The sequence below is a fragment of the Aphis gossypii genome, chromosome 1 (assembly GCF_020184175.1).
Source record: "Aphis gossypii isolate Hap1 chromosome 1, ASM2018417v2, whole genome shotgun sequence".
Taxonomy (NCBI): Eukaryota; Metazoa; Arthropoda; class Insecta; order Hemiptera; family Aphididae; genus Aphis; species Aphis gossypii.
In genome coordinates, this window is record NC_065530.1 from 32,024,408 (window position 1) to 32,168,586 (window position 144,179).

At 28.0% G+C, this 144,179-nt stretch overlaps 9 protein-coding genes and 3 non-coding genes across 13 annotated transcripts in view; 7 read left to right on the forward strand and 5 right to left on the reverse strand.

Annotated features, from left to right (window-relative positions):
- Window positions 1-3,920: 3,920 nt before the first annotated feature.
- LOC114119526 (cactin) lies at window positions 3,921-10,155 on the reverse strand. Its single transcript, XM_027981106.2, is given in 11 exon segments — window positions 3,921-4,192; window positions 4,274-4,418; window positions 4,490-4,644; window positions 5,076-5,265; window positions 5,327-5,573; window positions 5,682-5,858; window positions 7,263-7,511; window positions 7,598-8,148; window positions 9,136-9,173; window positions 9,176-9,269; window positions 10,139-10,155. Coding segments are annotated over 11 exon segments (2,037 nt in total). The 5' UTR covers window positions 10,141-10,155; the 3' UTR covers window positions 3,921-4,003.
- Window positions 10,156-12,617: 2,462 nt separating this feature from the next.
- LOC114119544 (5S ribosomal RNA) lies at window positions 12,618-12,736 on the reverse strand. Its single transcript, XR_003592049.2, has one exon. It is a non-coding gene; the product is annotated as a 5S ribosomal RNA (ribosomal RNA).
- Window positions 12,737-16,441: 3,705 nt separating this feature from the next.
- LOC114119522 (translation elongation factor 2) lies at window positions 16,442-26,676 on the forward strand. The gene is made up of 15 exons (XM_027981103.2): window positions 16,442-16,605; window positions 17,900-18,308; window positions 18,392-18,600; window positions 19,879-20,003; window positions 20,064-20,172; window positions 21,499-21,612; window positions 22,112-22,258; window positions 22,323-22,424; window positions 22,488-22,626; window positions 22,686-23,143; window positions 23,200-23,409; window positions 24,938-25,120; window positions 25,199-25,331; window positions 26,037-26,161; window positions 26,223-26,676. The coding sequence occupies exons 1-15, from the start codon at window positions 16,603-16,605 to the stop codon at window positions 26,289-26,291; spliced, it is 2,535 nt and encodes an 844-aa protein (XP_027836904.1). The 5' UTR covers window positions 16,442-16,602; the 3' UTR covers window positions 26,292-26,676.
- Window positions 17,650-17,719, forward strand: LOC114119546 (small nucleolar RNA SNORD57). Its single transcript, XR_003592051.1, has one exon. It is a non-coding gene; the product is annotated as a small nucleolar RNA SNORD57 (small nucleolar RNA).
- Window positions 17,764-17,832, forward strand: LOC114119545 (small nucleolar RNA SNORD57). The gene has a single exon (XR_003592050.1). It is a non-coding gene; the product is annotated as a small nucleolar RNA SNORD57 (small nucleolar RNA).
- A 671-nt stretch (window positions 26,677-27,347) lies between the features above and the next one.
- LOC114119524 (zinc finger protein 474-like) lies at window positions 27,348-39,858 on the reverse strand. Its single transcript, XM_027981104.2, has 6 exons — window positions 39,544-39,858; window positions 37,543-38,132; window positions 33,379-33,498; window positions 32,910-33,011; window positions 30,666-30,876; window positions 27,348-28,166 (listed from the first exon to the last, which is right to left on the reverse strand). Exons 1-6 carry the CDS (start codon window positions 39,641-39,643, stop codon window positions 28,015-28,017), a joined length of 1,275 nt encoding a protein of 424 aa, XP_027836905.1. The 5' UTR covers window positions 39,644-39,858; the 3' UTR covers window positions 27,348-28,014.
- A 13,308-nt stretch (window positions 39,859-53,166) lies between these two features.
- On the forward strand, window positions 53,167-77,471 carry LOC114131812 (cartilage oligomeric matrix protein). The gene is made up of 21 exons (XM_050198808.1): window positions 53,167-54,044; window positions 57,603-57,773; window positions 60,050-60,276; window positions 65,567-65,747; window positions 65,831-65,860; window positions 66,154-66,227; window positions 66,305-66,365; window positions 67,966-68,154; window positions 70,120-70,236; window positions 71,110-71,210; window positions 71,595-71,825; window positions 72,696-72,863; window positions 73,117-73,221; window positions 73,302-73,409; window positions 74,377-74,545; window positions 74,652-74,829; window positions 75,753-75,928; window positions 76,025-76,252; window positions 76,432-76,703; window positions 76,786-77,023; window positions 77,088-77,471. Exons 1-21 carry the CDS (start codon window positions 53,966-53,968, stop codon window positions 77,171-77,173), a joined length of 3,189 nt encoding a protein of 1,062 aa, XP_050054765.1. The 5' UTR covers window positions 53,167-53,965; the 3' UTR covers window positions 77,174-77,471.
- On the reverse strand, window positions 77,420-80,381 carry LOC114131814 (cyclin-dependent kinases regulatory subunit). The gene is made up of 3 exons (XM_027997119.2): window positions 79,867-80,381; window positions 78,699-78,826; window positions 77,420-77,741 (listed from the first exon to the last, which is right to left on the reverse strand). Exons 1-3 carry the CDS (start codon window positions 79,923-79,925, stop codon window positions 77,701-77,703), a joined length of 228 nt encoding a protein of 75 aa, XP_027852920.1. The 5' UTR covers window positions 79,926-80,381; the 3' UTR covers window positions 77,420-77,700.
- A 13,033-nt stretch (window positions 80,382-93,414) lies between these two features.
- On the forward strand, window positions 93,415-109,571 carry LOC114131811 (NF-kappa-B inhibitor cactus-like). Of its 2 annotated transcripts, none has more exons than XM_050197718.1 (7): window positions 93,415-94,449; window positions 103,011-103,341; window positions 104,406-104,511; window positions 106,109-106,310; window positions 108,036-108,124; window positions 108,946-109,113; window positions 109,177-109,571. In XM_050197718.1, exons 1-7 carry the CDS (start codon window positions 94,335-94,337, stop codon window positions 109,240-109,242), a joined length of 1,077 nt encoding a protein of 358 aa, XP_050053675.1. In that variant the 5' UTR covers window positions 93,415-94,334; the 3' UTR covers window positions 109,243-109,571. The 2 variants fall into 2 exon arrangements, with proteins under 2 accessions (XP_050053675.1, XP_050053676.1); XM_050197719.1 differs by having other exon boundaries at window positions 93,416-94,449; window positions 102,964-103,341.
- A 1,441-nt stretch (window positions 109,572-111,012) lies between these two features.
- LOC126549155 (uncharacterized) lies at window positions 111,013-127,555 on the forward strand. Its single transcript, XM_050197713.1, is given in 13 exon segments — window positions 111,013-111,599; window positions 113,373-113,519; window positions 113,685-113,993; window positions 114,152-114,395; window positions 115,075-115,211; window positions 115,292-115,432; window positions 115,518-115,560; window positions 115,563-115,662; window positions 115,734-115,928; window positions 123,684-123,806; window positions 123,878-123,977; window positions 124,391-124,532; window positions 127,434-127,555. Coding segments are annotated over 12 exon segments (1,821 nt in total). The 5' UTR covers window positions 111,013-111,401; the 3' UTR covers window positions 124,475-124,532; window positions 127,434-127,555.
- Window positions 127,556-136,078: 8,523 nt separating this feature from the next.
- Window positions 136,079-138,236, reverse strand: LOC126549435 (uncharacterized). Its single transcript, XM_050198572.1, has 6 exons — window positions 137,945-138,236; window positions 137,767-137,856; window positions 137,531-137,620; window positions 137,308-137,412; window positions 136,704-137,244; window positions 136,079-136,622 (listed from the first exon to the last, which is right to left on the reverse strand). Exons 1-6 carry the CDS (start codon window positions 138,160-138,162, stop codon window positions 136,395-136,397), a joined length of 1,272 nt encoding a protein of 423 aa, XP_050054529.1. The 5' UTR covers window positions 138,163-138,236; the 3' UTR covers window positions 136,079-136,394.
- Window positions 138,237-140,799: 2,563 nt separating this feature from the next.
- LOC126549438 (protein cappuccino-like) overlaps window positions 140,800-144,179 on the forward strand; it is a 5,629-nt gene continuing 2,249 nt past the window's right edge. Inside the window, exon 1 of the mRNA XM_050198577.1 lies at window positions 140,800-144,179. This exon is cut by the window's right edge and continues 262 nt beyond it. The gene's annotated coding sequence lies outside the window, so the exon portion shown is untranslated.

The following is a 144,179-nucleotide window of genomic DNA, read 5'->3' on the forward strand; positions in this document are numbered from 1 at the left end:
ACACCGTGTAAGTACCTGATCATTGAATGGTCGCTGTAATCGAAAATGTGCTAAGTTTGAAGTGTTTGAACTCACTGACAATGATTGTAGGATGAAAAATGGTATTGAGTAAAGATGGTGTGAAAATTTCTTTTTCCGAAGATATATTTATTAATTTATTGTTCTATTAATAATAAGTAGATTAAACTGATTTTTGAAAAGCCACCACATACATTATATTATTATTATTGATTATATTTTAATGGTACCTAATTGTTCGTAGATACCTATGTAAAATTATGTAAATAAGTTTATGGCATAAACTATAAATTATAAACAGCTTTTAATATTAGTAAAAATGTCATGACGCAAAAAAACAATATTATACACGTCAAGGCAAAAAGTTTCATATCTAGGATTAGTGTTGTTTAAATTACAATAAAATAACTTAAATGGTTATACCTTTTGTTTACATATAATGTAATTTCATAAAAATTTAATATATAATTTACTATAAAAATATTGTTGCTATGTATTTTTGATATTTTTAAGCTTCTGTAAAAATGATGACTCATAAGTAAACCGTATGTATTAGATTTTCAACCTGAATTATAAAAATTTTAAATTGCATACATTGACCCCAGATCTAGAAACGTCTGTGATGTTTAATATTTTATTGTGTCGTAATTGAATAACTCGGTTATAAGCTCTAACCTTTAACAATACTTATGACGTGTAGGTATGTTGGTATTGTTCAATATACCTAAGTATAAACCAAAATATTGTAAAATTATAAAAACTTAACCTTAAACAAACACTGGTGCATTTTATACAATGTATGCCCTCCTCTACCTTCCATTGACAAAATATGGGAAAAAAAATGACGCTGTGACACTTAAGAGTTAATGATAAAGCTATAAAGGAAGTATTTGAAACAACTGTATGAAAAATAATGTGAAATCTTTCAAAAGTAGGTAATTTTAGAAAGATGGAAAACTCAATACTCAAATGTGTTTTCTCCCTCCCCTGACCAAAAATTAAATAAAATTCAACGTAAAACACTTGGAATAGTCAGAAATTACCTATTAGAGAGTATTTGAGAGTACATATTTGGAGCAACCATTAAAAAAATCTTAAAAAGTTGATCATAGTATCGTCAAAAAAATAGTACGTACAAAAAGTCTGTTATTTTATACCTATTAATAAATAAATTTTGTTTGCAATAATATTTTATATCTCGAGTTTTTCAGCTAAATATAAGTTGAGATCATACCAGTCACACGATTGGTGTGTTTGGTAAAAGTTGGTAAGTAAATACTTTAAATTTTATTTACCTCTCCCAGTCTCCCTCTCCTTTGAGAAATATCCAAATAAAGTTCCTGAACTATCAATAATTAATCTCTAAAATTTAAAACATTAACGCAACACATTAGTTACCTATTGATGTAGATGAATAACTCGGTTACGAGTATTTAGGTACTTAGATAATATTATATTTCTATAATAGATAATTAGATATGACGAAGTCGGAAGTACACTGCTTAAACTTACAGAATGTCAAAGTTTGATGGTTGAAATTATAATGGAATGCTTAAATAGATAAGTACATAAAGTTGGTGGCTCAGGGGCAAACACTAAAACATTTTAACTAGGTATCTATGTCATATATTTAACTTAAGTACCTACTCATTTTCATGACGTCCAAGGTATACCTGCTCCAATTTTAAATCATTTCCGTTAAGCAATTACTAATTAGTATTTAGTTTAGATACTATACCTAAATTTACTATATAATATGTACTATTCTACAGTAGCGTATCCAGGGGGGGGGGGGTATAACCCGAGGAGGTGGCCCCGAAATGTCTTCGAAAAAAAATACTAATAGTCTGAAAAAAGAATTAAGTGCTAAATAAAAATTTTTTAATAATCCCCCCTTTTATTTTTTTTTATTTTTGTTGGTATATGTAACGGCTAACTGCAGACAATGTAGAAAGTTGGGCACTATAGGTTACCTAAATATTTAAAATATAAAAATTAAATAAAACATCTTACTGAGTAGGTACCTACTTTAATGAACAAAAAAAAAAAAAAACTTAAAATAGACTCAAATATTAGTTACCTACTTGTAATTTTTAAACCTATTATCCATTGAATCATTTGTAAGTATCTACTATGAGGAAATAATATTATTACCTAACTAAAGGTGGCTTGACATGAATGAAATTAATATTATTTACTATTAAATTATAGTAATTTTAATAAAATGTAATGTTTAGTATTAAAGTATGTACAGAATTATATTATTCTTTTATTTATTACCTATCACATACCTACACCACTATAATAGTAGGTATGGCACTTTAAGTTATAAAGTCAACCAGATTTTTTGCATTTACAACGATTTGTCTTACATATTGTAATGCTAGTACAACCTTTGACCACCCAAATTAAAAAATGTTCTTGTTGCTTCTATTAGAGAAATTTGTGCACCCTTAAACACCTCTTTGCATATCGCCAATACTGAATTGGTTTCAACTATCGCAATGCACGTATATACGTTCCTAAATTAATAGGTAGGTATCTCATAAGTTGCGTAGTATCAAACAAATACAATTTGTAGTATTATAAGTATCTGTATGTATTGTTACAATGTTATTTATGAATTCCATTCAATATAAATGTGCGCAATGAGAACTTTAATTCACTTTGCCTTCTTGAATCCGAGCAGTGTACACTTTACCCAGGCGCTATCGTACAATGCCAAGTTAATGAAGGAAAAATTGAAATATTAAAAAATTATTTTTTACATTGTCCAAAATGTTCAGATGTTGTGCACATTACCCTGGCATTGTAATACAATTCCTGGATTTCTTACTTTGCCCTTAACATACATATTATTAATACTTACAATTTATATATTTTCTATTGTCTAGACTGTCTAGTTTATTAAATTTACAAATTATAAGTGACAAGGTTACTTTTGGTCGATTTAAATAGTCTTTTTATACATGTTTACTTATTATAATTTGTATATGCCTAACATATTCAAACACAATTTATAAAATAATGAGCACATGACCATTTTATTTGAATATATACTGTTAATTTGTTTTTAATTGTAAATCCTTATTTTATACTTTATAATTGTATAAGTATTAAATACAACACATTAATTAGTTTTATTCTCTTGTATATTGGATTAGACACATAATTTTGTGACCATCACTAAGAGCTATCTGACCTTTAGAACCTACATAAATAGATTAAAATAATACTTTACATCTAATCAAAAAAAAAAATCATTTATTATGATTAGACTTTGACTCTTAGCATAAATGATTAGAAAAGTGATAATCAGGTCAAATGTTATGAAGACAAATACTAAATAAAGTTCCACAGGAATGTGTTTAAATCAGTAGAAAAAGTACTTGATATTAAATTTACAGTTAATTAGTTTGTTTTTAACAATGCCATTACTCATAAGTATTAAATTATAAAAAAAAAATTATTATTTTATAATTTAAAAAAAAATTAAAATTTTAAATAGTAAAATTATATCATATTAAGTATAAAAAAATGTAATCCATTAATATAAATAAATTTTAATAAGATTGTAAAAATATAATAATAATAATATATATGGAATTTAAGCTAAAACAATAGTAATAGTTTTGTAAGAGCTGACATATTCTAGTGTCACATTATATAAAATACTATATTCTGGTATTAATGAAAACATCATCAATTCAATCATAGTTCTGAAAACAAACTATTTTCTTCCATCAACATAACTGCATTAGCTAATATATAGTGGTACGTCTCAACTTGTTAAACACAATTATGTATATGTCTACATAGCAATAAAATAAACTAATAGAAAATTTAAAATTTTTAATTTTTTTAAAAGGCTTTATTTTCATTAATAGTTAATGAATAAACAATTAAATGTCATAAAAATTTTAGTTTAATTAATTTATGTACAAACATAATAATAATAATAAAAAAAAAAGGAAAACAGTTGAAATTAACGTCTATATCGATAACGTTTGAAATGAAACCAAAGCTGAAAAATATTGTTATGAAATTGACAACGAAATCCTCTTTTGTATGAATATTCCCATTCCCTGTTGACTATTTTAAATGCAATATCTTCATATGGAGGACCCGCATGAAATCTCAAGACTGCAAATTCTGGGTTATCTCCACAAGCAGTCTAAAAAAGTATAAATATTGAATAATAAGTAATATGGTATAAAACAGCTTGTTATAACTACAATAATTGTTTTGAATTTACCAAAAAATATTGTGGAGTTGAACTTTTATTAATTAAATCTGGATAAAAAATATTAAACTTATATCCTTGAACAATTTTTGGTGGAGGATTATCCATGTCATAATGAGTTTGATTGTACTTATTCCACTCAAATCCAGTATGCACCCTACATATTATACAAAGTTAATTTTAATAATTTAAACATTTAAAATAAATATAATTTAATCTATTGTTTACCTATTAAAGTATCTAGGTTTTCGTGGTCTGTACTTATCTGACCATAAGTAAACTTGATGGTCTAATTCGGATTCTACTGAGAATTCAGCTTCTTCATTTGTCATTCCTTTTCTAGCTTCTTTTTGTAAAGCCATTTCTTCTGCAGCCATGACATTCTGTAAAAAATATATATGTTTTTCATAGACATAGATAAATTTATTTAAAAGAATATTGACAAAAACTTTTATTAGGTAGATTATTTTCACACATGTTTTTTATTATATATATACTTTTTTGTGTTAAAGGAATGACATATTCCATAAATTATTTATGAATATAAATTAACTTTTCTACTCATTTCTCTTAGATAAATATTTAAACAAATAACCCTATTACTTTTCAATTGGCATCAAATTTCAGTATCTGTCAATAAACATAGAATTGTATAACTGTCTATATGTTATGTGTTAGTCAGTGCACAGTTATTTATGACAACTAATATCATGTCTCACGTATTTTTTAGTATTGAATTTATATTATTACCATGTTTTTAACAAACAACATATGAAATTGACACTTGAATATTTATTGTATGTGATAAGCTTACTTCAATACGTGTGCCCGTGCCTTGTACTTGTAGTCTAGCAAATGTCAGTCTTTTTTCATCATCAATTTCTGATACAACCAAAGTGCCCAGTTCTACACTATTGGGAGAAATATATACTGGGCTATAACCACAAGCTTCATAATCTGCAGCACATTCTTCAATAATATTCCTGGCTTCTTGTTCAGCATCACTAATTAAAAATAAATTATAAAGTTGGCTACTACATAAATATTGTAAATAATTAAATTCACCTTATATCTTCTTCAGAACTTTGGATTTTTTCTTTTCTAGAAGGAGATTTTCTGGTAGAGGTTGATGGTTGATCTTGACCAGATGACTCATTAACTTTAGTCAATTGTTGACGGCTATTGTGACTACTGCATCCTTCCTCAGGATCAAATTGAGATTCGTCCATCTTTTGTTGTGCTTTTAATACTTCAAGTTTTTTCTTTAGATTTTCTTGATGACGATCTCTAAGTCGAGCTCTTGCAACATGTGCTAAATATATCAATATTAAATATTATTAAAATACAAAGCAAGTTTTTAATACAAAAAAAAAAAAATTGTAATTGTATCAAAAGTAATATTATTATTGATCATAAATACCTTTTAGTTGTGACAATAAAGTTTCCCAGTACCCAATATCAACACCTTCAGCTTTACTATTAATTTTTTTTTCAATTTGAATTTTTAATTGGTCCAACTGTTCAGCAGTTTTACCTCGGAAAATATGAGCCACTTCATGAGCTACTGATTGATGAATTCCTTCTCTCCGACCAACACCTAAACATATTATATTTAGTTAATTTAACTAAATATTATTCAATACTTAATATTGACAATATTGTTAGTGGTACTTAAGTATTAGAATAATACTACAAAAGTTTAAAATTTACAAACTATACATGATACTACACTAAAAGTATTGAAACCCAATAATTTAATTTTCAAATTAAATTAAACAAAAAAAAAAAAAAACTTCTAATTACTTAAACAGTAGATTTATGATATAACTAAACAAATATGTTATCAATAATAATTCAGTAATAGAGATTCAATGATATTTATTTATTAATTGAAAATGCTTCAAAACCAGTTCAAAAAAGACAACATTTTAAATAAAAAGTAAATAAAATTATATGTCGTTTTCTACAAAATATTATACAAGTCATTTTATAGCTTACCAACTTATATGTACAGTCTTATACAGTCTTGTATGTACTTTTATTAAAGTTGATAATAATAAAAAGACATAATTGAGCGGAAAATAACACCAACAAACTAAATTATCCAATTATGTAAGAAAATTACAAGAAATCATTTTTTAGTTGTTAAACATGATTATAGGTACACAGTTTAAATAATTAATAAGGAATAATAACTGACATCTGTATTGTTATTAACTATCAGTAAAGTTTTTACCGAGATAGCATTAAAAATTGTAAATCACACATAGTTTTTACTGTAACTACTAGTTTTGTCATAACATATTTTAAATCCCTAGACTCCAGTGACTAGATACTTCAATGGTTTTGTGCAGAATTAGTTCTTTATCTTAGATTTTTTCTTATAATTTATTTAATTTTATAAATTTATCTTAATAACATGGAATTAGGTCTCTTACATAATACATATATTTCAGCACATCATATTCTATAACAGATTTATATATGTAAGTACCTACTTATAATATTGTAGAAATGAATTTTTAATGTAAATTTAATAAAAATCAAATTAGTTGCCTAAAATAATTTATATAAGTAATTTTCATATTAAATAATAACTGATAGATGATAGATGATAAGAACTACAAGCTGTATCAAAATCAGGTATTGTTACTCAAAAAATTGCACATACTTTAATTTCTGATTTTTTATAAGTCAACATTTTTTTTATAGGCAACAAGTTGGATGTATAAAATAAATTGTTATACCTATGCATCGTTCAATCTTTAACAGTAAGAATGTATACAACATCAATAGCCAGATAAATTGAACACTGGTATCAATGTCTGAGCTATAAATACATTTTCCACATTTCCCAATTTTAAATGGAATTTTTTATTGAGTTATAATACCTAAGATATTGAATATTTGATAAAAAAAATAAAAATAAAAATAACAAATGTATTGAGCATGAAATCTTAAACAATATGAAAATGTTTTTCCAATAAAATATGACATTTACCAGTGTAAGCTGATTGTTTTTGTATTCTTCTCATTTTATGTAATTCATCTTCCACAATGACTGTTATATCATTCCAGTAATCAAAGTTTTTTCCTTTTTCAAGTTCCATGTAAACTTTTATATCTTCTACGAGATCTTCTAAATCTTTAAGTTTTAAACCATTTAAGTAAATATAAGGTTCATGCATTTCAACAGCATCTACTTCTTCTTCAGTACTTATATACTTAGCAAGAAGATCAATTGGTTTAGCTGAAAAATAAACAATATTTTCCAATATATAATTTATATAGATTATTTTATTATATTTTTAACATTTTTTATTGAATTTATATTACCTCTGCCATCTTCAATACGAATAGTAGATCGCAAACGAGCTTGCTGTAAATGGAACTGGTCTTCACTTTTTTCCCATTCTTTAAACTGTGCCGCTTCTTTACTTCTTTGTAGTAATGCCATCTCATCTTCCCTTTGTTGTCTTTCCATTTCTCTTTCCATTCTTCGTTTTTTCACTTTTTCTAATTCTCGTTTATTTTCTTCCATTTTTTGTCTATTTCTTAACTCTAGTTCTTCATGACTAACACCTACCAAACCATCTTTGGCCATTTTTTTATCCCAAACAAAAGTAGAAAGCAAATTTGCATCTCCAAATGGATTGTCAGCATTTGTATAATGAAGGTAATCATTATCCCAACCCATTAGCTCTTTTCGTTTTCTTTCTTTTGCTGTTTTCTTCATTAAACGCCTAAAACGCTTTTCTTCTGGAGTCTCCATACCTTTAATTAATTCTTTTTGCTGTCTTCTTTCTTCAGCAACTCTAAGTCTTTCTTGCTGCAGACGTTGTAATAATTTTGCTTCGTCATTACTTGAAGAGTCACTTGATGAAGACCTATATGTATAAATCAAAATACACTATTAGCATGATATTTAGATGTTGCTTATAATCATAAATTTTATGATTATAAGTTTGAGATTTGATTTAAATCTTAACTATATATAATGAACCTATCCATAATAATATCCTAAATATTATCTTGATTCATATGGCTGTCGAAAAATTGCAATCATAAAATCATGTTACATGTATCGTAACTATATTCTGGCCCACGAGAGACCACTTCTGGACGGCGACCAAAATTCATCAGTTCTCGCGCATTCCCACCACTAAACTCTCCAAAACACTGGCTGCTGACACCGCCACCATTCTGCCTCCATCTGCCTATTGGTATGGGTGAAAAATTGGTGCTCTCTCATGGGCCAAAGTATATTAAACTTTATTGATTAGATAATAATAAACACAAATTATAATATTAGTGTATAATATAATTATAAAATATTACACTGGCATAACTAAGGGAGATTGCTACTTTTATAAATATAAATAAATAATAAGTGGTTAAACCCTTTTTATTTAAAAAAAAATGTCTTATTTTAATCATATGCAGGGGTGTATTGAAGCGTATATTCATAACAATATCTATAAAGAATTGCGTGTACATGAAAAAAATATTCATTTTATAAATATACGGTGGGTAAATGTTGAGTATATCGTATATGGCGTGTATAATTTGTGAAATAGTTAGAAAAATGTATATTCCTGCGAGTGTAGCAAATAGATATGTATAGCCATGTTTGTCAAAAGGGCCCATATGAAATGTCAGCTCCAGGGCCCCAATAGGTTCTTAATCTGGCTTTGAAAATATGGCGTATACTCAAGTACTTATTATTTACCAATACATCCCTGATCATATGTTCTAATGAACAATGAACATTATACTAATTATTTGTATGAGTTAATTTTTATTTTTTACTTTCAATACCTAATAACTGAAAAAAACTTGTGCATTATTTAGTAATTTTAATCAACAAATTTTACCTTCTTTTACTCTTATGTTTGGATTTAGATTTTTTTTTTTTTTTGATGAATGCCTATCGTGTTTGTGACTCTTTTGTTCATCAATATTTTTCTTTGAATCCTTTGATTTAGAAAAATGTCTGGACGTTGGTGACCTACAAAAAATAAATAGTTAATAATTAGTTTTTTTGTTTTAAAATATGATGTGATCAAAGACGATCTGGCCAACTGAGATACTGAGAGGTTCCAGTGGGTTAACATATTATTAGTTTTTGTCATTGGCTGATGACTGTATTACATTATTTTTTTTTAAATAATTAAAGAGTTTTTAATTTTTCTATACTAAAAAAAAATGTATTAATATATATTTTCTTGGCCTGAATTTTTTTCTCAGGCCATCCCTGTATGTGATCATAAGATATACTCGTATACAATTTATATTCAAACCATAACCAAATTACTGTACTATAATTATTAAGAACTAGCATAAATTTAGTAGTATAACAATAGATATATTAACTTGACATAATAGGCTAAGCCTATGAAATACTGTGAGATACATAATATAATATTATCTAAACAAGTTATAATCATATAAAATTATAAACTATAGAGCACTAACAATAATTAAGGTAAATGTAAAAAGATATTATTTTGTATCTAATTGCCTCAATCACCCATAAAAAGAATACCACATACAAACAACTTACAAAGTTATGTTAATAACTACTTTTTAAATAATTAGATATTAAATGATATCACCGAGTGACAGAATTCTATTCCTTTATTAATTTCTTAGCCCTTTATTTCAAATTATAAGTAATTTAAATATATGACTAAATATAATTTTATATTGATGTTTAACTAGTATTTTATTTATATACTTATTACAACCATTATAATAATAGTATTTAAACTCTAAAATATTTCATTTCCACATTTCCACGATTGTTGATTTATCAGGTATGTAATACCAAAATTTATTATACCGATAATTGAATGTATTAAAAAAATTATAACTTACATTTTTTATGATGAGCACTATTCAATAGAGTAAGTCAAATGAGTTATGATATTGTGTAAGTTTAACTAAAACCACTAAGTCAAAAATATTATGATTGTTCGGTTATCAATAGAAAGCGAACTAAAAAAACAAAAAAATAATAATAACATTGACAGATTGCATGGAAACAAAAAAATTCAAGAAGGAGGTTCCAAGTTAGTATCTTTTGTTCTAAAGTCAAACTGTACGAATTTGTCAGGAACATAATAATATTATTATTATTTTAAAATTTAAACAATGACATTTATTTATTCTAATAACCAATTGTTCCAAGGTCTATGCATGCAATTATTATAGAATATACTTATATTGAGTTATATACTATTCTTTAAATTACATTGATGCTACTAGCCCTAATTTTCCAATATTTATTTTTTCTTTTCTTACTTTCTAAGACTCATTGTTCCAAATTATATTGATGGTTGTTTCCAAACTACATTTGTAATTTTTATTAACGAATTTTTATTACGTAATATATTTAAGTTTGCCGTTTGGAACAAATGATTTATTATAATTTGAATACCTATTGGCTATTACCTACTGTTATTTGAAATACACATTATTGCAGGAATGTTGGAACAATGTTGATTACCTGTAAGGTTGTAAAAGCTAAAAGAATAAAAATAAAATTTAAAATAACATACGTCATGTAGTTATTAATTTATTATTTGAAGTCCAGGATTAAGAAGCCCCTGATCAAAGTAATTCCCTTTTATAGTTTTATCTTGAATTACAGAGACTGAAGTATTTCCAATTTCGTTGTTCAGTACATCAGAATAAAAATGACTAAAGTTCATTTTTATAAAATATTAATTGTCAAACAAACTTGATGATAAATATCTATATAATATATTAATATATATTAAATAAACATAGAGTATTATAATAAACTGATAGGTAGATAATACATTTTTTTATTATTATTATTAAATACCTACCAAAAATAAATAGTTATACCTGTTTTTTTTTATTTCATTAAAAACTTAAAAAAGATTTACAACTACTATATATTTTAGCTTTAACCTTAGCGACTAGCGGCTATCTCGAAAAATTGTACAGGTGATATGTGATAGTCACCATTGGTTTGAACCACGGTCTTAGAAGATCTTAAAAGAATCTTCTAAGACCGTGGTTTGAACAATCTACTTATCTACAATTAATAGATCAATATAAATCATTTTTTAGATATCGTATAAATCTGAACTGGTTTTGATCTAACCTCAAGGAGGAGGGGGGTGGTTGTCAAAATGTCAACCTCCCATCCCTCAATAAAAATAACTAAAATTACTATCTATGTATTAAGATACCACGGTTACATTATACATAATACAAAAAAAATCACCCAGGGGGGGCACCCCCCCTAAAAATCGCCACTGCTGAAGTATGTATATTATATACTGACAGTGACTACTGAAAACTTATTTTTGTATAGGTTACTCTTATTTATTTATTTTTTCTTATTACTATGTTTTCATTTATTAACTTCTATATAACTTTATTTCATTATACAACTAACTAAAAATTAATGTTAAATTATTAATTACAGTTTTTTAGATTCTGAACGAAGTGATGTATGTATTACAGATTCTACAATGTGTCATGTGTGGTTTTTATTTTTTGTGTCGGTGTAAAGGTAAATCATAAATTATAACTTGTCTAAATAATGCTTCAATTTAAAACTTTGGTTTCCAGTGGCAAATTGGTGCATTATAATGCAATGATTATATTTTTTTTATTAACATTTAAAGTTCAAATTTTTACGAAATATGTCAAAATTACGAAAATTTGCTAGTAATTTTGCAGTTGGAAATTCATAAAATTTTTAGTAAAATTCATATCTAAGGTTAAAAAAGTTAACACAAAGTTTTTATAAGTTCTCCTTCAAATAGCTATAGAGAAAACTGAAGCGTCATTAGAGGTAAAAATGTTTTGAGCGTTTACATTTTAAATTATTACTAAATCGCTTAACGGTAATGATTTATTCTCGAAGGATTTTAAATATTTGTTATTATTCGAAAAATATAAGTCTTAGATACTTTAAAATTTTACCAGTTATTAAAATCAGAATTTTCTTTACATAATTCAATTTTCAAAATATTTTGCTTATTTTAAGACTATTTATAAGCATTTGAAATATTTGTTTTTTTTTTATAAATGTTGATTAAAATGTTTTGGCTTAGTCAAAATACTTGATAAATTTAGTACAAAGTTCCTCATGAGTCATGAGTTAGTCTTATAGTGATTCAAAAATTATAAGAATACATAGACACAATTTTTGAAGTTTAAATATTGACAAAAATGTGTCAAAATAAAGAATACATGCAAGTTATTTTGTAGTTAAGAATTCATAAAAAGTTTTGTATAAGTAGCTAACTAAGAATTGAAAATATAACACAAAATTTTCTATAAGTTAAGCTTAAAATAAATAATTTTAAAAAAATGCCAACGACACGTAGTGTTCCCAAGCGGTCACCCATCCAAGTACTAACTACGCCCGACGTTGCTTAACTTCAGTGATCGGACGAGAACTGGTGTATTCAACGTGGTATGGTCGTTGGCGAAGGAAGTTCCAATAATAAATATACTTAAACTCATCATAAATAAAAATTAAATTCTACATTTTAATATATTATAATGCATATTCATATTTTTAGAAACAATTACATACATTTTCATCGATCATATTTAAATAAATAATGTTCCAAAATTTTATTTTGCATACATTGGATTTAGATATAAGAGCATATTTTTCACAAAAACGCATGTTTTTACATTTTACAATATACCTACCTACCTATTACAATATGTATTATATTATGCATAGGTATATACACATTTAAATGTTTTAATTTTATAGTTTATTTACACAAATGCACAATCATTATATATTTATAATTTATATACAAATTTGCTTCACAGCACAAAGAAAAAAGTAAGTTAGGAGACTAATATAAAAGGAAGTTTCAACTTTGTATAAGATTTTCAAATATTTCAACTTATCCAAAAAAAATTTATTGACATTTATAAAAAAAACTAATAGCTATTTAAAACTTTGAAAATTAAATTATGTAAGGAATATGCCAATCTAAATAACTGATGAAAAACGAATGTTTCAAGTAGGTATAGGTATTGCGACTAATGCGACTTATACTTATTGAATAATACCTAACTAATAGGTAGGTACTAGGTAGGTAGGTATTTAAAATCTCGTTTTTAGGATTAATCGTTTACTTTAAGACTGGGTAACTCGTGAGGAACTTTGTATTTAAGTTTCAAGAATTTTAACTTATCCAAAATAATTAATTTGTGTTTGTTAATGATGTTGCTGTTATTTATTATCTTAGGTATTAAAATGTTCATACATTTTTTTCTACTTCAGTTGCCAGTCTATTCCGATCACTGCAGTGAATGTCTAACCTAATCCCATTCCATGAATTTTGATACTTATTGAAAACAATCGTTGAACCAAAAAATAATAAAAAAATAAAAATAAAAAAATCCAATTTGTTTAATAAATATGAATGTTTAATTTTAAATTCTTAAAGCAGTATAATATTATCTGTACTATAATGTCAGTGGTCAGACCAATGGCCACAGCCGCAGCGCGTCTTTAATTATTAATAAAAAAAAATAATGATAATAATAATAATAAATCATTTACCTATCTCATAATTTAAAAAATAAATGTTTCACCTATCATGTATCGATTACATTTATACGAAAGTAATTATATGATGTAAGTAGGTAGGTACTTAATAATTAAAATGCATCATTTTTTTTTTTATGAAAACGATAGGTGATAGTAGGTACAATTAATGACAATTTTTTTTATTTCATATTGAGGTCTTCAAAAAACCATACCTGGGTTAAAATTGATAAATTATAAGGCACTATAAAACTTTTAGATTTCAAACACGAAAAAAAAAATTGTCCATAATCCTACATTTGTTTTCATAAAGCATTAAATATAACTTAAACAAGTATTCAATTTAACTTTTGTTTTATTCATATTAAATATTCAATATTTTAAGTGTTTTATTTTATATAGAATATTAAATAAATAATAAAAATAATTTAAATATTATAAAATATGTATGATGCAAAATTAGAGGCCTCTAAAATAATCTCAAGTCTTGTAGTTCTATAAGATCACGGCTCTTCTCACTTGACTTAAAAAAAAAATTAACTGTGCATTGAAATCTGAGTCTTAAACTTATTAGTTACTACTTTTACTTCTATCATACTTTCAAGTTTATTATACATAAATACAACATTAAATAAACATTAATAAAACATTACCTAATCAATTATCAACAGCTCAACTTAACAATAAAACTTTAATAACCAATTAGGGGCAAGGGCGGATTTAGCCAATATCACCAAAGTTTAACGACTAATATCTCATCTACTTTTATTCAAAACGTTTTGTACATTATTAGACTGTGTAAAAATCAAAGTTAAGTGTTAGTTCAAGATTGTAAACCTAGAAAAGATAGAGTTAACTACCTATTTCATGAAATCAATGGCAAATGATGCTGAATCCGGAGTATGGGTAATGGGTATAGGGTATGCTCATTTATCATAATGCATTATAATTTTTAGCTCTATTTAAATGATTATTGATAAACAATACAACAATTTGTATTTATTCATAAACTAATAAAAATTAATACAATTTTCACATACTCGTACACGTAAATTATATAAATCATTGGCGAAGCGCAACACATTGAGCATATCCTGGGTGGTCAGTACTACGGCTTAAGGTGTAGCGAGTCTTGGAATAAACAATATTTTACAGCTATCGCATGCTCGATGAATTTTTTTGTCATAAATTTAAAATTATGATATTTTTAAATATGTAGTATATTATTTTTTATGACAAAACAATTTTTGTATTTTGTACTAATTATGTTTGTATTCTTAAGTATGCCTGGAGAATTCGCCTCTGCATGGTTGCATGGAATACACGTTTTTTGAAACAAATATTTCGCGGAGCTATATAATATTTTTGGTAAAAATGTTAAATGGATTATATGCCATAACCCATAAGTTTTATGGAACATATTCAATATTTGTTCCCTAGCAGAGTAGGTATTACTTCTTAAATCAAAACATTTTTGTGTAAATATCTGTTTGTCCCGATTAGGTTATATTTAAAATTGTATATTCTGATATCCTTATGGCCTTGTTTCTATAAAAACATCTTCTACTACCTACTACATTTTACATTAGTAGATTTTTCTAAACTATTTTCTCCTAACTTTTATAGAACAATATTGATAATTTTTTGAAATAAAAGTCCATTGAATTATCAGAACCATTATGTTGTGGAACTAAAAGTAAGTATAATAACTCCATGGCCCACAATATAATGATGACGAAGGAAAACGTGCGTTTATTTTCGTTAGCGAATTTAGTTTTTCTTTAAATCGTATCGTGTATAATATCATGAATATTTATACAAGTAGTATATTATCTATAATAATTGTGGACAGTGGTAATATGATGGATATAAAATTGTATAATATATTATATAATTAACTATGGGTTTCAAAGCATATAAACAATTTTTACTTTTTTTCTTTAGTAAATTTTATTTACTTTCTATAAAGTACCTATACCTATTATAGGTGTATTATTGTATAGTAGTAAAAAATTATAATCCAAGTTGTATAAATGATATTATAGTATTATGTAGATAATCAAAGATCAACAATTTATTTTACTCTCTATATATGAGGTTAGGTTGTATATCGTGGTATAAAATTGGACAATTTATTGGAGCTTAGGTTAAATTAGCCTAGAATCTAGATTTTTTCTAATTAATATAATAATATGTACTATACTACTATGCAGGGTAGTAAAATTTAATAATATTGGACTAATCGGAATAAATTGATTAATTGAAGTAAAGTGGCAGCTGCTGCTAGTTGCTACTATAGAGTATAGACCTTAATTATCCCTTTGTACTTTTGTAGTTTGTAATGTTTGTGAATAGAACAATATTCGATTTCGGGTGGGAGAACGAGATAGGGATATTATTGTAATCACGGATCACGAGATATATTATTATCTCCGTGATTATAACTAAACAAAACAGGCCGGGTGCATTATTTTGCGGGATACGGAGGTTGGCAACCATGAGCATCACACGTCGCCAGTGTTCGAACGTTCCGATACGACAACTGGATGGGCTACAATGAAGAAGGGCGGGGTATTATTATTCCCATCAACGGGCAGCTCTGTGCAACGTGTCATGGCGACCGCTGGTTATTGATGGTGGGGGGGTAGCGGTGGTTCCGTAGTTCGACGGTCCGACTAACTGTTCCGCGCACCGTCCTTTCTGTTGCAACGTCGGCTCCCGACACTCGTGCAACACAATTTGATTTTTCCGAGCAGATTTTATCCAAAAACATCTCAAAATGGTAAGTTTTAATTGCATTTGTTATTACGCTACTATTTAATACTGTATGACAGCCGTCCGTTTCTCCATCGTCCGGCTTGTTCCGTTATTTAATTTTGATCGGATCGTGCATTCGGTGGTGGTGGCGTCATCCACCGAGATGACGTGGTAGCGGCGGGTCGTAGGTCGTGGCAGAACACCCGTGCTCGGTTAGGCTTATATCCCTTACTTAGAAGTTTCAAAAACCGTCATCTACCTATCCCTCGCACGGTTTTCCGTGTTCGCGATTTCTTTTTTGTTTTTTCAAAATTGCACGGATCACCACGATTGAAGTGTTATATTTTTTACGATTTTTAGCTAATTTCTTCTAAGTTATTCACGACCTTTACGCGTGTTTAAAATTCTTTCAATCATTTTAAAAAACAAGATGCGATTCGTGCTTTTTTCTTTAAAAGTACTACCGTACCGGAAATCGAATTACGGTCTCTGCTACGTCGCGTTTTACCGTGTATTATTATGTACCTATTATTTTGTACATCACATCACATAATGTCGTCTGCGATGTGCTCACTGCTCAGCTTCCAGATCGATCTGTGAATATCCTGTTATTATATTGAGTTTTAGACCACTAATGTTGTTTATCGAAGTTCGACTAGAACAACATAGTTTATCCAATGGTATGTTATTGTTTGCATAACATGTTGAAACAATATTAAAATCTGAATATTGAAATTCATCGATAATTAAATAATAATACTCAAATAAACTAGGTATTTTTCAAAACAAATATTGAAGAGAAATGACTGTTCTTATTTGTCTCATCAACATCGCATTAGAAGTATTTTCATCTATGAATCTACATTTAATATTTATCCTTGTAATGCTAGTATTTAGAATAGTAATTTTTTGTATATTTATCCTAAAAAAAATTTATTTTCTAATATACAATATTCTGCGTGTTGAATTAAAATATTACTATTATGGTATAATTCTACAGTAATGAATTATAAAATAAACTTTTAATTAAAGTACCTATACTTTTATTGATTATATATTGAAAATGATTTGTGAATGATGATCTTTTTTTCTTACCTGAATATTACTGGAGGGAAAATCTGATTTAATGAGTCTGACAAAATCATTTGATCTAGAAAGAGAAATTTAGTGTATTAGATATTTTTAAGAATGATGACAAATTTATTATCCTGACATTCTGTGGAGGGAAATACTGATTTAATGAGTCTGACTGGAAATAACATAAACTATTATTATCTTAATTATTGTACAAATTAAATAAATTGCCTTGTGCGTTTTAGGTGAACTTCACAGTAGACGAGATCCGTAAGATGATGGACAAGAAGAAGAACATTCGTAACATGTCCGTCATCGCTCATGTGGATCATGGAAAATCAACTTTAACTGATTCTTTGGTATCCAAAGCTGGTATTATAGCCAATGCTAAAGCTGGAGACATGCGTTTTACTGACACCCGTAAAGATGAACAAGATCGTTGTATTACCATCAAGTCTACTGCTATCTCTATGTACTTTGAACTGCAAGAAAAAGATTTAGTTTTCATTAAGAACGCAGATCAACGTGATCCTGATGAAAAAGGTTTCTTAATCAACTTGATCGATTCTCCTGGTCACGTTGATTTCTCCAGTGAAGTTACTGCTGCACTCCGTGTTACTGATGGAGCCCTGGTTGTTGTTGACTGTGTCTCAGGTATATACTAATTTGTCTTTTAATACCATTGTTTATTTATTTATTTTTATTAATTTTGTTTCTAATATTTATTTTATTTTAAGGTGTGTGTGTACAAACTGAAACTGTATTACGTCAAGCCATAGCTGAAAGAATTAAGCCAATTTTGTTCATGAACAAAATGGATCGTGCGTTATTAGAATTGCAATTGGAATCTGAAGATTTGTACCAAACTTTCCAACGTATTGTTGAGAATGTTAACATCATTATTGCTACATATTCCGATGATAGTGGTCCCATGGGCGAAGTCCAGGTAAATATAATATCTTATACCTTAATGTAATTTACATATCTCATTTTAAGTTCAATCTTTGTGATGACTATTTAAAGCTGTTGATAACTAATATGAAATTATATTACCCTTCTCCACGTCTGAAAGATTGATATTGTATTATTTAGAATACAAAATTATTAAAAAGTACATAGATCAGGATCTGAACTTAGTAAACCTTAGGTAGTTTTGAAATTAATTAAAATGTATGTCAACATACAAGATTTTACTCACTTTTCTAGTCAAAAACGTTAAAGCCTAAACACAGGTATTGTTCTTGCCTTAAATTTGATAGTTGGTTAATTCATTGCAATTAACCTAATAAACAACATTGACTGGTAGAATATTTTACTTATCAAAGTATGTCTTACATATGTTTGGTTGAGATACCAATTTATTTGTAAACGTTAAAATAATTCTGACTTATAAACAAAATTAAATTTAAATTTTAAATAAAATTCTAACATCTGATTTATTTTTGACCCTATCTACTTTGAAAGTGTAATAACTTATGGAATCTGTTCCTAACTATTTTTTTTCTTTAAAATCTAACATCACTATTCTATTATGTAATATTATATATTTTAGAAGTTTTTCACAATTTATATTATAACTACAGGTGGCCAAACTTCAATGGTACACAACCCATTGGCGAAAGTTTCTAAATTTTAATGATTCACGATAATATTAATAGAATATTTTGTTTAACAAGTGTTTACTATAAATATTATTTAAAATTTGTGCTACTTACTATGAATACAGTCGCAACCCATAGTTTGGGAATTTCTATTATACTTATTTACTTCTTAATAAACTCAGTTTGACCTTAGATTTATTAGAACTTGTTATACATACTCTATTTCTTCTTGACATGGTTAGTGTTTTAACTTCATAGGTGATTTTGCAGTCAATTGACCACTTGTCACAAGAAAGTTTGATGTGGTCTAAGTTGTATGTTATATTTGAAAAAATCCCTTGTTTTATAGATCCTTGTATATTAAAATATTTTCATGATAAATAGATGAATGTTACTTTACTTACCGATTATTATATTGATAAAATTATTAAATCTTCTAATACTATGATTTATTTTGATCTTAATGATGATAACTATTCAACACTTTTGATAAGTTATACTTATATGAAACTTTATTACCCTTCTCCACGTCTGAAAGATTAAAATAATAACATTTTATAGTTGGCTATTTATTTGATGTTTGTTTTAAGTGTTTGGCATTAATTAATTTTTTTTTTTTTTAGGTTGACCCCAGCAAAGGTAGTGTTGGTTTCGGATCAGGTCTTCACGGTTGGGCTTTTACTTTGAAACAGTTCGCTGAAATGTATGCCGAAAAATTCAAGATTGATGTTGTCAAACTTATGAACAGGTAACTGAATAATTAGAAAAAAATTAATCTGATCATATTAAAACTTAACTTTTTTAACAGATTGTGGGGAGAAAATTTCTTCAACACTAAAACAAAAAAATGGGCCAAGCTTAAGGATGATAACAACCAACGTTCTTTCTGCATGTACATTTTGGATCCTATTTACAAAGTATGTAATTATTTTTAATTTAGTAAGTTTCTAACATAGGTACTAGCCACTATTCCATGACAAATGGTTTAAAATATTCTAAATTTTGGCTTTATTTTATACTTATTTCATATAACTTATGATGATGTTCTTTGCACACCAATGCTCCTGATAATATCACGTGACGATATTTTAAGAACGGCCGACTGAAGTTATGATAAAAGAGTTAATGTTAATTATAAGTATTATTCATTATTGATCTATTAAAAATTCATTCTATGATGATGTTCTTTGCACACCAATGCCCCTGATGTACTGTGACGATACGTTAAGAACGGCCGTCTGAGACCTCGAATATAAGTTAAAATATTTCATTTGTTTTATATTTTCTTAAATTATGGTAAAAAAAATTTAGTAGTATCCAAAATTTTGTGTTTCAACACTAGGTATAGTCCAAAACAGTTGGGATGATAATTAATATTTTATTAGTATGCATTAACATCTAATTGGTAGGTAATATTAAACTATTGGATGGTTAGTTAAATTTATTTGTTATTGGAACTTTATCATAGATCAGTTGTTACCTGTGATGATGTTCTTTGCACACCAATGCTCCTGATATTATGGAGTGAAGATATCTTAAGAACGGCCGTCTGAGGCATTGATAATTTGGTCAAATTTTTTTTTTTGTATTTTTGATTATTTCTGATCACTTTTACTAAAAATAAGTAATTTAAATATATTATAATTTGAATTTTACTAAGTGTAGGTGCTGATAAATTATTTTTACCTATGATGATGTTCTTTGCACACCAATGCTCCCGATTTTGAACCATGACGAAATCTTAAGAACGGCCGTCTGAGTTATTAATAATTTGTTTGAGTAAACTTAATGTTCTCTGATAATTTAAATTTAAAATAAATGTTGTTAAGTAAATCTTATAACAAACTATGATGATTATATATCACAGACCTGTTCTGAGTTTTATTGAAGACAATCTTTATATAAATCTAACTGATGTTTGTTTATGTTCTAAATTAAGATTTAAAATTTCATTGTGTTAAACAAAATTACCACTGTGTAATTATATGGTAGTATTTAAAATCTTAATTTACTTCAGTAGTTTTTATCTATTAGCCTTTACTATTTAGATAAACTGTTAAAATTTTATCAACCAATGATGATTAATATTCACAGACCTGTTCTGAATAACTATTGAAGACAAATAATTTTAAACAAACTGATGGTTTTTATATTTATTAATTATGTGTATTTGTTTTGATGAAACAAATTTAATATTTTATACTCATAGCATGATTAATTAATTTAATTGTTTATAATTTAAGGTGTTCAACTCCATCATGAACTACAAAAAAGAAGAAGCCACTGATTTATTGAAGAAGCTTGGTATTGAATTAAAACACGAAGATCAAGATAAAGATGGAAAAGCCTTGTTAAAGGTAAATCTATCAATTTTATTAAGAAATCAATGTATTATTTTAGAATGATAAGAATTTATTCTACAAAGACTCTTTGTTTATCTTCATAATAACCCTTATCCATTTCAGTTAAATTTAAATTTTCTGGTTTATAATCTATTTGCATAGAGTTATCTATCATATATCTTTTGTTCATATATCTTAAATTATATTCAATAACAATGATGATAGAAATTTATTCTGACAAGAAGATATATGTTGATATTCACATTAACCCTTCTCCATCTGAGTTACTAAAGTTAAAATATAATGAATTTTGCATGTATTATAAAGTATGTAAAAAGTTAATGTTATTATTTCATTTTACTATGATGATTAAAGTTATTCTGATAAGAATATATAATATGATGATATTCATATTAACCCTTCTCCATCTGAGTAAAGTTTATTAAATTAATTGCTTATCTAAATTTTAGGAAAGTGATCTTAAATAACTGAAACTTATAATTTTGTTAACTAGGTTGTTATGCGTACTTGGTTACCTGCTGGAGAAGCTTTACTTCAGATGATTGCCATTCATTTGCCATCTCCTGTTGTTGCTCAGAAATATCGTATGGAAATGTTGTACGAAGGACCTCATGATGATGAAGCCGCTCTTGGTGTTAAGGTAAATTCTTAATTTGATTTAATGATGTTATATAAACTTTATTTAATATTTTATTTCTTAATAGAACTGTGACCCAGATGCACCACTCATGATGTACATTTCCAAGATGGTACCGACATCTGACAAAGGACGTTTCTATGCTTTCGGTCGTGTATTCTCTGGAAGAGTAGGTTACAAAATACTTAAAAATATTTATGGTGTGCAATTAAATTATAACTTGATATTTTAGGTAGCTACTGGCATGAAAGCTCGTATTATGGGACCTAACTATACTCCTGGCAAGAAAGAAGATTTGTATGAAAAAGCTATCCAAAGAACAATTTTGATGATGGGACGTTACACTGAAGCTATTGAAGATGTTCCCAGTGGTATGTGCTGGGTGTTTGGTTTATGTTAAACATATGTTGATATTTAAATGTTTCTTTAGGTAACATTTGTGGATTGGTTGGTGTTGATCAGTTTTTGGTGAAAACTGGAACAATTACAACCTTCAAAGATGCTCACAACATGAAAGTTATGAAGTTCAGTGTTTCCCCTGTAGTGCGTATTGCTGTAGAACCCAAGAACCCTGCTGATTTACCCAAGTTGGTTGAAGGTCTTAAACGTTTGGCCAAATCTGACCCTATGGTCCAGTGTATCATTGAAGAATCAGGTGAACACATTGTTGCTGGAGCCGGTGAATTGCATTTGGAAATTTGTTTGAAAGATTTGGAAGAAGATCATGCTTGTATTCCAATCAAGAAGTCTGATCCCGTGGTATCATACAGAGAAACTGTCAATGAAGAGTCTGAAATCATGTGCTTGTCGAAATCACCTAACAAACATAACAGATTGTTCATGAGATGTCAACCATTCCCAGATGGTTTAGCCGAAGATATTGAAGGAGTAAGTTTGAATTTGTTTAGATGTTGTATTGTATTAACATTTTTATTATTGTATAGGGTCAAGTTAACCCAAGAGATGAATTCAAAGCTCGTGCTCGTTACTTGGGTGAGAAATATGAATATGATGTTACTGAAGCTCGTAAAATCTGGGCTTTCGGTCCTGATGGAACAGGCCCCAATTTGTTGATTGATTGTACCAAGGGAGTGCAATATCTTAATGAAATTAAAGATTCAGTTGTTGCTGGGTTCCAATGGGCAACCAAAGAGGTAATATATTCAATTATTATTACGTGATTGACAGGAAGTTTGCTATGATGATACAAGTATTATTCTTTCGCGGTTTCCACCAGAATATTATGATGGTTGAAAGTGTCTGAGCATATTTTTTCAATTCCTGATATATATTAGTTTTTTCTATTTTGTTTTAGAGTATATGTTTAGTTAAAAAAGAGTGAATACTAAATCATAGCATTCGCCTAACTAATTATTAATTTTAAAAAGTCATTTGACAAGTATATTTGTTTAAAAAAAATGACTTATCTATGATATTGATAAGATCTGTTCTAATTTCCACTAAATATCAGGTCTTTCAGTCATTAAAAGTGTCTAGGTGGTAGATTTCAAAGTTGTATGCCTTTGTTTTACACCATTTCTATTTCAAAAATTTAATTTGTGATGATACACTCTTATATCTTTCGCGGTTTCCACCAGACAGCAATTTAGCTTTGTGATGGTTGAAAGTGTCTGATAATTAAATTATAACATTGGAGAATTCAACTATTTGCTGTTAAGTAATGTGTAATGTAAAATTTTTATACTTACTATGAATATGTTTGAATCATTTTCAATGATGATACTACAGTTATATCTTTCGCGGTTTCCACCAGAGAGATTTCTATCTTTTAATGATGGTTGAAAGTGTCTGAGTATTTATAATAGATTTATTATTGATAATATTATACAATACATTAATTGATTAAATTCTGCTATGATGATATCTATATAATATCTTTCGCGGTTTCCACCAGATGCTTCTTGCTTAATGATGGTTGAAAGTGTCTGAGTAATTAATTTCTATATTTCAAATAAGATTTTTACATTAGTTATTTCTGTACAATTGGGTTTAAATCTAATGGTGTGTTATCCAGTGATATAATTTTTTCCTTTAAAGATGAAAAAATAATATTAATTTTTCTATGATGATACTATTGTTATATCTTTCGCGGTTTCCACCAGAGAGATATTTATCTTTTAATGATGGTTGAAAGTGTCTGAGTAAATATAATAGATTTATTGTTGAATATGTTAAGTGAGTTATTTTTTTCTAGATTTTGTATTAAAATTCATAATAGTGTATTAGTAAATAATATTTTGCTATAACTATTTCTTTATAACTATGTATATATATCACATAGTTCAATATTGGTATACCATTATTATCTATCATTAAATATAAAAAGATAATACTAATTTTTCTATGATGATACCATTGTTATATCTTTCGCGGTTTCCACCAGAAAGATTTCTATCTTTAAATGATGGTTGAAAGTGTCTGAGTTATTATAACTGATATATTGTTGAATATGTTTCAACAATATGAGTTGATTAAATTTTGATATGATGATAACTATATTACATCTTTCGCGGTTTCCACCAGATGCTTCTTGCTTAATGATGGTTGAAAGTGTCTGAGTAAATCAATCCTATATATTATGTCAAAAGATTTTACTGTAATGTAATTTATTTTTAATAAAAAAAGTCCTTCTTGTGTTAAAAAATGTTTTTAACCTTTTAGGGAGTATTGGCTGAAGAAAACATGCGTGCAGTTAGATTCAATATTTATGATGTTACATTACACGCTGATGCTATCCACAGAGGAGGTGGTCAAATCATTCCAACTGCTCGTCGTTGTATGTATGCTTCGATTTTAGCTGCTCATCCAAGAATTATGGAACCCGTGTACTTGTGTGAAATTCAGGTTTGTTTCAACTATATAAAAATAAACTATTTAACTGTATTCTTTGAAAAGTAATGTTATGTATACATTTTTTTATAGTGCCCCGAAGTTGCAGTAGGAGGTATCTACAGTGTTTTGAACAGACGTAGAGGACACGTTTTTGAAGAAAGTCAAGTTGTCGGCACACCTATGTTTGTCGTTAAGGCATACTTGCCTGTCAACGAATCTTTCGGTAAGATTATTGTAAAATTTGTTTTTGCATCTATATTGAGAGTTGTAGTCTTTTTTTGTCATAAAAAGTATTATTACGTTTTCACCTGTTGTAATACCAAGATTGTTACTATTCACTTTATTAAGAAAAATAGTAGTCCACAATTTGCCTCTTTTACTTTGAATAAATAAAGTAATAGACTTTCCTTTAGTGGTAAATCAATATTAGGTTTATGTCGCTATATTCATCAGATTTCTATGTGATGCAATACACTCATATTACTACATGCCAAGAATGTAAGAATTAGTCCACGATTTGCCTCTTTTACTTTGAATAAATAAAGTAATAGACTTTCCTTTAGTGGTAAATCAATATGAGGTATATGTCGCTATATTCATCAGATTTCTATCTGATGCAATACACTCATATTACTACAGTTTAAATTTATTGGATTTATATTTAATATCTTCCAGCATAAATGTATCACTCTGTAGTTGGCGGGCGGGTTTTTATTCGTTCGTAAATTGGGACAGTGTTGAAAGTGCTTATGGAAGAAAATTAATTTTATCTCAATTCATCAGAACGCTGTCACAGAACCTCTATCCTTATGTTCGATGATGATTTAAGCTATGATGAACTGAAACAGTTTTTTCACAATATTATATATTTGTAACTTAAAAAGAAAGTAAATTCAGTACACTTTTATTTATTGCTATATTTTTATAGGATTCACTGCTGATTTGCGTAGTAACACTGGAGGACAAGCTTTCCCACAGTGTGTATTCGATCATTGGCAAATATTCCCAGGTGACCCATGTGAAGCCGGGTCAAAACCATACAATGTTGTTATGGTAAGTTTAAATGATTCTAAATGTTAACATTTAAGTAATGATTTTATTACTTTTATTCTAGGACACACGTAAACGTAAAGGTCTTAAGGATGGATTACCAGACATCAATTCATACCTTGATAAATTGTAAACATGATATTAACTATAAAATCACCGCATTTTTTTTTATTATTATTTTATTGTTAAACACAATAGTACGGAAGACTTGATGTTATTTCCACAAATAATATTTTGGTCTTAATTTTGAACAATACTTGTTTTATATTACAACAAAAAACTTAATTTTCCATAAGACTTACACTATTCTAAAAGAACTGATGAATATGGTCAAATTTTTCTTTTTCCAAATATATGGCAGTGCCTGGGTTTATATATCATTGTTTCCATTTTACAAACTAAAAATATATTGATCATTTACTGGTGATAATATTATGTTTTTCATCAAAAAAGCGTTGGGTACAACACGCTGTGCATGTCACTAAAATACCTAATAAAAAACATTAATATAAAAATGAGATTTTTGTTCAATTTTATTTTTTTAACCTTTCAAACTATGGTAATAAGTTTAATAGTGTCTTACAACTAATTTTGAGAAATCAGTTTATCAGTATACATCTATAGTATTACAGTATAAACTCAAAATGATACTAGTATGTATTTAAAATACATAAAAGAAATAATAATACTCTAAATGTATTTATATATATAATTTGGTATTTATTTTTTATTTTTTCCTTTAAAATGAAATTGTATTTTAAAATCACCACAACTGATAATATACAACGATAGTGTTTTTTGAGCCTTGAAGAATAATAAAATTAAAGGATAGTTTTAATACATAAATTTATTATTATCGCTCTAGTGTAATACTTAAAAAATTAAAGCTATTCGATACTCTATGATTCAATTTATGCAATAAAATTTGTCAGAAGTGAATTTACAAGGTTCTCTCATACTCCTTACTACTACCCTACACCCCCTTCACAGTCCCAGCACATCATATCACACTCAATGCTTGAAATTGCCCATTAAAGACTTGCAATACTTTTCTAACCTTGTGTTCTTGTAATTCAATGGTTTAAAATTGCTATATTTTTGTGAAAATATTGGTTAATGTCAATATAATTATAATATTGATTTAAATAAATAAGTGCCTTGTATTTGATTGATAGTCATATACATAAGATTGTTAATTTAAAACATGATTTTATTATTGCAAAAACTCATTTATAGGAAAACAGTTGTTTTATTAAACTGTTCAGTGTATTATACATAGTAATAAACAATTATTATCTAGTTAGGCTAATACTATTCACAGTAAAAATGTTATGTTGTATTTTGCTCATACAGAGTTCAATTATTTTTTCAGTGTTACAGATACGATAATTGTATTCGTAATTAATTATAAATTATTTAATGCCAGCAATTAAATTAATAATTTAACAATTTTTGAATTCTTTCATAATTTTATGTTAGGTACCCATAGGTGAAATTTACAACTATCATCGATAAATCATTGAGTGGGTAGTTATAGGAAATATATGTAATCTGAAGCGATTTATTCTGGTACGACAAATAAAAGAACGCTGAACGATCACTACAATGATGTCATTACATCAATCGGCAGGGTAAAGACGGAAAATCATGAGATGGTTTTCTCTGATTTTTAAAATGGTTGGGCTGGGTTGATTTTATTTTATTATTGCATAGAAGATCTATATAATAGTAAGTACCACCTTAGTTAATTAATAAAACAGGAGTTTGACGAGAATTATGACAATCGTGATTCGTGAATAATATTATAATTTACGCATGTATCAACTATCAATGCTTCAAGTTTTAATAATAACTTTTTATTTATTCGTCACTCCTTTACAACTTCTCTGATGCACCTCCAACCGGTCAGGGTCGAATGTCCGTTTGCACCGATCGCATGGCACAAGTTGTGACAAGTACGATTTCCAGTGCTCTTCTCTGGTAGCCCGCTGGTCCACCTTGCCCGTCGCTGAAAAACGTACCGCAACGATGTAATTATTATTTTCCAATATTCGTTAACAAATAACAATGTAATATGATTACATCAAATATATGATTAGTAATTATAATAAAGTCCGAATTTTTTGACTTTTTATGGCATCTATGCTATTGGATTAATAATAGTAATATAAATTATAATATGGATAAATGGTAAGTTCTTATATTCTGTGCACAAATTAATTATCAAACGTATTTTCATGCTAATTATGATAAATGGGCATTTACTAAATTAGATCCATTGAGTATTTGGTAGAGAGGTACTCACACATTGTCTTGATTATTGCATTTTTATGAGGATTTCTTACTTTCTTAGATCTAATATTAGAGATTTGAACCTAACACCTTCCTTGGTTAGTGCGCAAAAAAACATTGGTAGGATACTAACTAGGATTGCACTTTTACCTTTATTAATTTGGTATTATACATTATTTTTGAGTGTTTGAGCTTTGTTCTTAATGTACCGTGGTATTATTCGTTAACGTAGCAGATAAATAGTTTACCTACTACCAAGGTGGATATATATATATATATATATCCACCTTGCCTACTACCTAGGTTAATGTACCCTACACTGCACATTTATTGGCTTAAAATTTCTTTTGATTTAAAATCGTTCACGAAACTAAAACATAATTTAGATACTCGATTTAATCATTATTACATCATTTATAACCTGACTATAATTGTCTATAAGTTATAACTATACAACGTACAAATATCTAGTTTACCTAAATTATCTAAATTACATTTGAAGCCGTTAACTAAATGAGTGTTTTGTTTGAAATTTTGAATGGAGAATCGTCATGCCATCGGTACACGTAACACCGACATGCAAAAAAGTATTCAAATATAGGTAAGTAGGTACCATGATAAGTCCGTAAACAATTTATTTAGAGTCAAACTCGATAACTTGAGAACAAAATGAATACCTATCTATTTATAAATTGAGTTTTTCATAGTATTTTGTGAAGACTGATGTTTTATACTTTGGTACAATTTTTAACTGCTATTAGTTACAATGTCATGTTACATTCTTGTTTTTGATGTGTTAGTGGTTGGTAATAACCTAAGTTGGTGTAAATTGTTTAAAATATACTGAATAAGAGCTATTTGATTAAAACGAATATTATGATAGGTACCTAAACCTATACACACTAATACTTAAATAGTATTTTATTGTAGAAATGATATAAAAAATACAACTATGTACACAACATCATATTACCAATAGCTCTAAATTTGGTAAATTTTTAATAAATTGAATAAATTTTTTTTTAATTTTAACCAGAAAATGTTCTTATTTATTTTAAAATTTGAATTTAAAAAAAAAATGATTTTTTAAGTTTTCATTTTTTAAACATTACTTACCTAGACTTATAATGCGTATAGTTACTTATTAAATTTAAAAAATTGGATTAACATTTAGCGTGGGAATCTGATCAGCAAATATTAGATAAGTAACCTCGATACTTATGTTGCACTTGACCAAATGTAAATAATGTGATCATAATGATCATGTATTACATGACATTTTCAAATTTTCGTTTAATACTTTTATAATGTAAGTACTTGGAACATTTTTTAAGAGAGTGCTCTAGAATATGAAATAAAAATATGCTTACAATTTAAAAAAGGTGAGAAACTTTTAAAGAAAAATAGTTCAAAAAATTGGATGATTGTAAACTCCGCTAGAATACTGGTTAAGATAAAAAGGTACTAAAAGGTCTAATGTTAAACTCCGCCAATTTTTTTTCCACCAGTTTCAAAATTCGAATTTAAAAAAAAAATATTGTAGGTAATTGTATCACATCATTTTAGTTTACATATATGAGTATATGACATATACCTAACTATATATTTTTGGATTATTTGGTATAACAATTATTTATTATGATTTTTTTACTATAGTTAAAATATTTAATGCGGACGATTATTAATTAATATTATGAAAAATATGATTGTATGTTATTAGGTATAACGATTATTTAGGTATTATGATTTTTTTACTATGATTTAAATATTTAATGTGAACAATATGATATTATATTATTTTATAATTTTTTTTTAATAATATATCGTATTATTTTATAATAGGTACTACCTACTTGATTTTCTTTACTGGCGGAGTTTACATGAACTCAATTTTACCTGATTTTTTTCAGTGGCGGAGTTTACATGCGTTCCAAAAAATTAGATATTTTTTTGTAAAAACATTATATTTTAATTACCTAACTAAAATAATATTAACACTGTTTTTTAAAAATATCAAAAGTTAACTGATTAAATATCAAATTTTATAGATAGTGTGTAATGCCCTTTCATTCTGCATATGCCTACTTACTAAACACAGACTTAAGAAATTATATGGGTGCCGGATATAGTAGATACTGTTGCTATATACATTATTATAATATAGGTACCTAGCTTAGGTACATTATACGCCAAACACAATAGTGTATCACATTACCTTCGTCGATGATCACCTCCGGTTTAGTGGGTACAGGTCGTCGGAGATGCGGTGCTAAGCTATCATTTTCTCGGGTCCACTTGATCAGACACTGAGGTTCGTGAATCCCTATGGACGCGGTCCCGAACAGGCGACCGCACACGTAACACGGCGCCGGTTTCTTTTTTGGCCTGTCCATGATTACTGCCGTTTTAGTAGGTAATTTCGGCGGCTGTCAAAAACGGAATATTATATTGTTGGTATTACGTTTTACTGTATAAAAATTTAACTAGACTAGACAAAACGACGGTGTACCTTGCATAGTTATAAAAATATGTATTACCTATTATTACTATTTATTGAACATAGTAATATTTTTATCGTCATTATTTCAAAAACGTTTAGTTTTTGAAAATATTTTTTTACATAATTATAAGTAATAAAAAAAGAAAAATTTTCTATAATCAACTATAATTTTCAAGTTGATTACTTTTTTCATTTTTATAATAGGTATATAATTATAATTTATGTAGGTAACATACATTTTTAGAATTTTTTTTTTTTTTTGACAATTATGTAAAAGACATTTTTTTAAAAGTTTTAGAATAGAGTAAACTAGTAGGAGTTCTATACGGTCGTCTTATACCACACACCTCGCAACGTTGACGACTTCAGCGCACTTAATACATGATAATAAATATATGCATATACCTACTAATAATACATTATGTTCATACTTTTTCTTCTTCTATTATACCCTTGTTGTTTATGTAAGGGTAGATGATCGATAAACGATTTCGTTATATTATATACCTGGTATTATTATACATTATACTATTTATACTTATATAACTTGTTTATAAGTATGTGTCTATAAGTACCTAATACCTAGCTACGACGTCACGATGATGCCTTAAATGTATATAGGTACCTATAAGAAAATACGTGTAACGTTTTTATAATTAATGATAACTTAGATACGTTGTTTGGATATAATATATTAGTTTTACAATATTATTCTTTGTATACTTGAGTTTGACGTTTTTACTGAAAAGATATACATTTAATATTGGCATGCGAAATAATATCGTTGCGGATGATACAATTATATGAAAACTGCCGGTCGTTCTTCATAGTTTAAAATTAATATTCTAGTATGGCCATGTTTTACTGTACGCAGTTTGTATTTTGTGTATTTCTGTACCTTTATTAAGACTGTCTAGTTCAAAATGTTTCAAGGATGTAAATTTAAATAATCGACTTAACAGCTTTCATTTTTACGAGTGTAGTTCAATTGAAAATTATGATAACAATTTTTTATAATGATAGTAAATATTTTTACCTGTTATTTTTGTTCTTTAATAAATAACAATAGGGGCATTTTTTACTCAGACTTTTATTCCTATGGCTATATTTTACTGCTATTCAGGAACCTATTAATTAAGTTTAAATGATCACTAGTTGTGGATCAACATTTTGCAGAATATTCTTTATCCTTGACTCACAGGTCTGTTCAAATTATGTAAAAGATAATATTAACATGTAATAACGTTAATATTTTTAGAGAAAATGAGTATTTATCTTTAAAAAATTTCCTTGGGTATATTATATTGTATATTTAGTCATTTATTATATTATATAGTATATAAAATTTGTAAAAAATTAACTGCTGGATTATTATTAATAATTTAACATATTTTATTTATTACCTACTTGCAATAAGATGTAGGTATAATATTTATATTTATGTACCTATATACAATATACGCCATATTATATTATAGGTGCATTAAATCTGCATAAATTTTATGAAATGACGTAATTGACCTAGACAAAGATTAAGGAAAATAATATGCATTATATTTGGTCTCCTCAAATATTTTACCATGGTAATTTATTATATACCTAATTAACGTCAGACAAAAAAAAATTTTATGACAATCGAATAAGCGATTTATAATTTTAGTAGTTATAAATTGATATTTTTTAATGTCTCAACATTTTATTATTTATTTATTTCAAAACATAAAGTATGGTTACAAAATATTATACAACCTACGAATACCTATAGTAGAATACATTTGCATGGTTCTCAATAGAAAAAATACATTAAATGAATATCTAAAATAAATATTGCTTATATTTATCATAACACGTAAATTAAAAGAACTAATCACTCATCAATCGTCAGATTATCAATAGGTAGTTTAGAAGTTGGCAAATTTAAAGTACACCCAGCAATATTTTTAATGATTATCCACTTACCGGCACTGTTTTTTTCTTGGATTCAATACAAACTCTTGCGTGGGCTTCGAGTCTGTTTGCTAGGAACTTCCGTTGGCAAAAATCGCATGGTACCAAATTTGACTGCAATAATAATGCATTATAATATGTCTAAGGGTTTTGTTAATATGAAATGTCATCAATTTATCTATCTAAAAAAGCCGTATCATTTTACCATTTGAATTAAAAATTGTCATTGTTTGACTATATATATATATAATATACACCTTCGTATGTACACCAATGTTTGGGCGTACAAATAAAGCGTATAACCAGTTATAATAGTTGATTATACCATAAATGAATTAACTGCATCATATGAGTCATGACTTCTACCCACTCGCATTCGTTGCAGAGTTGGTTTTCAGTTCATCGAACTTCAACACTATGTATTGACTTTTAAGATAATATGATTTGGCTAGAAATTTAATTTTTCTTTAGTTTATTATACCTGAGTGGCTTCCCATGCTAACTGATTCCAATCATCAACAGAAATAGTTTGGTTTTCTGGTTTCTTTGGCATAGTTCTTTGTAAATGTTCTGGTAATCGAGAATTTTCTTGGGTCCATTTCTATTTAAAAAAATATATTTAGACATTAACGAATTTAAGAATATTTATTTTTTACAGTAATTATTCGTCCATTTACCAATAGTTTTTAGAGATATTATTGTGAAGTTCCTATTTTATAATGCTATATATATATATATACGTTTATAGTATATATTATGTTAAATGTTTTATAGTTTCAATGTCAATTCAAAATCAATAGTATTATATATGATACGTTTGAAGAATAGAAGCGTATATAGGTACATAAAATACATTAAAATAATAATATATGTAGTATGTAAAAGTAATACAACATAATATAGACATTTGAATTGTATAGGTACGCATTACAATTTTTTTTAATTATTTTTTTTTTTTACTTTCTCCCTATACATTTTTGAGTAAAAAAGTTCAAAATTAAAAAAGTAACGGTGAGCCATATTATTATTATTAATGATTGAATTTAGGAAAGTTGCAATATCAAGTCTGTAGAATTTAGATAACAATTTGAAAAAGTATTTTTTTTTTATTGTGTTCAATATTCCTCTAAACTATAACTTAGGCCTTAGGAAAACACTATCCAAAACTTTATAAAAATGTCATCAAACGTGGTTTCAACAAAATTCTACTTACAATCATTTTTATATGATACGATTAATCATTTTAGATCTCCAACATCTTGTCAATATAATATAATATAACTGACATTTAAAATTAAATTTATAATATATATAAGTCTTGAAATTTCATTAATTTTATAAATTATTATGAAACCATTTTTACTAATTAAATAACACTATATTGACGTTAAATAAGGCATAGTAATGGGGAGTATGTTTATGATTGAAGGTTAGGTTAGTGAGAGCTATGGCCAGGGGTGGATTTAGGTATGTGGTGGGCCCTGGGCGGAATATACTGTGGGGGCCCCTTATAAATAAACAAAGAAATATATTTTTTTTACTTATTGAATAATATTTATTATTATGTTTAGTAGTAGTAACACTAATAACAATTAACTACTACCTATTTAATAATAAATAATTATAAAAATAATCAAATCGAGTATAACTAGTATATTAAGTAATATTATCATTTATCATAATATTCAGTGTAAGTAATTAAATGAAAAATAATAAATAAAAATAATAAAAATTAAAAATAATAATGTCAAGTAATTAAAATTAAATGCCGGGAACTTTTCTTAATTTTATTTGTACAAACTTATCAATAACATTTTGAAAATCAAGTTTTCTTAAAATATCAGACTCGGAGCTCATTATCGCTAGTTGATTCACATTTACTAATATTATTAGTTATTACTTATTACTTATTACTTATTACAATCGACGGTGCACACCGATCGCGGCCGGCATAAACTATCTTATCTTGATTTTTAGAGACCATTCATTGTCAATACATCTATTATTAGTTAGTAAATAGTTAGTAAAATAAAAATGTTTAAATGTCCAAAAAAAGTTCAATATTATTTAATTAAATATGTGTAAATATAAATAAAATATTTTTTCTGTATTCTAATTTAAATATCATAAAATTGTGGGGGCCCCGAATTTGGGGGGCCCCTGGGCTGCAGCCCACTCAGCCCTCCCCTAAATCCGGCCCTGGCTATGGCATGCTCTTAACTTTCTGAAGTGTTATAATAATTGATTGAAAACAAGTATATATAGGTATTGTTGTGGTCAGTATGGATGATTGTTATTTGTTTTGACTGTTTTTAGTTTTCTAATTTTCAAGGCCTATATACTCAATAATGATTGATTTTCGTTTAAAAATCAATCTGATTCTAGTACATCGACACTCCTCCCCTCATAAAAAAATGTATATACATATACCTATATAATATTTTCCTATTATTCCTAAATATGTTTTCGACAGACTTTCCAGTAAACAATATTATACAGTAAAACGCATATGATTTGAGTTTATATCAGTTGAAATTTTGTTGATTCAATTATTTTATTAAAATGTTAAAAATGTAAGATTTTAGGTACTTTATTTTATAAATAATTATTTGATCGATTATAGAATAAATAAATGAAAATATAATTTAAGTAAGAAAGTACTTGATATTTGATTATACTTTAGTTTGGAAGCTAAATAAATAATAATTAATAAAGTTTAAGAAATTTAAATTTTCAATTTATCATGCCTTGTTGATTTACAATAAAAATGTAGCATAAAATCATATTTTTTTACCTAATCAGATTTAATTTTTGTGTATGTAATTATAAATAAGTATTATATTTCGAATAAGTTAAAAAGTCATATATTCTTGTAAGCTTATCATAGATTTCAGTGTTCAGTAGTTCAGTATAATGTTGGGATTTTAATGAAACTAAGTATTTTTTCTATACTGTTCATTGAAGAGAATTATGTAATCTATATAATTATTTATACAATATACCATTCTCAATCAATTAAATTATCATAATAAATTAACCATTGTTATTACAAAATATTATCACTTTAAAGTTTAAAATGTATAGAATCTATTTTAATAATAATGTATTTGTTAACTTTAATTTTATTACATTTTGTTCTCGTTAACTATAAAAATTATTTTATTTATCTAACAATCTATATATTATACCAATCTAACTTTTTAAATATATTGTTAGACACCGCTATAACATTTTATTGTTGAATTAAATTTAATAAAAAACGAGTGACTGTTTGATTGACTTTTTATATTTATTTTAAATTACGAAGTATAAGTGTTATTAAGCCCAATTAATTGAGTTTGGTATAAGTTTTATTGATACCGGCAGATTATTGCAAAAACTATACTCGTTATGTACTATAACATCCTCTTTTAAACAATGGGAGTAGCGTTTCAAAAACTGTAATATAGACATATTACGGACTTCCTGAGCAAGCAGCTACCTATATAGACCCACACCCATTATTATTTTTGCTCTCACATTGAATGCATTGTGTTTTGACTGTGTAAACTGTGTACAGTATAAACTATACTAAAAATAGAAGTACAGTTGAGGTTGAAAAAAAAATAAACTTATAATCAAGGAAGAATTCAACTTTCCTATATAGATAAACGAAGAAAAACAGTACAAATTAATGTTTTTTTTTTATTAAACACTGTAGGTTCACTTCCCACGTTTAACCTATATTCAACTGAACACACATACATTCGAGGTATCCGGTAGTTTTAGTTTCGACTAACTTTTTTTTTATTTAATGCGTCATCAGAAACATGCATTAATATTTAAATTAACCTAATTTCAAAGAAAGTTCGTGTTAAAATTTTATAATAATCAAATATAATTATATCATTTTTTTTACAAAAATCATAAACAGTAATACATAATATTCATTATTTGAAAAATTAGTTTAATACCTATTGTTTGTTATTATTATAATAGTATATACAATATGGATATTAGAATAGAACCTACCTATTTAGTATATTATAATATCATACCTAGTATCTAATAACGGCATATACCTATTATTATTTATCATATCGGGGATGTCGATGTATAGCTATGGTCACGAAGTATAATTTATCAATGTTTGTTAAAAAATATTTTGAAATGCAAAACTAAAATGAAAAAAAATACCTAATGAGACAAAATATAATAAAAAAAATACGATATTTCAAGTTCAAGGACAATAAATAATTATAGTGTACCTACCCAATAAAAATAGAAATTCGTGATAAATCGAATATATTCTTGTTTTGCTTTTTATTATTAATAAAATACTAATATTTTTCCAAGTCAACTTTTTAGTTTTTAAATTTTTTAGTAGTAAAAATAATGTTTTAACTATTTTTTTTTGCACTGTACCTATCAATATAATATTTAAATAGCCTATAAATGGACTTGCATATAAATTTAAGTGTATTTATTCAAATTAAAAAAAGAAATAGTTAAGCTTTTATAGACGACATTGTCGACATCTATTATAGAGCTATTTATAGTAGTGCTTTTATACGAATTATTTACATTTTTTAAATGCTAATAAATTGGTATACTTTTTACCTATAACCCCTAGGCACTGTCTTGGGGAATAATTATTATGGCGTACCTTGAGACATTGAGGTTCGTGAAATGGCAACGAAGCAGTACCGAATTCTTTACCACACAAATAGCACAAGACAAGCCTTTTCTTCCTTGCTGAACCAACAGCCGTTGGAACCCATTTTTCTGGTCTATATTCTTCAGATTTTTCTTCTTTTTTGTCGCTATTAATGTTCTCCTTAACATTTTCCTGTTCGTTTGACGGAGACATCTTTTGGATACGTTGCCGAATTGGTGGAGTGGGAGCAATCGGTTTCACTTTAATCGGTAAATAACTTTTACGATTCTTCGATGTTTGTTTAGATACTTCTGGCAAGCTTAGCACGCTTTTTCGGTCCTTGGTTTTCACCCGGTATGTTCTACTGTTAAATTGTTGACAAACCGGACGTTTTGTAGTTGATGGCCGTACTTCCGTTCCATTCTCTGTCTGCTTGTCCAACGGTGGTTTACCCAACGTGGCTGTGTCTGGCCGCCTTGAAATACCCACAACTTCCTGTTCAGTTACCATTGCCGTTTTTGACTTTTTTTTGGCTGATGTCTTCTTTTGGACTGACGATTTTACAGCCGAAGTTGCATCCTTTGAAATGGTTTTTAATCCTAAAAAATGCGCACCATAATACACATTTTTGATTTCATAAAACATCATTACCTATTTATTATACCTATTATAATAGGTATGTAATATAATTTATATTTTAATATTTAACCTATACATATATAGATTAAGAGTAAATTTCACAAAATTTCATTTAGAAAAGTGAATGTTATAAATCAGAAATTTCTTATTAGTATAGGTACATTTTTATTGTATGCTTCATTATAAAACCTATTATCAACATTTTACAGTACAGATTTCATATTTATTGGTTTAATTTTTATATTGCATTTTTTGTTTTCGATAGAAAATAAAAGTCATAAATTTAAGACGCAAAAATCTCATATTATTGCTAAAAAGAGAATTTTTATTATTAATTGTATACAATTTATAGGTTACTACCTACCTACATGTCACATGTGGTAAGTTTATTTTAATTTTAAAGAATAAATTTGTATCCATTTTTTATACAAATAACCCGTTACCATGGATAACATTCTAGTTTGTTGATGTTGTGTAGAAAAATCGATGTATTAGCTAACAATTTAAACTTTAATCATAATTAGTCAAGTACAAAAATGTTAAACTTAAAAAAGTATTTAAAATATAAACAGATACTATGTACATTATTACATGTATATATTTTAACTAGTTATGTTAATAATGCTGCAATCGTTTATACAATCTCTTATTTTTCTAATTATATATATTCAAAATTCAAAAATATTATGGGTTGTGCGATTTTGTTAGCATATAAGGTACCTTACTTTATATATTAGTTTGGGGTTTTTCATATGGATTATTCACCTGTAGTTTTAAAAACATAGTTGTCTTATTTTTATTTTTAATTATCTATTTATCTTATTACAAATACAATCACAGTTTTGAAATTATATTTTATTATTGTATCCATTGTGTGAGTATACTTCATAAAAATGATTTAAAACAAATGATTATTAATTTTAAAAATGTATAACTGACATTTATCTGTTTTATAGACTAATAAATCTAATTATTAATTATTATTTATCTCATATTTAGATTAGGGATCTCATAATGATAATTTAATTGTATCTATAGATAATATCATCATTTGTCAAAATTAAATTGTGTTTTCCCTAGGATAGGTTAAAGGACATAATTAATAAATATTTACACGAATACCTTATATTCTGTCAAAAAAACCTACATCATAATGTTTTAAATTTTAGCAAATGAATAACAATAACTTATAAAATTTCAATTTAATCTAAATAAACGCATTAAATATAAAGCATAAGTACGTACATTAAAAATTATTAATACATTTTTGAATAAATATAAGTAATGTATTTTTATTTTTTATACAATATACATATCAAACACAGTTAACATATTGTATTATAATAAACTGTTTAAAATTATTGAACTAACTTGAAAGCATTATTTTCTTGAACATGGTCGGAAATCTTTTTGACTTCAAAGTTGTAGCATTAGTAGTAGTAGTAGTAGTAGTATCCATAGAATTGTTCATATTTTTTTTAAAACATTTAATACGACAGTATTTTTTAAATTTAATTTAATAAATCTAAGTTTTTGTCTTTAAATAAAATTTTAATGATTTTTTTGACCATTGTTATTCATTTTAAATTAATTTTATAAAAACATCAAAAACATCAGGCTAAAATAGTCGTCATTACACATCATCATCAAACGTCAGTCAGTGACTACACGCAAAACGTAACTGAAAACACACACAACTGATACCAGGTTGTACCTATATAAACTACGCCTTTCGCATATGATACGTAGGTATCTATATTTTCTAGATATAATTTTTATGGTGTAATTTAAACAATTCCCGGTTAAATATAATTACCTGTGTTTTATTTTGGTATAGTTATGTTTAAATATCTTTATGAAATTTTTATTCAAATGTGAACAATATTGATTTTATAAAAACTATTTATGTTTCAATAAAATAAAACAACATGAATGATCGAATAATTTAATAGTATAGTGTGTACTATACTAAATAGTAAATGTTAAAATAATTTTATGATTTAAGTTTATAGTTTTATTGCATGAAATATTTAAGTATTCAATGTAAGAAATCTTCATAAAAAAACATGTTGTGGATAAAAAGACTAAAAAATTATAAATTAAAAATGCTATTACAATATTAAATTGGACTCATTTTCTTGTGTACTTATTTTGATTTTAAGTTGAATTATAAAATGGATTTTGAATTAAAAAAAAATTAAATGACCATAGTTTAAAAAAAAATTATATGAAAACTAATTGAAAATTATTTGGGATATTATCCAGTAAATATAATCATAATTATCACTATCATTATCATTATCACTGATGAGGGTTCAATATTATTAAATATTATTATTAGAATTGTTCATATCATAAGTTTATGGTTCAGTTAGGCTAATATTTTTAGTATAAACAAAAGTTGAGTATTTCTTAAACAGTTGAATTAACTCTTATGATTTTATTAGTGAAGATTAATAATATTTTTATAAAAATGCTGCTTATAATTTTCTAGACATACCTAGTTCATTGGTATAATTGGAATAGTACAAAGAGTTGTATTATCACAAGTCTATTTTTAAAGGCCTATACTCTATAGGACTGATCGTTGAGATCTTTGGAATTAACTGATCCAGTTGTGTCTCCACAAAATAAAAGTTAGGATATAATATAATATATATTATGTTTAGTTGAATGTGTTTTTTTCTAGTTACAATTGTTCTATCAAGTGACACAATTTCCAGAAATGTGTATTTTTTTATAAATCTTATTTAATATGTTGTATACGTTGTAGTAAAATTTATATTTAAATTTCAGTTATGAGAAAATTTTTAAGAAACACCCCCTCCCTCCAAAAAATCTTTGCTGCATCACTGGTCGTTATTCACTCTTCATTCACTAGTCACTACTTACTTCCCCAGTTTAAATTATTATCTTTGACCGTGCCAAAGTGAAAACCAAGGCAGGAACAAATATTTATTATTATTTATAGGTAGTTAAAATTATTTTTCGTCTACCAAAATTTGAAAGTACACCACTGAATTAGTTAACCTAAATAACTCAAGAAATGAAAAAACTAATTAGAGTTTTCCTATAATTCATCTCAAACAGCTTATTAACCTTTGAGGTTTTATAGATATACTCGAAAAAATCATTACGATAAATTACCATTCAATCCTTACTCAGAATCAGAATTTAAAGTACTAATATTTAATAAATGTTTTGAATAAACGTATTAAAAAATCATAGTATACTTAATATATACTTTAAAATTCAAACGTCATAAATCATAATAGGTATATAACTAATTAGGTACAACCTAATTTTAAATTTTACACAAACTTAGGTTAGGTTTTCCACAAATAATTTTATGTTACGTTAATATATTTATAATTTTTAATTTTTAATTATTTTTTTATAATAGCCATTGTCCTCCCTGTCCATGTCCCATAGCTATGATAAAAAAATATGCCAATATATAATACTTATATTTGGTATATATTGTTCGAAAAATTTATCTAGTATCTATTCTGTATTCTATAGTATATACATTTTTTACTTTGATATTATTTTAATAATTAAGTACACAATATGCGAATAACTGTTGATATCAAAGCCAAAACAATTTAAAACCACAACAATTAATGTATGGTAAATAATTTAACAAGGTGAAAAAATTAAAACAATAGTTCTTTGTGTAACGTATGATATCTACGTCACGTATATTATTATGTAGTTACCTACTAGTTTATTTAAGAGTTTGTGGTTAAAGTAACCTAATGTACGTATATACGTTTATGATTTGTCCTTACACCTCAATAACTATTTTTCATTATTAGTTAATATTAAATATTATCATTCCTTTTGTTAATGTTTTACTGATCACGAATAAAATAAACTCTCACATTTATATTTTTGATTTTTAATAATTAAGAACAGAACTAATTTCAATTAAGCCTCAGATTTTTAATTTTAATTCAAAATTAAATTAAATTATAAACCATTTCTTTAAGACTTTAATCGTTACATACTTTGATGTTCGATACTCATCATTAGTTATTTATTATTACTACTTTAAACAGATATTACTATTTATTTATAATTATAATTATAAAAATTTGGTTTCAAATTTTTTATACATATTTCTAGTGTAGTAGATTTTCTTTAATATGCAGATCCGAATTAAAAAAATCAAAAACAGATAATAACTTACATATTATGTCCCAGTAAACTTCTTATTAACACTTTAGTTGAATCCCAAAAATCTATACTAAAAAGTAAAAAGTAAAAAATACAATTATTTGAATAAGCTTTGTTAACATACTACGAATATGTGCGATGTACTCTTATTTTTGTTTTTAACTGTATTCAAGTACGCTACAGTTATATTATAACTAAACTGGCTGACTCGACAAACGTTATATTGCCCATGATAAATTTTTATATTTAATAGCTGACTCGACAAATTTAGTTTTGAGAGTGATTTAGAGTATTGTTTAATGTTGTCATCTGCACTACTATACATGTATACCAAATAGCAACAAATACACGTATATAATTGAAAGTTCATTAAAAAGCCTCATAAAAAACTCAACTTTTTCTGAAATTTTCAATTTTATAAACAATTTTTTCAATTTTTCTTTTGTAAAAATCATACTTAGATTATACTGCTATTTTACATTTTGAAAAAATTAGTATGATCGATCTATCCGTTTTTAAATTATGCGCTTACCAACAAACAGCGTTTTATATATTATATTATATTTAGATAAAGAAAAATTTCAATTAAAAATTGTATTAAAAAATATGTTGCATCATATGGACTATCTACCTAGTTATAACTTACAATTTAATTTTGTATCCATTAAAGTAGATACACATATATTTAACAAGTAATAGAATTAATAGTTTGTACCTAATTTATATATGACATTTATGGCGGTCAATTAGGACGAGTGTCGACTATGATGTCAGTCTTATCTAATAACTGAAATATTAACATTGTTCATACTGTCGTAAAGTAAAATACAATAAATACAATCAGGGGCGTACTCAGCTCTTTCCAATTGGGATGATGAGGGGAGAACTGTATTTTGTTTTGTTGATTGTCGTAGACATAAAATGTACCAATGCATAAGAAAAAAAGTTCATGGGGGGATATGACACCCTCATTACCCCCGTGAGCACGCCCCTGAATACAATTGATATTTGATTCAACACTAACGTAATAAAAAATATTATTGTTTAAGATTTCTGATTAAAGTATACCTAACTTAATTTTATACTTTACCAATAGCTAGGTTATCTAATCTGTTTCATTAATTTAAAAACGATCTAATTATTTCATAGAATACCGTTAATCCAAATTTAATGTAATATACATATATACATACTATGTAAGTATACGAGTATAATATATGACTCACAATTTAATTTAAATTAAAAAAATCACTAGTTTTAGATTCTGAACGGAGTTATGAATGTTTTGATTTTACAATGATGGGTGATTTTTTTTTTTGTGTCTGTGTACAGCATAACTAGTCGAAATAATGCTTCAATTTCAAACTTTGGGGGTGGTTTCCGATAGCAAAGTAAATATCCTTAGTGCATTATAGAGGTCAAAAGTAAACATTTTTCAACAGTTTTCAAAAAAATCGATTTTTTTATAATATGGTTGTAATTCAAAAACTAATCACTGTAAATACTTAACATTTTCACCAAATGTTTATGTTAGTGTTATTTATATACAGTTAAATTTTCAATAATGTTTGAATTTTTTTAAGTTATTTATAGATCACTAAAATTTTCGATTTTTTATTAGCGTTTATAGTTCAATTTTTTACGAAATCTGTCGAAAACGCGAATATTTGCAAGTAATTTTGAAGTTGAAAACTCATAAAATTTTTTGTGTTTCAAACTAAGGATTAAAAATACAACACTAAGTTTTCCATAAGTTTTCCTTCAAGTAGCTATAGAGAAAACTCAAAGCATCATTATAGAAAAAATTTTAAATACGTTTGAATTTTAAATTTTGACTAAATAGCGTAACAATAATGATTTATCCTCAAACGATTTTAAATATTTGTTATTATTCAAAAAGTATAAGTCGTAGATACTTGAAAATTTTATAAGTTATTTAGGTTGGTATTTTCTTTACATGATTTAATTTTCAAAATATTTTGACTTTTTTTGAGCTATTTATAGACGACTGAAAATTTTTTTGGCCCAATCAAAATATTTGAAAATTGAATACAAATTTTTGGAAATCATTGGATTCAAATTTAATACACTCCTATAATATATAATAATGATCCACACAGCACCTAATGTACAGCAGATCGGTACCCACTTACATGCTTTTTTTTTATTTCAAATATTTTTTTTGCATATTTATTAATTTTCATACCTACATATTTTACAATTTTCTTTGTGAATATTTTACCTTTTTTAGCTCCTATAATTTCCGTACCTTAGTAATAAACTAATAACTATATTTATATCAAATATCGATTTTAGTGACATGAATAATAATTATATAGCTGACTTACGCCCCTTTTCGAGATAGCAAGGTACCTGTCTATTTTACAGCTGCATCTAAATTGGTTCTCATGCTAAAATCCGTCTCGAAAATTTCTAATAATTTTTGCAAAATATACCGTTGGGATACAAGTAGGAAGTATGTAGAATGTAGATATATTTTTTTGGGGGGGACTTGCATTATCCAAATTAAAGTAGTTCGCACTACATGGTTACTGTTTACAATGCTATGTAAACAAAACTATGTAAACTTTACATAGGTTAGCCTACGGGATTGCAGTAGATGTGCCAGATGTGGGTACACGCAACTTCATTCAGTGGAAAGGTTATGCCTTGAGATCTGTCCCCCCACAATATCCGTCAAGGACTCTAATAAGGTATAAGCACTAAAATAGTTAAAAAAATAATTATATTGTTCAGTTTGTTCTATAGACTATAATGTTATGAGTAATAGGTATATTTTTAATGATTGAAATTTCAAGCTTGGACATTTTTAGAATAAAATTTCGTTTAAATTTATTGATTTGTATAGAGTATATTCATATATTATACACACTCAACAGCGATAATATCTACTATATAAAATATGTTTTTGTCTAATAATTAGCGTGTTATATGAATCATAAAAATTATAGTTATCATTCTTCCTACAATTCATTAGTATTAAGATTTCATTACAAATTATACAACTATAAAATTTTCATAGTAATATAATGGACATCACACTACCTTAGATTTTATACCGATTATCTATCTACAAGCATAAATAATTAATAATTATTATTATTGTATTAATAATGTTATACAAAAATAATTAGTTAAACAAAAATTGTACTAAACGCAACGGAATGACAAGGTTGTTTACTAGTTAAAATATAGACAAACAGACGAATCAGTATAAACTTGTAACTATTCTAAGAAAGGACATAATATAATATAGGTATACCTATAAATCATAGATTAATAGATTATAGAACTCAAAATAGGTTTGAGTGTGATAATTAATGTTATCTCTAACACGACTTCATAGATACTAACATTAAATAAAACCTCCGTTTTGTTATAGTTTCAGAAAATTCAAATACTTACCTACTCGCATATAAGAATCTAAGCAATCTATAACTACAGTATTATGCACAATAAACTGTTAGTGTTATTATATGTAAGTAATCTTGAATTGTGTTATTTTTATGTGTCCTTATTAAGTACTAACCATAGTTCTTGAATAAAAAATATTTCTATATATTATTTTTAACAACTAAAAAGGATATAGAAAAACATGTTGACAAATGATAATCAATTTTAATAATCCAGTAAAATTTATGTAAGTATACCAACAAGTTACTACAGTAGACTTATATTATGTTAATGACAATGTGTAAAACTAAAAACTTAAGTATACTTATGGTAGGTATTTAAAATTTAAATTACTATTATATAATAATATTACCTATGTGGATTGTAGATACAAAAACATCTCAATAAACATTTGCTTGTAGAATTAGATAGGTATATTTTATTTTATTTTAAAACCAATGTCATAAATCAAAATTATTAATTTAAAGTTATTGAGATAGCCCGGCAGGTATTTGAGTATATTTAAATTTATTTCCAATTTAATATTGATGTAAATATTAATTAAAGATAAGAAATGTACAAAGTTATATGATCTCATTATTTATGTTATACACCTAATTGTTCAAAGGTCGAAAACTAGTATAATACACAACACTTTAATATTATTTATATATTTTATACATAATATTATATGCTTATAAGTAGGTAAATATTATTGAGAATTGTATCTTGGAATTAGTTTGTATTATTCTATTGAACAGTAAAGTTGGTGCAATGATCAATTGTTTTCTAAATATTTTTGTGTGATAAATAAGCCAATACATAGTGATAATATGACTACAAACATATTTGTGTCTTTTCAATAATGTGTCTATACATATGATAACAAAAATCAACTAATAAAAACTGAAAAATAAACAATGGTAAGTCATTAATAAATATAATAATAGCGACATCATTATATATAGGTACTGCAAAGAAATACAATTTTTTGTTTACAAAAATTTACTTTTATAACTTTATTTAATGATTTTATTACCTATTTAAACCAATTATTTTTTCTTTAAAATGCACATGAGTTAATTTTTTTTTTAATAAAAATAAATTGTTTAATTTTACACTCAAATATTTCGTCTCCGTATTACAAACGTACAACATAGATAATTTGCATTTAGAAGAACAAACTTTGAGTTGCTAGCCTAATTATTATAGTAAACTTATCTATTATTAAACTTAAATATAAAAAAATAATCTATATTTGAAGGAACGCACTGGAGTTTTAAATTATTTCAAGTAATATCAAGCGAATTATATGTCTGAAAAATATTAGAATAAATTTATAAGAAAGGTTTTCAATTAAAAACTAAAATAATCGTTAAAAACCAACATAAAAATAAATACAGATATTAACAGATCTTTAAGATTAATAATAATTTAAATCAGTTTAATATTAAACCTAATAACTTAAAATTGGTTCTACTGAATCTGAATACAAATTTTCTATTGTATTGTAGGTACATTTCTACATATTCTGTAAGACGGAGTAACTTACAATAGTAACACATTTACATATGTAGTAATAACGTTCTCTAATCTCTCAAGTATTTAACGCTATAAATCGATAATATTATTACTTATTAGTTGTTATTATCTAAAAAAATATTGTATTCATTATTATAAATTTATATACACGTATTTTACAGTAATTAAAACTTTGAACATTATAAATAAAATAAGCAGTAAATAGTTTTTAAATCTTTTGAATATCTTAGTAGAAATTGTAAGATATTTTAATGTGATGAATAATGATAGCATTTAATGAAATCTTGTGTTTAATATTGACAAATAATTTATGAATCATAATTATTATGATTGTTAGTTAATTTTGTATTAAATATTGATGAGGCATTTGCAAGGAAAGGGAGTAGGAGTAACGACGTGAATTTTTTGCTGTATAGTGTTTCAAGTTAATGATCATAATAATACCAGTCAAACTGCATAGAATTATGCCAGTTATTGTATTGTCAACTAAATTAAAATTTTTCATTTAAAAATGAAATCATTAAGCATCTTAAGACTTTATTAATTCGTATTTTAATTTTAAGTGTTTGACATTTCGAAAAGAAGCCACTGAAGAGTATGATAGCTTTTCTTGCTGGTCAACGTATTTAAACGTATAATTAAATAATGAAAAATTTAATATTATATATAGGTTATGAATTAAAAATTATTTTAGTTGTTTTCTATTAGTTTATTATTATGAACATAATTTATCTAAAAACATCGTAATCTAAAAAGCGGAGTTGCCCGATTGCGGCCCGAATACAGGTAGTCGTATTTTATCCCAAATTTAAGTATTCCGATTACATCCAAAAACACATTGGTTCACAAAATACCTTATAATTAATAAAATAAAGGCAATATTTTAAATACTGTATAAGTGTGTACTGGACGTATTTGTATTTGAAATTCAAACTTTTATTATAATATGAAGTACGTCGATATACCTACCTAAATTATTATAAAATAAGTATAAATAAAAAAAAAATATTTAAATACATGGCAAGTATACTATAATATAATTCTTTCTTAATAGATATAATAAAATAAATTGTTTACAATAAAAAGAGATATGAAATACAATTAATTTCTCAATAAATATGTATCTAGTCGAATATTAAAATAATAAATTGTTCACAATAAAAAAATACATTAAATACAATTGATTTATTAATAAATAAGTATAATCTAGTCGAATATTAAAATAATAAATTGTTCACAATAAAAAAAGATATAAAATATAGTTAATATGTCAATGAATAGTAAAATAATCATAGCGTTAGAGGTAGATTTTTAAAACTTATTATTTTTACAAAATCAAAATTAGGTATTTCCAAACTTTTTAATTTTATGATTTGAGTTTGTATGAATTTTTTTTTATTAATTCGTTTAGTTGTTTCCCGGGGAGTACAAAATATAGATTGCATTTTTATTTTGGCATCTGTTTGGCATTGTTTCAAAATTTCCAAAAATTGAAATATATTTGGATGTGAAGTATAAAATAGTAAATTAAATTTGGAATGAAAACTTTCACACGCATTCGTTGTTAAATACATACTGGAACTACAAGTAGCTTATATTTCAGGGGGGAAATCAGAATCATCATCGATATAAGTTTCTACTGAATAATCACAAAATTTTTGTATTTGTGCCGTTGAAGGTTGTATTGAAACTAATTACTAAATCTATAGCAAAACATCCACCTACCATTTCAGATTCTAAAAATAGTAATCCAAATACGTATATTATAAATTTGCCATCGGGAGACGCCCCTAAAAAGTATACATGTGTATCTTGGATCACTCAACCCTAAATACGTAACTATTTAGAAGTCATGTTTTGTAGGTATTATAACTGTCTAATCTTTCAAAGACACAAAAAATAAAAATATTTATAATTTATTTAACGTGTTTTAAGAAAATTGGCATTGTTTTATTATTACAGTATTAGTTCGGTTAGGGTTATTAATTTATTATAGGTACTGTTAGTATACTATGTCCGTGTTTACTAATTATAATTATGTATAGTAGAATATAGATCATAGATATACATAAAGTATAGTGTGTAATGTTTATTAATGCATCTATATAAATTATTTTATTTTGCATATTATTTTAGGTCAATAATATTAAAGATGACAAATGTTCACTTTCTAAGGATGATGAAGATAAAATACTTACCAAAAAGGTATAATTTAAACTATCAAATCATTTTTAGAATTTAATTCTAGGAAAACAATTTAAAAAAATAATTCAAAATATATTATATTTTAATATTTTATTTAAATGTATCTAAAACTTATTACGCATTTTTTTTATAGATTGTTTATTTAAAATTAAAAAAAAAGATGTATCCTTAAGGATATTACGTGTTGAATGTTTAATGTTTATAATATATAACTTGATATTATACTTTATAAGTTGCATATTTTGAGTTACATATTAACTGTTGGTTTAAAATTTTTTTTAAAACTATTAATCTATACTAATTTATTAATGAATAATTATAGTACATCATTTATAAAGCATGTTGCAGACTACTGTTTCATGATAAGACAAATTTAATAAAACAAAACTTGGTGAAGTTAAGTTCTTCTTAATCTTATACAGATTACAATTCAAGCTATAATAGAATGAACTTAAAATTAGTTAGATTATTACAACTAAGCAAACATTACGAAATATATTTATCACATCTTCTTATTTTTTCAGGAAGAACAGAAAATTAAATTATTGAAAAACAGAAACAGAGTAAAAATGAACGATACAATGATGCATTACTTTATAACTAAGAATAATGAACATCTGAGCAGTACCGGTGTATCAGGGAAAGTTCCGGTATTACTAATATTTCCACTAATGGTTTTGATTTTTTTACTTCTTATGATATATTTATAAATGTTCTATTATAAAATGTAATAACTACTTATTTTATTTATCATAATTATTATTTATGTAATCATTTAGTTTTTTGTATATATTTATGATTTATTTAACTTAATGTTATTTTTATAATGTATTTATGTGTATTTTTTCAAATATTATTCATAGAAATTTTACTAATTTCATAATATTAATTACAACTTTTACTTATAAATAACTTTAACTTATGAATAATTTCAAACGCAATTGGATGCCTCAAAATGTCAAATAAGTTGCCTATTTTAAAAATATTCAGGTGTTTTCATTTTGAATGTAATATGGTCATATGGATTATGAAATCCTTAAGTCATTTTTCATTAAATTAATATCCAACCATGTTTTTATGTATATTTTTATACAAATATTTAAATTATCTAAGAAATGAGAAGATCCTTAAACGATGTTAATAAAAAAAAAAAAATTGGTTATAAAGTGGGTAACGCTCTGCTGTCTACAGTAGGTATCGAGCGAATTTCGGACATAGAGTAGGTCACTAAAATGGGTGCGTTAATTTGAATCCAATAATAGGGATCATTGTAGAAAAAAAACGATTCTGAACAGAGATGATTTGTCAGCCTAGGATGTATATATTTTCCACTGGGTGGTGAAAAAGGTGGTTTATATTTATTGACCTAAATACCCAAAAATTAAATCACATACAAAAAAATTTTAATTTAAGCAACTAGTATTTGATTCAAGTTTCTACGACTAGTAATTTTTAACTAACAAAAATCTAAAATTATTTGATAGTAAATTGTTATTTTACGTGTAAATTTTTAATTTTGTAAAAATTTAAACTTAAGATAAAAATTTTTTAATTGACCAACCATCAACTTATTTTATAATTATTGTAAACCAAACTTATGAAAAACCTTGTACTAAATTTTCAATTCTTAGCTACCTACTTTTACAAAATTTTTTATAAATTTTTAACTACAAAATAACTTCCAAGTATTTTGACTTGCCAAAAAATTTTTATCGACATTTATACAAATAAAAACTAAAAAAAAAACAAATATTTCAAATGCCTATAAATAGCCTTAAAATAAGCAAAATATTTTGAAAATTAAATTATGTAAAGAAAATGCCTGTCTAAACAACTGGTGAATCTAATACCAAGTTCCTATTAGTCTCCTAATTTAATCTTTTCTTTGTGTTGTTAAACAAATTTGTATACAAATATATTATAATGATTTTAAATTTGTTTATTAATTGTAACATTTAAATGTGTAGGTATCTTTGTAATATGCAAAAATGTGCGTTTTTGTGGAAAATATGCATTTGTATCCAAAGTATATAAAATAATAATTTGTAAAATTATTTATTTAAGTACAATTTATGAAAATCCATTTATTGTATGTAATTGCTTACAAAAATACGTTATGATATTATATTATTTTTTGTATTATATACAAAAATGTAAAGCTTAGTTTTTACACATAACGCTTTCAAGTATAGCTATTATTACAATGACTTCCGCCAAAGACCATACCACGATGAATACACCTGTTCTCTTCTGATCACTGAAGAGCAGGATCGGGCGTAATGTTGTACTTACAGATGGGTGACCGCTTGGAACACTACATGCCGTTGGTATTTTTTATAATTATTGTAAGTCAAACTTATTGAAAATCTTGTATTACTTTTGAATTTTCATTTCTTAGCTACTTGTACGAAATTTATTTTTATAACTTGCAAATATTTATGATTTTGACAAATTTTTGTTAATACTCGAACTTCAAAAAATTGTGCATATTTATTCTTATAGTTTTTGAATCACTATAACACTAATATATGAGGAACTTTGTATAACATTTTCAAGTATTTTGAGTTTTGATTTAGCCAAAAAAATGTTATCGCTATCTATATAAAAAAAAAAAGAATATTTAAAATGCTTATAGGTAAATAGCTTTAAAAAAAGCGAAATATTTTGAAAATTAAAATATGTAAAGAAAATGCTACTCTATTTTGTCAAATATTGATTTTGCGTAAAAATTACAGATTTTTTATAAATTGTTTCTCCTAATTATTTTGAGAAAAACTATTTTTCAACTTTGACCCTAAAGTACTAACTACGTCTAATTTTTTACCAAAAACTAGGTACTCACGAAGTTGAATATTGAAGTATCTTTACTGCTCCTAAAAAGACGACGAACATTCAAAAAATGTTAATGTATATTATTTTGTGGTTAAAAAATTTATAAAATTTGTAATTTTAACACCTAATGCAAAATTCATCATATCAGTTTTTTATTGGTTTTTAAAAAAATGAGTTTAACATGAACGGCGTATATTTGTTATGAGCGATATTGGAAATTTAAATGTGTAATTTCTAACGATTTCGCATTTAATGATTTTTACTATTTTGTTATTATTCATACAAAATATTAATTGCAGAAATATTCCGGTATTCGTCTGTTAATTAATTTATAATTTAATGTACTAAACAATGAGTTTTTAAAATTTTGAACTGATTTTTAGAATTAGGTTTTTTTAATTTTAAAATATATTTAATGCAATCTATATATATTTTAATGTTGATAAAAATATTTCAGCTAGGTAAAAAAATCAAATACATAATAAGAATATCATACAAAACTGGCCAAAATCCAATTGTGGGTGCGTACAATATATGGGTACGACTATTTATTGCACTTACGTCTAAAATCGGTACCATATGTTCGCATACTATACGTATATTCAACTGTATATATATATATAGACACTATATATGGAACCATATATAGAGGTTAATAATTTATACTTTCTGACAACTGAGCGGTCTGACCATTGCCCGTCGTCCAGCCCGTCCAGGATTATCAAGTGTGTCACACAGTCGGGACACGTGTGTAGCGTTCAGTGGCAAATACTCGTACGTGTTATCCACGCGTGTTATATATAGGTGTATATGACCGACCAGAAATCGGTTCCTACTCGAAGTCGGATGTTTACATCACGCTCGCATAACGTCGCGACAACGACGGTCCATAGTCGTAGTCGTCTTCGTTACAGACGTTGAACAGAGACGAGAGTCACACGCGCGTACCTTGGCGCGGAGTAGCAGCTGGTCGGTATAATAATACCTATATAATCGTGTATCTATACATACGTAGAGTTAATCGCTGTGGCAGGATCGACGTAGAGGAGACTGCGCCGAAGAGCGGAAATCTCGTCCTTGGACAAATACGAGTACATTTAACAGAATAATAAAAAAAAAAAAAGTTAAAAATTAAATAAGCTACAGTATATACAGCCCTACATCACGCGCGTTTCCAAACACAATAATATTATTATGTAGAGTGCGACCATCTGCGCGCTCATGACGTATGCGGCTACATTTCACGCGTGGGCGCTTGTTCTGCGCGACCGAGAGCGGTGCCATTACTATTAGCTGTTATATCGTATCGTTATTATTATTTATTTTTTTATTATTATTATCATCATTATCATAATATTATATTATATTATTGCCGTAGTATTGAACGCTCGCACTCGCGTGTGCGTGTGTGATGCATCGCGCTCTGCACAGACGGACGCCGTCGACCGGTTTGTGAGTAGGAGGTCGCAAACGATCCACACGGGGCCGCGCGTACGGCGCCGTACAGTTTCACGCGCGCTGCACCGGCTACTATATCGGCGGCGGCGATCACGGTGACAACGACTCGCGGATCACCAGGCTCCAGGACCCCAAGACCCCGCGTCATCGACACCACCGCGAAATGAGAGCAACGGCGATTTTCGTCGCTCTTGCGTTACTGGTGTTCAACGCCTGCGCCGACGCGGCTTCCGTCGACAACGGTACGTATATAATTATAATACGCCAAGTACCTACGATATTACTTATACTTAAACGCACCAAACGCGTCTATTTTATTGTGTACAAATCGCAAGTAAAACGATGCGGATTTTGTCAACCACCCCCCCCCCCTAAAAAAACCGTTACTTACTAAAAATATAATAGGTAATCAATATATATATATAGGTATAGGTAAAATTATTGTTTCAAAACATAAGATATAGGTATGTCGAACTGTAGGTAAATCGTATGACGTATATTTTTTAAATTATTTATTTATATGATGAAGGATGGACTGTATAGAGGTCTTATAAGTAGTGCTCAAAAATTTGCTGTAGGCCATATTTTATTTTCACGACTCGTAGTCAGTTGAACTACAATTTTTAACTTTTTTTGTTATTTATACTGATTTTACGTATTTACCTGTATAAAGTAACGCAGAGATACTTAAAAAAATAATCGCCGACTACTGTAATATGTTCTTTACAATATTAATTTATGTAGATAATATTATATGTTTTAAGTTTTTAATACAGGTATACAATTTGTACCGAAGCATATACTAAGGTTTCAGAAATATTTAAAGGGTGTAAAATTTTGGACATTTTTGTATAAAATTCAACGCTCTTTCTTAAAAAAATAAAACTCTCTTTTTATTGTTTTTATAGGTACCTACCCTAATAAATTTAATATTTTATACTTGAACATAAAAATCTTATTCAAAAACAAATTCTCGACACATCCCTGTAAAGATATACATTTTTACACAGGTAACAATACGTTATAATAGTGAGTGACTTCTTTGAAGTTTTGGGAAGTCATTTGACCTGGGTGTTTATATACATTTTATATTTGAATGAAAATTTTATTTAGAAATTTTAGTAAATTTTAATTCTTATAACAAAATATTACAAATTAATTATGACATCGAACAGTCATATTTTATTTTATAGTATTTATATGTTAATGAATATTTTGTACAAGAATCTTCTTAAATTTCGTTTTCTATACAATTATTATTTATGCGAATTTATATTTTATAAAGATTTTTATATAGTAAACCAGTAAACGCCTACCGTGTTGTACTAAATTTTGAGTAATTGCATTTGTTTTATTTCGACTGAAAATTGTGTAAGACAAATATTTTCAAAAACATTAATTTATCTCGAATTAATTCATGTTATTCGATCAAAGAATCATCTTGTATATTAATATCCATTATCCATTATAGTTACACCAAACGTAGGTACATATTATATTTATGATTTATTTGAATTATATTATATATTATACATATGCGCATATTTATATACATATTTTTTACATGCATACGTATGTACATTGTACCTATATGTAAAATACAAACACACAAATTCAATAATACATAGGTACCTGCTATTTTGTATCCTATAGAGTAAGATATAATTAATATGACAAGGATGACAAGCAGATCTAAACTTCTAATTATAAATATAAATACTCGTTTAATAAATTATTATGCAAACAGGAATGTACCTATATATAATAAAAAAACAACTTTCGACTAATATAATAGAAGATCAACATGTACCTAATTTAAATTTGATTTATTATATGGTTCTATAATATTCACGGAATTGTATGCTAAAAAATAAATATTATTTATTCCAAAAATATCCCCACTTTTTATTATTTCGATATGTGAATTTGCTATGGTAATTATTTATCTTTTGAATTAAAACCTAATAATTGCACATCTATAAAAAAATAGAATTTTACGCTCTGACAAAATCTAACAGTGATTAATAATATTATAATAATTAATAATTCCTACAATTAATCTATAATTATAAAGTATTAATAATACATAGGTATTCTTAAATAATTAGTTTGTACATTTTTATTATACTTATTTGATTTGGTTATTCTGAAAAATGAAAAAGTTTTTATTTTACTTGGATTGAATCGAATTTATTTCAATATTAATATTTATCTTATTAGTTATTGTTTAATTTATAGTAATAAATGATTTAAATATAACCATTAATTGTTGTTTATCGAAAAATAATAACATTTCAAAAAAGAAAACTGAAAGACAACTTGAATGAGTGTTAAGTAATTTTTTTATAAAATATAATAAAAATAAAAATATTAAAACCAGCCTTCGACATAAAAAAATAATTAGATAATCTTGTTTATTGTATAATATATTACAATCTGTAGGTGCCTACTTTTAAAATTCGAATGTGGTCTTTCCATGTATTACTGAGTATGGAAGATAATAAAATTGTTTACAATTCTTATAGATATTAATAGCTTAATTTTAAATGACATTAAAGGTGTAGAAACGAGTTTTATGTTTGGTTTCTATTCAAATAAAAAATACCGACATTGTATTTACATTTATTACAAAACTTAGCTAAGATTTGAGTTTTTACGATTTTTCTTGAGAAAATAATGAATCATAATGCAACTTGCATGTATAATTTATGGAAAAAAATGTTTAACAATGTGATCAGTGAGCAAAATAATTTTCAATATGTGTTTCTTAACACATCACATATTTTTATATATTAATAAAACAATTTTAAAGAATTATTAAAATATAAAAATTGTAGGACCCATCATTTGTTTAATAATAATCACTAATCACAATTCACATAGGTAGTAGGTACTACCTACTCGGTACATTAATAAATAATAATAACTAATAACATTACAATTCGATTTATTAATTGTTATGAACATTTAATTCACATTCAAATTGTTGGTAATTCGACAAAAATAATATAAATAACAAAACTTATTAAAAATGACAATTAGTATTGTAAAGTTACATTACGTTGCAATATATAATATTATGTAGGATGGTAATAAATTCTAGATGCAGAACAAAACAATTACATATTCTTATTTTAACTGTGTCTAAGCCACTTTCACTTTTAAAAGACATTTACATGATATCATAAGCCTTTTTAAATACAATATTGTACTAATTTAGCGTAAAATAACTGTTATACTCGGGTCACCAAACCGTAAATTATGTTTACTCGTACTTTGATGGATGTTTACTGAGAACGCATAATTTATTTTTAGTACACATGACTGAAATGTATGAACGTCGTGATAGTCGGTGAAGCCACAGGTCTTAAACTAGACCTCTTGGCAAATCTATCGTGTACACAATAATTACACAGTCACACAAACCGTCGTAAATTACAATAATTTACGCTAAACTCATTTAACTGACGCGTTTGATGACTGATTGAATACATCAACACACACCATGTGTGCGAGATGTGTGTGGGACAAACTAATGCGTAAAGAATTACATATTTACATGTATACCTACTAGAACTAGATAAATTATTTTATTCCAATGAAAATTTTTGTTCACAATGCAATTTACTTTTCATTATTTGTTGACACAATGTGTTTCCCTAATGGTTACATAACGCCGACAAATCAACATCGAAGGTCTTGTCAAACATACACAATGCATGCGTAATAAATTTACGATTGAAGAAACAAAAATGCCAGTATGATTAATGCATAATGTCTGTATAATATGTTTTCCGTAGAAGCCACGAAAGCTGTTGAAGAAGCGGTGTCTAGCGATAAGTTTACAATAGTGGTCAAAGACGAAGGTCCGCCGAATGGACGGAAGCGCCGCAAACCCGAAACCGTTGCCACCATCGAATTTCCCGGTTACTATCAGTTCACGTTAAAGATCGATAGGTCCGAAGGACAAGGTATGTATAGAAGAAATATATTATGATATTTGATATTGTTTGTGTAAAGTAATAGAAGAAAAAAACAGACGTAATAAATCTTTATCCTAAAACCACTGTCGCAGTTGATCGTATAATACTTGATGCGTATAGGTCTTGTATCGGGTATGGGTATACGCCGTGTACATAGGCTTATGTCGTAGGTATTGAATCCGATGCTCGGTGATCTAAAAAATATTTAATATACAAATTATTATCTCATGTGTAAACCAATAGCATCGTATTTGCAGAATACTTTACATATAAGATCACCACAATTTTTTTTTCAACAGTTTTTAAATTATTATTAGGTAGGTAGGTATATCGAATATGATATTATTAAGAACAGTATTTTGTGTAGAACCGATGTGATGTGCTCTGTGCCCACTGACCACTTGTATTGAGTTACTCAAGTTTCATATGCGCATGTATTATTATCATACATAATACAATGCAACCGCTTTATACAGATGAATAGACAAACGTCTTTTATGTAAATAGCAATATAGCTATGAATATAAGAATTTAAAAAATTTCCATAAACTTCTATTTCTTATAATAAGCTAATAGTAGCTTGTTTCAATGATTTTGATTAGAGTTATTAACATTTTTTTCTTATAATCTAATTATGTATATATTTTTTATCTTTTAATTTATTATCTTTATTATTTTTAAATCAAACATTAATCTCGCAGTTGTCAGAAGGTTTGACTGTTTTGATTTAATTTTGTTATTCGTGCAATAGCTATAAAACGTTCGACAACAAATTAAAATGCTAGGTATGAATTGGTATGAGTTCTCTTAAAAATCATTAATCAGTTTGTTCAGTTTTATTTTATGGGTTGATAAACCGTTAGGTAGTTCCAAAAATGTGTCTTGGCCTATTTGGTATTTATATAGGTATATATACATTTTTTTTAAGAGGACCGCATTTCTTTAGTGACTCATTTAATAATGAGTGTTTCTTACCATAATAGGAACTATAATATTCTTTTTATGTATCGCCAATGGGTCATTTTAGATACATAGCATTTATTTTTATTGAAGTTGCCCCGGAAGTAACTATACGTCTATAATACATATACATAACTTATTATGCATACATATTATAATACTCGAAGTCATAAATATAAAGTTATAGGACAAAGTTTAAGATACCTACACATATTTAAACACTTTTTAAAACACAAGTTATTCTTATTGTGGCTTTCACAATTTTTGGATAAATTATTATAAATTTACAGTTTGATTAAGAATACACTATTATCAAGTTCTCAAACGTATAGTTAAAGTGTTACAAGTCTATAATTCTTCTATAAACCAAAATATTATAATACAAAAATTTATGTTCAATAAAAATGTATTATTTTAAAATAATAATTTAAATTTATCAAAATAATAAAATTTGAAATATGTATCAAAGAATTTAATATTTATAGATTATTCGTACATATACGAATAACGTTAGTATATTCTCTTGCTCTTTTGATATAATATTATATTATAAATGGTACATACCATCTATATAAATATAAAAAAAAAATGAGCAGCAAAGTCAAGGAAAAGGATAAAAAAAGAAACAGTGATCAGCAAATTCCTCCGAAGATCCAGTTAGACATACGTCCTTAAAAGGATAAACCACCGGACAATCCCACGACATCTCGCGCATTATGCTAGCCTATTAAAGTTCTTGACGAACAAGAGACAGAAAAAATCTCTAGCTACGTGAGTGAAGTGAGGAAAAATACCAATATACATGGTTTCCGGAGAAGCCCATTGTCTAGACCGTAAATAAACTCGGTTTATAGTGATATTTGAATAACATATAAAGTATTATACCGTTCTGACAGCATATAATTATGAGATACATATACAAATTGAATGTTAGTAAAAAAATTAATGTATTCAAAAATACACCAGTGGGACGATGACTGTTCTATTTTTTTCTTTAATTTCGAAACTGTTTACATTTAACTCAATTTAATAGGTAGTTAAAGAAATATTATAACTTGAATAAACTGATGTATTCACTGATTTATATTATTATAATAATAGTATTACATTTTAGAAACAAAACCACGTGTCTTAGATATGTTTTAGAAACCCATTATTCTTTATTGATTCGTTAATAAAAATAATGAAATTTGATTAAATTTCTTGTTTTACAATTTATAACTAGCCGTATAGACATTTTTTAAAATATCCATAAGTGATTGATTTTTTTATTCAAATAAAATTATAATATATACTTTTTGTAGTAATCGTATCAACCAAAAGCAATGGCGATACACAAACAGAATACTATAATGTAAAATCTTTGAGTAACAATATGTCATCGTCAAAGACCCTTGTGTTGGCCGTGGATCAGAGAAAACCAGGAGCTACTATGACATTGTACGTCAATTGCGAGCACTTCGGTACACTGCACACAATTAAGACTCTACGAGAAGTGTATTTCGACATGAAGGATCCTCATTTACAGATGGTGAGTAATTTTCAAGCTTATATTAAACATAAAATTATAAACTATGCAGTTTGTTTTACATTAAAATCCATTAACAAGCTAAATTCGTTTACACTAAAAAAATATTTTTTTTAATCATAAAACATTAAAATAGTCATATTATTTTAAATTTAAGATACCTAAAAGGCTAAAAATAACATAAAAATCAAAGGAATTTACGGTGAATAAATATTTAACCTGCATGCGTTTAAAACCTAAGTACTTTTGGAAATAAAAAAATAATCAAACTGTCTTTTATTTAACAGATTTGAATCTAAATATGTGGTGTCTTAACCCGAATTAAGTAAAACATAACATAAGGTATAATTTTCATGTTTTTAGTTTCTATTGACACATAAAACGTGTAATTTATAACGTAGCCACGTAGGTTACAGCATTTAAAGCATCTGAATGCATATCAATGTATCATTAAAATATTAACATAATTACGTATCAAATATAACATAATAATTACAATATTACATAAAGCATATTATAAGGATTCGATTTTCAATATTTCAAATTTCAATTTAGAATCTATGCCTTGTTTATATTCACATTAGACACAACACATGATATAAATTTCAAACCAGATATTATATAGTCATTTAGTCTTTACCATAAATAGATACGAGTAGTACAAACGTACAAACATAATATGGTAATACACTAATACGTTGAATGTTGATGTCCATATTTCGTGACTATTTTTCTTTAGTAATATAATGATCATATTATTTCCTTCAGTTAGGTATACAATAATTTATATCCTCTAAATCGTTTGTGACATAGTTCCACATGAAAATAGATATGCAACAATTTAAAATTAGTTGCTGTACGAATATAAATGTACTTTAGTGCTTTATTAGTTATTACTATATACGAGTAAATCGTATACTAGTTACATTCTATTAAATAATGCATACAATATCAGGAGTTTATTTAATGCTCTAAAAGGCAAATAAAAAAATTATTTTAGATTCCTAGTGGTTTTTGATGAGTTCTTTTTTTGTCTGATGTTACTTTTAGGAATAGTAAAAATGCTCCAATATTAAACATTGAGGGTGTTTTTGGAAAAAAATTGAATCTAGTCAGTCTGGACGTTATCTAGTACCTAGGTATTTATCATTAACAAAAAGGAATTTTTGCACGAAATACACTTTATTTTTGTTGTAATTTAAAAATGAATATGTCTTGTGACTTTTTCACTAAGTATTTATATTCACACTTTCTGGATACGAAGACATGAACTATTTTTTTTAAATATCTTGACACTTTTTATGTTTTTTAAAAATATTTTAAATTTTTGATTTTTTTTTTCATCATTCAAAAAGAAAATGCTTGACATTTTGACGTTTTAAAATAAGATTTCTTACAGATATTTTAGCTTATAAGAATTTAAAAATAAATACCGAAAACACGTAATAGTATTTTTTATAAATTACTATAATATAGCAATATAATTATATTTGTTAAAAATATCCTTAGAAATATGAGGTGACAGACTGTCTTTACTCAAAATCATTTTTCGTTTACCATGATATATTATTGAATTGTAATTTAACACATCCATTATAGTAACCTTACCCAATGACAAGGTACATTCTACGCCTACTATACAGAGCAGAGTTGCTTTCTGTTTTATTTTTAAGTTTAACTTTAAATAAGTTTGTAAGTGAAAGTAATGCATAAGTATATTAAATTGTTATTTTTTATACAAACATGACAATTATTGATATCTGGAAAACGATTTTGAGCTGATCTTGGTTCATTCAAAATTACATCTGTCTTATTGTTTTTATAGTTTATTTCGAAGATATTACCATATTAGTCTTATTGAACAGATATAAACATGCATGATAGTATTATAAACAAATAGTAGGTACACACGTGATGCGGGATAAAATATTTTCCTGGTTTATCAGCTGCGCGCATGTGACCTAATGAAAGATATTCATTCATGAAACAACGATATTCGTGATAATATGTATTGCGTGATAACTAAATATTCGTGATAATATATATTGCGGGATAACTAAATATTCGTGATAATATATATTGCGGGATAACTAAATATTCGTGATAATATATATTGCGGGATAATATACATTGCGGGATAACTAAATATTCGTGATAATGTATATTGCGGGATAACTAAATATTCGTGATAATGTATATTGCGGGATAATATACATTGCGGGATAACTTAATATTCGGGATAATATACATTGCGGGATAACTAAATATTCGTGATAATATACATTGCGGGATAACTTAATATTCGCGACAATATATATTGCGGGATAACTAAATATTCGTGATAATGTATATTGCGGGATAACTAAATATTCGTGATAATATATATTGCGGGATAATATACATTGCGGGATAACTAAATATTCGGGATAATATACATTGCGGGATAACTAAATATTCGTGATAATATACATTGCGGGATAACTTAATATTCGTGATAATATACATTGCGGGATAACTTAATATTCGTGATAATATACATTGCGGGATAATATACATTGCGGGATAACTAAATATTCGTGATAATATACATTGCGGGATAACTAAATATTCGTGACAATATATATTGCGGGATAACTAAATATTCGTGATAATGTATATTGCGGGATAACTAAATATTCGTGATAATATATATTGCGGGATAATATACATTGCGGGATAACTAAATATTCGGGATAATATACATTGCGGGATAACTAAATATTCGTGATAATATACATTGCGGGATAACTTAATATTCGTGATAATATACATTGCGGGATAATATACATTGCGGGATACATAAATGTTTGTGATAATATATATTTTCAGGATACCTAAATATTCGTGATAATATATATTGCGGGATAATATACATTGCGGGATAACTAAATATTCGTGATAATATACATTGCGGGATAATATACATTGCGGGATAATATACATTGCGGGATAACTAAATATTCATGATAATATATATTGCGGGATAATATACATTGCGGGATACATAAATGTTTGTGATAATATATATTTTCAGGATACCTAAATATTCGTGATAATATATATTGCGGGATAACTAAATATTCGTGATAATGTATATTGCGGGATAACTAAATATTCGTGATAATATATATTGCGGGATAACTAAATATTCGGGATAATATACATTGCGGGATAACTTAATATTCGTGACAATATATATTGCGGGATAACTAAATATTCGTGACAATATATATTGCGGGATAACTAAATATTCGGGATAATATACATTGCGGGATAACTAAATATTCGTGATAATATACATTGCGGGATAACTTAATATTCGTGATAATATACATTGCGGGATAACTTAATATTCGTGATAATATACATTGCGGGATAACTAAATATTCGTGATAATATATATTGCGGGATAATATATATTGCGGGATACATAAATGTTTGTGATAATATATATTTTCAGGATACCTAAATATTCGTGATAATATATATTGCGGGATAACTAAATATTCGTGATAATATATATTGCGGGATAACTAAATATTCGTGACAATATATATTGCGGGATAACTAAATATTCGTGACAATATATATTGCGGGATAACTAAATATTCGTGATAATGTATATTGCGGGATAACTAAATATTCGTGATAATATATATTGCGGGATAATATACATTGCGGGATAACTAAATATTCGTGATAATATACATTGCGGGATAACTAAATATTCGTGACAATATATATTGCGGGATAACTAAATATTCGTGATAATGTATATTGCGGGATAACTAAATATTCGTGATAATATATATTGCGGGATAATATACATTGCGGGATAACTAAATATTCGGGATAATATACATTGCGGGATAACTTAATATTCGTGACAATATATATTGCGGGATAACTAAATATTCGTGACAATATATATTGCGGGATAACTAAATATTCGGGATAATATACATTGCGGGATAACTAAATATTCGTGATAATATACATTGCGGGATAACTTAATATTCGTGATAATATACATTGCGGGATAACTTAATATTCGTGATAATATACATTGCGGGATAACTAAATATTCGTGATAATATATATTGCGGGATAATATATATTGCGGGATACATAAATGTTTGTGATAATATATTTTCAGGATACCTAAATATTCGTGATAATATATATTGCGGGATAACTAAATATTCGTGATAATATATATTGCGGGATAACTAAATATTCGTGACAATATATATTGCGGGATAACTAAATATTCGTGACAATATATATTGCGGGATAACTAAATATTCGTGATAATGTATATTGCGGGATAACTAAATATTCGTGATAATATATATTGCGGGATAATATACATTGCGGGATAACTAAATATTCGTGATAATATACATTGCGGGATAACTAAATATTCGTGATAATATATATTGCGGGATACATAAATATTCGTGATAATGTATATTGCGGGATAACTAAATATTCGTGATAATATATATTGCGGGATAACTAAATATTCGGGATAATATACATTGCGGGATAATATACATTGCGGGATAACTAAATATTCGTGATAATATATATTGCGGGATACATAAATGTTTGTGATAATATATATTTTCAGGATACCTAAATATTCGTGATAATATATATTGCGGGATAACTAAATATTCGTAAACATCTGATTGCCAAATATGGAGCTGCATTGACACCATACGTTATTGTAAATCGTTCGTATTCTTTGACTTCCTCATTGGGTGAATTTCTCCAAAGTATGTGTTGATACGCACAATCTGCACCATTGACTCAGATCTGCCTATACATCTTTTCAATGTCGGCAATGAATAAATATTTGTAAAAACGGCTTCGAAGTAGTATGTCCGTGATATCACTCTGTAATTTTGGGCCGGTTGCCAAGCAGTCGTTCAATGAAAACCCAGATGACGACTTAGCCGACGCATCAAATACTACCCGAATTTTCATCTTACCGTTTTCCCGTTTGTATAGACCACCCGTAATTTATTTGAAATAAAACGTTTCATATATTTTATTTGGATAAACAAATATTTAAACGAATTGAATTAAAATTAAATTTAGATTATTCAGGGAGGTCTCGTATCATTTAATTCTCCCGTAAATACGTCAATGGTTGTAAGTTATAACTGAGTTAATTTTATTTTAATGATAAAAATATTTATCCTATTTTAAGTTTATTTTAATAAATGTCTATTTTATAATCTTGTAGACGCACGAAAAAAGATTTGAAATTCAAGTATTCCCAGAAACAGATTGGAAAACTACTTTAACAGCTCAAAAATGTCCAAGTATTGCAGACGACAGTTCAGACGTGGAACAAATGCCTGCGATACAACCACAACCACTTCCAGTTACCGAAATAGGAATTCGAATGCCAAGTATTGGAAGAGGTAGTTTTCAAAATATATATATTATATATATATACTATTTACCAATATAAAACATGTATTATAATATGGTTTTTGAATTACAGGTGATATTCCGATCAACCATGATTGTGATGGTAAGTATAGAGAAACGTTGTTACATTTTAACGCCATCATCATAAGCGCCCCCCGGAATTGAGGCAAGCTGGGGTGTTTGCCCCCCCCCGGCTTTTCAAAAATATGTTTTGAATTGAACGCTTAAAGATAAATTACTATTTATTATATAAAAAATCCTAACATTGCCCCCTCCTAGAAAAATTTCTGCGGGCGCCCATGGCCATCATACATAATATATAGGTTATATATACTATATGTAGTACACAGTATTCGATAATAAATAAAACCTATTGTGTTTTATTATGTTTCTCAGATCTATTTTTCGTAAAAACTATTCAAGAATTGATGCAGATGGTTAAAAAACTCAGAGAAGACGTTGAAGCCCAAGTGAGTGGAATTGAATAAATGTCTGAGAGTTTAAGCTAAACCAACTTAGTCATTAATTTAACTAAATATTTTTATAGCGACTCGAGATCTATAGACTCCGTCAATTGCTTGAGCAGTGTGATGACTTCTGCAGGCCAGGTATGAGGAAAACGTAGGCTCACAGTGATCCAGGGCTGGACTTCGACTCTAGTTATTTGATTTATATAATTTAATAATTAGTAGCATACATACTTGAAAAACGACTTTTATTTTTTTTTTTATATTACCTATACTAACTTCTCATTAATATACGTAAAAATCAGATTTAGTAACCGTTTGTAACCTATTGCACCGTTGTGTTTTTTTCGCAAATAAAATTTTCTTTATTTTGTTTTTTTACAAAGTATTCTTTTTTTTTTTTGATCAAATACCACCCAAGTCCAGCCTTGGTCAGCGTACTGTACTTATACAATTGTGGAGTAGTATGTATTATTTAATGTGTATTTTTTGTCCAAGGCTGGTCTTTGGGAATACCTATAAATACTCTATATTATCATAAGTGTGATAATATAATTATTAAATAATAGCTAGAATTATTTTTAGTATAAAAAACAAGTTAAAAACATATTATGACCAGTTAAAAATTATACTTCAATAAATGTTCATACAAAATAATTGTCTATTCGTATAATCACGACGAAAATAAAATTTGTTTATAAAACTTTAAAAATAATTTATAACAAAGATAACAATTATTTTCAAGAGCAGTATTCGTCAATTAAATACATAAACAATTTGTTTTTTTTTTTGCAATATTAAGTTAACTTTTATTTAAACCTTCATATTTTCCTAATAAAAAGGTATTTATAATATCATACATAAAATTATAAAATCAAGAATAAATAACAAATTACGATTTATCAGTCATAACTCATAAAGTTAAAATTTTTTATTAAAAATTATCAAAACAATATCTTTATTAAAAAAATATACAAATACTCAATAATATATGTTTTAATTATTGTTTCAACATTGTAACATTATCATCTATTGTATTGATTTATAATTCTGTATTATTAACTACTTTCCAAAAGTTAGATAGTTAAAAATGTCCATTTAATATTAACAATAATTTTAGATGACTAAGTCAGGAAATTTTATAAATAAAACAATTAAAAAAAAATTATATTTTCAATATTGTTTTTTAATGATATATTTTTTTTTAATAAAAGCAAATTAAGGCTTGTGCTGTAAACATGTTTCTTGATTACAAGGTATATCATGACTTCAAGCACAAGTGCACAACTGCACAACAGATTATACTCTTTTTATACAGTTAGTTAAACCAGTTGTTGTAAAATTTGAAACCTATACCTATAATTAAATGTTGAATATGTGAATCATATACAGTGTTATAAATATTTAAAATCAGAACTGTTATTACACATTTCGGAATATTTAATAAAATTAAAAATATACCAACTTTGAAAACAACGATAACCGTTTAATAGTAAAACACTCCATGTTACGTTATTTTTCATAAAATACCAATAAACTATAATACATTAAGCGATATTCTCGACAACTACATAATATAAATTATCGTCACCCTATTGCCTATATATATATACGCCGTTTCCGGCATGGGTATTCCGGTGAATTTATCTAAATTAATATGAAAGCATAACGAGTTAAAATCACACAATACCCAGAGTACCTACACTACAGTAACTGTACTTAAATAATCGGTATTGGACAGGTGGTGGCATCACGCCGACCCTGCCGCCGAAACCTAGTTGCAACAGCAACCCGCCGGTGTGTTATCCCGGAGCGGAGTGCCGTGACACGCCCGACGGACCGCGGTGTGGCCGATGTCCGCAAGGACTGGTGGGCGACGGCAAGACGTGCAAACCAGGCCGGACGTGTGCGGTGAAACCATGTGCTCCAGGTATTTATAAATTATACGCATCTTATAAAATTATAACATTTAATAACAGACTGTTTACCGATAAAACGCGTTTTATTGGTTAGCTAAAATTTTTAAGTTCCTGTCAGGCAAAGTACCTCCTCTACATGAATACCAGTTTTATTTTTTATTTTACCGTAAAATGAATAAAATACCTATTTTCATTCGTATAGGAAACACTTTATTTCTTCTAAATATTTTGTACTACAAATTTACAATGTACAAAAATACATCTCCACTCTCCAGTAACAATTTACAACGTGGATTTACAATAGATATTAATTATTAATTATCATAGGCCGAAATAGTAGGTGCTAGAGCGGCGGCCTAGCCCACCCAAAAAAATTCAAAAGACCTCCCGCAAAAAAATAAATATTGGAAACTATCCAACATTCAAGGCATAAAATATTAATTTTACACCAATCACTAAGATCTTTAAATGTAATGAAATGTCTTTTTTAGATTCTGTTAATAGTTTTACTAATAAATAATTATTTTGATAATGTCTTTCGAGTGTTAACAATATTATACAATTTTCATTCAATGAGTGAATATTTCTTCATGATAATATTATAATAAACACTATGGAAAAATTGACTTTATGTACAGTAATTTTATCATAATATGATATTAACGAATTAAAATATTCATACAAAATTGAACAAGTGATTCATACTTTTTAATTTATTGTGTCTATCTAAAATCAATATTTAGTTGGAAATTATCAAAACTAAAATCAGTAGGTATATAAAATACAGAATTTCCAAAATTAAAATAAATACTTAGTCAATGAAAGTTCACTAGAAAAAGAAATAGTAGGTTACCATTCTGCTGTACAGTAGATATCAAATTTATCATGCCATTGTGCAAATCATTAAAACATGTGTACCTATTGGTTATTAAATATAAATTCAATGACAAATTATTGAATTTTATAAAAAACGATTTAAAAGACAATCTTTTGCCTATATATAACTAATAATTTATTATGAATTGATATATTTATATTGATATTAAAGTATTATATTATAAGTACTGTTAGTAAGTTATACGGATATATCTACGGTATATACGTTGAATTAATTTTTGGTGAAAATATTGTATTTAAAATTTTATTGTCTGTAGAATATATACTAAAAGTTTCAAGTATTTACCTACACATAATATGTTTAAAATTTAAATTAAATATAATTTATATTTATTATCATCTCATTTTTATAAAATACTAATATATAAATATTTTGTGAAAATTTCAAGTATAATATTTGGAACAAATTGTTAGTGCGTTAGAGTTCCTGTTTATCTTTAATTTTTTTCTCGAATGTTTTAAAAAATACTAGGATTTTCACCATTAAACTTTTAAAATTACCAAATAGATCCAATATTTTCTAGATAACTGCCATCAAAGTTAAAAATCATTAGGTTTTATAATTTATATACACATAGTAGATCATTACAAAATCAATACATTCATTGTTACTCCCCTCACAACTAAAACTATATGTTGTAAATCTATACCACTTTACCACATATATTTTATTTTATTATTTGATATTTAATGAGAATATTATATTTATATACCTATTTTATTATAGTTAGTTCTTATTGATGAAAGTGCAGCGTTTTGCTTATTTTTATATTAAGATTATCTAATAAAGTACAATGTGCAAACATGTTAACTTGTGAAAATAAAATATTTAAATATTTATTTAAGTAACGTTGATAGTAGAGCTTTCGAAAATCCTGGCGTGCATTACTGTTTTAATAAATACAAGAGTTACGTAAACAACACTAACTTCCCCTGAAAGTTCTCCTATTTTCAACACTGACTTATAGTCAGTACCTATTAGCTAATATACTTTACATATGATCTATAATACATAGCATTGACATGCTTTTATAGTTTTATGACATAAACTATACATTTCACTTGACGAACTGTTTCAGGCGTCAGGTGTCAAGACACCGTGGAAGGTTTCCGGTGCGGTCCCTGTCCAGAAGGGTTCATTGGTGATGGTCAGAGGTGTCGACCACGTGGATGCGATTTGGCCCCTTGTTCTCCGGGTAAGTATAAATGTGCACTATAGCCCAGCAACATATGTATATAATTATTTTAATTTATCAAAATATATATTTCTCTGGTACAGAAGAGTAATAGTTTAAAATTTATACAATATTTTCTATTAAAAAAAACCACAGAAATTGATGTAGATATTTGTAATTTACTATATATAATTGATTATTTAACCGGTAATTTATAACATGCTTAGTTAAACGTTTACTGCGTATAAATGTGTATATTCCCTACACATACCAACTATTCTTATACTCTATACTTTCTATCCTTTGAAAGTGACCACTTTATCTAATTATATTAAATTATAAAGCACTACCTACTATAATATTTATTTGTCCGTATAAAGTTCCTTTTTGATATACCTGAATTAATATATAGCTTTTAGATACATTTTATGTATTATATATATATCATTTATGTATACTCATAATTATAAATGTGCGCTGTATTTTAAAAAAGGCTTTCTACCAATATTTGGTTTTATTATATCATTATAAACAGTAGGTATAATGTATTATAACTGAAAAAAGTGTTAATACTCGTATATTTTGATTATCGAAGTGTATTAAATTATAAAACTATCTACTGACAGTTGATAAAAAACACATGACTAAATAATAATTAGAAATTGACCTATAATCATTTAAGTAAAAAATGTATTTTAATTTTTAACATATACTTGGTTGTATAATAAAATGGCTGTAATATCGACATTGCTAACATTATGAACAAAACAAAACTCGATTAGAAAATTTTATTTGTTATACATATAATCATATTTTTGTACTTAACTTGATTTTTCCAATGTATTGATGGTTAGGTACGAAGAGTACAGTATTATTAATCTTTGATCTTTGTAGGCGTTCAATGCTTGCCGTGTGAAGAACCGCCATTCTTCAAATGCGGCAGTTGTCCAACAGGGTTTACTGGAAACGGGACGAACTGCGTTGACTTGGATGAAGTGAGATATTAGTGATATTACAATGATAAAACTTTAAAGTATTGTTTCTTTGTACAGCTGTACAAATATAGAGGTGAATAGCGGACTTAAGAATTTTTAATGGTGGGGGCTCATAATATAGAATAAATTGTTACCTACGGATTGTATATTACATTATATCATAATTTTTAATGGCATTGGCTAAAATATTATTGCCTGTTAACTCAAAATATTTTTTTTAATTTAATGCTATCTGGAGCTTGTGGGACTTATACGTATATACAGGGGATTTAACAATCCCTGTATTCTCCACCAAGTCTGCCAATGCCTACGTTATTATACAGAGTTTATTTTGTTATAATTTTGTATACTATTGTTTAATTCAAATCGTTTCGAACATTAAAGTGTGATCTAGACGAACCTTGTGATCCACGGGTACAGTGCACAAACCTTCGACCTGGTTACAAATGTGGTCTATGTCCACCAGGTTACACGACCGTTGGCCCGTCCCAGGGTATCGGGGCTGAAGGCACGAGGAGGACAGACGAGGGTCGTCACCGGTGTGTGGATATTGATGAATGCGCCGACGGTCGAAATGGTGGCTGTGCGCCAAACTCGCAGTGCGTGAACACCGAGGTGAGATCATTGATTTTATTGCACGTTTCTTAAACCTTAACATCGATGAAAACTAGTTTATTAATTATTATTATTTATTTGAACCAAGAGTAATTTTATGTTACAATTAACATAATACTAAAAACTAAAAAGAAAATTAATAGATAATTTAAAGTTTTGAATATAGGTAGGTACCAATCCTGCAATATACTGCAGTGACGTATTTAGAATTTCGTCAAAGAGGAGGTATATACGTTGACAAATATATCGTTTCCCCGTAGTAAGGAGTTGTACTTACCATCACCATCAATAATGTTTCTCAAAAATGCACATATATTTAATTTTACTATTTTACTTAACTTATTATACCTAAATAATCAACAAATGATATTTAATGTACTAAAGGTAGTCACTTTTGTTATGCAGTATATGTAACTATTATAGAGCTATATTTTAAGCTTATTTTATCTCAGACCTTAAGTAAAATGTCTGTCCCACTTGTGACTTGCGGTATACTTACTAAATTTTGATCAGTCGACTATTTACAATTACATAGGTACCTATTACATATAATATTATTACTATAATATATTATAAAAACAGTGTTATTAATATTAAAAGCTTGTATAACATAATATATAATTTATCAATACTAAATTTCGTAATTCGTTGTAAAACTGATTAAAAAATTCCTTTATACCTATCACCGGATCTATCTCTCGTTTGATATGCTCTTGCTACATACCGCGGCGTACGATGTATAATCAATAATAATTAATACATTACTTAAATAGATTGAGCTTATGTGTATAATTTACGTATAATGTGTACTTATACTTTGTCAGCAACTCGATGAATTCCATTCTTATTTAATATTTTCTCGCTGATTAGGGTTCTTATCGTTGCGGTGGCTGTCGGTCGGGATACATTGGAAACCAGTCGTTGGGCTGTTTATCAGTCGAAAATCTAAAGAAAACCCCATGGATGTGTCCGGATGGCACAACTTGCCATCAAAATGGAGAGTGTGTTAGATCAACTACTGGAAAATTTTCTTGTGAAGTAAGTATCATTTTGTATCAATGTTATATTATTATTTATTGTAGTATAATTATTGCATATTTATACATTGATTTACACATATGTGTAATGAAATATGATTTATAATGAAAATGAATTAAACTTCAATCCAATTTAATTAAAAAGTAGAAAATGCGATTCATTCGTGACATGTGTAGTGTATAGTAGTCGCTCGCAAACTAGTAAATAATATGTATAGTAATAAAATAGTACTCATGGGCATTTGATATTTTAGTGTGTTGTGGGCTGGGCTGGAAACGGCAAAATATGTGGACCAGACTTGGATTTGGACAGATGGCCGGACATTGATTTGGCATGCAGTGACACTCGGTGTAAAAAGGTTAGTGCAATATAATAATTGTCCAATAAATATAACCAATGAAAACTTATAGATTTTGTTTTGTTTATTTTGGGGAACAGGACAATTGCGTAAGGGTACCAAATTCAGGACAAGAAGATGCGGACCATGACGGCATTGGCGACGTGTGTGACGACGACGCCGATAACGATGGCGTGCCTAACACACCGGTAAGACAATGGTAGACGGTAGTCGTGTATTATATTATATGGCAACAGAGAAAAAATCACGGGGGTATTAAATTTTATTAACATTGAGGAGAAAGGAAGTAGAACTACTACAGTAGTCAATTAATATGTCTATGCTGATCTTTGACTCTTAATGATTTATAATGATGATGGTAGTATGCAATATAGCAACAAAGTGCACAGGGTCAGCTAGTTATAATACGACAATAACATATGAAAAAATGCATCAAATTTTTTATTTATTTATTAATATATCCACATGTACATAAATATTATATATTCATACATAAAATAGATATATACTATTTATACACTATATTTAATATTTTTTTTTAAAAAAAGGATTTATATTTTTATTTCTCAATAAATATAGGTAATTGGTTTAGTAACAAAAAAAATATAAAACTATATTACTTAACGAGTTATACCTGTGTAAGTCAGGTAGTAGTACCTATAGACATTGAAATATTTATTTTAAATATACAGTTTAATAGATGAAATTCGTGAATTAAAAATATAGTTTGAAAATGGAGGTAGGATTATAAAATAAAGTTTGGCTTTGTCCGACTTTATGATATCACTTGCCACTTATGTGCAAGGACATACTTTCTTAAATCAACAGTCTTTAATTCTCACCTTCCACTCTATGATTTGGAAACTAATGTCGCTCGAGGTTGACAAATTTTGAATCGTTTTATATTTTCACGGTTCCATATTCTCAGAAATGCAGAAAGTTTGCTATTATAATAAATATTATAATAATAATAATTATATAATTTAATAAAATATAATAATTTCAGTCATTGTAGTGTATCGCTCACATAATAACGCCGTCAAACATTTTTTTAGATTGCAATAATAACAAAAGTCTCTCGATTTTACGATATAGACGGTGCCTACTAGTATTTTGTATAAAAATAAGTTTACTGATTTTACGGTCGTTGTACAGGACAACTGTCCTTTGGTGTCCAACCCGGACCAAATGGATTCCGATCAAGATGGCGCGGACAAAAAAGGCGATGCTTGTGACAACTGTCCGACCATACCAAATCTGGATCAGCACGACACGGACAATGATGGGATAGGAGACGCTTGCGATGCGGATATTGACAACGACGGTATGCGCTATTTAGTATTCATTTATTGATATGCGTTAGTAAATACATTAAAAAAAATCAATTAATAGTTAATACAATTATAAAAATTTTATGACAAATATTTCAGGTATACTGAACCACGAAGATAACTGTCCGAAAAAGGCGAATCCCGACCAAAAGGATACGGATGGCGATGGTCTTGGTGACGTTTGCGACAACTGCCCAAGTATGCACAATCCGACACAAACAGACTCCGACAAAGACCTGATAGGTGATGCTTGCGACAGCGACATCGACAGGGACAGGTACTTCTTAAATATAATAAATTATAATAATACTAATAAGTAATAAATAATAATATATATATAATCCAATGAACCTATTATACACACAATAAAACTAAATATGCATTTTATCAGTTAATTTTTATGATTATGAAGTATAATTTGTCATAAAAAATATCTTATTTTTTATCATTAAGCGTAGTGTAAGTCTTCGACCAGTAAACCCGAAGTCTGAGACCTATGAACACATTTTTGAGATAACATACACTTTAGATTTTAAGCGAGGCAATGAATTTAATGATTTTAAAATTCTCATGTACTTTGGAGAAAATAAAAGTAATCGAAAGTAGATAAGAACTCTGCTGTACAATAGGAGTCGATTGTACTTCAATATTGAGTACCTAGTTTCTTATAATGGATATAATACATTAGAATTCATTGATAAATAATATAAATAAGCATATGAAAACGATTCCAAGTGGAGACGGTTTATAGGCCGATTATCATAAAATTAATAAATTGCCCTTATTGTAGTAATTTATTTTATTATTAGTGATACAGTACCTATAAAGTATAAATAGGAACTAACATAAAATTAATCTTTATGTTTTGAAAATACCATTGTGTAAATAAAAATATATAATATATACAAGAGTTTCAAATCCACCAAAAATATTTTTGAATTAACACAAAACAATTAGTCATAATTATTTGTTTAAATATCGAATTTCGTACAAATTTTAAATTTTAATGTGTGAAAAAAAATCAATTTTGCATATTTTATTAGATTTTTTAGTTCCCGTACTAAATACCAATGAGGAACCTCTTATTAATTTATGATTACGATTCGAATTTAGACAATAAAGTTTATCGTTACTATTTACAATAGTAAAAGACACACTTAAAGTATTAAATTAATAATTTGACACCATTCTACAACACAGGGACGGCATTCAGGACAGCGTGGACAATTGTCCCAAAGTAGCGAATTCCAATCAGTTAGATACGGACGGCGATGGCAAAGGTGACGAGTGCGATCCGGACATAGACGGCGATGGCATTAGCAACGCACAGGACAATTGTATGCTTGTGTACAACCCAGACCAGGCCGACTTCGACGGTCAGTAAACGGTAACCATTATTGTCCTACAAACGTCCCATCATTAAAATTAAATAACCTCGCGATTCGCGTTAATCGCATCCTCCCCGTGTACAGGCAACGGCATCGGAGACATATGCCAGGACGACAATGACTACGATAAGGTGCCAAACCATTTGGACAACTGCCCTAATAACTCCAAGATATTCACCACGGACTTTAGGACATACCAGACGGTGGTGCTAGACCCGGAAGGCGATTCGCAAATCGATCCCAATTGGGTGGTGTACAACAAGGGGGCTGAATTCGTACAGACCATGAACAGCGATCCCGGTTTGGCTGTAGGTCAGTATCCGCGGTGTACACTGTACACCTCTGGTTTGGTGTTAATAATATTTGTAATTACATTTTATTTTATACTTACAAAATAATACAATATTGGTCCCAAATTGAGATTTGACCAAGGTGGTATTATTCGATACCGTCAAAGGACGGTAATGAATAATGTATACTATGCGATATAGGTTACGACTCGTTCGGCGGCGTCGATTTTGAAGGTACATTCTTCGTGGACACAGACATCGATGACGACTACGTAGGTTTTGTGTTCAGTTACCAGGACAATCACAAGTTTTACACAGTGATGTGGAAAAAAGGCACGCAAACATACTGGCAGGCGACACCGTTCAGAGCTGTAGCTGAACCTGGAATACAGATCAAAGCCGTACACTCGGAAACCGGACCTGGACAAATGTTGAGGAACGCCTTGTGGAACACAGAGAGCACGGACAAACAGGCGAGAATATAAAAATACAATTTATAGAAAATAAATTGAAAAAATACTCACATTGTTGTTTTGCTTTTTTGTTTCAAAACAGGTGAAACTATTGTGGAAAGATCCAAGAAACATTGGTTGGAAAGGAAAAACGGCCTATAGATGGATACTATTGCATCGTCCAAAGATTGGTCTAATTAGATTGAGAATATTCGAAGGACAAAATATGGTAACAGATTCTGGAAATGTGTTTGATTACACGTTCAAAGGTGGTAGGTTAGGAGTGTTTTGCTTCTCTCAAGAAATGATCATATGGTCAGATTTGGTTTATCGCTGCAATGGTAAGCAACGCACTAAAACCTTTTCAATAAACCAGCTATCACATTTATTTTACTATTATTTCAGATAATATACCAGAGACTATTTATCGTGAATTACCACCTAAGTTACAGCAAGAAGTGCAATTGGACACAAGACGGGTTTCCAACTAACAAATATGTACTAATATTGTTAAAGATATGATAAAAACTTCCTTTCAATCTAATATACATAGAATAAGTATGCATTTTTAATCAATTAATTTTTAGATTTATTTTTAAAATACACACATTTTTCAAAAAACGTAAGTTTAAAAAAAATTACTTATAGTACAAGTAGTTATATTTTATATTGTACAATAAAAATAATCAAAACATTAGGTATTTCTCATGTTTTGTTACAAAAAACCTAGAATAGTATTTGATTTAAAAAAAAAATGTATTTAATAATAAAAATATTTAATAATCAAGACTTACAGAGTAAATATTTACGATTACATTTTAAAAATAAATTCAATTATTGAAACATAACAGAGTGAATAAACATTGCGTTTAATCAGAAAAAAGTTGAAACTAATCAACATTTTTCATTGGTTTATATATACAACAGAACATTATAATACTTAATACTAAATTTGCCATTCCCTACCTTCTTTACATTGTTCAATAAGACATTCAACTGTTTTAGGTACGTAGAAAGTTCAGTTGGTCCGTGGTCTTTTGAATAATAAAATGTGAGGTTCTGTAAAAAAAAAAAAACAATAACCATTCAATTAGGTAGGCAAAATTAAGATTCTAAGGGTAGGAGATCTAACATATTTTACATTTGCAATTTAATATTTTCTTTTCTATCTTATAGTAGACAGATTAGAAATATATTTTTCAAATTAAATTTATTTTGCATAATAGAAACTCAATTAACTGTCACTGTCAGGACAATGCATAAACGGTTGACAGAAATTGTGCGATAAATTTACATGAAGCATATCATCTATGTTATATACAAGCGAGGTTATAAGCAGCACATTTTTATTTGTTAAATGCACATGGTTTTTTGGATTTACCAATCATCAACAAGGATAGTTTAAGATGTCAATTGCATTTGAACATTTTTTTACGATTACAAATCACAGAGATTGATAATTAATCGAATTTCTACTATACTCAGTATAAATTATGCAACAAAATATTATATTTACCTACCATTTTAATTTAATGATTGTTAAATATTTTATTTTTCAACTAAGGAATTTTAATTCAAATTTATAGATAGGTAAATATTAATTAAACCAATCAAATTTATATTGAAGAAAAATGCATATCTATAATATACAAACAAATGTAATTATCTTTTATTTTGTTTGATATTTCCCTATGCCAAAATATTAGGCGGAAATTAAATTTAAGATGAATATCACTATTTTAAATAGTAAATAATAACGAGTAACGAAGTGCACGGGATCAGCTAGAAGTAAATCATTTACATCGCTACTATATGTGTAAGAGACCATAGAGAAAAAAATATTCTTGTTTTTAAATAATATCAGATTTAAAACAGTATATTTTGGAAATAATCAGCTATTATAGCAGGCAACTGCCTAATCATTATAAAATTGTTCTGCAGTGCAATCAACATGTTATGTGTCAAATAAAAATTAATGTATTATTAATAAATAAACAGTGTATTGCAAAAACTTACCTGGTTCATGGATCATATAATGTACCCATCCTTTGCTCTGTTGTACTCCAATCGATCTCCATTCGTCTTCAGAGAGTAAATGTGTTTTTGGTATACTTTTTGCCATTTCTTTAGGCAATACTACATGTCTAAAAAAATAAGTAATAAAATTAAAATAATAATATAAATATATACTTTAGAATTTAAACAATGAAAATGTCTAAGGTAGTACCCATAATTATTTTAAATAGAATGGATTATGATCAATTATAAATATGTATATAATATATATATAAATTATAACAGTTTTTTAACTGTTTTGATCCATGCTTCACATAAAAAAAATAATTACCCAACAACTTCCATAAGAGATAAATAAAAGTAAATATTTAACTTTCAACAATAATTTTGAAAAACACAATAGGTATTAACTTATTTAAATTTGTATATAGTAGAGAAAATAGTTTATGGGCACATAAATGCCCATATGCAGTGATAGTTTTTCACAACAGTGTTAAAAGTAAAAAAATATAGGTAGTTGAATACATAAATCAGTCTAAATCTAAGTTTATACATTTTTACTCTGTGTCTCAATTTGACTCTTCTAAATAATATCTACCTACCTAATAGCTTATTTCTAGTAAAATAAAATATTCTCAAAAAACCTGATATTGCTTATAAAATATTATATTAGATAAAATTAATTTTAATTAGAAATTTGATAATTAGAGGCAGAGTATCTATTATGTAGGACGTAGGCACCTAGCAATAAACAAATTTTGCAGAAACTGAATTATGATTTACACACTAAATGGTCAATTAAAATAAATTTAAAACAGTATACACAAAAATATAATTGCAAGTACCTAATCATTTTATTATTTAAATCATAAAAATATAAACAACTAGTGTGTATTTTTTACTTAACACATAGTATCAATATGAACATCAGCTATTATATACGCACACCTTGGTATGTCATGTTGTAAAAATTGTGTTTTGGGAAATTGCAATAGTTACAACCTATTCTACTTAAAATGTATAAAATGTTACATCTCCAAAACAAGTACCGTGGAAAAAATCAATTATACCGTCCCGTTCATATTTGAAAAATTTAATTTTCGATCATTACTTGTGGACCCGGCGGTTTATAAATTCGATTAAAAAACAATAACTGCACGGTACAAACCTGTATTCATACTTGTCGTCGTAATATTTATCCGAATAGTAGATTTGTTTGTCGGACATTGTCGCGGACTCCGTGTACGGCTGTAACCGGCTCGATGAATGCTGTGCTTACAGAACAGGAACCGTGAAGGATCACTGAGAAAAATGACGCGTGCGAAGCTATACAGTGCGGCAGGCAGCAGCAGATGTATAATTGTTCAGCTATTCAGCACAGTCTCAGATGATGATGGGTAGGTGCACGGAAATAAAATATATCGTGCCTAGTTACCTTTTTTTTTTTTTAATAAACGCAGCGCAATATCAACACCAACAGATGTCCTCCAACAGCGGAACACGACTACAGTAGTGCAACACTAAATCGCATAAACGGGTGCAACACACGTCGGGTTATTTTTTTTTCTTTTCACGTAGACACACACGAGCACAATGCACCCGGCGAACAATATAATATTATATTATTATTATCGTAGAACGTACCACCGGTCGACGAGGTGTATTATTATTATTATGACGACGAATCGCACAGATGCACAATAGCACACGAAATTACGAACGAACAACAACAGTCGTCGGTTTTGGCGGTTGGATTTCGTGCGGCGGAAGCGGGTCGCGGGGTCGTACCGATTGATGTTGGCTACGGCGAAGAACGGACCGCATGGTGTAAACGTTGCGTACTTCATACACGCGCCGTTTTGGTTTAAAAAAATCAACGCGCGCGCACAATGTTTAGTTTATTTGCCGGCGATAGTGGCGCCTTCGTTCACTGACCACATTGGATAATAATTTGGTCATGTTTCATAAGCCAACAAGTTCGCCGAAAATGTGTAAATATAATGCTAAAGAAAAACTTATTACATACTTTCTATGATAATGGTTCTTCGTATTATACGAAATATTAATATACCTACATTTTGTATATAAATAATAATGTAAAATATATGTTTATATTATTTTTAAAATTAATTTTTATTATAATAGTGTTATATTATTAACTTTTTATGCAGTATCATCGATAGTGTATTGACACGTCATGGTTGCTTGCTTATGTGTTATCATAAGCACAAATATTGTGTAATTGGGATCCAAAAATTGAAATTCCAGAATCAAGTGGCCGATTTTTTGTACGATGTTAGGAATATCAGAATCATCAGATGAAATTGTAAATATTAAACTATAAATACCGATAAATCATTATTATTTACTATGATTTTTAATGTAATCATTTTATATTATACGATTTACAATTAGGTATATTAAAATTTTCTTATTTGAAATTAGTTATCTCCAAAACACCCTAAAAAACTATTTTGGAACTGATTTTATAATTTATTATCATTACCGATTTGTGTTTTGTTCTGACATATTGACCTTCGCTATATAATTTATAAATATAAGTGATAATATCTTAAGTCAAAATTCTCGTTTTTTCTTTAATTTATTTTTAATTTTATCGATGTTTTAAAAATAACTGGGAATTTTCAATTTTGATCTCTTATAAGTACCAACTATAGATCCAGTTTTCTATCAGAAACAGCTCAATATGAAGGTCAAAGCATTTTATCTACTACGAATATGTATAAAAATGTCTCAGAAATTTGTACTTCAAACTCTTATTTTAGCTCGATCTGTCCAGTAAGCTGTTGTGCGTTGATAAATCAGTCAGTATAAGGTTACCGTTTTATATAATATACAGAATACAAATTAATGTGGTTTTCCGAAAAAAAAATTATTCTTGTTATAGGTAGAAAAACTAACAAGGAATCTTATATTAAATGTTTAAATTATATATATAAAAGAACATTTTTATGTATTTGTATCTACAGCTGAATAATTTTCAAAATTTTAGGAATCTAACCAAAATTCTAATTCTATAATATTAAAAAAACTATCATGATTATGACGTATTTTCGATATTTTTAGTAGGTAAATGAAATGAACTACTTATAAAGAATTGAGGAACCCTGTATTCAATTTTCAAACATATTATTGTAGAATGTATATACTATATGATCGACTATATTGCACTATTGCAGTATAATTTATAATATAAAATTTAAAATTTAAAAATCACGATTTATTACTTATTTGACCTTTATGAATAAAATAAAATCATTAATACAACTACTCTTTTAATACCCATATGACCATTAACCATATTTGTGATCATTTTGCCAACAAATAACTCGTGTTATATAGCTATGTATATAGATAATAAGTATTTCCACAATGAATAAATACATTTTTGAAAAAATTAAATTTAAATGGACACCTTGAAAATTTAACACAATAATGTCAATATAGTAAGCAAATTATGGAGTTTAGCTAAGAATCGTTTTTAACGTTACTATATTTTATCGTAATGTTCAAGTATTTAATGTTTAAAATTTGTTTTGCAAAAATCATCAATCCCATGCCAAGGTGAGCAATTATTGCTCATCTTCTCCACAATAGGCAATAACCGGTGTATCGTGTACCTACCCAGTGACCAAATGTTATGTACGGCGTAACGTGTATGCAATAGAGGTACATTATTGTGTTGAAAAACAAACTTACAATATTTAATTGACAAAATATTATAATAAATCTATGCAATACTATTATTATTCGTTTTTTAAAAACTGCACATAAATACGTGAATTTTTAAATAAAATATTTTATTTAGGCAGACGTAAGATAAAAGTTAGTAAGTACCCATAATTATATATACGGTTATATATTTTAGTGTATTATATTACATTTTACAAGTATTTGTTATTACAACTTTACACCCATAGTCCATATATAATATTTAAAAATATGAAATGCGTACATCTTGCCTTTTATAATTTGTTAATAAAAGATATCAATAAATTTATTATTATTTATTATCACTTCCCGTCTACCTAGTTGCACAATTTCTTCGCGAGCTGTTTTCATTATACATGTCACGTATGTATTATAGCATATTTCTATATAATGATATTGGCATACATTTATTTACTTGTTACATGGGGATGTGTTCTATAAATATTTTATACAGGGAAATGGCAAATAATTATCGTCTATTGAATAACAATTATTAACGTGACGAACTAACGAATATACTTATTCAAAACAAAACATGTCAAATTGATAAGTATTTACTATTTAATGAAATAAGCGTGACAAAATGCTAATGAAAGTTACTAAAAATATTTTATATTAATGTTATGACTGAAAATATGTGTCAAACTTTTATTCATAATAAATGATAATTATATCTCTATTGCCTGCGCGTGTCGTTTGTATATTTAGACAAAAGTGGAAACTGTAAAATTGTAGACGTGTAAGTCGTGTAACGTATTACACTGCTGCAGTGCTGCACTTATTCTATATTGTTACAAAGGCTCAGTCAAATATCCCTTATCGCTTATCAGAAATTGCTAAAACCTTTCCACATATAATGTGTTATATTTATGTTATATTATAATATAATTATATTGACCAGATGTAGAAATAAGAATCCAAAATTAATTTAAATTTTAACTCCTCTATATTATCTTATAACATAAAAAAAAGTATTAGTAGTGTATACTCGTATATTTATACTGTACAGTTGTACAGTCGAGTTGCGTTAAGTCAAACTATAAAATTAATTAATTATTAAATTATGAAAAATTACAAACCTGTCATTTTATCAAAAAAAAAAAAAAAAAATAGTGTAGTTTCAACTAATTATAACTAAGAATACTCAAGAATTACAACAAAAAAGGAACTATCCTGCAAAAAAATGGACGGCCTATCAGTAGTCACTATATACATGCATATTACATATAGTACCTACATTATATTATACATTACAGTATACCGTCATTCTTCAGTGACGTACTTAAGTCTATGATATATTACACGGAAAATGTATATATATAATATGTATTAATTTTATGTATATATATATAATTGATGGTGTAGTACTATTATAGTGACCTCGACGTTTTGCATAAAAGCACGTCATCACCCCGACCACACCAACCGGTAACAGAATCATCAGTAGAAGCCGCTTTGTAAAAACGCGTAGTAAAAAATATATAAATGTTTTTTCTTAAACTAAACATAATATGTACATGTCGAATTAGGTGCTACTATTTAATACAATATATTATCTATTACGCGTTACGCTTGATGGCTGTTTACTCAAGTTCGTAATATGAATTATTATTTACGCGAAATTTGTGCATAATGATGGTCTCAAAATAATCTTATTTTCGTGTTATAAAGCGATATAAGTAAAATACAAAACATTTATATTATATTATATACATTACATAATACATAATATACTACTATTATAACTATAGCGGTGATTTTTTCCCATTACGTCTTGTATAATATGCAGCGTGCAAAACAGTAATGATTATAATGTTGATCATAGTCGACACAGAAGAAAACAATTTGCAATAAAAAAAACCCAATACACGCAAAACACACTCAATATTCAACTTTAATGTATTACCTTGTTTCAAATAAAAATAACATACTTAACTACGTAGTAGTGTTGTAGTTCGCTGAAGTTAATATAATAATAATTTAAATCTTTCAATTAAAATATAAATCTAGTATAGTCTATTACTTAAGATGTACCTACACGTACATATTATTATGTGCACACTGCACGTAGTGACAATTATAATAATACAATAAAAACTTGAATTTTTGATTCGATAGGTACATTTATTGGTCAATATTCGTGATTAATTGTTACTGTATGTTATATAAAACAATAATACAGAGAGTATGTAATAATATATATACTATCTACTCTGTTTCTGTATTAGTATTGTACAATACATTTTAATGGAACACACCAAGTTTCTTTTTCTAACATACACAAATTATCTCAAAATATCGTCGTGTCTCTATATGTTGCGCCTATTATTTATTGCTGTAATCCAAATCCTTCAACATAATATTAGTAATTACATATTACAATTATTATAAAAAAATAATTGTATTTATAGTTACAACTTGCAATTTATTATTAATGTTACGTTTTGTTTTTTAATTTTACTGTATAGTTGGTCAAGGAAAATAAATTGTGTTCATATGCGTATTTGGCTCGAAAGCACTTAATACGGTTGGGTTTTACTGTGGACTGTGGTTCTCGGGATCATAAAGTCATCTGGTAATACAGTACCTAGAAATAATTCTCAGTAATACCTATAAAGATTTTGGTTAGTAACTCAGGAGCACGGCTTCTACAGCTGTGGTGTACAATAACCTGTCAGCCTTATGAGTACCTATTGATTGCAATGACTAGTGTCGTGTATACAAATATGTATTTGGCTAATAATTAATCATTGAAATATATATTTTATACTTATTTGCGATTTGTAATACCTACTATAGTATATTTAACGTTTTATGTTTTATGATATATATAGTAGCAATTTCTACATCGCGATTTCCGCTGTTTTCGACCCACGTCAGGTGAATCATGTAACTGAAAATAGTTACGACGCGGAAATTTTTTTACCTCATCCATTTTATAGACTTTCAAGTGAAAATAAACCACTTACAGCCAATATCCAAACTACGCATTTTATAGATTCAAGTTTAAAAATTATTTTACTTATCCACATAAACAAATTTGAATCATGTAACTATATGTGAGGTATAAATACTATATAAATGCATAATCGAAACTTAATAGGTTATATTATATAAAATAATTTATTATATGTTTTAATTTTATTAATAATATTAACTAATAAGTAATTAATAACATGAATAATACGGTTGTAATTATCATAATTAATAATTATAATATTTATAATTCGTCCTAAATGACGTGTACACTCGTACCAGTATCTAACTACTATAGTTTTTAATCACCAACAAAATTAAGGTATAGATAATTACCTAGCTGTCTATATTAATTATTATAATTTGCATCAACGTAATTTGTTAACACAATGACACAATGAGAAACGGAACCTCATTACATAATTGTTATTTAAGTTCTTTTTTAATTTAATTAAATAATTTTTTCAATATACCGAATAATCCAAATTTACAATAAATAATCAGTAAAATTAAACAAATATGTATTCAAACATCTTCATTTATTAAAAAACTGATATAAAACAGTAAAACAATCGCTTTATTTTAGTTTGTTACATAACCATTGTATGATATTGTAAATGATCTTCTTACATCTTCAAACATATAACTATAACGTGATCTCGCACGTGGACTTCAATACTATAAATAAGATTATAATATTACATCACAGCCTGTAATTGTAATTTAGTGGGCACTTTAGAAATATCGATAAATATCAATACCTATAGTTTTTCGCCTACATCTGAAAATGCGCCCACCGTGACTATCATAAAACCCACATTTACCCATATCACGCTCACAGTGTACAATTTGTTGTAATGTACTAATGAAATTAATTGTATGGACGTTGGGTTTTTTTTTAGATAAGTAACAGAAAACAAAGTCCAATTACTTCGGATGTCCGAAATGTTATTAACCTCCGAAAAACGCTGTACTAATAATACTATAATAATACATTGGTAATTTCACTAATTTGGTATACGTCAACAAACGACCGTAGTCCACGATCGCAATCTAATTGAGTGCTGGACAATGCACTGTAAGTATTATACAGATTAAAGTATCATGTATTGAAAGCACTATTAAATTATTAAAATTTAAAGTATAAAATATGTATATTGTACACAATTACACCAATAATTATACTACGTCATTATACAAACCTATAATACGGTGTCATAGTGCGTGGCGCAGAACACGAATTTCACCTTTCTTCGCTTTCTCCGGGATCTATGCACAGGGAATACCCAATGCCACATTATACACACCGTATATTATATGTATCTACTCTCTCTTAGTGTTTTTCTTTTTCTATTTATCTCTCTATCTCTCTTTTTATCTCTATCGTTTTTTTTTATGTGACAGTTTCAGTTGTATTAAAGGCGTACAACGCGTTTGTTTGTATTCATTGTTCGTACTCGCGAGAAGGTTATGCCTATAATATTGCTTATGTATTCATCAATACAATATTATGTGTGCGGTTTTAAAGGGTTTTTACATGACTGTGACAGTGGAGAACAATGGCGTTATTATGCGTTGAGGTTACGTGTGTTATGCGATAATAAAAAAAAATAAGTATAGATTTAACAATATTATTACGATCGCACCCAACGAGGTTAATAATAATGTTCCCCATCCATAAATTCGAAATATTAAATATTACAAATATTACCTAGGTATAATATGACTTAAAACGTTGCGCGATAAATATGTTCGTTTGTAACAACTATAATAATCAATAATTTTACACTTCATTGTAATCTATGCTGTTACGTTGTTTCACAGCATCCTTGATGAACGACACGTAGTTTACATAACCATTAATAATTAGTGTTTACTAAGTACCGACATTCGTCAACACGCGATTTCAATACTAATACATATTTTCTTCGTTGTATACTTTATTTTGAATCATAAGAAATAATAATTAAATAACGTTATTGAATATTGGGAATGTACAAAATGCACCAATGTAAAACTATAATATAGTTTATAGTTATATAGGTATTATTATTATATTGTGACTAATATAACTACGAAGCATAATGAGTTTTTATTAATCTCAGCATTTAACTAAAAAGTGATAACATTTCAATTGTTTATGCAATAATTAAGATGCCTTTGGATTAATGACGTCATCTTAATATTCTAAATCATCTAATGTTTTGTTAGCTCTAAATTAGTTCTATTTAAAAATTGTCTAGTCATCCATTCTTTTCTTGTTTTCAAAAACGTAACATTTTACTTATTTAAATCCACTCAGCATAGTACATATACCTACGCCTTTTAACAAGTTTTGTGTCATTTGTAATAATTTAAATCTAGCCACCATTTTTTACTTTTTAATCTAATCAACCCCTTACATTCTCAAAACTGTACACATAAAGTTCTGAAGGTCCTAAATATTTTGCCATTCTAAAATTTGGATCTTTAATGTTGTGGTCCATTTTACTCCGTTGACTGCTTTCCTCAGCTCTTTAGTATTTAAATTATCAAATTTTTCTGAATAAAAGTTTATTTTTTTAATTTTCCAGTGTTTTATAACTATAAAACTATGTGCTAGATGTATGCAATATACCTCAAGAAAAGCAAAGAAGAGGAAGAGTAGATATTAACTAGATAACCGCTCTACGGTATATAGTTGGTATCGAGTACTCGAGTGTACCTCGTCAATATAAAATATTATATTAAATTTGAATTAAGAAAAAAAATTCACTGCTTACAAAAACAATTCTATGGCAAAATGACCTGTTATTAGTCATAAGTCATTACCTACTATAATTATATTTTATGATATATTTACAAGGCTGGTCTTAGGGAACTATGCGCCCTGGGCAAGGAAAATTAATGCACCCTCTCTAGTTCAAGTTAAGTAAAGGTTATAGGTCTGTTGTCTGTAACAGCTAAGGTTTTTCTCAAGATAGTTCTTTAATTTTTTCTATACATTATTTTTGACGATTTTACTCGAATTATTAAAAAATTAATATCCGAACTCTAAAGACTCATGGCCTACATGGGCTCCCTGAGCGGTTACCCTGCAGCTCGTCTTACCCCAAGACTGGCCCTGTATATTTATGTCGATATTAAATAGTATTATATTTTACTATTAATAATATACTATATAGTAAATTTAATTAAGTTTGAAATCGAAAACGTCATTGTATATATAAAATATAATAGATAATATCAGTTTTAAATATTTACGAATAATATTTTTAAACGACAATAAAATAACTAAAATCGTTATTTTTTAAACACCTAATTTCGTTTAAAATTTAACTTCAAGTCCTCAAATGATTTTAAATAAATTGTAACTATACATCTTTAATATTGTTTAATAGCTAAAATAAATAATAATTATACTTAATTATTAATAATTATATAATTATTATACATTGTGTATAAGCTATTAAATCGAGTAAAAATATCGATATTTATAGAAAAAAAATTAAATTAAAATTTCAAATGCCTATAAATAATTAAAAAATATTCAAAATAATTTAAAATTTATACTGTCTAATAATGGTAATAAAATTTCTGAAAATTTAAAGAATAAAAATATTTCATTAAATTATCAACAAAACATAAAATTATTGATTTAATCTGGTTTTTCTTAAAAATTCTTGTTTTATAAATTGTAGTTTTGTTTTTCGAAATTATTTATAAAAGTGCTGGCAATTTTTACTTTGATTTAGTACAAAACTAGATTCATTCTCCTGCCATGAAAAATGCTGAAATTCATAATTGAAACATTTTGTTTTCTATTTAAACAAAATATGTCAGAATCGAAACGATTTATGAGTTACGACTTAATGAATATAAAAGTATAAAAATTATTTTAGATAAAATAGCTAAAGGGGTGGCAAGCATGAAGCAACTAGGAAGGGGCGAAGACCCATAGTGTCTAATATCTATAATATCAAATACATATTATGTAGTAATTATTAAATAATTATTATAAGTATATATAGAAACTTAAAAATCTAGTAACTAGTGGCTAATACATACTTAATGAAATAAATTATGTAAACATTGATTGTTGACTGTTGTACACTTATTTACACTCTAATACTCTATTCATTATTGTATCATACAAAACAACAGTTTCATCATACAAATAAATTGTAAACGCCTACACCGGCTGACGGCTACAGGAAACAATGTAGGTAGGTATGTACAATAGACGTCATATAGTGTATGAATAATTGTTATGCTTATTGCTTATGTTATCAGTTATCACTATGTATAGCTATTAGCTGTATGCCTATGTATAATGTATAATTTCCAATTCAATGAAATGTTCTTGAAGTGTTATCATTGATTTTATAAAAATTACACTTAATTATTTCTTTACTTTCATTAGATATATTTAATTTTAATTTGTCGGTATTCGCTTTATCTACTTCTACCCGGTGGCAAAGAACTAAGAAATTGACCACTCGGTTGTAGAACATTTTAAATAATAAATTAGACACAATTTCAAGTGCATTTAAGAATGCGCTAAAAAATAATTTTCCAGAATGGGCATTTTTAACAGATGCCGAGATAGGGATTTTTTGGCTTGCGAAAAACTAATGTTTTGTTTACATGTATACTGTATAGGGTTGCAATTGGTTACAGAAAATAAAATTGCTTTTGCTATTATGATAGCTAATAGGATATCATTTTAGACCACTATCTTATGTAGTTATGTTTGGTCAAAATCAGAGTTAAAAATCTTTGTAATTTTGTAATTTAGATACGTTTAGGGAGGTAAATTTGTCACTAGCTACAGGATCAGTAAATATAAAGCTCATCAAAAGTTGATCGTACAGGAATTTTAAAAAAAGTTTATTATTCAATTATTATCCTTGTATAATATATATACCTAAAAAGCAGGTCTTTTTTATGTACCCATATTTTGTGACGACGTTATTTAACTTTTTTTTCACAGAATTGTTCCAAATATGTTTCACCACGTCGCCCGATTTTTAAAATTTTGAAAAATGTGTAAAAACAAATGTTTAAACAAAATAATAAAAAAAATAAATAAATAAAATAAGTAAAGTTGTTATACCAACTATATAAAAACGATGAGATGGCGCATTATTGTATCTTATCCACCGTATAATTAAAAAAAAATTGATACAGCTTTGAAACTAAAGGGTTAGAAATAAATGATAAACTTACGTACCTACACATCTCGTGGGGTCCGCAATCCACCACAGGTAGATTGCTTACCTGATAATATACTGCTCGCATAATTATAATCTAACGGTCAACGCCAAGCGGAATGATTATAGTCTATAATAATATAATCTGACTAACTCACTGACTGATAAGCGTAGAGCCTAATCAATGATAGACCGAAGCTTACAATTTACACGATACATAAGATACATTCGTACCACAAATTTAGTGTGCAATAAGAAAGTATTTTACAAAATTCGGATTTTAAAGTGGTGCTTGCACAATTTTTTTGAGATTCAAAATGGTCAATGAAAATGTCTAAGATTTGAACACCGTTAAATCGAATATTAAATAACAAATTAATCATATACTAAAATTGGCATTTTTAATTGGCAACAAAGTGCACGAGATCAGCTAGTATAATATAATATATAAATATTTTGTTAGTTTTACATACACATCTTATAAGGATATTAATAGTGTATATGTGTTCCTGTTATAATTCATAATAGTATGTACCATGAATCATGATTTAATATAGGTATCCGTCATACCATATTACCATATACGTTATACATTTTTTAATAAGCATACAGTTATACAGTCATAATTTAAATTATAATCGAAATCTAATATTTATTTACTTTAGTCCGCATATAAAATGCATAGCCCATACACGTGCATTTTTATTTATGCATTATTCATCAATAATAAACTTATTTACGTAAACGTTGTAGTTTAGTAGTTATTTCCAAAGACAGTTAAATAGGAGGATATAATTCATAAATATGATTGTTTGATACATTAATGTTATAGCATATTTTATAGATAAAAAAATAAGTATAAATTCATCATCGATATATGACTATATACGACGACGACTACATGTAAACAACTGCGGTGGCAATGTATATAGTATTTATACGTAAAACAAATCGGGGTTTGGATAGAAAAATGTTGCGAATATTATAGTTTAAAACTCAGATTAGATATATCAACCTAAATATTATACAATATGTTATAACTTATATTTATGTATATGCCACGATGATATTACTATTTTTAAGTGTTGGCATAGTATGTGAACGCCAGATGAAAGGCGTATTATTTTTATTTTCTGTATTATTCGTATTTTTATTTTTTTATGTCGTATTATCGAATATTTAAACACAAAGCGAATACATAATTTAACAATTTCTTTTTCCGTACAAACCGGCTTGAATCCTACCTCTGGGGATTTCGAGTAATACACTGACGGTTTAGAAGGAACCTACGCAGGTATTACGCGCATTTAGCTTGTATTTTTTACATTCGTTGCCGGAAACAAATGATATCACGCGTACGGTTTATAGTTGCGCAATTAAAGAATTCGGTTTACTACAATCGCGTGGATAAACTGCGACATGATTTATAGGTACACAATGCGTTATTTCAAGTGTAGTTCATATTACAGAGTTTTCATACAAACGGACGTGTTACCACGATATACGTATAGTTTTTTTTTTAAGTCGAGGAGCATAAATTTAGTGCCCAGGAGTCAATACACTAAAAATTACCAAATTATGCATGCACTTATGCAAAAAAAAAACCCACTGAAATATGTCTCATTATTTTTTTTTATTATTAATAATTGTGATTTATAATGTACACAACCGTTGAGTTACTATTTCTTTCATGTAACTCGTGTCATTAAAATATTATTTATGTTTTAGCACATCATATTCTTATGACAAATAAATGTTTACAGGTTGCCAATTAATTTAACAGAAAAAAAATTAAATGACAAATTATTGGCAATTTCAAGTATTAGTTTATTATAGCGGTGGCACTGTCAAACACGACTATGAATACATTTTGTGTTTTATTCATCGATAAAGGCCTTTTAGAAGAAATTAATTTTGACGATCGCACGAAAACGTTAAAAAAATATAATACGTGAACAAACAAAACAATAAATCTCGAAACGTGCAATATATCGTATACGCGTGCTAAATACAATTTTAGGTCTGAACATTGTACGGACGGAATTCGAATTTACGTATAGCCGATCAGTCAACTATATTTATATCAATAATCCCGTCGGCGCAAAACCGCATGCGAATATACAGGCGATTGCACACCGACTTCCGGGTCTTAAACATTACAATGCGCCGTGTATTATCTGCAGGCCGATGCTGCAGTACCCTGCAGCAGCTATATCCTACGTACAATATATCCTTCACGTGCTGTACCTGCAGCACTCTCTCGCGTATAGTGTTTATGCGCATCATCGTTAGCGGTTTTACGGGAAACCGTTTTAATATTTCCGCGGAAGAAAAAAGAAAAAAAAATCGCCGCGGACCGAACGACGGTCGTGACGCGCAGCGTTGCGGTGTATTCGCCGTCGGCGCGTAAGCAATTCGCGGGCCACCGTCGGCCGCCGCGCGTGTACGTATATTATTATTATTATTATTACGTATAGTAACGGCGGCGGGTGTGTGACCTCAGCGCTCTGGGAAATACCCGCCGATGCAAATCGACTGCCGCCGCTGGTTTTTTAGTACGACCTACCGTCATCGTCGGCGGCGGCGTCGTCGATGCGATATAATATATTATTATATATATATATACGTACACAATAACACATAATAGCGATTGCGAATATATTGTTAGACGACGGCCGCCACCGCTGGCCCCGACCGTCCGACACACGCCACGACGGTTTTCCCCGTCCATTAAATTCCTCGGCTGCGACGCGTTCCGATCGCGAAATAGGTAGGTTATACACTTATACTGGTCGCGGTTACCCGTAAAAAATAGTGCCGCGGCGGTGTTCAAACGGCGTACGCCGCTGCAGTGCTGCGCCGGCATCACACCGCATAAACATCACTCGTTGTACACGCGTCGCCCGAACGAAGTATATTTACTGTAATAATAATATTATATATTAATATTAATATACTATATTATGTAAAATTGCACGATATCAATGTTATAACGGCAGCAGACGACGACACAAAACGATTACGCACTGTACGTCAGCTGTCGTGCGTATTATAACAATAGGTATAGCTAGGTAGTCGCGTATTGTATACGGGCGATTTTCTTTTCTGCTGCAGGACGCCGCGCCGAAAGCTCTATCACGTCCGACTTTCCGCGCGCGTCATCCGCGGCACAACGACATATCATTATTATCGTCCTTTTGTCGTTATTATTATCAACAAATTTAAAAATCTGGAACAATAATACGCGTGGTTGTCGAAAACTCAGACGACGGCAACGCGATAAAAACGTCCTCGTCGATACGATATTACAATGCCGTCGGTCACAAAATCGTTTATTCGCAAGTGAATTGCAACATATTACACCGGTCTTTCCGGCTTCCACTGCTATAAACGAGAAAAAATATTACAATTTTTTAACAATATCGTTTGTTTACATTGTTGACTTACCGCCGCAAACGACGACTTGTTGATGCTATTTTATACCCACGAATGATGGTTGCTCGTTCGCCACCGTCGAGCCTGTATACCACTTTGACATGGTCGCGCATTTTGTTCAATCACTCGTTATGACGTGCTCCTGAGACCTATCGGAGTATACTTGAATCCGAGGGTACCTGAATGGCACGTCGGTGATCTAGTGCTGCACGGAATCCGGATATTATTATTGTACGTTGACGGAAGTCGGTCGGTCGAGCTTTGAGTCCGCGACGTAAAGGATTTACAAGGAGTATTAAGGATGCGTTTACTCAACCACGGATTCACAGTGATCGCTTCAGGTGCACGCACCGTCGTTGACGAAGAGTCGGCAAGCAAGATGATGTCAACGATGGTTGTTCGCAAACTGTTTTTAGGTATTTATATTAATAGTATATTTATTACAATAGTATAATATATATCATTAATAAACCAATAATTACTATTTTAATCGAGACTATGAATTTAATGCAGAAAAAATTAGCAAAACATGTTTTAAAAATCAAAAGATCTTTTTTGAATTATGAATTTTTAAATATTGATATTCCTGTAATTATTTATAAAATATTAAATAACTTTCATTTAAGTATAAAAATGCTAATAATACAAAATGTTTATAAGGAAATAATAATTCTTGTCAATATTGTTGTCTCTGTTTTACAAGTGCGTAGCATGGTAAATTTACGTTCAACGGTTCACGTTTAGCTTCATCGCTAGTTTAAAAATTGGAATGAATCAACCAATTATAAAACTTAACGGTAAGATCATTATCTGTGTCATATGTTACTTTTTAAGATAGTTTTAGTTATCTAGCAAGTTATGCGCATTATTAATTTGCGTTATTTTATATTTATATACACGCAACCAACATATAAAAAGAAATATTCTTACCGTTATAAGTTCCATGATAGGTTTATTCTCTAATTGTCTTTAACTAACGAAGCTAAACATGATTTTCTGAGCGTATAGATTTTTAGTGTTGCTCATTTATAAGACAGAAACGTCAAATGCGGAAGTAGTGTCCTTTTACTACAAAAATAATATGTTTAAATAGAAGCAGGTATAGTTACGTAACATCGCTATAATATGCTTAAACAGTTAAACCACCAAATATTAAAAACAGAATTTTGTATTAATTGTACTATAGGTATTATTTATAGGTATCTGCAGTATTATGTAAATACTATTTTGATTGAAATTTAATTTAATTCTTACTATGTAAAGAAACACAAAAGTTATGTACAAATGCATTAAATTTCTAGTCTTGATTTTAGTATATTATATACGGAGTAAAATTCATTAATCATTAATCATTAAGCATCCACACTTCCATTTTTTCTTCAGTGATACATTTATCTAAATTTTGATTTTTGGTATTTTTAAACTTTGGAATTTTGTGTTTTTTACTAGGTAGGTACTTAAAGAATGTCTTGTGGTGAAAAAATGAAAAAATATTTTAAATGAGAACCCTCTTTTTACTGTAAATTAATTATAAGGTATTATTTTTTTTGAAAATTTTTATATAAGTAGGTGCTTAACTCAAAATTTAAACGAGTCATTTTTTAGGATGAAAATGGTTTATAGAATTGGATATAGAATTTATTATACTTGGACAATTTTTACAAATATTGATAGATTAATATAAAAATTTTCAAGTTACTAACTCCCATATCTTCCAAACACTATTATTAATCATCATATAAAGCGATATCCATGGTACACAAAGTTAAATTACTAAAAAATTACTTGTTTTAATTTTAATTTATGAAATAATGTTTGGAATAATTATATGCTAAGTGATTTACAGTAGAAAAGAGTAGTTTTTATTTTATAAATATAAGTTTATTTTTCTATAGGTCGTTCCATAAGTAGTAAAAAAAATCACGAATTTTAAAATTAATCTTAAATATACGAGTACTTACTGTGTTATTGAAGGAAAAAGGAAGGAGCATGTTTGATGAATCACGCTGTGTATAATATTGTGTCATGAGTTTTGTCTTAATTAAAACTTAAAATTATGTCTCAACGTTTGTTTGATAATAATTAATGATAGTTATTATTTTCGGATTTTCAATTAGCTCTCGGGGTATATCTTTATAATATATTAATATATTATATACTTAAGGTTAATAAAATATTTTAATATAGCTCTATTAATTGTATTATTTTCATGGTAATATGAAGTTAATATGATGTATTAATTACTCATGGACACATAACAAACTTATTAGGTACCTACAGGTACCTATTTTATAGGGTTTTCATAGATTTTTCGGTTTGTTGTTTTATTTGAATTATACTATAGAGAAGAACCGGAACAACTTATACTACTCAGCTAAACGCCGTACTAGCTTCTACTATTGTCTATTAATACATAATATTAACGTAAATATCCGTGAAGACAGAGTAGATACCTATAAATATTATAAGTAAATGAAATTGATTGTTGATAATTGATATTAGGTGAACTGGTGTACTATTAACATTTAGTCTATCTCTTATTCTCTTTTTTAAAAAGGATTTTGGCCATTATATTTTCTAGTTTTTCAAATTATGAGTACTTATGTAGTTATGTTTTTTAAATTTTAATTGTGACAGTTTTTATTTTTAAGTCATAATTAATATATTTGTTTTATATTATTTCATTAGTTGTGTCAACATACTTACATGGTTACTTTAGTATTTAATGTTTTTATATTTTTACAATTATTTATGGATGTTAAAGTCAAGTTTTTTATAAGTTTTTTGTTGGGTTTTGTGATATTTTTAAGAGAGTTTTGACTCTTGAGATTAACAAGGTTTTAATTTATAGTTTGGATGCTTTTTGAAGATTTTGAAGGAGCGCCTTTAATATTATTTAGTCTATTGTGGAAGTTTAAGATTTTAAGCGGAGCGATAATTGTATTTTTAATTGTTTTTAATCCATGACCTACATTTATAGGAATAGGTATTATCTTAGGTACCTATAATAATTGATAATTCTATGTCATTTTCGTTGGAAATTTGTTTTTAAAAAATGGTAGTATTTTTATTTTAGATACAGTTGCTCATACTAGCAATGTGCAATGACTATGATCTAGTAAACTTATTAGTTACCTATTATAATAACATTTTATTAAATCCCCTAATTCAATTATATTAATTATTGTTGTAACAATTAATAACGAGGACATAAGAATGAATCGATTGAGCAAAATTATCTTGCCAACCTTCAACTATAATCATTCTTAAGTTTACTAATTCGTAAATAATTTTTAATGGGTCTAAAAATAATACAGACAAGATCTCAAAATATGCTCTGAAAAATATAATATTGTATTCCTAAGCTACTAATCTTCCATTTAAATAGTACCTACTACCGTCTACCTACTCTACCTATAGGCTATAACCTATACCTATAACCTAGGTAGGTATATTATTTGTGTTTATTATTTTGGTAATTTATCGAGACACCAAGCAAAACAATATTATACTGAATGTATAATGCACATTTATTAATAATTACAAGCAAAGTGTAATGTAAATTGAATAATCCAATAATCCAATAATATACTCATGTTGTATAATTATAATTTATAAATTATAACTAAGTAATAATAATATAACCTCGAATATAACATAGCTTATATTTTATTTTGTACCTAGATAATTTTCAACTGCAAAATAAATAAATAAATATGTGTGATTTGTAATGATAATTTTATAATTATTTTAAATTTTCATAATAGTATTTTAATAATACTTATCGTTTAATATTTTAGTGGTAAAAATTTTAAAATCTCTATAAAATTACGTTGTAGAATTAATAGGTAATAGGTATCTATATTATATATTTTAACTATATATAAGTATTATTCAAGTGTCTCGACTCTTGAATCTTGATGTATATTATGTCCATAATTTTAATCACAGTACCTACCAGCTACGTATCTATTAATTATTTTATTATTATTTTACCTAACTTATTTATTTTGCTCATGTCCTATACTCCTATAATTCAATAATTGTTATCATATTATTTACATAAGTTCAATATGAAACAAATAAGACTAAAAAAAACATAATTTTGATAATATTAGAACTGAAAACACTGATTTGAGATGTATGATATATATAATTTGAAAAAAAATAATTAAACTGAATTCACTATTAATTTTTAAAGATTATCTATGTTTAGGATGCAATAAATTATAAATATAAGAACAATCTATTTTTTTTTTTTTTTTTAATAATATTTACAGTAGTTTTTTTCAAGTAGGTATTCTACGAAATTTAAAATACTAAATGTCATCTAACGACCACAAATAAAAGAATTTTAAAATTTTAAAATTTTATATCTGTATGTAATACATCTTAAATTTTTCTTAAAGATAATAATTACGAAAAAAGTTAACACTTTGAAATAAACACTATTCATCATTTAAAAAATATACTCTATATTGGCTACCTATATTATATAGCTAGATATATAGTATATATTTAATTTTTGTATAAAGTTTTCACATTTTTGGAAATAACGAGTTAAGATTCTATAGTATTTTTATATAACCAACAACTATAGTGAAAATATAAACTTGTTTTACGACACTTTCTAAATAGTTTATTATGCATTACTGACTACTGTTGTTCGTTTTTCATAAAATAAAAAGTATTTTTAAACTGTTTTATTAGGCATTTTTATATTGTAGTCATACACAATGCCATTTTACATTTACATAGATAATTTCCATACACAAAACATAAATACATATTTTTTAATTAGTATTAGTACGTGGGTATAATGTGTACTATATTATGTCTATTGTCTATATATAACAACGTGTAATCATTGGGTTTTCACATTATTTAAAAGGTATAAGTACCGAGTACATATCTAACACTTTAATCAGGTACCTACCTAACATAATCTACATAAGTAAACGTAATAGTAATACATAAAATGTAGTTATGTAGTAGGTATTATAAAAACTAAAAAGTAATGTAGCACTTCCCTTCTTAAGTCGTGTATAGCATTATAGTTTATGGTTGGTAGATACAGTATAAATATTATTATTTTAAGTAGTATTTTATATTTATAATAAACTTTGCTTATTTGTATTAATTATAAGTATTTTAAATTTTAATAATATAATAATCTAATATACTTAAATACAGAGCTATAGAGTTAGAGTATAGTTACTAGTTGGTAGTTAGATACTATAGTTAGTGATTAATAATCAGTTATTACTTGTTACATAGTAACATTGATTATAAATTTATAACTTAAAGAATATAGATTACATCTAAGTATTTATAATCAATGATGATAATAGCTTTTACTATAGTCTCATTACTCTTATTAATATTCTTAAACATTTTTTGTTTTAATTTCTAAAATCTAAATAAGTTGTGTTAAGTTATTATTTAGGTATTTATATTTGTTGCTTATTAATTGTTTACTTATTCAAACGACAGATATGAATCAGTAGCGTAGACATGATTTCTGAAATGAGGGGATCAAAAATAGTAAACGAAATAGCTAACTAGGAGGGGGAAATTGGAAAATTCCCCACCCTCTGAAGCAAAACTTTTTACTTAGGTAGTTAAATATTTAACAATAAGAAACAATGAATATAATTTTAATTGATTCAAGATTCACATCAAATACAATATGGAAGATTATTCACTCCAATACTTCAAAAAGTCAAAACTTCTATATATCTACGTATTATAAATTTATAAAATATATAGTATTGTCTCTATAAATGATAAGATAAGCTATAAATTATAATATTTATAAATAATCATAGTCGTCATCGACCATTTCGACCAAATAAACATTACTTTGTCATAAATTAGATAAAATTATAATGGTATTCAGTTTTGACAAAATTGTAAAAGTTCAATAGCTCGATTGATCATAATTGATAATATAACAAAATATTACATTATAATGCATATTAAATATTCCAAGCAAATACAAAAAATAATAACGCCAATGGGGGGGGTCTGATCCCCACGTCCCCCCTAGTATACGCCACTGATGTGAATTATTAAATAAATTTAGTATCAAATGTAATTCAAACATTTAAATTGCCTACTTATTACATGGTTATATTACCTACTTATATTTTGGTGAACAGTTATATAACTTTTTTTATTTTGTAGGTATGTTATACGTTCTAGAATTAAAATATATAATTACATCATTTATATGTTTATATTGTATAGAATATAGATTACATAATAATAAAAATATAGAGGAAAAAAATTAACTCATTTTGACCTTGTGAGTATCTGTAAGTCATAAAGAGCGTTAATAATAAAGACACAAAAACTTAAATTAAAATGTAATTCTAGTTTTAAATATTATAAGCTAGATATTATAAAGTTTATTATAGGTATTTACACATTAAAAATCATTTAACATTTATATTTAGTTATGAAATAGGAAAATGTAAAAAAACAAGTACCTTGGTACAATGGCGTAAAAATATACTCAATTATCAAACTAAAAATTGCTGTAATTTAAATTTGTGAATATTTAAAATTTAAATGTAGGTTAGTAAATTACAAATGCATGATACATCAATATCTGAGTCCTATATTATATCTTGATGATCAGTGTTCACTTAACTTATGATTTTTGAGTGAATTGGCAAAAAAATATTTGGACTCCCAGTCTCTACATACATAGGGTTACCTACCATAATGTTTTTAGACCAAATCCGGACATCAACGTTCCGTTTCACGAGGGGGAGGGGTAAAATTGAAGATGAACAATGTTGTTATTTCATTAATACAATTTTACTTAGATCTATGAATTATTCATAAGGAATACAATGTATACGTATAAGAATTATTAGGTTAAATATGTTAAAATAATAAAAATATGATGTATAAAAATAAAATCTGTTACAGAATATTTTTCAGTTCATTATTCGATATAACCATGTTAAACGATTATCTTTGTGAAATCCGGACATTTCTCAAATCCGGATGTATGGTAACCTTATATATATAATATACAACCAAATTTTGATTTGTTGTGTCATTCGAGTTTTTCGGCGAGAAAACCTTTTATAGTTTGCTGGTATTCAGTGATGCATCACAAACTAAGTTTTAAATCTAATAAAAAGGGATAAGGATCATTAGAATTATGACATTTATTATTTATATAATATATTTTATAACTACGTACGATAAACCGTTATTATACCTATACTGCCATTGTCTGCATTGATTAAATATACAATAATCATACACATTATATAAATTTATTTAATCAATGTCATTTCACTGCAGAATGAAAGAGATTGCTTATATCTCAGTATGATCTTAATATCTTATTATGGATAAGTCATACGTCTTACATTATGCATAATATATTGAGGAAAAGAGAACGCTTACATTTTTAATTTGTATTCTCGTTGGATCAGTTTTGGCGCCAAATTGTAATTTTGTTGTCTTCTGCAGATAGTTCGTCCCAGTCACAGTTTCGAATAAAATTAAAACAGTCAGTTCAAATAATTTGATTGACCCACTCAATTTACAAGCCCTCTGAATATTTTTTTTTTTTTTTAGCATAGCTATAAATAAATATACCATTTTAAATTTAAGTAATTTAATGACATTCTTGTGTTTAATAAAATTATAGTAAAACGACTTGGCACTCAGTTGTAGTTCTCTATTGCTTTATCCATCCACCTACCCAACTTTTAAGGCTGTTCGACATCGAACTACAGGCCACTGACCGCTTACCCATAACCCAATGTAATAATATTAATTACGACAGCAGCGAATTACAAATCACAACCACGATATGAACTTTATGGCACATGCCCTATGGCCTGTGATCGTTGATCTTGCGCCCTACGCTTTCGTTGAGTTTCGTATTTTTGTTGACCATAATAATAGTAACATAACTACATAAGTCATTGCGCGCTGTACTGCCGTAGCAGGAGCTACAAGTTGTAGGCTACAAGTTACAACTACTTACTGCTGACGCGGTAGTAGTGTAGTAGTACTCGGTAAACAGTTGGTATTTCTGATTCACAATATTTATAATTGCACGTAATATTATTGTGTGGTTGGTATCAATACCCGCGACCACGACCGCAATAACAATTACAGCTGACTACGATTCCCGTATTTCCGCGCCGCCGTGATAATAATAATATTGTACCCACATAATAATATTATTATTTTTTTTTTATTCCTTCATTACCATAATAATGATAATGAAACTCCACCCGTCCGTCGTCGTTCTCAGTTCGGTGTTCCCCGGCCACGGTCAGTCTCGAATTCAGACTTGGCAGTTGGGCCAGTTGGCGTGTGTGTACGTCTGTTTGTAGTTCAGTACTTTCGTAGCTTTACTGCTACGGGCTACGGTGTCGTCAGTCGTCGTGCTCCGCTCGTTTGCGTCGTTGGTCGCTGTTATAGTGCGTAAGTGCCATATTGGCATGAAGCAATCGAGTCTATGAATTCGTACTGTTTTAAGTAATTTTTGTTGTCTGCCCATTGTTTTTTTTTCCACGTAAAAGTATTTCGTGCGTGCGATATGATCGTGTAATTTAGAGTTTTTCGAAACAGAAATTATTATCGTGTCTTTCTAGTCCATTTGTGTGTTTATTTGTGTTCTGTATTTTTGGAAAATCTATTTTGTACCTACCTACCTATTTTTTTTTTTTATTAATCGTTTATCAAGCAACTTTTGTGTTTCTGATATTATTTTACTTTTAATAACCATTACTATCGTTACTCGTCCACCGCGATAAAACATTATAATTGGGTTGCATTGCATGATCAGGCCATTGTGCACTAGTTTCTACAGTTTAATAATATTCTTATAATATACGTCGTCCCCGTGAATAGTTTTTTCACTTATAAACGCACTTTTTATTGACATAAAGTATGTGGTCCAAGAGCAACGCAGACAAACTAAAAATGGAACTTTCAGGCAAGCGGGAGAAACAACAGCAGTCCATTAAAAGCGAGAAGGTTACTGAAGACAATACCAATATAAAAATGGATTCTGGATTCTTGTCTGGTGCCAATCTGTCTTGTGATATGTTATCCAAAGAGAATATTGAATGCGATGTAAAAAACAAAGACCTCAATTTCAAACAACTAAAAGAAACACCAACAATTGTTGTGGATAGTGGTTTGGATATCTGTGAATCGGGCTGTTTGAGTGAATTGGATGTTGACCAAAAAAACACCTGTAAATCCTATTCTAACACTGAACACAATTGGCAGTTTTATTTCCAACAGAATGAAGACGGTGACACGTATGTACTGATATAATATTTTGTATTTATATTTTTATTCCTATCTAATCTTTACCTAAAACTATTTTCATAATATCATATTTAGACTTGAATAGTAAAGGTGTTCATAATTTCTTAATTAATAGTGATATCATTCATTATATGTACGGTGTACCTACCTAACTATCTATGGTGAATAATTAAAATCTCAATCTTGTAATAGTTACATCTTTCTAATTAATTTACTTCTAACTTGTTAGAATGTTAATTATCTCATTAATATATGAGAAATAAATAAATATATAAATTTAGGATTGTGCACCTTTATGATCTAGTTTATAATATACTTACTTATATTATGTGGATGGGCACATATATTTTAATTTTAAAACAAATTCTTGGATTAATAACTGATTTAATTTTGATATTGAGACCTGTTTTAATAGTCTTAGGTACCTTCCTAAAAATCTAAATAAATACATCTATACATGCCTTGTAGTATGACTTTTTATATTATTATTTTACTGGGTAACACATTTTATGAATATTTATCTGGTTCTACAAATTGCTTATTGTAAAAAATAAAACATTTTTTCTTAAAAATAATCTGTTACAATAATAAATGAAGCCTCTAACCTCTTTAATAAATTGTGACCTTGAGTGTCCATATTCAAGTAGACTTGACTACTTTAAACTATTAAAAAATTGGTCTTTCCTTCTTTTTGATTAAATTCCTACAAAAACTTACTACTGCCATATATGATGCTGTCTTTTTTAACATTTTTTCTACAAAATAGACATTGATTTATCCACTGTTGCATGCATCTAGCAGACTTTTTTTCTCATCCTACCGATGTAGAACCGAACCAGACATATCCTTATAGAACTTGCATCACGTGGAAGACTAACATACTGAATGTATGTCTACTCTATGCTTCTGAAATTTGATAAATACCTATAGTTTACTTAACTTAATATGCTAAATTGGTGATTTGTTGTTGGATTGTTACTTTCTAAATACTATTATTTATTTGTATTAATATTTTTATATTATGTAACTATAAATTATTTTTTTTATTTTTTAGGCAACTTCATCTTGCTATCCTTCATGGATATATCCAAGTTTCAAAACGGTTAATTGATATTTGTCCAGATTCCAAACTATTAGATATACGAAATGATGATGGCCAAGTAAGTGTTTTATATTATCATATATTAAGTCAAATTAAAGAATACTTGTAAATAATTCAATAATATCTATTATATGTTTATTTATTTTCAAGATATTTAAAGATTCAAATATAACTATTATATTTTAAGCTATATTCTGTCCATCAAGAGAATGTGCCGATTTTGTGTATCCTCCTACATCACCTTACTTGCTATGGCAGGGTGTTGTTTGGGCTGCACAGAAAAACCAATTTTGGTCGGTCTGCTACACATTATCTCACTGGATAGAGTATAGTTATTTTGGTTTATTTACCAGTCATATATAGGGTTGCCAACCTTTTTAATTAAAAAAACTGGACATCTAACTGAAAACTTTTTTTTTTTAGTCGTCATAATTTATGATTATAAATTATAAATTATTATTATTATTTATTATTTATTTATTTTTTTTTTTTTATAAGATAAATTATATAAATATTTAATATTATGAATAATTAATTTTTTTTTTTAGTTTATTGTTTATTAGTATTCTTCTGATAATATAATAACAAATAAAAATAAAAGTATATAAAACATGTGTCTTAATTAAATAAATAAAGTAGGTCAGCGCATTTCGTTGGTGGATGTTTGTCCATCGTCCCTTCGATCTTCAGGCAGGATAGTGTAATTTTACTGTAGGTATTTAATTTGAATGCAATATGATTGCATTAGATAAAAAACGATTCTGAGCAGACGAAGGGATCTTTTTTATTTAATTTTATTTGTTTCTATGGTGATAAACAAAGCCATAGGTATTTTATATTACTTATAATAAATTTTATATTTTATATTGTTTCTAAAAATTCACAAAATTCTTGACATGACAAACTGTAGTTGAAATTTTGGACATTTAATAATTTATGATTTAGGTCATTACCAGCCTACTAATTAATTTACTTATATTTTACCAAGACTGGGCAAGTTAACAATTTTTTTTAACTCGTTAAGTTAAGTTATTTTAAAATAATAAAGCTAAGTTAAGTTAAAAGTTACTCATATTTTTTTTTGTTAACTCGTTGAGTTAAATGCTAACTATGAAAAAAAAAAAGTAACTTAACTTAATTTAAAGTTAAAATTTTGTAATTTGCAACCTAAAAAATTCCAGACACATAATAATATTTATTACATAGTTTTTCTTTATGCTCAAGAAAGTTACTGGGGAAATTTAAAATGATACATCAAAATATTAATTAGCTATCAAAAAACCTACTTTTCTAAAAATATTGTTAAAAAATTTGCATTATCCTTTGGACGAAAATTCTTATTTTAAATATTTTTGAATACAATTAACTTTAAGTTAACACGTTAATCTTAAAAAAAGTAACTTATTAAGTTAAAAGTTAATTTCAAAAAAAGTAACTAGTTAATTAATTTAATTTTAACTTTTAATTTGTTAATGCCCAGTCTTGTATTTTACTTTAAATTAATTGAATTTGTGAATCTTATTATTTTATTATTTGTGAGTAAATAGATATTTTAATTTAATTTTTATATTTGCATTGTATAATATTTTAATATATTATGTATAAATATTTTTTCATGGACTCGTAGTGATTGATAACTTAATTTTGATTTTTAGAGTGCTCTCCATTTGGCTGTTATCACAAACCAATGTGAAATTGTAAAATACCTAATGATGGCTAATGCCAATGCAGAAGTATTAGATTGTAATGGAAATACAGCAGTTCATTTGGCATGTTATGGTGGAAAACTAGATTGCCTGAGAATATTAGCTAGTTATGTATTACTACCAAAAATATTTGATACTATTAATTATGATGGTAAGTATCTAATTTATATTAAATTTTTAAATAATTATTTTGAATTTTGTGAATGTATTTGAATGATAATTTATATTACCTATATATGCATATAAAAAATTTATCTACTGCAAATTATAGTTTTAATATTTATTTAGACGTATAATGTTGTTAACTTGACCACTTTAAATCTTACAAATCGCATAAACAACTAGTGTTAATCAGTGTAAAATTTTTGAGGAACCTTTGGTGATCCTTAAAAATATCTATAACCATTTAGTGAATAAAATAAGAATTTTGACATGTATATGTCTTATGGGGGGGGGGGGGATCATTCTGTTAATTTGTGCGACACTGAGAATGTTACCTGTTGAGACAGTGATTGTTTATAGCAACCGATTGATATAACAATATATATAGGTACATGCACCGATGTATTTGCATGTAGTGAAGATACTCTTTGATTTTTTTATAAAGTACCTATATAATTTTATTTTAAGTTATATTATGTCTGTTACTATGGTCTGTTATATAGTTTGTTTTATGTTTAAAATAACTAACTTACTGGCTTAATGTCTAATGTCTTAAACGTCTTTTCAACTATTTAATACCAGTGTGTAATTAAGGTTTGAATACTAAATAAAATTATATTACTTATATACATATATTATATTATGTTTTCATATTTATCTTAACTCTTTAGATAAATAATATTTTAAAGTAACTAAATGATAAATGTACGATTTTGGGTATTTTGCTGTAACACATTTAACAAAGAAGTAATCTTTCTTATTATTATTTTACCTCTTACATTTTTATTCATTTTATAAAATGATTAATTACATGAATTATATACTAGCATTTATTAAATTTAAGTAGTTAAATAAATATTTAATGCGTTTTACAAGAAAGGAGAAAATACTTTATGGACAGTAAGCATTAATTTAAAAGATTTTATATAATACATTGTCCTTGATTGTCTCCCAACCTGTTGAGTGTTTATAGATTTGGCCGTGATTCATAGTGATTTTTATAATGATGTCATGTGAATGTATAGAATGAATCTAAGTATGATAAGTACCTAGATAAAAAAATAATAAAATTTGTAAAATATTATTTTATTAACTTTATTTATAATTCAAAGATATATATTATAAACAGTTTTTAATTTTTGAGTTGGAATAAATCTTTTCAAGTATAAAAATTGCCTTTATCATGAAATTTTAGGAAGATTTTTGGTAATAAATTTAATCTAGTTGGTACCTACTTTTGAGAGGTCAAAATTGAAAATATCAGTACTTAATTTATTTTCTGTAGGTATAGTTGTATGTGTAATTAAATTATATTTTAATTATTATTAGGAGAGTTAAAATAGTAGTTTAGAGATAAGTGCTATGAGAGGTAGAAGATGAGAAATATATCCCTTACTTAATTATATGGTAGTAGCAACACTTAACAGAGACATTCTTTTTACTACATCTTTTTTGCCCTATTTAAAATGTTATAATACTAGTAATATATGATAATATGTTGATTAAACTAAAATGGCCAATCAAATTTATCTTTAGATTGTAGATTGTCAAAGAATAATAACTAATGAGTACCTTTAAGTTATAACAATAAGAATTACTATAGTCTTATAATAGAGGTACATTGAAATATTGATTTCTGCATAATATATAATTTTAATAATATATCGATATATTTATGAATATTTTTAAATTGTATTTATATTTGTTGTTTTAGGTTTGGCATGTATTCATATTGCAACAATTGCTAACCATCCAAATCTACTTAGATTTATTGTTAATAGTTCAAAAAATGTGAATATCACAGTAAGTTAAATAATGGTTTTTGTTATAACATATTAAAAATTAATTTGGGTTTCAAATGCACTAGGGATTTTTAGTTTATAGCACTATTAAAATTGTTTATTTGTAAAGCCACATTTTACATGATCATGTATTGTACACATGTGTTTTCAGTTTATATTGGTTAAGTTGATACGTAATGTTGATAATATTACTTAATATCGTAATATGTAATATTGACGAGAAAACACTCTATCATCTGATCAGTGGCGCAACTAGAGTTTCAAAGTCGTTAGGTCACCCTTAACTTTACATAATCCTAGTATTTTAATTATTCTAGTAATATATTCGCAATATCGTTTTTCGAATTTAACACAGTTCATTGTTTTATTATAATTTATAGTATTTGATTATATTACATTCTAAAGTGTCAAACATAATTTTCTATTAACATTTACAATTTACAAATGTGCTTATTATTTCTTCATAAACAATGTCATTAGCTAGGTCTCTCAATATTTATGATACTTAAATTAGTGAAGTGCTGCTGTAACATGCTGCTAAATAATTAAAATCTTAAAAAATAAAATTACATTGTTAATACCATAGATATTTGAATATTACCAAGACGTAGAACTTAAGGGTGCTTCAGCACCCCTGTGGCCCCATAGTTGCGTCACTGCATCTGATTAGGATACATTACGTGACCATGTGAAATAGGCCCAACTACTGTGTATTATATTTGTTATAATCATAATTCATAAGTTATGATTCATAACATATAATCAAACAGTACTGAAAAAAATATTAAATAAATTACTAACAATTTAATTATACATTTTTAGGATTATAAAAGTGGATACACGGCATTACACTTTGCTGTAGCTCTAAATAGAGCTAATCTAATTGAATGTTTATTAGATAAAGTTGATCCAAATATTGAGAGTTATGCTGGAAAATTAGCATTTGAAATTGATGTTGATTATGATGAAGATGAAGAAGATAATGAAATTGTATGTTATATTAATACATTTTATTTGCTTGTATAAAGCTAATTTTTAAAATGTTTTTTTCAGTCTGACGATCTTGTGAAATCAATGAATGTACTTCAGTTACCTAATAACAGTTCAATCAAGTGTTGAAGAATTTATTTACCAATGTTGTTTTACTTTTTCCTATATTAGCATTCAGCCTAAAACCACCTGATTATAATTTCATTATCATTTTTAAAATCTAGATTTATTTAAATTAGTACATTAATAGTTAAATGTGTATTTTGTAATTTTTAAATTATTATTGATTTTCCCACTCCCCATTTTTATGTAATAATATTATTGGAATGTATTTGATATGCACGTTAACTTTTTTTATTTTATTGTTGGAAATGTCCAATGAATGTTATGTGAATGGAATATAATTGTGAATGACTTTTTTGGTGATTTTTTTAATAAATGTATTTATATGTTAAAAATGTATAGTATATAATAATAATATTCATCTGAAATTGCTTCAAAATAGCTAGCTTATACCCAATCACAGACCATAATATTTGAATACACTTAAAGATGTTTACACATCAATAATTAAAATATTTTATAGCTTACGATCCAATAAGATAAATTAAAAATACTAATATTATAGGTTTAATTTTAACCAGGAGTAGATATTTTAAAAGTTTAAATGTCATTCTTAACTATTCTTAACAGGAGGTCTCAAAGACTCCCCTGACGAGCCGCCACTGCGGATGAAATATATGAATTAATTACCTACTACTATTTGTACTGTTACCTACGACTTGTCTTCTGTGACTTTTTTTTCGTTCATTGAAATTATTATGATTACTAAACATTTCCAACGAATAACAACAATGGTCGGTTATCATCATAGATGATAGATATTATAATATAGTATATACCTATAATGATCATGTGTTGTGTAAGAGAACTCTTTATTTTTTTTGTATACATATAATATTTAATATACTTAGGTACCATATCTACGTCAGTAGTACCATCGTTTTTATATAAATTTATACAGACAGTGATGTATCTATGGTGGTCCAGGACCCCCAAAACCAATTAATAACAAAAAAAGATAACTGAAATACTGAATAATAATTATATTGAAATATTAATTTTATATTACGCATTTATTTCTGATACGGCGTTACGTTACGCTCGAATGTTACAACGTGTGTAAGCAGCTGCCTGCTTTATATACCTTATGAGTTATGACTTATGTAGATAATACTGATAATAGTTAATGGTTAGGTATACAAAACTACAAAAAATTGTTCTGTACACTCTATAACAGTACAAAATAATTTAAGTATAATTCACTTCATAGACGGTTATATACTTATATATGTATATGAACAGACTTTTGAGGAAAATGATCGAAAAATTAATTCCTGTTCAAAATTTAAACATCTATAATATATATATGTATATTATATATCAGTTTGATTTATTTAACTGCAGCCTGCAGGTTAATCGCTTGTATTTATATTGTAGCCAATTCACCGTTGTTGGCTCCGAAAAAACTTCACAGTATATATATATATTATTTAATAGTATAACTATAAGTACTATTAATTATTATTATTACGATGTGCTGATGAACCACGACGATTCCCGTGGTCTTATATTTTTATTTTGTACACTCTACCTCGATCTCCTAACTTATTATTATTATTGTGCATTTTTCATATTTATATTACATTGTCTTTAGGATATTTGTTAATTATATCATCTTATGTTTTACTATGCACTTGTTGTATTTTGCCTTATATTGTGCAGCCAATGGCATTATTAATTATTAAGGTTTATTCTTTTGTTATTTTTGTTATAAAAGGCGTTTTTGGTCGAATTCATTATTCATTGTTTTATATCAGAATAGCCAATAGGTATACCTACACGACGGATCTATTACGTTGCATTTTCATCCGTGGCGGAAAACAGCGGATTTACTGATTAAGTAGAGCTCCGATTTCTATGTAATTGCATATTTTTTTCCTTTTCACATTTTTGTCAGTAATATTTACAAATCATAGTTTGGTCGTTTGGAGTTACTGGTGAAATCTTTTTTTACATACTTCTGCATATTTAATGGTTATTGCATATTTTTACGAAATTTAAAATTTTTATATTTTGTATGTAATAATAATGTTAGGTATCCCTAACAACCACGGTTATGCATAATAATTATTATTTATAATAATTTTTACTTAACAATTTCATTGCTTGTAAGTTGTAACATTGATTATATTATTAGTTAAACTGTTGTCGTTGTCAATAATACAATGTTATCCCGTCCGGCGTCTTCATTGTCGGAATGTCGACCAGGAACCGGTCATGAAGGCGTGTTGCCCAATCAGAGACCTAACTCTAGGCTGTCTAGACCACAGTCAAGATTACCTGATATTTCTATGTGCACAGATTTACAAAAAATATGGGAATCTATATCAAACGAAATTGAAAATAATATGAACAAGGATGAAGTAAATATTTATTATACCTTATATAGATTATAGGTACCTAATATTAGTATTTTTTATTTTTAGAACAGAATGAAATTTAAAAATTTAAAATTTAAAATATAAATACGTTTTTTGTCACTATTTTATTTAACAAAGAAACTTTTTTAGCGTTATATTAATAGTTTTTTTTATATAGATAATTATTAATATATATAGGTACACCCGAAAGCAATATAATATGTGCACCATATTTTAGTAAATTAATAGAAAATATAAAAGATGCCTAGTCGTATTCAATTCACTTCAATATTTTGTTAGCCATTTATACATCTAAATACGTAGATGTATATTATATTAATAAATGTTAATTGTTAAGTAATTGTATTTAAAATAACTTATTTTAATACGACAAAGGTAACTGTTCATAAACCTAAATTGAAGAATTTAGCCAATTTTAACATTTAACCAAGAAGTTTTAGGATTAAAACAAAATAATGTTCTAATATTATATTATATAACTATCATAGTCTTACTATACCTAATTCATTAATTGTATTGTAACGTGGTCGGGGATGACCAGTTAAATATAGGATATTCAGGGAAGAAGTTAGTTTCTTATGAATATAATTTAACCGTAACTCGGGAGCATAAATGGTACTTAGGATACAAATAAAAGTGGTTTGATCCAAATTCTTATTAATATATATAAAGTTTATTCTTACTTACTAATAACGTGTACAAGCTGCAGTGAGGCAGTCTCGGAATTCGTGTGCGCGTGATGTTAATCGCGGGGAACTACCTGTCTATTACATATTCGTATTTAGCCTTAGCTTTACAATAATTAAACATGAGACATCACAGGAGGGGCTTAATGTATATTCAGCATAATATATTTTACATGTTTGGTTTATGATATATAATATATATATATATATATATGTATACTATATAATATGTAATACGTGTAAGTATATAATATATGTACCTATTGTGCATATTATTATGTTTATAAAATATAAATAATTATGTAACAGTCGTTACAGTATATAAACTACTTATCAGTTAAAAATACGCAAATAATAATAAATTAGTTTATTCAGTGGTGTACATACGGTGGGGGGGTTCAACCACCCCAGGGCAAAAAAAAAAGTGATATTATTGATGAATTGTAATATATTCGTAGTTTCATAGTTATGCTCTGAACTTAAAGTATACAACTATACAAATATTATAATATTTAAATAATTATATTGATATAGATATAAGTGTTTGAAAAGTTTTGTTAACAATGCTGTTATTATATTCCTAAATACTAATTTATTGTTATGTAAAAGTAAACTGTAAATTGTTAAACAATTTGTATAATATAATATATATTTATAGCAATTATTAATTATTCGTGTATACAGTCACACGCGTCATAATAATATACAGTAGTTTTATTATTTTACTTATTAATAATTATATGTATTTGATTGTTAGAAAAATGGGTAGGTTTTTGTGTTAGTTATTTTTTTAATCCCCCCCCCCTCAGAGCAAGTTTGAATGTACGCCACTGAGTTTATTCAAATACGTTATTTTAAAATATATTAGTAAAAATAGTACATTATGTTCTATACTCTAGCTGTGTAAATGTAATATACTTCCAGAAAGCTATAGCTAGTATAGTAAAAAATAACATTTTAAATTTAAAATGTATCTACTCCTGGGCTTAAAATTAAACCTATAATGTTAGTATTTTAATTATCTTATTGGATCGTAGGCTATAAAATATTGTAATTATTTTTTAAATAGGGAACATTATTAAAAGATATTGGATACTTCACTGTGGCAAAATGGGGTATCCACCAGAGTACAGTTAGAAAGCCTGTATTCATCATCCAAGAACAAATAGCCAAAAATTTTAATTTAAAGAGATCAAGGCCATATAATTCAGGAATTGTAAGTACATTTTTATTTAAATCAAATCAAAATACCTAATCTTATGAAGTACAAAAAAATAATGTTTACAAAGTATAAAAACGAAATTTTGATAAATTATTATACCGATAAGAAGATAAGTACTCAATTTTTTAAAACTATTTTCAACTATTTACAAAAAAACAGATACAAGAACGCTGCTTGAATTTTTCGGTGATTGCACGTAATTGCAATTTAAACGTGGATATGGTAATTGACTACTATAAAGAAGTAGTTTCATCCTTTAAAAAATTATTAAGCGAAGGCAAAAATTGTGAGCTTCCTTTCCCAAACATCGGCAAAATTAGAATAAAAAATAAAATTATAACAATGAATTTTTATCAAGAGTTCTTGGAAAGACAAAGTAAAAATTTTAAAAACCAAATTGTGGCTCGGGAAAAAAATCAAGCCATTTACTATGATCCCGATTGGAATACAAATCAATTTGAAAATCGAGTAAGTTATTATGAATTAATGATTAAATAGAATACTTTTAAATTATATTTGATCTTATATTTTTAACTATAATAAAGAAATGTTTAATCGTAAAAATCTAAAATACAAATATTATTAAATTCTATGCGTAAAATTAAAAAAAAAATTAAATTTTTTAGAAACGACCGTGCTCAGCGATGTCAACAATAATTAGTCGTCCGGCGTCTTCATTGTCGAATTATAGACCAGGAACCGGTTATGTAGGTGTGTTGCCCAATCTTAGACCTAACTCTAGTCTGTCTAGACCACAGTCAAGATTGGCAATACAGCCCCATAAAGAACCAATAAGTAGACCTTTGGCCGGGACGGTTGTCCAGTCACCAGATTCGAAAATTGAAAAAACCTCATTTATATACGATAGAGGTAAGTAATTTGATTTGATCATCGTCCTAATATAGCAGTAGTGGTATATTTGTAATTTTGAATAGAGAACCAACACTGTATTAGTTTAAAATATTGTTTATAAGAATACTTATAATTGAATACTATATACATTGTGAATATTTTAATATAAGACACTCATTATTTAGAAAACTACGATGTTATTAACAAAACATATTAATTATTTATTATATTATTATGATTTATTAGATTACACAATTTTTTTTTTAATTATTTTATATGATTTTAATTTTTGAACGACAACATAATTTTTGATTTCATGTTCCAAAATAGAATATTTTTTGAAGATTTCGTTTGTATAAAAATTTAATTTTAAACAAATCAATTAGTTGTAAGTTATAACTTATAACTTATAATTATATAAATTTATATTAGCATTATTTAACATCATGTTGTCAAACATAACCCATACGAATACACATCATTCACTATTATTTATTATATATATATGTGTATTATTATAGTGTTACAGCTAAACAAAAAAAATAATTAATTAAATCAATATATTTTGGTTAACAATAATAAATAATAAGACTAATATTATATATATGTATATAAGAGTAGGTACTAGCAAGATACAATTATAAGTATTTATACCATTTCTCTATTATACAGTACTTTAACAATAATTCTATTTCAGATGAAACCCTCTGCCATAAATGTCATCTCAGAGAATACCGATTAAAACAAATCAATAATATACCACCAAAAAAAAAATTATCAAGAAATATATTTAAGAATGTAGCTGATAATTTAATCAATGGATATTTAAACACGGTAAAATGAAGAAATTATACACATTACTCACTTAATATAATAAATCATGTTGATTAACACAAGTTTATTATTATTATTAGGAAACTCTAAATAAGCGTAAAGACCAACTAAAGCAAACATCTGACTATAACTATAATACTGCAAAAGAATTATTAAATTCTATTGAAAAAGAAAAAAATATAAATCGTAAAAAAAATGTTGACAGTTATATTTTGAAAATAGTAAAATAATATATTTATATATTCTAATGGAGAGTACTTATGAAAATATTTAATATACTGTTGTGTTGAAAATTTATTGATTTAGAGACCAGCAAGTATTAATATTAAAAAAAATAATAACTTCAAGCATCATTATTAGATCAAATAAAATGTAATAAAATTAAAAAAGAAACAGACAAAATCGAATCTTTAAAGAATGAAAAACTGATGCAAACAGAATTGTCAAAAAGGTAAAATATATTATAAATTATGTAGTGTTCTGTATCCGAAATACTTTATAAACTTTTAAAATTACATTTAGTCTATATGATGAGATAAAAAGAAATAAAGAAGCAAGAAATAGGTCAAAAAAAGAATATTCATGTATCATTGATGAATACCTGAAAAAAAAAAATCAATTTACAGAAGAACTTAAAAAAAAAGATATAACAATACCACTGGATAAAACATTTGTTTTCGGTCCTGATCCAGCTAAATTACAAAAATTAAACAATTGGTAAGTCGGTTTATATCAATAATTTATTATAATAGGTATCTGGTATTGTTATAATAACATACAAATATATAACATCGTATTGGGTGTAATAACGCAAAAATAAAGAAATTAAAAATAAAAATAATTAAAAATATAGATAACAGTAATTGTAAAAATATTAATATGTTGATTAATATTTTTGTTTTTAAAAGTAATTGTTTTGATTTAAGCGAAGTAGTTAAATAAATTGTGTCGGCAACCACAAGGGACACAAGCCTTGAATGATTGCCTCAAATATATTTGTAAGTTATTAGAAATCTATTGATTATTTTAGCCTATTTTATCACTCTAAATTTGCGGAATTACCTTCCTCCTGATGGTCGGAGGGTTCTCGAGGTCGAGCTTCGAGAACGATCAAGTAAACTCTACAATACTATTATTATTTAAATGTGGGTGCGCATGCACCTTACCTTGTCCGCAGCTGTCTCTGGTTGCAGTCGACGTAACAAGGATGGAGTTTATTAATTTTTTTATCACTCAAGAAAGAATAATAAAAACACTTTGACAAATTTCGTTATATGAAAAAGAAACAGTAAAGTTGTCGTAGGCAATGTCCTCTGAGTGGTTGCGAGTAATTCTGCTGTGCTCCTGCACTTGTCTGTCTGGGTGGTGCTCATGCACTTATATATTTTGGATGTGCTCATGCACTACCCGCTATGGAGGGTGCTCATGCACTGATGAGAGGAGACGATTTAGGCCAGGTTCGCCAGAGCCATCGGCGGCCCGATCAAAGGTGTCGGTGTCCCCAAAGAAAATTGTCTTTTTCCCTGGTGAAAGCGACCCTGACCGGACCATCCCCCGTCTCCGGCGGCACATGAAAGAAGTTGCATGTGTTGCGCTGTACCGTTATAATCCCGTACAGTGTCCTGTACGAGACTAGATAATAGGAATCGTTCCAATCACCAGTGACTTGATTTATTGGGGTTATTTTAGATTTTATTACATGCGTGCGACAACTCGACCGTTATATATTTTATTAAATGAAAATAACGACTTTACAAAAATCATGATATGTAGAATTGAGCATATCATTACATGGGTAACATACTATTAGAATATTACTATTACATATCTCGAATGAGTTGTAAAATTAATATGTACTTCATTCATTAAAATAATGTTACACATTATGCAAGCCGGTTATTTAACCGTCTTATTTAAGGAACCTAAATATGCAAGATGATCCGTTTAAAATCTGTAAGTATCTACTCATTATTTCGGAGTTTTACATTTTTATGAAAATGTTGTTTATTCGTCATAATTTAATTTCATTACAAAACTACATTTTCGAAAAAAATTATATTTTTTAGAATGTTTTATCGTTATCCTTTATTAAATTTCTTTCTTATTTTATTTATTTATATTATACATTATTAATTTTATATTTTTCAAAGTAATTTAAAACAATAAAAAAATGACCAGTATTTATAACTTTATAAGTATGTAAAATTTAGACGAGCAGATTAGTGAATGATTATCTTTGTCCCACTTTATACCGATCACAATTTTAAATACTTATAAATTATGACTATTTATAAGTAGGTAACTAATAGCAATAAATTTGATTTATATTTTTCATGTATCAAAAAACTGAAAAATGTCATTGCATCGAAATATGAAATTTAAAATTATCTCTTATTATTTAAAAACTTAAAACCTTAACAAATCTGATAACATATTTTTTTTCCAAAAATGTCGCACAATCTCATCAAAATATGAAAATAATATATTTTCAAACATTTTAAAGCTTTTTGAAATATCTATTCGTATGGTTTCGCAACATTTATAATTAACAAATTTTGATTGGATAAAAACTAATAGTGTGTAAAAAAAAAATAATAAAATAATAATAATAATAACAGTTTTAAAAGTAGTTCCAGACGGTAACTTTTGTCATTGTATTGTCATAGTTGGATTGGAAGTTCTTTGAGCTTTTTAACTGCGTCTTTGATGAGATTATGTAAATCATTTAGGGTGCCATAAAATGCATATAACTCACACTCGTCGTTTATGTGTTTCATCGTTTGTTTTTTAGCGCCGCATTCACATTTTTCTGTGTTTTTTAATATTTCATTTTTTTAGGGCTGTAGCACATCTTCCCTGGTCTGTGCGGAATCTATTTAATATTATCCATTCTCTTCTGGGTAGTTTGAAACCTAGAACCAAAATTCCTGGTATCTGTATTAGATTTTTGTTTACTACAGTCCTCCTTTCCCATGAAGAATGCTATTTTTCCATGATCGTCTTATTTTCTGACGGTGATTCCTCAACAGCTGTCCAAAATGGGGTTCTTGACTTGAGGCGAGTTCTTGGGGGATTTAATAGGACAGAGTTTATTGGTAGTTGTTGGTTATTTTTGTAATTATTCCACTCATTTATTAGAAATTCTTCGCGTCTTAGTGGCGGAGGTGGAATATTTGATAGTACTGGTAACCATGGGGTAGATGTGGGCTTAAGTGTTCCGCTTATTATGCACATAGTTGTATTTAACTGAGTGTCTATTTTCTTGGCATGTTTGCTTTTAGTCCATACCAGTGCGCAGTATTCTGCAGCTGAGTACATCAATGAAAAAGCAGCTATTCTTAACGTTTCTGCTCCAGCTCCCGATCCAGTCCCCGTTAGCTTCGTTAATAAATTATTCCTTGTTTTTATCTTCTGCATCAGCTTTTCTATAAGTGGCCCGTATGTTTAGAGATCGATCTAATGTGATACCAAGGTATTTTAGTGCAGGGTTGTGCTGCACACTTTCCTCATCGAATATGATATTAATCGTTGTGGATGCTTGTCTATTATTTAGATGAAAGTTTATAGATTCAGTTTTATGCGGATTTGGTTAGAGCCTCCATTTTTAAAGTATAGAATTAAGGTCTCTAGGTTGTCTTCAAGTGTTCTCGAAAATCGAAAATCGAAAATCTTTATGCTGGCAATTAGCTTGCTAAGGCTGTATCGTCAGCGTACTGTAATTTGTTAGATTCAGTCTTGGACATGTCATGGAAGTATAGGTTGAAAAGTAAAGGGGCCATTATAGAGCCTTGGGCCAGTCCATTGTTCAATTTTCTCTATTTGGTTTTTTTTCCATTTAAGTGAACTATCATCCGCCTGTTTGTTAACATGCTTTTAATAAGGTCTATCGTCTTTTTGCACCATACTACTCTGCTGAGTTTTAAGAGTAATCCTTCCCTTTACATTGTGTCGTACACAGAAGATAAGTCTATTAGGATAGCGCCTGTTTTCATGCATTTTTGATATCCTGCTTCGATAAAGGATGTTAAGGTGAGAACTTGCTCACAACACGAGCGACCCTCGCGGAAATCGGCTTGTTCTATTGGTAGAACTTTGTCGGTAAGTGGCTGTATCCTATTTTGTATTATACGCTCAAACAGTTTGAAACTGCAGCTTAAAAGTGCGACTGATCGGAAGTGGGCGGGGATGCTACCGTCTTTATCTGGTTTCTTTACTGCTACTATTTTTGTTGGATACAAGTTATTTCAAATTTCACGCGGTCATGCCGTAACAATAACGTGCCGTAATGTTGTCACGCCGGAGCGTTGTCACGTAATCCAACCTTTGGACCCCCCATATCGCCACGACCAAGCTAGCCGTCGGTGCCCCGCCGCCGTCTTTTGTCGTATTTCTATCGTCAACAGAACTGGTCTACGATCCGGTGTCCCGTCGCCGTTACTCCGCCATTGTTTTTGTGTTTGGCCTTCTGAGCTCATCCGAGCTGATCGTTGTTTCGCGCCCTGTCGTATTCGCAGTCGTAGTGTTTTTTGGCTTGCGTGCCACCCGGCTTATTGTATTTTGTACCGTCGCCCGTCCGTTTCTACGCAGTGCGACCCAAGCCGGTCTGCTCACCCACGTGTCCTTTGCCCGTCCGTTCTACGCTGTGCAAGCACGTGGCCGTGATCCTCGTCATTTTTTGTATGTTTGTGCCGTCGCCCGTCTGTCTTACGCAGTGCGACCCGTGTAGTGCACCCCTTTTCGCTTTTCGCGTATTGTTCACCCGCGACGTCGATTTCGCCGCGCAAACACGTTAAAACATATTTAGCCATTTTGTCACTTTTGCCGTGGTCTACGCCGTGACAACGGACGCCCACGCGCAACGGTTCGCGTCGTCGAGTTCGCGACCGTTATTGCCATCCGAGCACGCATCGTCCGGTGGTTTTATGTTTTCCACGTTCGCTCTATTCGAGTGATCTAACGTACACCCGTACACATCGTCGTTGCCCCGTTTTCGTCGTGATCAACATTCGCGCAGTTGTCGCAGCTCCATTCAGCGCCCCCGACGGGTATCATCGACCAGTTATCACGTCGTCAACATCAATATCGCCGGGTATCAACTGGTCGTACACGCGATTTATTATTTTTCATTATTAATTGATTGTCGATTTATTATCCGACGTTGTGATTTGTACTTTGTATTTTTTTTATTTGCTCAATCGTTTTCCGCCGATCGATTTGTGAACGTGCGCCCCATTTACTAACCCTAGCACGTAAGATTATTTCTTTTCAGAACTGACGCAATAAATTTATATATGTATATTATCAGTTCTTTTGTTTTATATTAGTGTTAGGGTGCCTTCACTCATCATCGTTTAGTTATACTGTTGCCATAGGAGTTAACCAGCCTCTTCACCCCCTACTATTAGTGTTATACAGTCCACTCTCTACCAGGTTACAGGATCGACAAGACAATCGAACACACAGCGGGTTGCGTGTTGGTCCGCCGTGCCGGCTTTACTTGTGCAGCCGCTAACTCACAATTTTGGGTTTTTTAAATTGTCTTGGTAGGTGTCCGGTTTTTAAAATGTTACTGTACAAAGTAATTAGGTACCATTTTGCTGCGGTACCATGGTTTAGTAAGAATTCTGATAGGATCCCATCCAGTCCAGGTGATTTGTTTTTTTTTTTGGCTGACGCTAGTGCTATTTTCAACTCATCCGTAGTGATCACTCTTCCGTTTTAACTGGTGTGAGGAAGATCTCTTTTTTCTTTACGTAATTAGCTTTTTACTTTTGTAGAACAGTGTTTGTCAACTATCCCCTTTGATGATTTTAGAAGGTGTTCAGCTATATTATTTGCTGTTGGTTTACTTGTTTGATTTGTTGCGTGTTCTTGAGTAGATCCAAGTATTCTTATTAGGCCCCTTGCTTTCCTACTTGAATGTATGGAATTTAGTCCCTCAGTTTTGTCCATCCAGGATTTTCTTCATTGGTCATCTAAGGCTTTCATTAAAGCATCTGCAACATCTTCATTTCCATTTTCTCTATATCCGTCCATTAGGTTCTCTTAGTGTTTATTCCATCCTGGAATGTATTCCATTCGGTATCCTTTGTCCTCTGGAGATATTTCTCTTAGTTGATGCTATTATGACTTTGATAAATCTGTTATATGATCCTGGGATCTGTCGGCTCCGTTTAACAATTTAATGTAGGTCTTTTTAGAACAATGGCCAATTCGCATTTTTGAAGTTCCATCTTGGGATTGGGGCTGACATTACAAGTTGAACCACTAGTCCCCATTCTACTATCACAGGCCTATGTTGACTGTGTGTAAAATGATTTATGATTGTTTTATTTGGCTTTGGAACTTCGTTTAGTGATTTCCTTGATACTATGCATCGATCAATGGAGTAATATTTTTTCCATCTTGCGGATTTAAAAGTACCTTTCCCTTTTGGGTCATATATTAGGTAGAGATCATTGTTTGTTATATGGTCATTTAGAGTCTCACCATTCTCGACATTTGCCCTATTCTTGGTGGTGACTGTTGTAGTCTCCTAAGTATAATGTAGGGTGTTCATAGAGTCTAAGTGATTCTATTTCCTATTTGTTATTAGTTTGCTTATGCCTTATATATATATTCACTATTTTCAGGCCGGCTATAGCTATGCAAATTGTTTGCGTTCAATTCTGGTCACTTTGATGTAATATATGTGTGTCTGTGATATCAATCCTGACGTAAGTTGCAATGCCGTACGCCTTGCTTTGTATAGATGCTTTTATCTTGTAGCCTTCGATCTTCCCTCTCGATTCTAAGTTATTGTTGTCGTATGTGTGTGTCTTCTGGAGAGCAATAACGTGAACATCGAGGCCTTTAATTGACTTGGCTAGGTATTCGCATTTTTATTTTGAGATGTATTCTATGTTGAGCTGATATAACCTAAGGGTGTGCCCTACATCTCTCTTTCGAGAGTATTAATTAGGAATATTTTTGGTGTTTCAATCTAGTTTGTTTGCTGTGTTATTGTGAAAACGCTGTGATTCCAAATGGCTTGTACAGCCCCAAGTCGACGACATTGATACGGGTATTATCCTCGTATGCAGGGTGGGCCGTTTGTAGGCTGTCGCCACATTTTTTTAAATAACTAGTGAAAACACTAAAATGAATTATATTGAAATTTCTTGAAATTGAAATTGCGATCAGTATGCTCATTTAATTGAACATTATTTGCAAAAATGTACTTACTTTTCTTCATCGCCTAAAAATTAAATTGCTAACCTACTTGTTTTGAATACGTACTTAATAGGTTTTCATAAGATAAAGTAAGTATGAATAGAAATTATATAATTTTATTATTCGTGTAAAATTAATGATTTGTTGAGTGAATTATGAAGGAGCTCACGACACACCACCAAACCACGTAATTTTATTAGGTACCGTTATGGCGTTATAGAATATTGTATATTGTTATATTTTATATACATATGTGAACTTTTAATTAAATTACTATGGAATGGTGTAATATTAGTATTAGGACAAAAATGAACATAATATCATCAATATTCAAATTAATTTTAAGTGGATATTATGGGTACCATGAAAATATTCCAGTAACTGCTTGTTTAAACTTTTTTAAACTAAATTGTGTGTTCAATATTTTCATTCGTTTCCTATGTAGTTTTACAATAATTCAGGTCCCAGAAAAAAACATCGAGTTAGAAATTATTAGAGTTTGGTATATAAGATTTCTATGAATCAGTTGGTCTTAAAAAACTACTTAAATATATTTATTATAATAATTTTCATTAATATATCAATATTATGGTTTTGAGTAATGAATTTCGGGGTGTGTGGGGATGGAGCACTCCGTCTACCATGACTCAATTACATGTTAAAACATCCCCGTAAAATGAATCCTAGATACACGCCAATGCATTGATGTATATTGTTTTCTACTTTTTACAATTAGAAATAATGTTTCGATTTTCAACTTCCATATCTTTTATAGTAGGAATGTGAATTAAGTTAGAACTCTGGGGATCAAAAATTCAAAAATAAAAAATCCTAATTTTTTTCTTAATAAATGGAAAAAACAAAAAACAAAGAAATATAAGTACCTAAGTATAGGTAGGTACTCAGTACTAAATAACCATATATATATGTTGATAGACCGCCTTAGCTCAAAATCATTTTTCATATTATGCAATGAATTATCACTCTCTTCAATTTTAATGCATACATTACAATTACATAATATTTTGACTTACTCAATAACGAGGTACAGTACTGTACAGTAGAGCTTTACATATTTTCCGCTTATTTATGAATGTAAATTGTTATTTTAATTATTATTTTAATGTATGACGTTATGGCGTGTTTTCTGGACTGAGTGCACACGGCTCTTAGTCACACTCTTGTAAGAAAAAAAAAATTAAAAAACTAAGAATTCAATATTTAATACATATACATGTTATAATATGAACTCTGTTTTAGTAAAAACCGTCAGATTGCATGGGACCAATTAGCACAAATTAAAGCAAAAAAAAAGGAAACCGATAAACAAAAAGAAAATGACAAAGAATTCGAAAGAAAACTATTAATAAAAATTAAAGAAGAGTATGGATTACATCATATGATAATATTATAAATGTAAACTTCAATTATATTATATTCTTTTTTTTTTTAAGAGATACAATATTAAAAGAAGAAAATGCAAAAAAAAAAGAACAAACGAAAAACGAAAAACAAATTATATATGATGGGGATGCAAATATACCGGGAGCATATGTAAGTTTAGTTATATATCATATCAATATTCTCTTCTCACAACGGTCCGGAGGACTAAGCGCCCGTCGTACGCCATAGTAAGGCCCGTTGGTGCCACAACTATTTTTAACATTTTTTTTATGATGACAATAGTTATGAAAAAAAATGTTTAAAATAATAAATAAATAATAAATAAATAATACGTTTTAAAATTAAGAAAGTCCTTCGTGGTAACGAGTGTAAAACAATAAATTATCTTTATTTTGTAGAATGCAAACCCTCTTTTAGCATAATATTTCTGAGGGTTGGAATTTTCAGTATAGAATAGATACTTATAATTGATATATTTTAGGTAAATGTAATGTTATATACATACCTAGTACCTACATAATATTATTAAGACTCAGTGGTACATTTTAATATTCTGTTTACAGCCCATGTGTTTTCCGCTACGGCGGATTGTGGCCCGTTGCAGAGTATGCAAAAAAAATGGGCTCGAAAAGATATCAACACAGTGATTACGGCACAGATGCGGTCGGCACAGTTGCAGTCAATACCTTTTTGGTGGCACTTGCGGTTCCTATTTTTTTTTACATATTTGAACTGGTTTTTACAATACTGATGTAATAATAACAAAGTTAAACTTAAACTATATTAACTTTCCTTCGCATTTTTACAGGCTTAGGACTGGCAATAAATATTATTTAATATTTACTGGCGTGCTTAAAATTGTTTATTTTATATATATTTATTGTAAACTATTCTGATATAAATATAAAATATATAATTATTAATTTGTAGACTCTATTTTATTGAGACATGTCAGTTAATTGTTATTGCCTATTAATCAAGTTATTGTATGAAAGAAAATATTGTTATAATATTAATATTGTTAATATTAATATAATATTTTTTTATTTTTTTATTTGTTCATGATTTTAATAATGTTACATTACACTTGACAGTAGAATTGTAAAAACATTAAAATCATATGAAGAGGACAGATACTTAAAAAAATATTTAACAATATTTTCTTTCATACAAAAACTTGATTAATAGTCAATAACAATTAACCGACATGTCTCAATAAAATAGAGTCTACAAATTAATAATTATGTATTTTATATTTATATCAGAATAGTTTACAATAAATATATATAAAATAAACAATTTTAAGCACGCCAGTAAATATTAAATAATATTTATTGCCAGTCCTAAGCCTGTAAAAATGCGAAGGAAAGTTAATATAGTTTAAGTTTAACTTTGTTATTATTACATCAGTATTGTAAAAACCAGTTCAAATATGTAAAAAAAAATAGTGACCGCAAGTGCCACCAAAAAGGTATTGACCGCAACTGTGAAATCACAGTTCAACTCTAAAATCTTTATCATTGTGCCATCTCAAGTTTGCAGACGTTAAATAAAGGTAATAAACGTTTTGCACCTATTTTACAATGCAACGCAATCCAATATAACGCGCAAGAATATTCATGTTTGTCGCTGTGGGAACAGTGCTCACCACCGCCGACGTCGTCATCCAGCCAAGTGTCAGCTGATCCCGTCACCGGACCAGATGAGCTTTTTTTATTATTTATTTGTTGTTGTTTTTTTTGTGTTATCTCTATTGTTACCTATATACGGCGATCTACATGTCGTATAGGCGTTAGGTATTGGTCCCCACATATTTAATTGTCAGGTGTGATCATGCCCCCTTTTTATGTGTATGCTATTTACACATAGGTACACAGGGTGATTTTTTTATCAAACAACACTCATTATTTCCAAAAGTTTTCATTTTTTTGAAAATATTTTTTTACATAGTTTCTAATTGTTAAAACGTTTTTATAAAAAAATTATATTTTTAAATATTTTTTATCCTTATAATTTTTTAAGTTTTTTACTTTTTTGAATGACAACATAGATTTTTAATTTCATATTTCAAAGCAGAATAATTTTCTGAGTAATTCGATACATAAAAATCAAATTTAGGGTGAATAGTTTATGAGTTATACGTATTTAAAGTTTAGCTGCACGGAGTGGAGTGGTACGGGGTTACCCCGCAAATTGTTTGTCCACTACTCCGCTTGTCTAAACTTTGAATAAGTATAACTCATAAACTACTCACCCTAAATTCGATTTTTATGTATCAAAATACTCAAAAAATTATTCTGCTTTGGAATATGAAATTAAAAATCTTGTCATTCAAAAAAGTAAAAAACTTAAAAAAATTAAGGATAAAAAATATTTAAAAAAATATTTTTTTTTAAAAATGTTGTTTTTTAACAATTTGAAACTATGTAAAAAAATATTTTCAAAAAAATGAATACTTTTGGAAATAATGAGTGTTGTTTGATAAAAGAATCACCCTGTATAATATGTAAAATATGATATTTTTAATTAGGTAATCGACAATATTCAAATCTTAGAACATATACTAGTATATTATCTAAGATTTAAATAATAATACCAGCTATCATTTGTTTTTCTAAACCGCATGTCATCGGTGATGTTTCATACCACGGACTAAGATATATCTTAGTCCGTGTTTCTTACTTAAATTAATTTAAGTACCTATTCCCACTCACAGAGATTCACGTCTGCCAGTGTCGCGTAGCCAGCCATAGACGTTAAGCTCGACAGCTCCGTGACGGTGCTTCAACAATATTGATAAGAAACCCCGTAATGAAAACTTACGTTTCATTTCACATCTAAAAGTCAAAACAAAAGACTGTAAAGTCCTTTAAAACCAGAAAAAATTGTAATATAGACATGTGAAAGTTTCGTGATATGAATAATGAATACAAACCAGGAAAGAGATAGTAGTTATTTTACTACTTCATACTTACTAATTTTATCGTCGAATAAAAGGTTGTATATTATAAATTATAATACAATACATAAATAAAATAACAAAATTTTATGAAGAAAACAATATAGTATATTATGAATTATGACGTACAATACAATTATTGTTTGTTATTAAAAATAATGTTAGTAATATACTATTGTAACGTGGTCGGGGAACCTTATTACTAGGGCTAGGGACTTCTAGAAGTTTGCATGTTATGATATTCCCTAGCCTTACTTATTACGATATTAATTATCCAGGGAAAGTATTCTATTCCTTATGGACAAGTTTTCCGTAGCTGGGGGTTAGAAGACTATTATGAGATGGTAATCAATAACTAGACACGTTTGGTTTATTTATATAAAATACACATGACAGTATGGTAGATGACTGTTAATATTTGTAATGCTTGGTTTGCTCTCGTTGAAGGTTGTAATGAATACAACAGTAGCGCATAATTCACCTTACTACGATCATTTCACGCTAAAATTTAACGATAGAGGGCGCGTATGGGAAATGCGTTTTGAAGGTAGTCAACTTATAAACCCATTATCGTTAATTAATATACTTTAATTAACTAAAATGATGACTAAAAGTTATTAAGTATCGTATTATTTATCCTAATGTAGCTCTCCAGTCGAAAAGTAGAAAACTCTGTTTTAGTAAAAACCGTCAGATAGCATTGGACCAATTGTCACAAATGAAAGCAAAAAAAAAGGAAACCGATGAAGAAAAACAAAATGACAAAGACTTTGAAAGAAGGTTGTTAATGAAAATTAAAGAAGAGTATGGATTACATCATATGATAATATTATAAATGTAAACTTCAATTATATTATATTATATTCATTTTGTTTTTTTAAGAAGTACAATTTTAAAAGAAGAATATGAAAAAAAAAGAACAAAGGAAAAACGAAAAAAAAATTATATATGATGGGGATGCAAATATACCGGGTGCATATGTAAGTTTTGTTATTTATCATATCAATATTCTCTTCTCACAACGGTCCGGAGGACTAAGCGCCCATCGTACGCCATAGTTTGGTCCGCTGGTGCCACAAATATTTTTAACTTTTTTTTTATGATGACAATAGTTATGAAAAATGTGTTTAAAATTATAAATTTAATCTATAATGTTCAATGTATTCTAAATTTTAACAATAACTAAACGTTTCGTTACTCAATTTTTCATGCATTTATAGTAGTAAATACTTATATTATACGTTATATTATAATACTTAGGTAGTTAGGTATATTATAATTTATAGTTATTACGTATTATTCTATTCCTATAACTAGGGCTAGAAATTATATGCACTAAAAAAATGTAAAATATGCTATTGGCTGAATAAAATTATGGAATTACCAAATAAAATAAACGCCATAAATATAATTAAAAGTAAAATAAATAAATAATACGTTTTAAAATTAAGAAAGTCCTTCGTGGTAACGAGTGTAAAACAATAAATTATCTTTATTTTGTAGAATGCAAACCCTCTTTTAGCATAATATTTCTGAGGGTTGGAATTTTCAGTATAGAATAGATACTTATAATTGATATATTTTAGGTAAATGTAATGTTATATACATACCTAGTACCTACATAATATTATTAAGACTCAGTGGTACATTTTAATATTCTGTTTACAGCCCATGTGTTTTCCGCTACGGCGGATTGTGGCCCGTTGCAGGAGATGCAAAAAAAATGGGCTTGACAAGATATCAACACAGTGATTACGGCACAGTTGCGGTCAATACCTTTTTGGTGGCACTTGAGGTCCCTATTTTTTTTTACATATTTGAACTGGTTTTTACAATACTGATGTTATAACTACAAAGTTACCGAATTACAATCATTTCACGCTAAAATTTAAAGATAGAGGGCGCATGTGGGAAAAGCGTTTTGAAGGTAGTCAACTTATAAATCCATTGTCGTTAATTAATATATTTTAATTTACTAAAATGGTGACTAAAAGTTATTAAATATTGTATTATTTATCCTAATGTCGCTTTCCAGTCGAATAGTATGATAATACCGGTAAAAAACGAGAGAAATTATGTAGTGCGCCCTTACCCGTCTATCGCGGACGCATTCTATTGAATATCGGTAAAAGACCTACCGTAACGGCTCTGAAACACCATCCCGATACGCTCTGAGTTCCTCTAACCATGTCTAGTATCTCTTCTATTTACTGCATCTCCTGGTCTCCAATCGGCCTCTTTATCGACGGCCGACTAGACACGTGTTAGAGTCACAGACTTCGCTACCAACTAGATAAGGAACTCGTTTATAATTTATATAAATAACATTGAAGTTCTTGTATCAGTTCCCGCCATTTTTGCGGTAGGCAAAACATCACAATTTCTATACAATATCAATTAGGAATAACGTCGTTTTTAATGGTAAAATATAGAAATAAATGAAAAATGATTTCTATAAAATATTCTTAATGTAATGTTTTGCCAACCGAAAAAATGGTGGAAACTGATACGCGAACTTCAATGTTAATAATATAAATAATATACGAGTTCCTTATCTATAGTACGCTTCACGAAAACGTGCGGATGACCGCCGCGCGCCCAGTGGCCATTTCTGGTTAGTGATATCCAAACTGTTCCAAAATGTATAATACCTGTCAAACCAGTGGCATACACTAGTAATAGAGATCAAATATTGAGGCCATAGACCTCATACTAGTATACTTACTAAGTATATCTTACTAGTGTAAGGTCTATGATTGAGGCCCACTGGTTTTTAGAAAAATCGACTAATGGCGCGCTGCGGTCATCAGTGATTATTGTTATCGGTCAGTGAAGCCGACGTATAATATAAGATATATTAGATATTATCTAGTCAGTCGTCGAGAAATTATCGAGCGTGAAATGTCGGCTCCGCATTAGACTTAACAAACACAGTAAAAAAAACTTTTCGTAAAACTTTTACTAATTATTAAAATTAATTAAGCTAAATAACATGGAATATCCAAAGTAACCAGTCCAAAATTACCATAGATAATAAAGATATGGATAGGCCACGCCTATGTTAAATATATTTGAGGCCGCGTGCCTGGAGGGGAAGGCAATTGAGGCGTTTTTATAATGATAATTGATACTCTATATAGGTATACTTGTTTGGCCTCAACTGGACCCCTTAAATACCGCTGATAATACCGATATGTCCTATCCATATCTTTATTATCTATGAAAATTACAGTCCACTCCGCAACACTTCCTATATTGTACCATTATGATAGTGGGCCGAAAAAAGTACACCACTTGTAACTGCCACCGGGTGCGCTGACTACCCGGTGAGGGCTCAAAACTACTACAGTTTCTATGGCACGTAATGCATTTTAGCATTTATTTTGCTTATTATTTAGTATATTTAGGAATTACAAAGGCTATGGACTTCATGCCATAATATTATTCATGATAAAATATATATAATATATAATATCATGATATAATTTATATTTTTCATTTTAAATAGTGTAACTTAAAACTTATTATATGTGTATATGGTACTTGTAATTCCTATACTATTTTAATAATAATTTAATGTTTTGGGAAACATATACAATTACAACTGTATAGAAATTAAAAGCAATATGTTGTTAGGTACTTAAATGTATAACTTCAGAAAGAGTACACTTGTATAATAAGATGTGAATACTGTTATTATATACATCAATTTAATAGATATTTCTATTGAGTAATAGTATTTTAAATATATATATAGTAATACTAAGTATTTATTTTAAATATATATTTTAGTAATACCTAGTACTTTCAATATTATGCCATACATAGAATTATTCTATTTATTTTTAGTTGTTATAAGTACAATATATTTTTACAAAAATAAACATGACAAAGAGACTAAGTGTTCGCACTAGGAGCTCCTGGCTCTGCGGTTAGCACCTAGAACTCGCACACCCTGGGACTAGGTACAATAGAACTAATAAAATTACATACAAGTAAATTATAACTGTAACAATGAAATATAATATATTCTTATTATATTTAATATCGAACAAATAATAATAGATTAGTCGAGATGATCAGTCTCGGACTAATAACACATAATATAAAATAACAAAATATCGAACTGATAATAAAATATTAATTACATATATTCTGTCCCATACCAGAATATATAATAAATAACAATATATCAATAAAACATACTCTGTCCCATACCAGAGTATATCAATAACAATATATAAATAACGGCAAAGGCCAAAGGGAACGAAACAACTGTTCTAGTGCTAGTACTGAGAGAGTATTCTCACTTATAACTAGTCAATGGACCAAAGAACGTAATCGTTTTTTATTGGAAAACGTTAAGGGTGTTATGATGGTTCAATTTAATTTTAAACATTTTAAGTGTGCTGATTTTTTTAAATACTTGAAAGATCAAAAAAACAATTATATTTTAAAAGAAATATCTAGTTCTGACAAGTATGGATTAAATTCTAAATGATATTTTAAAGTTTCTAATGTCAATTTGGTTTAAAAAAGTTAAATAATATAAATGTTTAGTTTTGGTTGATTTATTATTTTATTTCAATAGATACCTATGTTAGTATATTACTATGTTAAACTTAATAGTTTGTAATATTATATGCTGTTTATATTGTGCTTCAATCAGCCAACTAAATGTAATTGTGTTGAAATATACATCACACAAATATGTTTTTGTGTTAAATACATCATGCAAATATGTTTTGTATACTATCAATAGTTTTAACGCCTTTAAAATACATAACGATTTTATAATACCAGTTGTATTTGTGTATCTGTGTAGGTATTAATTAACAAACATTTATTTGTAAAAATGTCCTCTTTTTTTATAAGACACATCTGGTCACCCTAACTGTTCAGTACAATATAATATTAAAAGGGGAAATAGATGAACGGTGTCTTGAGCTGACTGGAACGAATGTATTCTGATGACAACCACGAGGTTTTGGGTCCGAACTGGATGATGGTGGAATAAATATAATAACTGCCACACTATATTGCTGCGAGCTGCAAGGCAATGAACGGCGAACTGCTGTCTGGTCGACGACCGATAAATAAAAATAATATTTATTTATGTTGATTTAACATTGACGCGGAACCGCGTGTTGAGACAACAAAAATGTCGGCGAACGGCGCGAACAGTAAAACCTTCACAAAATTATGAACTATAATAATGGCTAGTCGACCAGCACGCGCGATGACAAAAACATCGCGACCGTTGCGAACTGCATTAGGTGACCGGGGTGAAGAGGAACGTCTCTTCGGGTGTTACCAACCACAGGAGCAGTGGGACCGGACAACGCGGACAGGTTGACGAAGTCCGAACACTAAGAATAGGTAGCAAATCAAGGAAATAATAAATTAGCCATTACATTAATTTATATTTAATATGAAAATGGTTACAATAAATAGAAATTTTCAATAAGTATAACCCAAGTTGGCAGCATGTCTATATCTGCTCCACAAAACACTATTTCCCACAAAAAATGCGGGTAATTAACAATAATTGTATTATTGAAGATAGATTTATGTTAATTAAAATCCATCCAAGTTACTCGTTATTTAAATTTAATTCATAAATCATATTTATATAGGTTTGCAAGCATCGTGATCATATTATTTTATATGAAATATGAACATTTTAAGCCTTCATCGGTAGGCAGCGCTCCCGGAGGAAATCACAAATGGTGTACATTTTTCAATCGATTTATTATCGAAGTGTTAACACCTCTGTACAATATATACATCCACCTTGGTTCCATATATTATATATATTACTCTCTCTACTGTAATCGCCGCCGCCGCGTGATATATATATATAAGAGGCCGTCACACTAAAAGTGAAACGCATACAACGTCCGAGAGAACGCGCTGTTAGGTGTTTTCGTGATCCGCAAGCACGCGACGTTTTAACCACGCCCACTACTGGTAGTCGGCGGCCAGCCGAGGATTATGCCTATTCGGGAGCGGTGTTTATTATTATTTGAACCTTCGTCTAAGACGGATCGCGCGTAAATATACACGTAAATGGGTAAATGCAGCTGTAATATTTTTAATACCCGCGGGTACCGATGTGATTTGTATTTATAATACATTATTAGATATTTACTTCATGAAATATTTATAATAAAGTAAATAATAACTAATTTATAGCAATAACCTAAATTAATATTACCTAAATATCTAAATATTAGTTTTGTAATATTTAAATGTATTGCGTATATTTTACATTATACATTATTCGTGAACATGCTACAACTTACAAATTTTTTTGGTAATTCAAAGAAAAATAGAATATTGAGCATAATAACCTGTACCTACTTAAACACACTTAAAAATACATAATTTAATCATTTTATAATCTAATATTTAATTACCATACAAAATAGTAAAAAACAAATATTTCTTTAACCTTTTTTCAAATGTATTATATTTATAAACATATAACATAAAGGTAATAATTGCATTTTTCATGTACATTTAATATGAAATTAAAATTTTTTATCATTAAATAATTAAATAAAATATACAAATTTAAAACAATACTTTTAATACTAAATAAATAATAAATTAAATTAAATACATTATTTCTGTATGGCTTTAAAGTGTTTAAACAGAATCTTGACTCAAGCTCAGGTACACTTTTTTGCTATTTTTAATTGAATAGCGAACATGTTTTGTGTCTAGCGAGTCTTGATCAAAATTTTGATTTTTTTTGTGTGTCTTTAACATTAAATAATGGGTAATACTAGAAAAAATTCCTGCCAACAGTTTTGCACTCCACCCAAAGGTTTTGTATAAAATAGTAATATTAATCCCCGTATCCACTAGTGTTAATATTAATTTTACAATAAAAAATATCCCCATCAGTCCCGAAACAAAAGTACCAATAGTTGTAAACCATCCCCAAAGTTGATGTAATTTATTTTCGACCATGTTGCTTATTGTCTGTTCGTCAATAAGATATTTATATTGCAGACCTTGGTTAGTCGTATCATATCCCATAGATTGTCTTATTAAATTATTTGTAGCAGCACTCACTTCTTGTGGAAACAATATATGTTGCTGAAAAGCTTTCATTGTGTCTTGTGTGTATATACCAGCATTCATAAGCGATTCTGGACTTTTGTACGACCACGTCCAGGTTGTAGCCGGTTTGAGCTTTTGTGGTTTTTTTATTTCTTGTATATTGGGTACAATACCAAACCAGTCTCCGTCCAAATTGAAGCCAGGTGGAAGTAGTATATTACAATCAATTTGAGTTCCAAATTGTTGCAATATGTGCGTTTTGGGGGCCATGAAAAACGTTTTGTTGTTATATAAAACTGGTAGTTCATTAAAACATACATTTTTTCTCGATATTTCAACATTTACCTTTTTACATTTTATTAAATATATTATTTCGCCTGTTTTCACTGCAGTAAAACCTGGTCCTTCGCCCATAAGATACGAAAAGTCGGAAATGCTCGAAGAGGCTAGTGTAAGCTTTTGTTGTAATATTTTTCGTTCGAGATCACACTGTTTTTTAATTATGTCATTATACAATGATGTTATCGTAGATTTAAAGAAGTTTTCAACATAAACAAATTTTGTATTAACGTAGGCTAACAAATCAGTGTTTTGCGGAGAAATTGTTGTTGTCGTAAATCGATTGAAAAATGCGGTATCTACAAGTATGACTAACTGTATGTGTTCAGTTTGAATCACTGGCATCCCGCATGCAAAACTTTTTTTAATTTGTTTTAGGGAAAATACTATTTTATCCGTTTCCACAATATAGGTATATATATTATTTGAAAAATCATTAATGGCATTTGAAATTATTAACGATGCAGGACCATCATATAAAACATTGAAATCTTGTACTTCACAAGTGAAATGGTTGTTTGTCCATATAGTCTCTCCTTTAAAAGAATCAAAACCATAATTTTCAGATAATTTCATTTTGGTTCCTGTTGGAAGTATGAGGATATTATCTTTACTATTTGCTATAGCCGTACCTTCTGAAAGCAATATTTTAAATTTAGCTTGTACGACCACATCTTCCCACTCTCCTCTGCTTGATTTAAAAGTTGTGCCTTTACAATTACCATACTTGTCTAATGTTCCGGCAATGATATTTGTTACAAATATCGTTTCGTTTATTTTTAAATCTGTCACTACTCCTCCCGTTTGAAAAGTGAAAGATTGTTTCTGGTGAGTCTGTGAACATCTAGCACTACCTAACTCTATTATGTCGGAAAAATACCCTCCCTCTACAACTTGTGCGTCTTCAAACGCCGAACACCTTGTTATTAAATAATCAACAGTGATCAGGCATGATTTGAAATTAACTGGATATGTTTCAACCCTTTGCAATAGTTGTATTCTTGTTACCCGTTCTGTTTTCGAAGGTATTGGAAGATCACAGTTGTCTACTTCTAGACTGTCAAAGGAAGTTATATTTAGGTTAGGACCTCCGCAATCGTAAGCAATGAATCCAAAAGTGAAATGTATGGTTGTAATAATAACAAATAGAACTTTTTTGATATTCATGTTGAGTGTTGACTGGTTGTAATACCTATTATGAAATAAAATATAAATATTATATATAGGTACAATTTAAATTAAACACTTAATTTAAATATTGTGCTTTAAAAAATAAGAGAACGGATTTAAATGCTCTAAAAAACAAGAAAAATTTGTATAAAAATACGATTTAACGCACTCATAACAGCAATTAAAACTATTTTTATCATTGAAAAAATTTGTTTTACTGCATAAATTCTTATTCTATTAGGTTTTAATTTGATCTAACCTAACCTTAATCTGATCGGTAAAAAAAAATATAGTAAATAATAAATAATAAAAATACAAGTAGGTAGGTACGACGCATATACGATTTTTATGTTTATTCAAAAATAATTCATTGTAAAAACTTGAAACTTGTATCAGATGTTTACATTAGTATTTTCATTTGAGAATTAATACCTAAAATTTGAAAATTTAAAATAAGGTTTCTCATAAAATGGGGCATACCCGTTTTTGACCAAAATCAAAAATGTATATAATATATGTAAAAAAATAAAATAATTGCTGCTAAATAATTTTTTATAAGTTGCATAAAATGTTGTAAAATAAATATAGAACATTTTTAATATATAAGAATAGTAAAATATTAACATTATTTTTATGTTAATATGCCACAATATATATATACAATATTATATAAAAAATTTAAAAAATAGTATACAATTTAATTAATTTTATTATTCCTATTTCTTTTATAAATCGTATCATTAAAATCATTATAAGCCATATATATTTTATTTTATTTAATACAGAAATTATACCTAATAAATATATTATAATATTATCGTGTGTATAATGGGCCCCATATCGTGTGTTATGGTTTATGAGCAAGCTCGTGTGGGGCCCATAAACAAATTATATATTCTTTATTATTTGTCGATTTTGTCGTTGTCATTATAATAATTACTACTGATAAAGCCAGTCGTTGGGAATCGTGCCGAATGGGTCATTATTGATATTGATATATTAATATTGTTACTGATATATTATATACACTAACCTATTAGTTTGTTATACTTGAGTCCATGCATTTCCAAACTTTGTTTAAATCCATCGGCAATGGCATCGGCTTCCATGCTTGTTGCACCCTTTTTCCAATTTAAAAAACAAGTATGGTCAGGTGGAGATAGTTTTTTATTTTTGGCCCTTTGGCAAATTATACAATAACGGTTTCTAATTCCCACAAACAAAATTTTTTTCGATCTATAACCTATTATTGTTGCCTAGAAAGTAGAATTATAAATAAGGTCATTCAAAACAGTTTTATAAAACTAATATACTAATATAGCATATATATATTTTACCACTCCAGATAATGCATCATATTTAGTCTTGTAACTGCGCTTTGACCACTGTCCATCCGCAACTACAGTGCACATAGGGGTTCCATCAACATCTAATGTACCAGCTTTTATTGCTAAACGACGTTCTTCTTCACCAGCAATTTTCATTTGTTCCTCTGCAACTTCATGAATTCTTTTGCAAATAAACTCTTGAATTTTCAGAAAAGTAGTTGAAGACATACAAGGTATATCGATTATCGCACACAATTCGGACAACTGTGTAAATCCAATTCCAGCTGCTATTGATCCATTAACGGCGGAATAATTTACTGGCAAATAAGCTTCAGGTTTCAACTTTTCTGAGTCGATAAACATAACAATATTACAAACATCACATTTAAACTTAAATGATGATCTAAACCCGTGTTTTTTCTCAGAAATAAACGTCATATTTAAAAATGTACAACCAAATGACCCTCTATGAACACTGTTTTTAATTTGACTAAAAACGTAATGTATATCCACTATTCGTCTTCCCGAACTTTCATCAACATCACATTGCCTGTTAAAGAATTAAATTTATTACGACTCATCTTCAATCAAAATATAAATTTTAAATGCATACTTAATTTCTTGATTACTAAGTATAGATTCGTCCACTGTTAAGTTATGTAAATTTTCTTCAGTATTCCAATAATTATTTGCATTACCCTCCGGATCATTTATTTTTCTAATTTTTTTTTAAAAAAAATTGATATAATATATACAAAAATCGTTGGAGTTCTCATATACATTCAAATTTATATAATCAGAGTTTTAATTTAAATTATTAAACATTTTTAATTTACCTAATTGTTTCCCTTGATGTGCATGGTAGTTGATTGTCAGCACCTAAGAAAAAAGGTGCCTCAACAGATTTTACGAGCTCTGGATTTTGACTTTAAAAAATATATAAAAATATTGTATTATATAAATATTTATACTGCTGCATGCGATTATGTAATACATTTTCCGTATATTATTTAAATATTAAGTTATTATAGTTTACCAAATTTAATAGCTATATAATTTAGCAAAAGTTTACCTAATTGTTTCCCTTGATGTGCATGGTAGTTGATTGTCATCACCCAAGAAAAAAGGTTTCACAACAGATTCTACGACCTCTGGATTGGGACTTAATTAAAAACAATGTATTGTTATAACTGATATTACGTTATTATTTATACATATTTTATATTTTAATCATTTAATATTTTACTTACTTGGTTTTGTTTTGAATTCCTAGAAAATTCATCACTCGATTACTCAATTTCTTTTTAGTTGATAACTTTTTCGATGGTTGACGAGTACGTTTTTTAAGTTGATCCATTTTAACGTTAAATAAAAAAAAATTAAACCACAATAAAAATTCAATTAGAATGTAAGTTGTTACTGGTGTGGACAGTTTTACAGAATGACAATAATTTTGATGTCTTCCCATTTTGATATGCACTATTATCGTTGATCATAATATTTAATTATATAATTACCTTATACTAGTTATACTAATGAATAATGCGAGTAATAAAATAATAATAACTTAATTATCACAAATAGGTACTTACTTTTATACTATATCCACTGAGATAGATAAGATATACTGGAGCGCGCACTCGGCCGTAAAAACGAGCCGTCGTGTTTGACGTTACCCCCACCACCGAAGGGCAAAACATTTCATTTTTACATAGGAAAATACGATGAATTTGTAAATAACAATTTATTTTCGTTCTTAATAGCTGAGATATTTAATCAAATGCCTATATAATCTCAAGCCTTTTCGTTAGTTTGTAATTTGTTACAATTTTGTATACCTAGTACCTATATTCAATATGGTTGTCTCGTGTTCAGCTTTTGGATGTACTAATAGGCACATTAAAGGTGGAAGTATTTAGTTCCACAAGTACCTAAATATTAACATTTTATACAGTTTTATTTGTGGCCAGGGGCCCGGAGGTTTCTTGAAGCCCCGATGGTTTTATAATTTTATATAATTAAATATTTAATCAATAAGAAGCGGAAAAAATACCCACGAAAAAAAACCCAAACTACAATCACACCTGAAAAAAAGCCCAAGAAAATAAAAGTGCTATCATTGTAATCTTGTATTTTGAAATATTTTATAAACTGTGGTTGATTGTTGATTATACAATGGATTTATAATCATATAATACATTTTTAATAATAAATAATAATATTTTTTAAATAATTTTATCATATAATTATTTAATAGAACATAGGAAAAAAATATTAAAAATACAAAATATTCTCGTTTGTGGTAACATAATAATAACTAATAATTATAATACGAGAGATCATAGTCATAATAATTAAATAATATAATAATAGTAAATTGTTAATTTAAAAAATAATTTTCGACAAGTAGTCTATACAATCATGATAAAATTCAACAATAACCTCTAGGCTATATCTATACATAAAAAAATTAAAATTAACTTAATTGTATAATAATGATAATTAACTATAAAAGCTAAGTTAAAACAATACAAAATTTAACTGAATAAGTTATATTATATTAATAAGTTTGATTGAACAAAAATAACTAACAAATTAAGTTATTATACCTACCTAAATATTAATATTTTATAATATATAGATTTCCACTTAATAATCCTGAATTACTTAAAAAATGGTTGATTGAAGTTAAAAGGAAGAATTTTATACCTATAATGTATAGCACTTTATGTAGTGAACAACTATTTATAAACAAAAATGTCCATTGTAAATCTCAAAATCCCTGCTTGATCACTTTCCATATCGTTATATCTTATATTATAATCATGGTAATACAATAAGGTAATGAATAATTACTACTACATTTAATTTGTTAAAGAAATAAGAAAATAAATTAAGAATTATGAACGAAAATAATCATAACTACACGTATATCGTATGTAAAAATGAAATGTTTTGCCCTTCGATGGTGGGGGAAGCGGGATTCGAGACGGCTCGTTTTTTGTATCATTGCGGGAATGGCGAGTGCGCGCTCCAGTATATCTTATCTATCTCAGTGACTATATCTAATGGAGAAATGATAGTAGATATAATATTTATAATATAATATATTAGATATTAAAACTATCTTGAACAAATTATGGTCATTACTCATTAGTGTTGAGAATTTTAATTATTGACGTATTATACATATATACATTTATTTAGATTTAGTAAGAGCAAACAAAAGTTTCTACCAATATATGTCATACTGTCGCCTTTTTACTTGATAATAACCGAATGTTTACATATATTAAATAGGTATAAAAATTTTATACTACAACACCCATAGACTATAGTAGATTAATTCTAGTTTTATATGAAAAATACTTTGACCACATATTTTCTACTGATGATTAGTGTAATCAAGTGGATATCAATAAATACTTACATAGTAATCTCAATACGTTTATACACAGTTATATATTATTTAGGGTATTATATACTATGTAGGTACTATGTACTACATGCTAGCAATTAGTTTTTGATTCAACTATTTCAATAAAATCATTAAATTGCTGTATGCATTTATGTTTAGTTTACAAAAATCTGTATTTAATATAAAAATATTTTATAATAAATTATAATATTTATATTTTAATTCCACGGCATTCTTTTAAAAAAGCCCTGCAAAAGTTATCAACAATGATTTTTTTCAGGAGTAAACGACATATTTCTTTTGTATACACTTATACTCAGTTAAATTAAAACATTTTCATATTTTAAACCTAACCACTAATTATATTGAAAAATTTCCTACAGTTTGAAAAAAAAAATTGTCGAGATCGTACATTTTTCAGCTGAGTTTTGGCAACTTTATGATACTTATGTGGTTTCAACATGTGTTTAGTTTATTAGAATATGAATTTGAATTATTATATCGAAATAATTCAAATAATATTCATGGGCCATATTATTATTTTCCTTATCGATACTCTGGGTATTTATAAAACGCGCGCGGCTAGATAACCGGTTTCGATCTAGGTGAGGTACCGCTGCATATGCGCGAAGTGTGGGGGAATGAGTACAGTTTTAGAACAGTGCCGCAGTTGTATCGATAGCAGCACACGACGGCCGTAAAATCATAATTTTTTTACAACAAACATGGTTTTTTGATTCCAATAGTACTCAAGTCTCATTAGTCGTAGAAACATGATTTTGGTACCAAATTAAACGTGAGAAGTTGTACTAAAAACTGTTGGAACAGAATTTTGATATCTCAATTTGCTGATTTTATATAATTTTTTAAAAATTTCAAAATTTTAACAAATTTCAAATATAAATAAAATCGGTTTGAAAACAAATTTCAAAAATTTGTTCCAACAGTTTTTAGTATAACTTCTCACGTTTAATTTGATACAAAAATCATGTTTCTACGACTAATGAGACTTGAGTACTATTGGAATCAAAAAACCATGTTTTACGGTCGATTTTTTCCTAGTGTGACGGCCTCTTAATATTATCGTGATATATCTCGTCAGATATAACCTACGTGATTCATTTCATTTTCTATCGACAACTACTTCGGTTAATATCACCAGGGTAGATCGTTATTAAAAATTACATCCGTATAATTGCGAGTAATTAAACATTATATCTATACATGTTTGTGAATGTCAAATATTGATTACGATTTCATATTATAACAATTCGCGGAGTAGCAATTTTGTGTAATTATTTCTTATAATATTCTCATGATTTATGTATTCTTACATCTATGTCTAATTGTTTAACATATATATTTTATTATGAATAAGTAAAAATCTTTTGTTAATGAAGAAAACTGAATTCTCAGTCTTAAAAATTCATTACATGGTCAGTGTCGAACTACCGTTGTGTGTCATTTTAATATATTAAATAATAATTCGGAAGTGTAAAATGTGTATATTTTGTGTTAATTAATCATATAGTGTGTTTAATATGTAATAGTTATTTATATAGGGTGTAACGAACGTTACACTATAATAAATCGATTACCTACCTTCAATAATTAAAATATATTAATTAACGACAATGGATTTATAAGTTGACTACCTTCAAAACGCATTTCCCATACGGCATACGCGCCCTCTATCGTTAAATTTTAGCGTGAAATGATCGTAATACGGTGAATTATGCGCTACTGGCGGTAGTGTTGTATTCATTACAACCTTCAACGAGAGCAAACCAAGCATTACAAATATTAACAGCCATCTACCAAACTGTATTGTATATTTTAAGTATATAAACCAAACGTTTCTAGTTATTGATAACCACCTCATAATAGTGCTCTAACCCCCAGCTACGGAAAACTTATCCATAACGAATAGAATACTTTCCCTGGATAACTAATATCGTAATAAGTAGGGCTAGGGAATATCATAACATGCAAACTCCTAGAAGTCCCTAGCCCTAGTAATAAGGTTCCCCGACCACGTTACAATAGTACATTACTAACATTATTTTTAATAACAAACAATAATTGTATTGTACGTCATAATTCATAATATACTATATTGTTTTCTTCATAAAATTTTGTTATTTTATTTGTGTATTGTTTTATAATATACAACCTTTTATTCGACGATAAAATTAGTAAGTACGAAGTAGCAAAATAACTACTATCTCTTTCCTGGTTTGTATTCATTATTCATATCACAAAACTTTCACATGTCTATAAACGCCAAGGAATAAGACAATTTTTACGGGCCTGACCTAAATCGTCTTCTATCATCAGTGCACGAGCACCATTCGAACAGACAAGTGCAGGAGCACATCATACATACCCAAGACTCATACTCAAAAGATCCTGCGAGAGACAACTGTGCCGTTTCATTTTTTTTAAACGAAATTTAATTAGTGTTCAGTCATTTATTTTTTGAGTATTTAAATAATTCTTACTCTCCTTATTACGTCGACTGCGTTTTCAGACACATACTGTAATGATATGTTCAAATTTACATATCATAAATTTTGTAAATTCGTTATTTTCATTTAATAAAATATATAACGGTCGAGTTGTCGTACGCATGTAATAAAATCTAAAATAACCCCAATAAATCATGTCACTGGTGATTGGAACGATTCCTATTATCTAGTCTCGTACAGGACACTGTACGGGATTATAACGGTACAGCGCAACACATGCAACTTCTTTCATGTGCCGCCGGAGACGGGGGATGGTCCGGTCAGGGTCGCTTTCACCAGGGAAAAAGACAATTTTCTTTGGGGACACCGACACCTTTGATCGGGCCGCCGATGACTCTGGCGGGCCTGACCTAAATCGTCTCCTCTCATCAGTGCATGAGCACCCTCCATAGCCAGAAGTGCACGAGCACATCCAAAACATATAAGTGCATGAGCACCACCCAGACAGACAAGTGCAGGAGCACAGCAGAATTACTCGCAACCACTCAAAGGACATTGCCTACGACAACTTTACTGTTTCTTTTTCATATAACGAAATTTGTCAAAGTGTTTAGTTATTTCTTTCTTGAGTGCTAAAAAATTTAATAAATTCTATCCTTGTTACGTCGACTGCAACCAGAGACATCTGCGGACAAGGTAAGGTGCATGCGCATCCACATTTAAACAATAATAGTATTATAGAGTTTACTTGATCGTTCTCGAAGCTCGACCTCGAGAACCCTCCGACCATCAGGAGGAAGGTGATTCCGCAAATTTAGAGTGATAAAACATAGGCTAAAATAATCGATAGATTTCTAATAACTTACAAATATATTTGAGGCAATCATTCAAGGCTTGTGTCCCTTGTGGTTGCCGATACAATTTATTTAAACTACTTCGCTTAAATCAAAACATTATTTTTAAAAATAAAAATATTAATCACGTATTAATATTTTTACCTTAACTACTATTCCTATTTTTAGTTTCTTTATTTTTGCGTTATTACAATACGGATAAGGTAAGGTGCATGAGCATCGATATTTATATAGTCATAATTTTATACAGGTATCATATTTTGTTTATTAATTTATAAGAATTTAATAAATTAATAATTCGCTTAATATTTTATCAACGGTATACTTCATCGTTCTCGAATCACGACCTCGAGAGCCCTCCGACGATCAGGAGGAAGGTAATCGCGCAAATTTAAAATAATAAGTCATAAGTTGAGATAACTAAAGAATAACTAATAACTTATAATAACTTATAAATATATTTGAGGCATTCATTCAAGGCTTGTGTCCCTTGTGTTTGCCTTACAATTTATTTAGACCACTCAATCTCCCATACATAAATAATACATTTTAATAATATTATAATATATTAATATTGTTATTATTATAACCATTATTTCTTTAATTTTTCTTTTCTTTTATTTTTGCGTTATCACAATATGCATAAATATACAAAATAAAATTTTATATTTCAGATCTACTGACTTTAATTCAAACTTGTAGCTTACCTAGAAATGTTTTAGACTATTAAAAAAAAACATGCAAA

Bases quoted from the DNA above. Each gene is read 5' to 3' on its own strand.
- LOC114131812 (XM_050198808.1), top strand. From the start codon at position 53,966: ATGAGAGCAACGGCGATTTTCGTCGCTCTTGCGTTACTGGTGTTCAAC. The intron at 74,830-75,752 runs GTACTTCTTAAA...TCTACAACACAG, and splicing joins AGCGACATCGACAGGGACAG to GGACGGCATTCAGGACAGCG. The intron at 75,929-76,024 runs GTCAGTAAACGG...CCCCGTGTACAG, and splicing joins AGACCAGGCCGACTTCGACG to GCAACGGCATCGGAGACATA.
- LOC114131814 (XM_027997119.2), bottom strand. From the start codon at position 79,925: ATGTCCGACAAACAAATCTACTATTCGGATAAATATTACGACGACAAG. The intron at 78,827-79,866 runs GTTTGTACCGTG...TTATTTTTTTAG, and splicing joins GACGACAAGTATGAATACAG to ACATGTAGTATTGCCTAAAG. The intron at 77,742-78,698 runs GTAAGTTTTTGC...TTTTTTTTACAG, and splicing joins TTATATGATCCATGAACCAG to AACCTCACATTTTATTATTC.
- LOC126549435 (XM_050198572.1), bottom strand. From the start codon at position 138,162: ATGGGAAGACATCAAAATTATTGTCATTCTGTAAAACTGTCCACACCA. The intron at 137,857-137,944 runs GTAAGTAAAATA...TTTTTAATTAAG, and splicing joins GGAATTCAAAACAAAACCAA to TCCCAATCCAGAGGTCGTAG. The intron at 137,413-137,530 runs GTAAATTAAAAA...AAAAAAAATTAG, and splicing joins ACATCAAGGGAAACAATTAG to AAAAATAAATGATCCGGAGG.
- LOC114119522 (XM_027981103.2), top strand. The intron at 18,309-18,391 runs GTATATACTAAT...TTTTATTTTAAG, and splicing joins TGTTGTTGACTGTGTCTCAG to GTGTGTGTGTACAAACTGAA. The intron at 20,173-21,498 runs GTATGTAATTAT...TTATAATTTAAG, and splicing joins TTTTGGATCCTATTTACAAA to GTGTTCAACTCCATCATGAA.
- LOC114131811 (XM_050197718.1), top strand. From the start codon at position 94,335: ATGCGTTTACTCAACCACGGATTCACAGTGATCGCTTCAGGTGCACGC. The intron at 104,512-106,108 runs GTAAGTGTTTTA...TTTGATTTTTAG, and splicing joins TACGAAATGATGATGGCCAA to AGTGCTCTCCATTTGGCTGT. The intron at 109,114-109,176 runs GTATGTTATATT...TGTTTTTTTCAG, and splicing joins ATGAAGAAGATAATGAAATT to TCTGACGATCTTGTGAAATC.
- LOC114119524 (XM_027981104.2), bottom strand. From the start codon at position 39,643: ATGAACAATTCTATGGATACTACTACTACTACTACTACTAATGCTACA. The intron at 33,499-37,542 runs GTACGCCATAAT...TTTTTTAAATAG, and splicing joins ACGAACCTCAATGTCTCAAG to AAATGGACCCAAGAAAATTC. The intron at 30,877-32,909 runs GTAAGTGGATAA...CGTTTTTGACAG, and splicing joins CCAAGAAAAAAACAGTGCCG to CCGCCGAAATTACCTACTAA.